Raw genomic sequence first — 135,777 nt, 5'->3', positions numbered from 1 at the left:
TCAGTCCGGCTGTGCTGGCTGGTGGAGCACCGCGCCCGGAGGCCAAGTCCCGCCGGGACGGCTGGTCGACCCCCGCGGCCTGAGCTAGGACGCTCAGTCCCGCCGGGCCGGCTGGTCGACTGCCGTGGCACCCAGCCCGGAGGCTGAGTCCCTCTAGGCCGGCTGGTCGAACCCCGCCGTAAGAGCCAGGAAGCTCAGTCCCGACGGGCAGGCTAGTGGACCAAGTGCTCGGAGGCTCAGTCCCACCGGGCCGGCTGGTCGAGTCCCGCAGCCCAGCGCCTGCAGGATGAGTACCGCCGAGCTGACTGAGCCACGCAGTCCAGCGTCCGGAGGATGTTTCCCTCCTGCCCGGTTGGTCGAACCCCGTGGCCCGTGACTCGACGATGAGTCCCGCCGGGCTGGCTGGTCGAACCCCCAGACCGCGTGCACGGAGGCTGAGTGCCGCCGGGCCACCCAGTCGACCGCTGTGGCCCCCGCGCGCGGAGCCTGAGTCCCGCCGTGGAGGCTGGTGGAGCCCCGCGGCCCGCGCCAACAGGCTCAGACCGGCCGGGCAGGCTGCTGGAGCCCCGGGCCCGGAGGCGAGTCCCGCCGGTCCCACTGGTCGACCCCCGCCGCCTGAGCGAGGAGGCTCAGTCCCGCCGGGCCTGCTGGTCGACCGCCGTGGCCCCGAGCCCGGAGGCTGAGTCCCGCTGGACGGCTGGTCTACACCCGTGGCCCGCGCCCGGACAATGAATGCCGCCGGGCCAGCTGGTCGACGGACCGGGCCCACGCCTCGAGGCTGTGTCCCGCCGGGCTGGCTGGTCGACCACCGTGGCCCGCTACCGCAAGCTGAGTCCCACCGTGCAGCTGGTCGAACCCACAGACCCCGTGCACGGGGGCTGAGTCCCGCCGGGCCTGCTGGTCGAGGTCCGCGTCCAGGAGCGTCCGCGGAGCGTCGTTCGATCGCCCGACACGGCGTGCCTCGGTCGGCAGCTCCGGAACGGCCAGGTGCCAACCACCTCAGGCGTTCCCCCACCACGGACCAGGGGCGTCGTTCGGTCTGTCCGTCCGTCACCGCGGGCGCCCGCGCGTGCTGGTCGACCCGTGCAGGCGGCCATACGGCCCTACTAATCCTGCAGGGGCAACCTCGGGCCCAGAGGCCGGGCACCGACACGCCGGCGCCACCCGCACGATCCCGCAAGCACCGCCGGCCTGCTGGAAGTCCAGCGCGTGCGACGTGGCCAAATCGCGTCCCTCGTGGCTCCGGAAGGAACGAACGATATACAAACGGCCGCCAGGTGGCGCCCGACAACCGTCGCGCGCGTCAGCGGGACCGAGCCGGATCACCGGGCGGCCAGGGCGACCTGCCGCCCTTCCGTAGGGCCGATCCCGTCCCGGCACACCACGTCCGCCTCGGAGCTCCCGGACTCCACGGCGAGACCGCGGCAGCGGTAGGGGGGCTGGGAAAGAAGACCTTAGGCTCTCGGGCCACGGTGGCCGGGTGCCTGGCACGCGACAGAATTTCCCGAGTCGCCGGCGGGCAGGCGCGACAGTACCACACGGAGCTTCCACCCCCACGACCGTCTCCACCCCAATACCCTCCAAGCCGCCGCCGCCGCCGCCTACGGAACGCGACCCCCGAGGCGTCGGGAAGGGGCGGAAAGCGCCGCGGCGATGGCACGGGACCCCCGCCCCGGTCTTGGCACGCGCTGGGGTCCGGGGACGCTTCGGGCCTAAGTCATGACGGGCCAGATGGTCGACCCCGCAGCCAAGCGCCCGCAGGCTTAGTAGCGCCGAGCTGACTGAGCCCCGCAGCCCAGCGTCCGGAGGCTGTTTCCCGCCTGGCCGTCTGGCCGGACCCCGTGGCCCGCGCCTCGAAGATGAGTCCCGCAGGGCAGTCTGGTCGAAACCACACACCCCGAGCCCGGAGGCAGAGTCCCGCCGGGCCAGCTGGTCGACCCCCCGCGGCCCCGCGCCCAGAGGCCAGGTCCCGCCCGGCCAGCTGGTCGACCCCCGCGGCCCCGCGACCAGAGGCCAAGTCCCGCCCGGCCAGCTGGTTGACCCCCGCGGCCCCGCCCCCAGAGGCCAAGTCCCGCTCGGCCAGCTGGTTGACCCCCGCGGCCCTGCGCACAGAGGCCAAGTCCCGCCCGGCCAGCTGGTCGACCCCCGCGGCCCCGCGCCCAGAGGCCAAGTCCCGCCCGGCCAGCTGGTTGACCCCCGCGGCCCCGCGCGCAGAGGCCAAGTCCCGCTCGGCCAGCTCGTCGACCCCCGCGGGCCGAGCCAGGAGGCTCCGTCCGGCCGGGCAGTCTGGTGGAGCACCGCGCTCGGAGGCTCAGTCCGGCTGTGCTGGCTGGTGGAGCATCGCGCCCGGAGGCCAAGTCCCGCCGGGACGGCTAGTCGACCCCCGCGGCCTGAGCTAGGACGCTCAGTCCCGCCTGGCCGGCTGGTCGACTGCCGTGGCACCCAGCCCGGAGGCTGAGTCCCTCTAGGCCGGCTGGTCGAACCCCGCCGTAAGAGCCAGGAAGCTCAGTCCCGACGGGCAGGCTAGTGGACCAAGTGCTCGGAGGCTCAGTCCCACCGGGCCGGCTGGTCGAGTCCCGCAGCCCAGCGCCTGCAGGATGAGTACCGCAGAGCTGACTGAGCCACGCAGTCCAGCGTCCGGAGGATGTTTCCCTCCTGCCCGGTTGGTCGAACCCCGTGGCCCGTGACTCGACGATGAGTCCCGCCGGGCTGGCTGGTCGAACCCCCAGACCCCGTGCACGGAGGCTGAGTGCCGCCGGGCCACCCAGTCGACCGCTGTGGCCCCCGCGCGCGGAGCCTGAGTCCCGCCGTGGAGGCTGGTGGAGCCCCGCGGCCCGCGCCAACAGGCTCAGACCGGCCGGGCAGGCTGCTGGAGCCCCGGGACCGGAGGCGAGTCCCGCCGGTCCCACTGGTCGACCCCCGCCGCCTGAGCGAGGAGGCTCAGTCCCGCCGGGCCTGCTGGTCGACCGCTGTGGCACCCAGCCCGGAGGCTGAGTCCCTCTAGGCCGGCTGGTCGAACCCCGCCGTAAGAGCCAGGAAGCTCAGTCCCGAAGGGCAGGCTAGTGGACCAAGTGCTCGGAGGCTCAGTCCCACCGGGCCGGCTGGTCGAGTCCCGCAGCCCAGCGCCTGCAGGATGAGTACCGCCGAGCTGACTGAGCCCCGCAGCACAGCGTCCGGAGGCTGTTTCCCGCCTGGCCGTCTGGCCGGACCCCGTGGCCCGCGCCTCGAAGATGAGTCCCGCAGGGCAGTCTGGTCGAAACCACACACCCCGAGCCCGGAGGCAGAGTCCCGCCGGGCCAGCTGGTCGACCCCCCGCGGCCCCGCGCAGAGAGGCCAAGTCCAGCCCGGCCAGCTGGTCGACCCCCGCGGCCCCGCGCCCAGAGGCCAAGTCCCGCCCGGCCATCTAGTTGACCCCCGCGGCCCCGCCCCCAGAGGCCAAGTCCCGCTCGGCCAGCTGGTCGACCCCCGCGGCCCGCGCCAGGAGGCTCCGTCCGGCCGGGAAGTCTGGTGGAGCACCGCGCTCGGAGGCTCAGTCCGGCTGTGCTGGCTGGTGGAGCACCGCGCCCGGAGGCCAAGTCCCGCCGGGACGCCTGGTCGACCCCCGCGGCCTGAGCTAGGACGCTCAGTCCCGCCGTGCCGGCTGGTCGACTGCCGTGGCACCCAGCCCGGAGGCTGAGTCCCTCTAGGCCGGCTGGTCGAACCCCGCCGTAAGAGCCAGGAAGCTCAGTCCCGAAGGGCAGGCTAGTGGACCAAGTGCTCGGAGGCTCAGTCCCACCGGGCCGGCTGGTCGAGTCCCGCAGCCCAGCGCCTGCAGGATGAGTACCGCCGAGCTGACTGAGCCCCGCAGCACAGCGTCCGGAGGCTGTTTCCCGCCTGGCCGTCTGGCCGGACCCCGTGGCCCGCGCCTCGAAGATGAGTCCCGCAGGGCAGTCTGGTCCAAACCACACACCCCGAGCCCGGAGGCAGAGACCCGCCGGGCCAGCTGGTCGACCCCCCGCGGCCCCGCGCCCAGAGGCCAGGTCCCACCCGGCCAGCTGGTCGAACCCCGCGGCCCCGCGCCCAGAGGCCAAGTCCCGCCCGGCCAGCTGGTTGACCCCCGCGGCCCCGCCCCCAGAGGCCAAGTCCCGCTCGGCCAGCTGGTTGACCCCCGCGACCCCGCCCAAAGGCCAAGTGCCGCTCGGCCAGCTGGTTGACCCCCGCGGCCCCGCGCACAGAGGCCAAGTCCCGCCCGGCCAGCTGGTCGACCCCCGCGGCCCCGCGCCCAGAGGCCAAGTCCTGCCCGGCCAGCTGGTTGACCCCCGCGGCCCCGCCCCCAGAGGCCAAGTCCCGCTCGGCCAGCTCGTCGACCCCCGCGGGCCGCGCCAGGAGGCTCCGTCCGGCCGGGCTGTCTGGTGGAGCACCGCGCTCGGAGGCTCAGTCCGGCTGTGCTGGCTGGTGGAGCATCGCGCCCGGAGGCCAAGTCCCGCCGGGACGGCTGGTCGACCCCCGCGGCCTGAGCTAGGACGCTCAGTCCCGCCGGGCCGGCTGGTCGACTGCCGTGGCACCCAGCCCGGAGGCTGAGTCCCTCTAGGCCGGCTGGTCGAACCCCGCCGTAAGAGCCAGGAAGCTCAGTCCCGACGGGCAGGCTAGTGGACCAAGTGCTCGGAGGCTCAGTCCCACCGGGCCGGCTGGTCGAGTCCCGCAGCCCAGCGCCTGCAGGATGAGTACCGCCGAGCTGACTGAGCCCCGCAGCACAGCGTCCGGAGGCTGTTTCCCGCCTGGCCGTCTGGCCGGACCCCGTGGCCCGCGCCTCGAAGATGAGTCCCGCAGGGCAGTCTGGTCGAAACCACACACCCCGAGCCCGGAGGCAGAGTCCCGCCGGGCCAGCTGGTCGACACCCCGCGGCCCCGCGCACAGAGGCCAAGTCCCGCCCGGCCATCTAGTTGACCCCCGCGGCCCCGCCCCCAGAGGCCAAGTCCCGCTCGGCCAGCTGGTCGACCCCCGCGGCCCGCGCCAGGAGGCTCCGTCCGGCCGGGAAGTCTGGTGGAGCACCGCTCTCGGAGGCTCAGTCCGGCTGTGCTGGCTGGTGGAGCACCGCGCCCGGAGGCCAAGTCCCGCCGGGACGGCTGGTCGACCCCCGCGGCCTGAGCTAGGACGCTCAGTCCCGCCGGGCCGGCTGGTCGACTACCGTGGCACCCAGCCCGGAGGCTGAGTCCCTCTAGGCCGGCTGGTCGAACCCCGCCGTAAGAGCCAGGAAGCTCAGTCCCGACGGGCAGGCTAGTGGACCAAGTGCTCAGAGGCTCAGTCCCACCGGGCCGGCTGGTCGAGTCCCGCAGCCCAGCGCCTGCAGGATGAGTACCGCCGAGCTGACTGAGCCACGCAGTCCAGCGTCCGGAGGATGTTTCCCTCCTGCCCGGTTGGTCGAACCCCGTGGCCCGTGACTCGACGATGAGTCCCGCCGGGCTGGCTGGTCGAACCCCCAGACCCTGTGCACGGGGGCTGAGTCCCGCCGGGCCTGCTGGTCGAGGTCCGCGTCCAGGAGCGTCCGCGGAGCGTCGTTCGATCGCCCGACACGGCCTGCCTCGGTCGGCAGCTCCGGAACGGCCAGGTGCCAACCACCTCAGGCGTTCCCCCACCACGGACCAGGGGCGTCGTTCGGTCTGTCCGTCCGTCACCGCGGGCGCCCGCGCGTGCTGGTCGACCCGTGCAGGCGGCCATACCGCCCTACTAATCCTGCAGGTGCAACCTCGGGCCCAGAGGCCGGGCACCGACACGCCGGCGCCACCCGCACGATCCCGCAAGCACCGCCGGCCTGCTGGAAGTCCAGCGCGTGCGACGTGGCCAAATCGCGTCCGTCGTGGCTCCGGAAGGAACGAACGATATACAAACGGCCGCCAGGTGGCGCCCGACAACTGTCGCGCGCGTCAGCGGGACCGAGCCGGATCACCGGGCGGCCAGGGCGACCCACTACCCGGCCGTAGGGCCGATCCTGTCCCGGCACACCACGTCCGCCTCGGAGCTCCCGGACTCCACGGCGAGACCGCGGCTGCGGTAGGGGGGCTGGGAAAGAAGACCTTAGGCTCTCGGGCCACGGTGGCCGGGTGCCTGGCACGCGACAGAATTTCCCCTGAGTCGCCGGCGGGCAGGCGCGACAGTACCACACCGAGCTTCCACCCCCACGACCGTCTCCACCCCAATACCCTCCAAGCCGCCGCCGCCGCCGCCTACAGAACGCGACCCTCGAGGCGTCGGGAAGGGGCGGAAAGTGCTGCGGCGATGGCACGGGACCCCTGCCCCGGTCTTGGCACGCGCTGGGGTCCGGGGACGCTTCGGGCCTAAGTCATGCCGGGCCAGATGGTCGACCCCGCAGCCAAGCGCCTGCAGGCTTAGTAGCGCCGAGCTGACTGAGCCCCGCAGCCCAGCGTCCGGAGGCTGTTTCCCGCCTGGCCGTCTGGCCGGACCCCGGGGACCGCGCCTGGACGATGAGTCCCGCAGGGCAGTCTGGTCGAAACCACACACCACGAGCCCGGAGGCAGAGTCCCTCCGGGCCAGCTGGTCGATCCCCCGCGGCCCCGCGCCCAGAGGCCAAGTCCCGCCCGGCCAGCTGGTTGACCCCCACGACCCGCGCCCAGAGGCCAAGTCCCGCCCGGCCAGCTGGTTGACCCCCGCGGCCCTGCGCACAGAGGCCAAGTCCCGCCCGGCCAGCTGGTCGACCCCCGCGGCCCCGCGCCCAGAGGCCAAGTCCCGCCCGGCCAGCTGGTTGACCCCCGCGGCCCCGCCCCCAGAGGCCAAGTCCCGCTCGGCCAGCTCGTCGACCCCCGCGGGCCGAGCCAGGAGGCTCCGTCCGGCCGGGCAGTCTGGTGGAGCACCGCGCTCGGAGGCTCAGTCCGGCTGTGCTGGCTGGTGGAGCATCGCGCCCGGAGGCCAAGTCCCGCCGGGACGGCTAGTCGACCCCCGCGGCCTGAGCTAGGACGCTCAGTCCCGCCTGGCCGGCTGGTCGACTGCCGTGGCACCCAGCCCGGAGGCTGAGTCCCTCCAGGCCGGCTGGTCGAACCCCGCCGTAAGAGCCAGGAAGCTCAGTCCCGACGGGCAGGCTAGTGGACCAAGTGCTCGGAGGCTCAGTCCCACCGGGCCGGCTGGTCGAGTCCCGCAGCCCAGCGCCTGCAGGATGAGTACCGCAGAGCTGACTGAGCCACGCAGTCCAGCGTCCGGAGGATGTTTCCCTCCTGCCCGGTTGGTCGAACCCCGTGGCCCGTGACTCGACGATGAGTCCCGCCGGGCTGGCTGGTCGAACCCCCAGACCCCGTGCACGGAGGCTGAGTGCCGCCGGGCCACCCAGTCGACCGCTGTGGCCCCCGCGCGCGGAGCCTGAGTCCCGCCGTGGAGGCTGGTGGAGCCCCGCGGCCCGCGCCAACAGGCTCAGACCGGCCGGGCAGGCTGCTGGAGCTCCGGGCCCGGAGGCGAGTCCCGCCGGTCCCACTGGTCGACCCCCGCCGCCTGAGCGAGGAGGCTCAGTCCCGCCGGGCCTGCTGGTCGACCGCCGTGGCACCCAGCCCGGAGGCTGAGTCCCTCTAGGCCGGCTGGTCGAACCCCGCCGTAAGAGCCAGGAAGCTCAGTCCCGAAGGGCAGGCTAGTGGACCAAGTGCTCGGAGGCTCAGTCCCACCGGGCCGGCTGGTCGAGTCCCGCAGCCCAGCGCCTGCAGGATGAGTACCGCCGAGCTGACTGAGCCCCGCAGCACAGCGTCCGGAGGCTGTTTCCCGCCTGGCCGTCTGGCCGGACCCCGTGGCCCGCGCCTCGAAGATGAGTCCCGCAGGGCAGTCTGGTCGAAACCACACACCCCGAGCCCGGAGGCAGAGTCCCGCCGGGCCAGCTGGTCGACCCCCCCGCGGCCCCGCGCCCAGAAGCCAAGTCGCGCCCGGCCAGCTGGTCGACCCCCGCGGCCCCGCGCCCAGAGGCCAGGTCCCGCCCGGCCAGCTGGTTGACCCCCGCGACCCCGCGCCCAGAGGCCAAGTCCCGCTCGGCCAGCTGGTTGACCCCCGCGGTCCCGCGCACAGAGGCCAAGTCCCGCCGGGCCAGCTGGTCAACCCCCGCGGCCCCGCGCCCAGAGGCCAAGTCCCGCCCGGCCAGCTGGTTGACCCCCGCGGCCCCGCCCCCAGAGGCCAAGTCCCGCTCGGCCAGCTGGTCGACCCCCGCGGGCCGCGCCTGGAGGCTCCGTCCGGCCGGGCAGTCTGGTGGAGCACCGCGCTCGGAGGCTCAGTCCGGCTGTGCTGGCTGGTGGAGCATCGCGCCCGGAGGCCAAGTCCCGCCGGGACGGCTGGTCGACCCCCGCGGCCTGAGCTAGGACGCTCAGTCCCGCCGGGCCGGCTGGTCGACTGCCGTGGCACCCAGCCCGGAGGCTGAGTCCCTCTAGGCCGGCTGGTCGAACCCCGCCGTAAGAGCCAGGAAGCTCAGTCCCGACGGGCAGGCTAGTGGACCAAGTGCTCGGAGGCTCAGTCCCACCGGGCCGGCTGGTCGAGTCCCGCAGCCCAGCGCCTGCAGGATGAGTACCGCCGAGCTGACTGAGCCACGCAGTCCAGCGTCCGGAGGATGTTTCCCTCCTGCCCGGTTGGTCGAACCCCGTGGCCCGTGACTCGACGATGAGTCCCGCCGGGCTGGCTGGTCGAACCCCCAGACCCCGTGCACGGAGGCTGAGTGCCGCCGGGCCACCCAGTCGACCGCTGTGGCCCCCGCGCGCGGAGCCTGAGTCCCGCCGTGGAGGCTGGTGGAGCCCCGCGGCCCGCGCCAACAGGCTCAGACCGGCCGGGCAGGCTGCTGGAGCCCCGGGCCCGGAGGCGAGTCCCGCCGGTCCCACTGGTCGACCCCCGCCGCCTGAGCGAGGAGGCTCAGTCCCGCCGGGCCTGCTGGTCGACCGCCGTGGCCCCGAGCCCGGAGGCTGAGTCCCGCTGGACGGCTGGTCTACACCCGTGGCCCGCGCCCGGACAATGAATGCCGCCGGGCCAGCTGGTCGACGGACCGGGCCCACGCCTCGAGGCTGTGTCCCGCCGGGCTGGCTGGTCGACCCCCGTGGCCCGCTACCGCAAGCTGAGTCCCACCGTGCAGCTGGTCGAACCCACAGACCCCGTGCACGGGGGCTGAGTCCCGCCGGGCCTGCTGGTCGAGGTCCGCGTCCAGGAGCGTCCGCGGAGCGTCGTTCGATCGCCCGACACGGCGTGCCTCGGTCGGCAGCTCCGGAACGGCCAGGTGCCAACCACCTCAGGCGTTCCCCCACCACGGACCAGGGGCGTCGTTCGGTCTGTCCGTCCGTCACCGCGGGCGCCCGCGCGTGCTGGTCGACCCGTGCAGGCGGCCATACGGCCCTACTAATCCTGCAGGGGCAACCTCGGGCCCAGAGGCCGGGCACCGACACGCCGGCGCCACCCGCACGATCCCGCAAGCACCGCCGGCCTGCTGGAAGTCCAGCGCGTGCGACGTGGCCAAATCGCGTCCCTCGTGGCTCCGGAAGGAACGAACGATATACAAACGGCCGCCAGGTGGCGCCCGACAACCGTCGCGCGCGTCAGCGGGACCGAGCCGGATCACCGGGCGGCCAGGGCGACCTGCGGCCCTTCCGTAGGGCCGATCCCGTCCCGGCACACCACGTCCGCCTCGGAGCTCCCGGACTCCACGGCGAGACCGCGGCAGCGGTAGGGGGGCTGGGAAAGAAGACCTTAGGCTCTCGGGCCACGGTGGCCGGGTGCCTGGCACGCGACAGAATTTCCCGAGTCGCCGGCGGGCAGGCGCGACAGTACCACACGGAGCTTCCACCCCCACGACCGTCTCCACCCCAATACCCTCCAAGCCGCCGCCGCCGCCGCCTACGGAACGCGACCCCCGAGGCGTCGGGAAGGGGCGGAAAGCGCCGCGGCGATGGCACGGGACCCCCGCCCCGGTCTTGGCACGCGCTGGGGTCCGGGGACGCTTCGGGCCTAAGTCATGACGGGCCAGATGGTCGACCCCGCAGCCAAGCGCCCGCAGGCTTAGTAGCGCCGAGCTGACTGAGCCCCGCAGCCCAGCGTCCGGAGGCTGTTTCCCGCCTGGCCGTCTGGCCGGACCCCGTGGCCCGCGCCTCGAAGATGAGTCCCGCAGGGCAGTCTGGTCGAAACCACACACCCCGAGCCCGGAGGCAGAGTCCCGCCGGGCCAGCTGGTCGACCCCCCGCGGCCCCGCGCCCAGAGGCCAGGTCCCGCCCGGCCAGCTGGTCGACCCCCGCGGCCCCGCGACCAGAGGCCAAGTCCCGCCCGGCCAGCTGGTTGACCCCCGCGGCCCCGCCCCCAGAGGCCAAGTCCCGCTCGGCCAGCTGGTTGACCCCCGCGGCCCTGCGCACAGAGGCCAAGTCCCGCCCGGCCAGCTGGTCGACCCCCGCGGCCCCGCGCCCAGAGGCCAAGTCCCGCCCGGCCAGCTGGTTGACCCCCGCGGCCCCGCGCGCAGAGGCCAAGTCCCGCTCGGCCAGCTCGTCGACCCCCGCGGGCCGAGCCAGGAGGCTCCGTCCGGCCGGGCAGTCTGGTGGAGCACCGCGCTCGGAGGCTCAGTCCGGCTGTGCTGGCTGGTGGAGCATCGCGCCCGGAGGCCAAGTCCCGCCGGGACGGCTAGTCGACCCCCGCGGCCTGAGCTAGGACGCTCAGTCCCGCCTGGCCGGCTGGTCGACTGCCGTGGCACCCAGCCCGGAGGCTGAGTCCCTCTAGGCCGGCTGGTCAAACCCCGCCGTAAGAGCCAGGAAGCTCAGTCCCGACGGGCAGGCTAGTGGACCAAGTGCTCGGAGGCTCAGTCCCACCGGGCCGGCTGGTCGAGTCCCGCAGCCCAGCGCCTGCAGGATGAGTACCGCAGAGCTGACTGAGCCACGCAGTCCAGCGTCCGGAGGATGTTTCCCTCCTGCCCGGTTGGTCGAACCCCGTGGCCCGTGACTCGACGATGAGTCCCGCCGGGCTGGCTGGTCGAACCCCCAGACCCCGTGCACGGAGGCTGAGTGCCGCCGGGCCACCCAGTCGACCGCTGTGGCCCCCGCGCGCGGAGCCTGAGTCCCGCCGTGGAGGCTGGTGGAGCCCCGCGGCCCGCGCCAACAGGCTCAGACCGGCCGGGCAGGCTGCTGGAGCCCCGGGCCCGGAGGCGAGTCCCGCCGGTCCCACTGGTCGACCCCCGCCGCCTGAGCGAGGAGGCTCAGTCCCGCCGGGCCTGCTGGTCGACCGCTGTGGCACCCAGCCCGGAGGCTGAGTCCCTCTAGGCCGGCTGGTCGAACCCCGCCGTAAGAGCCAGGAAGCTCAGTCCCGAAGGGCAGGCTAGTGGACCAAGTGCTCGGAGGCTCAGTCCCACCGGGCCAGCTGGTCGAGTCCCGCAGCCCAGCGCCTGCAGGATGAGTACCGCCGAGCTGACTGAGCCCCGCAGCACAGCGTCCGGAGGCTGTTTCCCGCCTGGCCGTCTGGCCGGACCCCGTGGCCCGCGCCTCGAAGATGAGTCCCGCAGGGCAGTCTGGTCGAAACCACACACCCCGAGCCCGGAGGCAGAGTCCCGCCGGGCCAGCTGGTCGACCCCCCGCGGCCCCGCGCAGAGAGGCCAAGTCCAGCCCGGCCAGCTGGTCGACCCCCGCGGCCCCGCGCCCAGAGGCCAAGTCCCGCCCGGCCATCTAGTTGACCCCCGCGGCCCCGCCCCCAGAGGCCAAGTCCCGCTCGGCCAGCTGGTCGACCCCCGCGGCCCGCGCCAGGAGGCTCCGTCCGGCCGGGAAGTCTGGTGGAGCACCGCGCTCGGAGGCTCAGTCCGGCTGTGCTGGCTGGTGGAGCACCGCGCCCGGAGGCCAAGTCCCGCCGGGACGGCTGGTCGACCCCCGCGGCCTGAGCTAGGACGCTCAGTCCCGCCGTGCCGGCTGGTCGACTGCCGTGGCACCCAGCCCGGAGGCTGAGTCCCTCTCGGCCGGCTGGTCGAACCCCGCCGTAAGAGCCAGGAAGCTCAGTCCCGAAGGGCAGGCTAGTGGACCAAGTGCTCGGAGGCTCAGTCCCACCGGGCCGGCTGGTCGAGTCCCGCAGCCCAGCGCCTGCAGGATGAGTACCGCCGAGCTGACTGAGCCCCGCAGCACAGCGTCCGGAGGCTGTTTCCCGCCTGGCCGTCTGGCCGGACCCCGTGGCCCGCGCCTCGAAGATGAGTCCCGCAGGGCAGTCTGGTCCAAACCACACACCCCGAGCCCGGAGGCAGAGACCCGCCGGGCCAGCTGGTCGACCCCCCGCGGCCCCGCGCCCAGAGGCCAGGTCCCACCCGGCCAGCTGGTCGAACCCCGCGGCCCCGCGCCCAGAGGCCAAGTCCCGCCCGGCCAGCTGGTTGACCCCCGCGGCCCCGCCCCCAGAGGCCAAGTCCCGCTCGGCCAGCTGGTTGACCCCCGCGACCCCGCCCAAAGGCCAAGTGCCGCTCGGCCAGCTGGTTGACCCCCGCGGCCCCGCGCACAGAGGCCAAGTCCAGCCCCGCCAGCTGGTCGACCCCCGCGGCCCCGCGCCCAGAGGCCAAGTCCTGCCCGGCCAGCTGGTTGACCCCCGCGGCCCCGCCCCCAGAGGCCAAGTCCCGCTCGGCCAGCTCGTCGACCCCCGCGGGCCGCGCCAGGAGGCTCCGTCCGGCCGGGCTGTCTGGTGGAGCACCGCGCTCGGAGGCTCAGTCCGGCTGTGCTGGCTGGTGGAGCACCGCGCCCGGAGGCCAAGTCCCGCCGGGACGGCTGGTCGACCCCCGCGGCCTGAGCTAGGACGCTCAGTCCCGCCGGGCCGGCTGGTCGACTGCCGTGGCACCCAGCCCGGAGGCTGAGTCCCTCTAGGCCGGCTGGTCGAACCCCGCCGTAAGAGCCAGGAAGCTCAGTCCCGACGGGCAGGCTAGTGGACCAAGTGCTCGGAGGCTCAGTCCCACCGGGCCGGCTGGTCGAGTCCCGCAGCCCAGCGCCTGCAGGATGAGTACCGCCGAGCTGACTGAGCCCCGCAGCACAGCGTCCGGAGGCTGTTTCCCGCCTGGCCGTCTGGCCGGACCCCGTGGCCCGCGCCTCGAAGATGAGTCCCGCAGGGCAGTCTGGTCGAAACCACACACCCCGAGCCCGGAGGCAGAGTCCCGCCGGGCCAGCTGGTCGACACCCCGCGGCCCCGCGCACAGAGGCCAAGTCCCGCCCGGCCATCTAGTTGACCCCCGCGGCCCCGCCCCCAGAGGCCAAGTCCCGCTCGGCCAGCTGGTCGACCCCCGCGGCCCGCGCCAGGAGGCTCCGTCCGGCCGGGAAGTCTGGTGGAGCACCGCTCTCGGAGGCTCAGTCCGGCTGTGCTGGCTGGTGGAGCACCGCGCCCGGAGGCCAAGTCCCGCCGGGACGGCTGGTCGACCCCCGCGGCCTGAGCTAGGACGCTCAGTCCCGCCGGGCCGGCTGGTCGACTACCGTGGCACCCAGCCCGGAGGCTGAGTCCCTCTAGGCCGGCTGGTCGAACCCCGCCGTAAGAGCCAGGAAGCTCAGTCCCGACGGGCAGGCTAGTGGACCAAGTGCTCAGAGGCTCAGTCCCACCGGGCCGGCTGGTCGAGTCCCGCAGCCCAGCGCCTGCAGGATGAGTACCGCCGAGCTGACTGAGCCACGCAGTCCAGCGTCCGGAGGATGTTTCCCTCCTGCCCGGTTGGTCGAACCCCGTGGCCCGTGACTCGACGATGAGTCCCGCCGGGCTGGCTGGTCGAACCCCCAGACCCTGTGCACGGGGGCTGAGTCCCGCCGGGCCTGCTGGTCGAGGTCCGCGTCCAGGAGCGTCCGCGGAGCGTCGTTCGATCGCCCGACACGGCCTGCCTCGGTCGGCAGCTCCGGAACGGCCAGGTGCCAACCACCTCAGGCGTTCCCCCACCACGGACCAGGGGCGTCGTTCGGTCTGTCCGTCCGTCACCGCGGGAGCCCGCGCGCGCTGGTCGACCCGTGCAGGCGGCCATACGGCCCTACTAATCCTGCAGGGGCAACCTCGGGCCCAGAGGCCGGGCACCGACACGCCGGCGCCACCCGCACGATCCCGCAAGCACCGCCGGCCTGCTGGAAGTCCAGCGCGTGCGACGTGGCCAAATCGCGTCCCTCGTGGCTCCGGAAGGAACGAACGATATACAAACGGCCGCCAGGTGGCGCCCGACAACCGTCGCGCGCGTCAGCGGGACCGAGCCGGATCACCGGGCGGCCAGGGCGACCTGCCGCCCTTCCGTAGGGCCGATCCCGTCCCGGCACACCACGTCCGCCTCGGAGCTCCCGGACTCCACGGCGAGACCGCGGCAGCGGTAGGGGGGCTGGGAAAGAAGACCTTAGGCTCTCGGGCCACGGTGGCCGGGTGCCTGGCACGCGACAGAATTTCCCGAGTCGCCGGCGGGCAGGCGCGACAGTACCACACGGAGCTTCCACCCCCACGACCGTCTCCACCCCAATACCCTCCAAGCCGCCGCCGCCGCCGCCTACGGAACGCGACCCCCGAGGCGTCGGGAAGGGGCGGAAAGCGCCGCGGCGATGGCACGGGACCACCGCCCCGGTCTTGGCACGCGCTGGGGTCCGGGGACGCTTCGGGCCTAAGTCATGCCGGGCCAGATGGTCGACCCCGCAGCCAAGCGCCCGCAGGCTTAGTAGCGCCGAGCTGACTGAGCCCCGCAGCCCAGCGTCCGGAGGCTGTTTCCCGCCTGGCCGTCTGGCCGGACCCCGTGGCCCGCGCCTGGACGATGAGTCCCGCAGGGCAGTCTGGTCGAAACCACACACCCCGAGCCTGGAGGCAGAGTCCCGCCCGGCCAGCTGGTCGACCCCTGCGGCCCGCGCCAGGAGGCTCCGTCCGGCCGGGCAGTCTCGTGGAGAACCGCTCTCGGAGGCTCAGTCCGGCTGTGCTGGCTGGTGGAGCACCGCGCCCGGAAGCCGAGTCCCGCCGGGACGGCTGGTCGACCCCCGCGGCCCGCGCCAGGACGCTCCGTCCGGCCGGGCAGTCTGGTGGAGAACCGCTCTCGGAGGCTCAGTCCGGCTGTGCTGGCTGGAGGAGCACCGCGCCCGGAGGCCGAGTCCCGCCGGGACGGCTGGTCGACCCCCGCGGCCTGAGCTAGGACGCTCAGTCCCGCCGGGCCGGCTGGTCGAGTCCCGCAGCCCAGCGCCTGCAGGATGAGTACCGCCGAGCTGACTGAGCCACGCAGTCCAGCGTCCGGAGGATGTTTCCCTCCTGCCCGGTTGGTCGAACCCCGTGGCCCGTGACTCGACGATGAGTCCCGCCGGGCTGGCTGGTCGAACCCCCAGACCGCGTGCACGGAGGCTGAGTGCCGCCGGGCCACCCAGTCGACCGCTGTGGCCCCCGCGCGCGGAGCCTGAGTCCCGCCGTGGAGGCTGGTGGAGCCCCGCGGCCCGCGCCAACAGGCTCAGACCGGCCGGGCAGGCTGCTGGAGCCCCGGGCCCGGAGGCGAGTCCCGCCGGTCCCACTGGTCGACCCCCGCCGCCTGAGCGAGGAGGCTCAGTCCCGCCGGGCCTGCTGGTCGACCGCCGTGGCACCCAGCCCGGAGGCTGAGTCCCTCTAGGCCGGCTGGTCGAACCCCGCCGTAAGAGCCAGGAAGCTCAGTCCCGAAGGGCAGGCTAGTGGACCAAGTGCTCGGAGGCTCAGTCCCACCGGGCCGGCTGGTCGAGTCCCGCAGCCCAGCGCCTGCAGGATGAGTACCGCCGAGCTGACTGAGCCCCGCAGCACAGCGTCCGGAGGCTGTTTCCCGCCTGGCCGTCTGGCCGGACCCCGTGGCCCGCGCCTCGAAGATGAGTCCCGCAGGGCAGTCTGGTCGAAACCACACACCCCGAGCCCGGAGGCAGAGTCCCGCCGGGCCAGCTGGTCGACCCCCCGCGGCCCCGCGCCCAGAAGCCAAGTCGCGCCCGGCCAGCTGGTCGACCCCCGCGGCCCCGCGCCCAGAGGCCAGGTCCCGCCCGGCCAGCTGGTTGACCCCCGCGACCCCGCGCCCAGAGGCCAAGTCCCGCTCGGCCAGCTGGTTGACCCCCGCGGTCCCGCGCACAGAGGCCAAGTCCCGCCCGGACAGCTGGTCGACCCCCGCGGCCCCGCGCCCAGAGGCCAAGTCCCGCCCGGCCAGCTGGTTGACCCCCGCGGCCCCGCCCCCAGAGGCCAAGTCCCGCTCGGCCAGCTCGTCGACCCCCGCGGGCCGCGCCAGGAGGCTCCGTCCGGCCGGGCAGTCTGGTGGAGCACCGCGCTCGGAGGCTCAGTCCGGCTGTGCTGGCTGGTGGAGCACCGCGCCCGGAGGCCAAGTCCCGCCGGGACGGCTGGTCGACCCCCGCGGCCTGAGCTAGGACGCTCAGTCCCGCCGGGCCGGCTGGTCGACTGCCGTGGCACACAGCCCGGAGGCTGAGTGCCTCTAGGCCGGCTGGTCGAACCCCGCCGTAAGAGCCAGGAAGCTCAGTCCCGACGGACAGGCTAGTGGACCAAGTGCTCGGAGGCTCAGTCCCACCGGGCCGGCTGGTCGAGTCCCGCAGCCCAGCGCCTGCAGGATGAGTACCGCCGAGCTGACTGAGCCCCGCAGCACAGCGTCCGGAGGCTGTTTCCCGCCTGGCCGTCTGGCCGGACCCCGTGGCCCGCGCCTCGAAGATGAGTCCCGCAGGGCAGTCTGGTCGAAACCACACACCCCGAGCCCGGAGGCAGAGTCCCGCCGGGCCAGCTGGTCGACACCCCGCGGCCCCGAGCACAGAGGCCAAGTCCCGCCCGGCCATCTAGTTGACCCCCGCGGCCCCGCCCCCAGAAGCCAAGTCCCGCTCGGCCAGCTGGTCGACCCCCGCGGCCCGCGCCAGGAGGCTCCGTCCGGCCGGGAAGTCTGGTGGAGCACCGCTCTCGGAGGCTCAGTCCGGCTGTGCTGGCTGGTGGAGCACCGCGCCCGGAGGCCAAGTCCCGCCGGGACGGCTGGTCGACCCCCGCGGCCTGAGCTAGGACGCTCAGTCCCGCCGGGCCGGCTGGTCGACTGCCGTGGCACCCAGCCCGGAGGCTGAGTCCCTCTAGGCCGGCTGGTCGAACCCCGCCGTAAGAGCCAGGAAGCTCAGTCCCGACGGGCAGGCTAGTGGACCAAGTGCTCGGAGGCTCAGTCCCACCGGGCCGGCTGGTCGAGTCCCGCAGCCCAGCGCCTGCAGGATGAGTACCGCAGAGCTGACTGAGCCACGCAGTCCAGCGTCCGGAGGATGTTTCCCTCCTGCCCGGTTGGTCGAACCCCGTGGCCCGTGACTCGACGATGAGTCCCGCCGGGCTGGCTGGTCGAACCCCCAGACCCCGTGCACGGAGGCTGAGTGCCGCCGGGCCACCCAGTCGACCGCTGTGGCCCCCGCGCGCGGAGCCTGAGTCCCGCCGTGGAGGCTGGTGGAGCCCCGCGGCCCGCGCCAACAGGCTCAGACCGGCCGGGCAGGCTGCTGGAGCCCCGGGCCCGGAGGCGAGTCCCGCCGGTCCCACTGGTCGACCCCCGCCGCCTGAGCGAGGAGGCTCAGTCCCGCCGGGCCTGCTGGTCGACCGCCGTGACCCCGAGCACGGAGGCTGAGTCCCGCTGGACGGCTGGTCTACACCCGTGGCCCGCGCCCGGACAATGAATGCCGCCGGGCCAGCTGGTCGACGGCCCGAGCCCACGCCTCGAGGCTGTGTCCCGCCGGGCTGGCTGGTCGACCCCCGTGGCCCGCTACCGCAAGCTGAGTCCCACCGTGCAGCTGGTCGAACCCACAGACCCCGTGCACGGGGGCTGAGTCCCGCCGGGCCTGCTGGTCGAGGTCCGCGTCCAGGAGCGTCCGCGGAGCGTCGTTCGATCGCCCGACACGGCGTGCCTCGGTCGGCAGCTCCGGAACGGCCAGGTGCCAACCACCTCAGGCGTTCCCCCACCACGGACCAGGGGCGTCGTTCGGTCTGTCCGTCCGTCACCGCGGGCGCCCGCGCGTGCTGGTCGACCCGTGCAGGCGGCCATACCGCCCTACTAATCCTGCAGGGGCAACCTCGGGCCCAGAGGCCGGGCACCGACACGCCGGCGCCACCCGCACGATCCCGCAAGCACCGCCGGCCTGCTGGAAGTCCAGCGCGTGCGACGTGGCCAAATCGCGTCCCTCGTGGCTCCGGAAGGAACGAACGATATACAAACGGCCGCCAGGTGGCGCCCGACAACCGTCGCGCGCGTCAGCGGGACCGAGCCGGATCACCGGGCGGCCAGGGCGACCTGCCGCCCTTCCGTAGGGCCGATCCCGTCCCGGCACACCACGTCCGCCTCGGAGCTCCCGGACTCCACGGCGAGACCGCGGCAGCGGTAGGGGGGCTGGGAAAGAAGACCTTAGGCTCTCGGGCCACGGTGGCCGGGTGCCTGGCACGCGACAGAATTTCCCGAGTCGCCGGCGGGCAGGCGCGACAGTACCACACGGAGCTTCCACCCCCACGACCGTCTCCACCCCAATACCCTCCAAGCCGCCGCCGCCGCCGCCTACGGAACGCGACCCCCGAGGCGTCGGGAAGGGGCGGAAAGCGCCGCGGCGATGGCACGGGACCCCCGCCCCGGTCTTGGCACGCGCTGGGGTCCGGGGACGCTTCGGGCCTAAGTCATGCCGGGCCAGATGGTCGACCCCGCAGCCAAGCGCCCGCAGGCTTAGTAGCGCCGAGCTGACTGAGCCCCGCAGCCCAGCGTCCGGAGGCTGTTTCCCGCCTGGCCGTCTGGCCGGACCCCGTGGCCCGCGCCTCGAAGATGAGTCCCGCAGGGCAGTCTGGTCGAAACCACACACCCCGAGCCCGGAGGCAGAGTCCCGCCGGGCCAGCTGGTCGACACCCCGCGGCCCCGCGCACAGAGGCCAAGTCCCGCCCGGCCATCTAGTTGACCCCCGCGGCCCCGCCCCCAGAGGCCAAGTCCCGCTCGGCCAGCTGGTCGACCCCCGCGGCCCGCGCCAGGAGGCTCCGTCCGGCCGGGAAGTCTGGTGGAGCACCGCTCTCGGAGGCTCAGTCCGGCTGTGCTGGCTGGTGGAGCACCGCGCCCGGAGGCCAAGTCCCGCCGGGACGGCTGGTCGACCCCCGCGGCCTGAGCTAGGACGCTCAGTCCCGCCGGGCCGGCTGGTCGACTACCGTGGCACCCAGCCCGGAGGCTGAGTCCCTCTAGGCCGGCTGGTCGAACCCCGCCGTAAGAGCCAGGAAGCTCAGTCCCGACGGGCAGGCTAGTGGACCAAGTGCTCAGAGGCTCAGTCCCACCGGGCCGGCTGGTCGAGTCCCGCAGCCCAGCGCCTGCAGGATGAGTACCGCCGAGCTGACTGAGCCACGCAGTCCAGCGTCCGGAGGATGTTTCCCTCCTGCCCGGTTGGTCGAACCCCGTGGCCCGTGACTCGACGATGAGTCCCGCCGGGCTGGCTGGTCGAACCCCCAGACCCTGTGCACGGGGGCTGAGTCCCGCCGGGCCTGCTGGTCGAGGTCCGCGTCCAGGAGCGTCCGCGGAGCGTCGTTCGATCGCCCGACACGGCCTGCCTCGGTCGGCAGCTCCGGAACGGCCAGGTGCCAACCACCTCAGGCGTTCCCCCACCACGGACCAGGGGCGTCGTTCGGTCTGTCCGTCCGTCACCGCGGGCGCCCGCGCGTGCTGGTCGACCCGTGCAGGCGGCCATACCGCCCTACTAATCCTGCAGGTGCAACCTCGGGCCCAGAGGCCGGGCACCGACACGCCGGCGCCACCCGCACGATCCCGCAAGCACCGCCGGCCTGCTGGAAGTCCAGCGCGTGCGACGTGGCCAAATCGCGTCCGTCGTGGCTCCGGAAGGAACGAACGATATACAAACGGCCGCCAGGTGGCGCCCGACAACTGTCGCGCGCGTCAGCGGGACCGAGCCGGATCACCGGGCGGCCAGGGCGACCCACTACCCGGCCGTAGGGCCGATCCTGTCCCGGCACACCACGTCCGCCTCGGAGCTCCCGGACTCCACGGCGAGACCGCGGCTGCGGTAGGGGGGCTGGGAAAGAAGACCTTAGGCTCTCGGGCCACGGTGGCCGGGTGCCTGGCACGCGACAGAATTTCCCCTGAGTCGCCGGCGGGCAGGCGCGACAGTACCACACCGAGCTTCCACCCCCACGACCGTCTCCACCCCAATACCCTCCAAGCCGCCGCCGCCGCCGCCTACAGAACGCGACCCTCGAGGCGTCGGGAAGGGGCGGAAAGTGCTGCGGCGATGGCACGGGACCCCTGCCCCGGTCTTGGCACGCGCTGGGGTCCGGGGACGCTTCGGGCCTAAGTCATGCCGGGCCAGATGGTCGACCCCGCAGCCAAGCGCCTGCAGGCTTAGTAGCGCCGAGCTGACTGAGCCCCGCAGCCCAGCGTCCGGAGGCTGTTTCCCGCCTGGCCGTCTGGCCGGACCCCGTGGACCGCGCCTGGACGATGAGTCCCGCAGGGCAGTCTGGTCGAAACCACACACCACGAGCCCGGAGGCAGAGTCCCTCCGGGACAGCTGGTCGATCCCCCGCGGCCCCGCGCCCAGAGGCCAAGTCCCGCCCGGCCAGCTGGTTGACCCCCACGACCCGCGCCCAGAGGCCAAGTCCCGCCCGGCCAGCTGGTTGACCCCCGCGGCCCTGCGCACAGAGGCCAAGTCCCGCCCGGCCAGCTGGTCGACCCCCGCGGCCCCGCGCCCAGAGGCCAAGTCCCGCCCGGCCAGCTGGTTGACCCCCGCGGCCCCGCGCGCAGAGGCCAAGTCCCGCTCGGCCAGCTCGTCGACCCCCGCGGGCCGAGCCAGGAGGCTCCGTCCGGCCGGGCAGTCTGGTGGAGCACCGCGCTCGGAGGCTCAGTCCGGCTGTGCTGGCTGGTGGAGCATCGCGCCCGGAGGCCAAGTCCCGCCGGGACGGCTAGTCGACCCCCGCGGCCTGAGCTAGGACGCTCAGTCCCGCCTGGCCGGCTGGTCGACTGCCGTGGCACCCAGCCCGGAGGCTGAGTCCCTCCAGGCCGGCTGGTCGAACCCCGCCGTAAGAGCCAGGAAGCTCAGTCCCGACGGGCAGGCTAGTGGACCAAGTGCTCGGAGGCTCAGTCCCACCGGGCCGGCTGGTCGAGTCCCGCAGCCCAGCGCCTGCAGGATGAGTACCGCAGAGCTGACTGAGCCACGCAGTCCAGCGTCCGGAGGATGTTTCCCTCCTGCCCGGTTGGTCGAACCCCGTGGCCCGTGACTCGACGATGAGTCCCGCCGGGCTGGCTGGTCGAACCCCCAGACCCCGTGCACGGAGGCTGAGTGCCGCCGGGCCACCCAGTCGACCGCTGTGGCCCCCGCGCGCGGAGCCTGAGTCCCGCCGTGGAGGCTGGTGGAGCCCCGCGGCCCGCGCCAACAGGCTCAGACCGGCCGGGCAGGCTGCTGGAGCTCCGGGCCCGGAGGCGAGTCCCGCCGGTCCCACTGGTCGACCCCCGCCGCCTGAGCGAGGAGGCTCAGTCCCGCCGGGCCTGCTGGTCGACCGCCGTGGCACCCAGCCCGGAGGCTGAGTCCCTCTAGGCCGGCTGGTCGAACCCCGCCGTAAGAGCCAGGAAGCTCAGTCCCGAAGGGCAGGCTAGTGGACCAAGTGCTCGGAGGCTCAGTCCCACCGGGCCGGCTGGTCGAGTCCCGCAGCCCAGCGCCTGCAGGATGAGTACCGCCGAGCTGACTGAGCCCCGCAGCACAGCGTCCGGAGGCTGTTTCCCGCCTGGCCGTCTGGCCGGACCCCGTGGCCCGCGCCTCGAAGATGAGTCCCGCAGGGCAGTCTGGTCGAAACCACACACCCCGAGCCCGGAGGCAGAGTCCCGCCGGGCCAGCTGGTCGACCCCCCGCGGCCCCGCGCCCAGAAGCCAAGTCGCGCCCGGCCAGCTGGTCGACCCCCGCGGCCCCGCGCCCAGAGGCCAGGTCCCGCCCGGCCAGCTGGTTGACCCCCGCGACCCCGCGCCCAGAGGCCAAGTCCCGCTCGGCCAGCTGGTTGACCCCCGCGGTCCCGCGCACAGAGGCCAAGTCCCGCCGGGCCAGCTGGTCGACCCCCGCGGCCCCGCGCCCAGAGGCCAAGTCCCGCCCGGCCAGCTGGTTGACCCCCGCGGCCCCGCCCCCAGAGGCCAAGTCCCGCTCGGCCAGCTGGTCGACCCCCGCGGGCCGCGCCTGGAGGCTCCGTCCGGCCGGGCAGTCTGGTGGAGCACCGCGCTCGGAGGCTCAGTCCGGCTGTGCTGGCTGGTGGAGCATCGCGCCCGGAGGCCAAGTCCCGCCGGGACGGCTGGTCGACCCCCGCGGCCTGAGCTAGGACGCTCAGTCCCGCCGGGCCGGCTGGTCGACTGCCGTGGCACCCAGCCCGGAGGCTGAGTCCCTCTAGGCCGGCTGCTCGAACCCCGCCGTAAGAGCCAGGAAGCTCAGTCCCGACGGGCAGGCTAGTGGACCAAGTGCTCGGAGGCTCAGTCCCACCGGGCCGGCTGGTCGAGTCCCGCAGCCCAGCGCCTGCAGGATGAGTACCGCCGAGCTGACTGAGCCACGCAGTCCAGCGTCCGGAGGATGTTTCCCTCCTGCCCGGTTGGTCGAACCCCGTGGCCCGTGACTCGACGATGAGTCCCGCCGGGCTGGCTGGTCGAACCCCCAGACCCCGTGCACGGAGGCTGAGTGCCGCCGGGCCACCCAGTCGACCGCTGTGGCCCCCGCGCGCGGAGCCTGAGTCCCGCCGTGGAGGCTGGTGGAGCCCCGCGGCCCGCGCCAACAGGCTCAGACCGGCCGGGCAGGCTGCTGGAGCCCCGGGCCCGGAGGCGAGTCCCGCCGGTCCCACTGGTCGACCCCCGCCGCCTGAGCGAGGAGGCTCAGTCCCGCCGGGCCTGCTGGTCGACCGCCGTGGCCCCGAGCCCGGAGGCTGAGTCCCGCTGGACGGCTGGTCTACACCCGTGGCCCGCGCCCGGACAATGAATGCCGCCGGGCCAGCTGGTCGACGGACCGGGCCCACGCCTCGAGGCTGTGTCCCGCCGGGCTGGCTGGTCGACCCCCGTGGCCCGCTACCGCAAGCTGAGTCCCACCGTGCAGCTGGTCGAACCCACAGACCCCGTGCACGGGGGCTGAGTCCCGCCGGGCCTGCTGGTCGAGGTCCGCGTCCAGGAGCGTCCGCGGAGCGTCGTTCGATCGCCCGACACGGCGTGCCTCGGTCGGCAGCTCCGGAACGGCCAGGTGCCAACCACCTCAGGCGTTCCCCCACCACGGACCAGGGGCGTCGTTCGGTCTGTCCGTCCGTCACCGCGGGCGCCCGCGCGTGCTGGTCGACCCGTGCAGGCGGCCATACGGCCCTACTAATCCTGCAGGGGCAACCTCGGGCCCAGAGGCCGGGCACCGACACGCCGGCGCCACCCGCACGATCCCGCAAGCACCGCCGGCCTGCTGGAAGTCCAGCGCGTGCGACGTGGCCAAATCGCGTCCCTCGTGGCTCCGGAAGGAACGAACGATATACAAACGGCCGCCAGGTGGCGCCCGACAACCGTCGCGCGCGTCAGCGGGACCGAGCCGGATCACCGGGCGGCCAGGGCGACCTGCCGCCCTTCCGTAGGGCCGATCCCGTCCCGGCACACCACGTCCGCCTCGGAGCTCCCGGACTCCACGGCGAGACCGCGGCAGCGGTAGGGGGGCTGGGAAAGAAGACCTTAGGCTCTCGGGCCACGGTGGCCGGGTGCCTGGCACGCGACAGAATTTCCCGAGTCGCCGGCGGGCAGGCGCGACAGTACCACACGGAGCTTCCACCCCCACGACCGTCTCCACCCCAATACCCTCCAAGCCGCCGCCGCCGCCGCCTACGGAACGCGACCCCCGAGGCGTCGGGAAGGGGCGGAAAGCGCCGCGGCGATGGCACGGGACCCCCGCCCCGGTCTTGGCACGCGCTGGGGTCCGGGGACGCTTCGGGCCTAAGTCATGACGGACCAGATGGTCGACCCCGCAGCCAAGCGCCCGCAGGCTTAGTAGCGCCGAGCTGACTGAGCCCCGCAGCCCAGCGTCCGGAGGCTGTTTCCCGCCTGGCCGTCTGGCCGGACCCCGTGGCCCGCGCCTCGAAGATGAGTCCCGCAGGGCAGTCTGGTCGAAACCACACACCCCGAGCCCGGAGGCAGAGTCCCGCCGGGCAAGCTGGTCGACCCCCCGCGGCCCCGCGCCCAGAGGCCAGGTCCCGCCCGGCCAGCTGGTCGACCCCCGCGGCCCCGCGACCAGAGGCCAAGTCCCGCCCGGCCAGCTGGTTGACCCCCGCGGCCCCGCCCCCAGAGGCCAAGTCCCGCCCGGCCAGCTGGTTGACCCCCGCGGCCCCGCGCGCAGAGGCCAAGTCCCGCTCGGCCAGCTCGTCGACCCCCGTGGGCCGAGCCAGGAGGCTCCGTCCGGCCGGGCAGTCTGGTGGAGCACCGCGCTCGGAGGCTCAGTCCGGCTGTGCTGGCTGGTGGAGCATCGCGCCCGGAGGCCAAGTCCCGCCGGGACGGCTAGTCGACCCCCGCGGCCTGAGCTAGGACGCTCAGTCCCGCCTGGCCGGCTGGTCGACTGCCGTGGCACCCAGCCCGGAGGCTGAGTCCCTCTAGGCCGGCTGGTCGAACCCCGCCGTAAGAGCCAGGAAGCTCAGTCCCGACGGGCAGGCTAGTGGACCAAGTGCTCGGAGGCTCAGTCCCACCGGGCCGGCTGGTCGAGTCCCGCAGCCCAGCGCCTGCAGGATGAGTACCGCCGAGCTGACTGAGCCACGCAGTCCAGCGTCCGGAGGATGTTTCCCTCCTGCCCGGTTGGTCGAACCCCGTGGCCCGTGACTCGACGATGAGTCCCGCCGGGCTGGCTGGTCGAACCCCCAGACCGCGTGCACGGAGGCTGAGTGCCGCCGGGCCTGCTGGTCGAGGTCCGCGTCCAGGAGCGTCCGCGGAGCGTCGTTCGATCGCCCGACACGGCCTGCCTCGGTCGGCAGCTCCGGAACGGCCAGGTGCCAACCACCTCAGGCGTTCCCCCACCACGGACCAGGGGCGTCGTTCGGTCTGTCCGTCCGTCACCGCGGGCGCCCGCGCGTGCTGGTCGACCCGTGCAGGCGGCCATACCGCCCTACTAATCCTGCAGGTGCAACCTCGGGCCCAGAGGCCGGGCACCGACACGCCGGCGCCACCCGCACGATCCCGCAAGCACCGCCGGCCTGCTGGAAGTCCAGCGCGTGCGACGTGGCCAAATCGCGTCCGTCGTGGCTCCGGAAGGAACGAACGATATACAAACGGCCGCCAGGTGGCGCCCGACAACTGTCGCGCGCGTCAGCGGGACCGAGCCGGATCACCGGGCGGCCAGGGCGACCCACTACCCGGCCGTAGGGCCGATCCTGTCCCGGCACACCACGTCCGCCTCGGAGCTCCCGGACTCCACGGCGAGACCGCGGCTGCGGTAGGGGGGCTGGGAAAGAAGACCTTAGGCTCTCGGGCCACGGTGGCCGGGTGCCTGGCACGCGACAGAATTTCCCCTGAGTCGCCGGCGGGCAGGCGCGACAGTACCACACCGAGCTTCCACCCCCACGACCGTCTCCACCCCAATACCCTCCAAGCCGCCGCCGCCGCCGCCTACAGAACGCGACCCTCGAGGCGTCGGGAAGGGGCGGAAAGTGCTGCGGCGATGGCACGGGACCCCTGCCCCGGTCTTGGCACGCGCTGGGGTCCGGGGACGCTTCGGGCCTAAGTCATGCCGGGCCAGATGGTCGACCCCGCAGCCAAGCGCCTGCAGGCTTAGTAGCGCCGAGCTGACTGAGCCCCGCAGCCCAGCGTCCGGAGGCTGTTTCCCGCCTGGCCGTCTGGCCGGACCCCGTGGACCGCGCCTGGACGATGAGTCCCGGAGGGCAGTCTGGCCGAAACCACACACCACGAGCCCGGAGGCAGAGTCCCTCCGGGCCAGCTGGTCGATCCCCCGCGGCCCCGCGCCCAGAGGCCAAGTCCCGCCCGGCCAGCTGGTTGACCCCCACGACCCGCGCCCAGAGGCCAAGTCCCGCCCGGCCAGCTGGTTGACCCCCGCGGCCCTGCGCACAGAGGCCAAGTCCCGCCCGGCCAGCTGGTCGACCCCCGCGGCCCCGCGCCCAGAGGCCAAGTCCCGCCCGGCCAGCTGGTTGACCCCCGCAGCCCCGCGCGCAGAGGCCAAGTCCCGCTCGGCCAGCTCGTCGACCCCCGCGGGCCGAGCCAGGAGGCTCCGTCCGGCCGGGCAGTCTGGTGGAGCACCGCGCTCGGAGGCTCAGTCCGGCTGTGCTGGCTGGTGGAGCATCGCGCCTGGAGGCCAAGTCCCGCCGGGACGGCTAGTCGACCCCCGCGGCCTGAGCTAGGACGCTCAGTCCCGCCTGGCCGGCTGGTCGACTGCCGTGGCACCCAGCCCGGAGGCTGAGTCCCTCCAGGCCGGCTGGTCGAACCCCGCCGTAAGAGCCAGGAAGCTCAGTCCCGACGGGCAGGCTAGTGGACCAAGTGCTCGGAGGCTCAGTCCCACCGGGCCGGCTGGTCGAGTCCCGCAGCCCAGCGCCTGCAGGATGAGTACCGCAGAGCTGACTGAGCCACGCAGTCCAGCGTCCGGAGGATGTTTCCCTCCTGCCCGGTTGGTCGAACCCCGTGGCCCGTGACTCGACGATGAGTCCCGCCGGGCTGGCTGGTCGAACCCCCAGACCCCGTGCACGGAGGCTGAGTGCCGCCGGGCCACCCAGTCGACCGCTGTGGCCCCCGCGCGCGGAGCCTGAGTCCCGCCGTGGAGGCTGGTGGAGCCCCGCGGCCCGCGCCAACAGGCTCAGACCGGCCGGGCAGGCTGCTGGAGCTCCGGGCCCGGAGGCGAGTCCCGCCGGTCCCACTGGTCGACCCCCGCCGCCTGAGCGAGGAGGCTCAGTCCCGCCGGGCCTGCTGGTCGACCGCCGTGGCACCCAGCCCGGAGGCTGAGTCCCTCTAGGCCGGCTGGTCGAACCCCGCCGTAAGAGCCAGGAAGCTCAGTCCCGAAGGGCAGGCTAGTGGACCAAGTGCTCGGAGGCTCAGTCCCACCGGGCCGGCTGGTCGAGTCCCGCAGCCCAGCGCCTGCAGGATGAGTACCGCCGAGCTGACTGAGCCCCGCAGCACAGCGTCCGGAGGCTGTTTCCCGCCTGGCCGTCTGGCCGGACCCCGTGGCCCGCGCCTCGAAGATGAGTCCCGCAGGGCAGTCTGGTCGAAACCACACACCCCGAGCCCGGAGGCAGAGTCCCGCCGGGCCAGCTGGTCGACCCCCCGCGGCCCCGCGCCCAGAAGCCAAGTCGCGCCCGGCCAGCTGGTCGACCCCCGCGGCCCCGCGCCCAGAGGCCAGGTCCCGCCCGGCCAGCTGGTTGACCCCCGCGACCCCGCGCCCAGAGGCCAAGTCCCGCTCGGCCAGCTGGTTGACCCCCGCGGTCCCGCGCACAGAGGCCAAGTCCCGCCGGGCCAGCTGGTCGACCCCCGCGGCCCCGCGCCCAGAGGCCAAGTCCCGCCCGGCCAGCTGGTTGACCCCCGCGGCCCCGCCCCCAGAGGCCAAGTCCCGCTCGGCCAGCTGGTCGACCCCCGCGGGCCGCGCCTGGAGGCTCCGTCCGGCCGGGCAGTCTGGTGGAGCACCGCGCTCGGAGGCTCAGTCCGGCTGTGCTGGCTGGTGGAGCATCGCGCCCGGAGGCCAAGTCCCGCCGGGACGGCTGGTCGACCCCCGCGGCCTGAGCTAGGACGCTCAGTCCCGCCGGGCCGGCTGGTCGACTGCCGTGGCACCCAGCCCGGAGGCTGAGTCCCTCTAGGCCGGCTGCTCGAACCCCGCCGTAAGAGCCAGGAAGCTCAGTCCCGACGGGCAGGCTAGTGGACCAAGTGCTCGGAGGCTCAGTCCCACCGGGCCGGCTGGTCGAGTCCCGCAGCCCAGCGCCTGCAGGATGAGTACCGCCGAGCTGACTGAGCCACGCAGTCCAGCGTCCGGAGGATGTTTCCCTCCTGCCCGGTTGGTCGAACCCCGTGGCCCGTGACTCGACGATGAGTCCCGCCGGGCTGGCTGGTCGAACCCCCAGACCCCGTGCACGGAGGCTGAGTGCCGCCGGGCCACCCAGTCGACCGCTGTGGCCCCCGCGCGCGGAGCCTGAGTCCCGCCGTGGAGGCTGGTGGAGCCCCGCGGCCCGCGCCAACAGGCTCAGACCGGCCGGGCAGGCTGCTGGAGCCCCGGGCCCGGAGGCGAGTCCCGCCGGTCCCACTGGTCGACCCCCGCCGCCTGAGCGAGGAGGCTCAGTCCCGCCGGGCCTGCTGGTCGACCGCCGTGGCCCCGAGCCCGGAGGCTGAGTCCCGCTGGACGGCTGGTCTACACCCGTGGCCCGCGCCCGGACAATGAATGCCGCCGGGCCAGCTGGTCGACGGACCGGGCCCACGCCTCGAGGCTGTGTCCCGCCGGGCTGGCTGGTCGACCCCCGTGGCCCGCTACCGCAAGCTGAGTCCCACCGTGCAGCTGGTCGAACCCACAGACCCCGTGCACGGGGGCTGAGTCCCGCCGGGCCTGCTGGTCGAGGTCCGCGTCCAGGAGCGTCCGCGGAGCGTCGTTCGATCGCCCGACACGGCGTGCCTCGGTCGGCAGCTCCGGAACGGCCAGGTGCCAACCACCTCAGGCGTTCCCCCACCACGGACCAGGGGCGTCGTTCGGTCTGTCCGTCCGTCACCGCGGGCGCCCGCGCGTGCTGGTCGACCCGTGCAGGCGGCCATACGGCCCTACTAATCCTGCAGGGGCAACCTCGGGCCCAGAGGCCGGGCACCGACACGCCGGCGCCACCCGCACGATCCCGCAAGCACCGCCGGCCTGCTGGAAGTCCAGCGCGTGCGACGTGGCCAAATCGCGTCCCTCGTGGCTCCGGAAGGAACGAACGATATACAAACGGCCGCCAGGTGGCGCCCGACAACCGTCGCGCGCGTCAGCGGGACCGAGCCGGATCACCGGGCGGCCAGGGCGACCTGCCGCCCTTCCGTAGGGCCGATCCCGTCCCGGCACACCACGTCCGCCTCGGAGCTCCCGGACTCCACGGCGAGACCGCGGCAGCGGTAGGGGGGCTGGGAAAGAAGACCTTAGGCTCTCGGGCCACGGTGGCCGGGTGCCTGGCACGCGACAGAATTTCCCGAGTCGCCGGCGGGCAGGCGCGACAGTACCACACGGAGCTTCCACCCCCACGACCGTCTCCACCCCAATACCCTCCAAGCCGCCGCCGCCGCCGCCTACGGAACGCGACCCCCGAGGCGTCGGGAAGGGGCGGAAAGCGCCGCGGCGATGGCACGGGACCCCCGCCCCGGTCTTGGCACGCGCTGGGGTCCGGGGACGCTTCGGGCCTAAGTCATGACGGGCCAGATGGTCGACCCCGCAGCCAAGCGCCCGCAGGCTTAGTAGCGCCGAGCTGACTGAGCCCCGCAGCCCAGCGTCCGGAGGCTGTTTCCCGCCTGGCCGTCTGGCCGGACCCCGTGGCCCGCGCCTCGAAGATGAGTCCCGCAGGGCAGTCTGGTCGAAACCACACACCCCGAGCCCGGAGGCAGAGTCCCGCCGGGCAAGCTGGTCGACCCCCCGCGGCCCCGCGCCCAGAGGCCAGGTCCCGCCCGGCCAGCTGGTCGACCCCCGCGGCCCCGCGACCAGAGGCCAAGTCCCGCCCGGCCAGCTGGTTGACCCCCGCGGCCCCGCCCCCAGAGGCCAAGTCCCGCTCGGCCAGCTGGTTGACCCCCGCGGCCCTGCGCACAGAGGCCAAGTCCCGCCCGGCCAGCTGGTCGACCCCCGCGGCCCCCGCGCCCAGAGGCCAAGTCCCGCCCGGCCAGCTGGTTGACCCCCGCGGCCCCGCGCGCAGAGGCCAAGTCCCGCTCGGCCAGCTCGTCGACCCCCGCGGGCCGAGCCAGGAGGCTCCGTCCGGCCGGGCAGTCTGGTGGAGCACCGCGCTCGGAGGCTCAGTCCGGCTGTGCTGGCTGGTGGAGCATCGCGCCCGGAGGCCAAGTCCCGCCGGGACGGCTAGTCGACCCCCGCGGCCTGAGCTAGGACGCTCAGTCCCGCCTGGCCGGCTGGTCGACTGCCGTGGCACCCAGCCCGGAGGCTGAGTCCCTCTAGGCCGGCTGGTCGAACCCCGCCGTAAGAGCCAGGAAGCTCAGTCCCGACGGGCAGGCTAGTGGACCAAGTGCTCGGAGGCTCAGTCCCACCGGGCCGGCTGGTCGAGTCCCGCAGCCCAGCGCCTGCAGGATGAGTACCGCAGAGCTGACTGAGCCACGCAGTCCAGCGTCCGGAGGATGTTTCCCTCCTGCCCGGTTGGTCGAACCCCGTGGCCCGTGACTCGACGATGAGTCCCGCCGGGCTGGCTGGTCGAACCCCCAGACCCCGTGCACGGAGGCTGAGTGCCGCCGGGCCACCCAGTCGACCGCTGTGGCCCCCGCGCGCGGAGCCTGAGTCCCGCCGTGGAGGCTGGTGGAGCCCCGCGGCCCGCGCCAACAGGCTCAGACCGGCCGGGCAGGCTGCTGGAGCCCCGGGACCGGAGGCGAGTCCCGCCGGTCCCACTGGTCGACCCCCGCCGCCTGAGCGAGGAGGCTCAGTCCCGCCGGGCCTGCTGGTCGACCGCTGTGGCACCCAGCCCGGAGGCTGAGTCCCTCTAGGCCGGCTGGTCGAACCCCGCCGTAAGAGCCAGGAAGCTCAGTCCCGAAGGGCAGGCTAGTGGACCAAGTGCTCGGAGGCTCAGTCCCACCGGGCCGGCTGGTCGAGTCCCGCAGCCCAGCGCCTGCAGGATGAGTACCGCCGAGCTGACTGAGCCCCGCAGCACAGCGTCCGGAGGCTGTTTCCCGCCTGGCCGTCTGGCCGGACCCCGTGGCCCGCGCCTCGAAGATGAGTCCCGCAGGGCAGTCTGGTCGAAACCACACACCCCGAGCCCGGAGGCAGAGTCCCGCCGGGCCAGCTGGTCGACCCCCCGCGGCCCCGCGCAGAGAGGCCAAGTCCAGCCCGGCCAGCTGGTCGACCCCCGCGGCCCCGCGCCCAGAGGCCAAGTCCCGCCCGGCCATCTAGTTGACCCCCGCGGCCCCGCCCCCAGAGGCCAAGTCCCGCTCGGCCAGCTGGTCGACCCCCGCGGCCCGCGCCAGGAGGCTCCGTCCGGCCGGGAAGTCTGGTGGAGCACCGCGCTCGGAGGCTCAGTCCGGCTGTGCTGGCTGGTGGAGCACCGCGCCCGGAGGCCAAGTCCCGCCGGGACGGCTGGTCGACCCCCGCGGCCTGAGCTAGGACGCTCAGTCCCGCCGTGCCGGCTGGTCGACTGCCGTGGCACCCAGCCCGGAGGCTGAGTCCCTCTAGGCCGGCTGGTCGAACCCCGCCGTAAGAGCCAGGAAGCTCAGTCCCGAAGGGCAGGCTAGTGGACCAAGTGCTCGGAGGCTCAGTCCCACCGGGCCGGCTGGTCGAGTCCCGCAGCCCAGCGCCTGCAGGATGAGTACCGCCGAGCTGACTGAGCCCCGCAGCACAGCGTCCGGAGGCTGTTTCCCGCCTGGCCGTCTGGCCGGACCCCGTGGCCCGCGCCTCGAAGATGAGTCCCGCAGGGCAGTCTGGTCCAAACCACACACCCCGAGCCCGGAGGCAGAGACCCGCCGGGCCAGCTGGTCGACCCCCCGCGGCCCCGCGCCCAGAGGCCAGGTCCCACCCGGCCAGCTGGTCGAACCCCGCGGCCCCGCGCCCAGAGGCCAAGTCCCGCCCGGCCAGCTGGTTGACCCCCGCGGCCCCGCCCCCAGAGGCCAAGTCCCGCTCGGCCAGCTGGTTGACCCCCGCGACCCCGCCCAAAGGCCAAGTGCCGCTCGGCCAGCTGGTTGACCCCCGCGGCCCCGCGCACAGAGGCCAAGTCCCGCCCGGCCAGCTGGTCGACCCCCGCGGCCCCGCGCCCAGAGGCCAAGTCCTGCCCGGCCAGCTGGTTGACCCCCGCGGCCCCGCCCCCAGAGGCCAAGTCCCGCTCGGCCAGCTCGTCGACCCCCGCGGGCCGCGCCAGGAGGCTCCGTCCGGCCGGGCTGTCTGGTGGAGCACCGCGCTCGGAGGCTCAGTCCGGCTGTGCTGGCTGGTGGAGCATCGCGCCCGGAGGCCAAGTCCCGCCGGGACGGCTGGTCGACCCCCGCGGCCTGAGCTAGGACGCTCAATCCCGCCGGGCCGGCTGGTCGACTGCCGTGGCACCCAGCCCGGAGGCTGAGTCCCTCTAGGCCGGCTGGTCGAACCCCGCCGTAAGAGCCAGGAAGCTCAGTCCCGACGGGCAGGCTAGTGGACCAAGTGCTCGGAGGCTCAGTCCCACCGGGCCGGCTGGTCGAGTCCCGCAGCCCAGCGCCTGCAGGATGAGTACCGCCGAGCTGACTGAGCCCCGCAGCACAGCGTCCGGAGGCTGTTTCCCGCCTGGCCGTCTGGCCGGACCCCGTGGCCCGCGCCTCGAAGATGAGTCCCGCAGGGCAGTCTGGTCGAAACCACACACCCCGAGCCCGGAGGCAGAGTCCCGCCGGGCCAGCTGGTCGACACCCCGCGGCCCCGCGCACAGAGGCCAAGTCCCGCCCGGCCATCTAGTTGACCCCCGCGGCCCCGCCCCCAGAGGCCAAGTCCCGCTCGGCCAGCTGGTCGACCCCCGCGGCCCGCGCCAGGAGGCTCCGTCCGGCCGGGAAGTCTGGTGGAGCACCGCTCTCGGAGGCTCAGTCCGGCTGTGCTGGCTGGTGGAGCACCGCGCCCGGAGGCCAAGTCCCGCCGGGACGGCTGGTCGACCCCCGCGGCCTGAGCTAGGACGCTCAGTCCCGCCGGGCCGGATGGTCGACTACCGTGGCACCCAGCCCGGAGGCTGAGTCCCTCTAGGCCGGCTGGTCGAACCCCGCCGTAAGAGCCAGGAAGCTCAGTCCCGACGGGCAGGCTAGTGGACCAAGTGCTCGGAGGCTCAGTCCCACCGGGCCGGCTGGTCGAGTCCCGCAGCCCAGCGCCTGCAGGATGAGTACCGCCGAGCTGACTGAGCCACGCAGTCCAGCGTCCGGAGGATGTTTCCCTCCTGCCCGGTTGGTCGAACCCCGTGGCCCGTGACTCGACGATGAGTCCCGCCGGGCTGGCTGGTCGAACCCCCAGACCCTGTGCACGGGGGCTGAGTCCCGCCGGGCCTGCTGGTCGAGGTCCGCGTCCAGGAGCGTCCGCGGAGCGTCGTTCGATCGCCCGACACGGCCTGCCTCGGTCGGCAGCTCCGGAACGGCCAGGTGCCAACCACCTCAGGCGTTCCCCCACCACGGACCAGGGGCGTCGTTCGGTCTGTCCGTCCGTCACCGCGGGCGCCCGCGCGTGCTGGTCGACCCGTGCAGGCGGCCATACCGCCCTACTAATCCTGCAGGTGCAACCTCGGGCCCAGAGGCCGGGCACCGACACGCCGGCGCCACCCGCACGATCCCGCAAGCACCGCCGGCCTGCTGGAAGTCCAGCGCGTGCGACGTGGCCAAATCGCGTCCGTCGTGGCTCCGGAAGGAACGAACGATATACAAACGGCCGCCAGGTGGCGCCCGACAACTGTCGCGCGCGTCAGCGGGACCGAGCCGGATCACCGGGCGGCCAGGGCGACCCACTACCCGGCCGTAGGGCCGATCCTGTCCCGGCACACCACGTCCGCCTCGGAGCTCCCGGACTCCACGGCGAGACCGCGGCTGCGGTAGGGGGGCTGGGAAAGAAGACCTTAGGCTCTCGGGCCACGGTGGCCGGGTGCCTGGCACGCGACAGAATTTCCCCTGAGTCGCCGGCGGGCAGGCGCGACAGTACCACACCGAGCTTCCACCCCCACGACCGTCTCCACCCCAATACCCTCCAAGCCGCCGCCGCCGCCGCCTACAGAACGCGACCCTCGAGGCGTCGGGAAGGGGCGGAAAGTGCTGCGGCGATGGCACGGGACCCCTGCCCCGGTCTTGGCACGCGCTGGGGTCCGGGGACGCTTCGGGCCTAAGTCATGCCGGGCCAGATGGTCGACCCCGCAGCCAAGCGCCTGCAGGCTTAGTAGCGCCGAGCTGACTGAGCCCCGCAGCCCAGCGTCCGGAGGCTGTTTCCCGCCTGGCCGTCTGGCCGGACCCCGTGGACCGCGCCTGGACGATGAGTCCCGCAGGGCAGTCTGGTCGAAACCACACACCACGAGCCCGGAGGCAGAGTCCCTCCGGGCCAGCTGGTCGATCCCCCGCGGCCCCGCGCCCAGAGGCCAAGTCCCGCCCGGCCAGCTGGTTGACCCCCACGACCCGCGCCCAGAGGCCAAGTCCCGCCCGGCCAGCTGGTTGACCCCCGCGGCCCTGCGCACAGAGGCCAAGTCCCGCCCGGCCAGCTGGTCGACCCCCGCGGCCCCGCGCCCAGAGGCCAAGTCCCGCCCGGCCAGCTGGTTGACCCCCGCGGCCCCGCGCGCAGAGGCCAAGTCCCGCTCGGCCAGCTCGTCGACCCCCGCGGGCCGAGCCAGGAGGCTCCGTCCGGCCGGGCAGTCTGGTGGAGCACCGCGCTCGGAGGCTCAGTCCGGCTGTGCTGGCTGGTGGAGCATCGCGCCCGGAGGCCAAGTCCCGCCGGGACGGCTAGTCGACCCCCGCGGCCTGAGCTAGGACGCTCAGTCCCGCCTGGCCGGCTGGTCGACTGCCGTGGCACCCAGCCCGGAGGCTGAGTCCCTCCAGGCCGGCTGGTCGAACCCCGCCGTAAGAGCCAGGAAGCTCAGTCCCGACGGGCAGGCTAGTGGACCAAGTGCTCGGAGGCTCAGTCCCACCGGGCCGGCTGGTCGAGTCCCGCAGCCCAGCGCCTGCAGGATGAGTACCGCAGAGCTGACTGAGCCACGCAGTCCAGCGTCCGGAGGATGTTTCCCTCCTGCCCGGTTGGTCGAACCCCGTGGCCCGTGACTCGACGATGAGTCCCGCCGGGCTGGCTGGTCGAACCCCCAGACCCCGTGCACGGAGGCTGAGTGCCGCCGGGCCACCCAGTCGACCGCTGTGGCCCCCGCGCGCGGAGCCTGAGTCCCGCCGTGGAGGCTGGTGGAGCCCCGCGGCCCGCGCCAACAGGCTCAGACCGGCCGGGCAGGCTGCTGGAGCTCCGGGCCCGGAGGCGAGTCCCGCCGGTCCCACTGGTCGACCCCCGCCGCCTGAGCGAGGAGGCTCAGTCCCGCCGGGCCTGCTGGTCGACCGCCGTGGCACCCAGCCCGGAGGCTGAGTCCCTCTAGGCCGGCTGGTCGAACCCCGCCGTAAGAGCCAGGAAGCTCAGTCCCGAAGGGCAGGCTAGTGGACCAAGTGCTCGGAGGCTCAGTCCCACCGGGCCGGCTGGTCGAGTCCCGCAGCCCAGCGCCTGCAGGATGAGTACCGCCGAGCTGACTGAGCCCCGCAGCACAGCGTCCGGAGGCTGTTTCCCGCCTGGCCGTCTGGCCGGACCCCGTGGCCCGCGCCTCGAAGATGAGTCCCGCAGGGCAGTCTGGTCGAAACCACACACCCCGAGCCCGGAGGCAGAGTCCCGCCGGGCCAGCTGGTCGACCCCCCGCGGCCCCGCGCCCAGAAGCCAAGTCGCGCCCGGCCAGCTGGTCGACCCCCGCGGCCCCGCGCCAAGAGGCCAGGTCCCGCCCGGCCAGCTGGTTGACCCCCGCGACCCCGCGCCCAGAGGCCAAGTCCCGCTCGGCCAGCTGGTTGACCCCCGCGGTCCCGCGCACAGAGGCCAAGTCCCGCCGGGCCAGCTGGTCGACCCCCGCGGCCCCGCGCCCAGAGGCCAAGTCCCGCCCGGCCAGCTGGTTGACCCCCGCGGCCCCGCCCCCAGAGGCCAAGTCCCGCTCGGCCAGCTGGTCGACCCCCGCGGGCCGCGCCTGGAGGCTCCGTCCGGCCGGGCAGTCTGGTGGAGCACCGCGCTCGGAGGCTCAGTCCGGCTGTGCTGGCTGGTGGAGCATCGCGCCCGGAGGCCAAGTCCCGCCGGGACGGCTGGTCGACCCCCGCGGCCTGAGCTAGGACGCTCAGTCCCGCCGGGCCGGCTGGTCGACTGCCGTGGCACCCAGCCCGGAGGCTGAGTCCCTCTAGGCCGGCTGATCGAACCCCGCCGTAAGAGCCAGGAAGCTCAGTCCCGACGGGCAGGCTAGTGGACCAAGTGCTCGGAGGCTCAGTCCCACCGGGCCGGCTGGTCGAGTCCCGCAGCCCAGCGCCTGCAGGATGAGTACCGCCGAGCTGACTGAGCCACGCAGTCCAGCGTCCGGAGGATGTTTCCCTCCTGCCCGGTTGGTCGAACCCCGTGGCCCGTGACTCGACGATGAGTCCCGCCGGGCTGGCTGGTCGAACCCCCAGACCCCGTGCACGGAGGCTGAGTGCCGCCGGGCCACCCAGTCGACCGCTGTGGCCCCCGCGCGCGGAGCCTGAGTCCCGCCGTGGAGGCTGGTGGAGCCCCGCGGCCCGCGCCAACAGGCTCAGACCGGCCGGGCAGGCTGCTGGAGCCCCGGGCCCGGAGGCGAGTCCCGCCGGTCCCACTGGTCGACCCCCGCCGCCTGAGCGAGGAGGCTCAGTCCCGCCGGGCCTGCTGGTCGACCGCCGTGGCCCCGAGCCCGGAGGCTGAGTCCCGCTGGACGGCTGGTCTACACCCGTGGCCCGCGCCCGGACAATGAATGCCGCCGGGCCAGCTGGTCGACGGACCGGGCCCACGCCTCGAGGCTGTGTCCCGCCGGGCTGGCTGGTCGACCCCCGTGGCCCGCTACCGCAAGCTGAGTCCCACCGTGCAGCTGGTCGAACCCACAGACCCCGTGCACGGGGGCTGAGTCCCGCCGGGCCTGCTGGTCGAGGTCCGCGTCCAGGAGCGTCCGCGGAGCGTCGTTCGATCGCCCGACACGGCGTGCCTCGGTCGGCAGCTCCGGAACGGCCAGGTGCCAACCACCTCAGGCGTTCCCCCACCACGGACCAGGGGCGTCGTTCGGTCTGTCCGTCCGTCACCGCGGGCGCCCGCGCGTGCTGGTCGACACGTGCAGGCGGCCATACGGCCCTACTAATCCTGCAGGGGCAACCTCGGGCCCAGAGGCCGGGCACCGACACGCCGGCGCCACCCGCACGATCCCGCAAGCACCGCCGGCCTGCTGGAAGTCCAGCGCGTGCGACGTGGCCAAATCGCGTCCCTCGTGGCTCCGGAAGGAACGAACGATATACAAACGGCCGCCAGGTGGCGCCCGACAACCGTCGCGCGCGTCAGCGGGACCGAGCCGGATCACCGGGCGGCCAGGGCGACCTGCCGCCCTTCCGTAGGGCCGATCCCGTCCCGGCACACCACGTCCGCCTCGGAGCTCCCGGACTCCACGGCGAGACCGCGGCAGCGGTAGGGGGGCTGGGAAAGAAGACCTTAGGCTCTCGGGCCACGGTGGCCGGGTGCCTGGCACGCGACAGAATTTCCCGAGTCGCCGGCGGGCAGGCGCGACAGTACCACACGGAGCTTCCACCCCCACGACCGTCTCCACCCCAATACCCTCCAAGCCGCCGCCGCCGCCGCCTACGGAACGCGACCCCCGAGGCGTCGGGAAGGGGCGGAAAGCGCCGCGGCGATGGCACGGGACCCCCGCCCCGGTCTTGGCACGCGCTGGGGTCCGGGGACGCTTCGGGCCTAAGTCATGACGGGCCAGATGGTCGACCCCGCAGCCAAGCGCCCGCAGGCTTAGTAGCGCCGAGCTGACTGAGCCCCGCAGCCCAGCGTCCGGAGGCTGTTTCCCGCCTGGCCGTCTGGCCGGACCCCGTGGCCCGCGCCTCGAAGATGAGTCCCGCAGGGCAGTCTGGTCGAAACCACACACCCCGAGCCCGGAGGCAGAGTCCCGCCGGGCCAGCTGGTCGACCCCCCGCGGCCCCGCGCCCAGAGGCCAGGTCCCGCCCGGCCAGCTGGTCGACCCCCGCGGCCCCGCGACCAGAGGCCAAGTCCCGCCCGGCCAGCTGGTTGACCCCCGCGGCCCCGCCCCCAGAGGCCAAGTCCCGCTCGGCCAGCTGGTTGACCCCCGCGGCCCTGCGCACAGAGGCCAAGTCCCGCCCGGCCAGCTGGTCGACCCCCGCGGCCCCGCGCCCAGAGGCCAAGTCCCGCCCGGCCAGCTGGTTGACCCCCGCGGCCCCGCGCGCAGAGGCCAAGTCCCGCTCGGCCAGCTCGTCGACCCCCGCGGGCCGAGCCAGGAGGCTCCGTCCGGCCGGGCAGTCTGGTGGAGCACCGCGCTCGGAGGCTCAGTCCGGCTGTGCTGGCTGGTGGAGCATCGCGCCCGGAGGCCAAGTCCCGCCGGGACGGCTAGTCGACCCCCGCGGCCTGAGCTAGGACGCTCAGTCCCGCCTGGCCGGCTGGTCGACTGCCGTGGCACCCAGCCCGGAGGCTGAGTCCCTCTAGGCCGGCTGGTCGAACCCCGCCGTAAGAGCCAGGAAGCTCAGTCCCGACGGGCAGGCTAGTGGACCAAGTGCTCAGAGGCTCAGTCCCACCGGGCCGGCTGGTCGAGTCCCGCAGCCCAGCGCCTGCAGGATGAGTACCGCAGAGCTGACTGAGCCACGCAGTCCAGCGTCCGGAGGATGTTTCCCTCCTGCCCGGTTGGTCGAACCCCGTGGCCCGTGACTCGACGATGAGTCCCGCCGGGCTGGCTGGTCGAACCCCAGACCCCGTGCACGGAGGCTGAGTGCCGCCGGGCCACCCAGTCGACCGCTGTGGCCCCCGCGCGCGGAGCCTGAGTCCCGCCGTGGAGGCTGGTGGAGCCCCGCGGCCCGCGCCAACAGGCTCAGACCGGCCGGGCAGGCTGCTGGAGCCCCGGGCCCGGAGGCGAGTCCCGCCGGTCCCACTGGTCGACCCCCGCCGCCTGAGCGAGGAGGCTCAGTCCCGCCGGGCCTGCTGGTCGACCGCTGTGGCACCCAGCCCGGAGGCTGAGTCCCTCTAGGCCGGCTGGTCGAACCCCGCCGTAAGAGCCAGGAAGCTCAGTCCCGAAGGGCAGGCTAGTGGACCAAGTGCTCGGAGGCTCAGTCCCACCGGGCCGGCTGGTCGAGTCCCGCAGCCCAGCGCCTGCAGGATGAGTACCGCCGAGCTGACTGAGCCCCGCAGCACAGCGTCCGGAGGCTGTTTCCCGCCTGGCCGTCTGGCCGGACCCCGTGGCCCGCGCCTCGAAGATGAGTCCCGCAGGGCAGTCTGGTCGAAACCACACACCCCGAGCCCGGAGGCAGAGTCCCGCCGGGCCAGCTGGTCGACCCCCCGCGGCCCCGCGCAGAGAGGCCAAGTCCAGCCCGGCCAGCTGGTCGACCCCCGCGGCCCCGCGCCCAGAGGCCAAGTCCCGCCCGGCCATCTAGTTGACCCCCGCGGCCCCGCCCCCAGAGGCCAAGTCCCGCTCGGCCAGCTGGTCGACCCCCGCGGCCCGCGCCAGGAGGCTCCGTCCGGCCGGGAAGTCTGGTGGAGCACCGCGCTCGGAGGCTCAGTCCGGCTGTGCTGGCTGGTGGAGCACCGCGCCCGGAGGCCAAGTCCCGCCGGGACGGCTGGTCGACCCCCGCGGCCTGAGCTAGGACGCTCAGTCCCGCCGTGCCGGCTGGTCGACTGCCGTGGCACCCAGCCCGGAGGCTGAGTCCCTCTAGGCCGGCTGGTCGAACCCCGCCGTAAGAGCCAGGAAGCTCAGTCCCGAAGGGCAGGCTAGTGGACCAAGTGCTCGGAGGCTCAGTCCCACCGGGCCGGCTGGTCGAGTCCCGCAGCCCAGCGCCTGCAGGATGAGTACCGCCGAGCTGACTGAGCCCCGCAGCACAGCGTCCGGAGGCTGTTTCCCGCCTGGCCGTCTGGCCGGACCCCGTGGCCCGCGCCTCGAAGATGAGTCCCGCAGGGCAGTCTGGTCCAAACCACACACCCCGAGCCCGGAGGCAGAGACCCGCCGGGCCAGCTGGTCGACCCCCCGCGGCCCCGCGCCCAGAGGCCAGGTCCCACCCGGCCAGCTGGTCGAACCCCGCGGCCCCGCGCCCAGAGGCCAAGTCCCGCCCGGCCAGCTGGTTGACCCCCGCGGCCCCGCCCCCAGAGGCCAAGTCCCGCTCGGCCAGCTGGTTGACCCCCGCGACCCCGCCCAAAGGCCAAGTGCCGCTCGGCCAGCTGGTTGACCCCCGCGGCCCCGCGCACAGAGGCCAAGTCCCGCCCGGCCAGCTGGTCGACCCCCGCGGCCCCCGCGCCCAGAGGCCAAGTCCTGCCCGGCCAGCTGGTTGACCCCCGCGGCCCCGCCCCCAGAGGCCAAGTCCCGCTCGGCCAGCTCGTCGACCCCCGCGGGCCGCGCCAGGAGGCTCCGTCCGGCCGGGCTGTCTGGTGGAGCACCGCGCTCGGAGGCTCAGTCCGGCTGTGCTGGCTGGTGGAGCACCGCGCCCGGAGGCCAAGTCCCGCCGGGACGGCTGGTCGACCCCCGCGGCCTGAGCTAGGAGGCTCAGTCCCGCCGGGCCGGCTGGTCGACTGCCGTGGCACCCAGCCCGGAGGCTGAGTCCCTCTAGGCCGGCTGGTCGAACCCCGCCGTAAGAGCCAGGAAGCTCAGTCCCGACGGGCAGGCTAGTGGACCAAGTGCTCGGAGGCTCAGTCCCACCGGGCCGGCTGGTCGAGTCCCGCAGCCCAGCGCCTGCAGGATGAGTACCGCCGAGCTGACTGAGCCCCGCAGCACAGCGTCCGGAGGCTGTTTCCCGCCTGGCCGTCTGGCCGGACCCCGTGGCCCGCGCCTCGAAGATGAGTCCCGCAGGGCAGTCTGGTCGAAACCACACACCCCGAGCCCGGAGGCAGAGTCCCGCCGGGCCAGCTGGTCGACCCCCCGCGGCCCCGCGCCCAGAGGCCAAGTCCCGCCCGGCCAGCTGGTTGACCCCCGCAACCCCGCGCCCAGAGGCCAAGTCCCACTCGGCCAGCTGGTTGACCCCCGCGGCCCCGCGCACAGAGGCCAAGTCCCGCCCGGCCAGCTTGTCGACCCCCGCGGCCCCGCGCCCAGAGGCCAAGTCCCGCCCGGCCAGCTGGTTGACCCCCGCGGCCCCGCCCCCAGAGGCCAAGTCCCGCTCGGCCAGCTCGTCGACCCCCGCGGGCCGAGCCAGGAGGCTCCGTCCGGCCGGGCAGTCTGGTGGAGCACCGCGCTCGGAGGCTCAGTCCGGCTGTGCTGGCTGGTGGAGCACCGCGCCCGGAGGCCAAGTCCCGCCGGGACGGCTGGTCGACCCCCGCGGCCTGAGCTAGGACGCTCAGTCCCGCCGGGCCGGCTGGTCGACTGCCGTGGCACCCAGCCCGGAGGCTGAGTCCCTCTAGGCCGGCTGGTCGAACCCCGCCGTAAGAGCCAGGAAGCTCAGTCCCGACGGGCAGGCTAGTGGACCAAGTGCTCGGAGGCTCAGTCCCACCGGGCCGGCTGGTCGAGTCCCGCAGCCCAGCGCCTGCAGGATGAGTACCGCCGAGCTGACTGAGCCACGCAGTCCAGCGTCCGGAGGATGTTTCCCTCCTGCCCGGTTGGTCGAACCCCGTGGCCCGTGACTCGACGATGAGTCCCGCCGGGCTGGCTGGTCGAACCCCCAGACCCTGTGCACGGGGGCTGAGTCCCGCCGGGCCTGCTGGTCGAGGTCCGCGTCCAGGAGCGTCCGCGGAGCGTCGTTCGATCGCCCGACACGGCCTGCCTCGGTCGGCAGCTCCGGAACGGCCAGGTGCCAACCACCTCAGGCGTTCCCCCACCACGGACCAGGGGCGTCGTTCGGTCTGTCCGTCCGTCACCGCGGGCGCCCGCGCGTGCTGGTCGACCCGTGCAGGCGGCCATACCGCCCTACTAATCCTGCAGGTGCAACCTCGGGCCCAGAGGCCGGGCACCGACACGCCGGCGCCACCCGCAGGATCCCGCAAGCACCGCCGGCCTGCTGGAAGTCCAGCGCTTGCGACGTGGCCAAATCGCGTCCGTGGTGGCTCCGGAAGGAACGAACGATATACAAACGGCCGCCAGGTGGCGCCCGACAACTGTCGCGCGCGTCAGCGGGACCGAGCCGGATCACCGGGCGGCCAGGGCGACCCACTGCCCGGCCGTAGGGCCGATCCCGTCCCGGCACACCACGTCCGCCTCGGAGCTCCCGGACTCCACGGCGCGACCGCGGCTGCGGTAGGGGGGCTGGGAAAGAAGACCTTAGGCTCTCGGGCCACGGTGGCCGGGTGCCTGGCACGCGACAGAATTTCCCCTGAGTCGCCGGCGGGCAGGCGCGACAGTACCACACCGAGCTTCCACCCCCACGACCGTCTCCACCCCAATACCCTCCAAGCCGCCGCCGCCGCCGCCTACAGAACGCGACCCCCGAGGCGTCGGGAACGGGCGGAAAGTGCTGCGGCGATGGCACGGGACCCCTGCCCCGGTCTTGGCACGCGCTGGGGTCCGGGGACGCTTCGGGCCTAAGTCATGCCGGGCCAGATGGTCGACCCCGCAGCCAAGCGCCTGCAGGCTTAGTAGCGCCGAGCTGACTGAGCCCCGCAGCCCAGCGTCCGGAGGCTGTTTCCCGCCTGGCCGTCTGGCCGGACCCCGTGGCCCGCGCCTGGACGATGAGTCCCGCAGGGCAGTCTGGTCGAAACCACACACCCCGAGCCCGGAGGCAGAGTCCCTCCGGGCCAGCTGGTCGATCCCCCGCGGCCCCGCGCCCAGAGGCCAAGTCCCGCCCGGCCAGCTGGTTGACCCCCGCGACCCCGCGCCCAGAGGCCAAGTCCCATTCGGCCAGCTGGTTGACCCCGCGGCCCCGCGCCCAGAGGCCAAGTCCCGCCCGGCCAGCTGGTCGACCCCCGCGACCCCGCGCCCAGAGGCCCAGTCCCACTCGGCCAGCTGGTTGACCCCCGCGGCCCCGCGCACAGAGGCCAAGTCCCGCCCGGCCAGCTGGTTTACCCCCGCGGCCCCGCCCCCAGAGGCCAAGTCCCGCTCGGCCAGCTCGTCGACCCCCGCGGGCCGAGCCAGGAGGCTCCGTCCGGCCGGGCAGTCTGGTGGAGCACCGCGCTCGGAGGCTCAGTCCGGCTGTGCTGGCTGGTGGAGCATCGCGCCCGGAGGCCAAGTCCCGCCGGGACGGCTGGTCGACCCCCGCGGCCTGAGCTAGGACGCTCAGTCCCGCCGGGCCGGCTGGTCGACTGCCGTGGCACCCAGCCCGGAGGCTGAGTCCCTCTAGGCCGGCTGGTCGAACCCCGCCGTAAGAGCCAGGAAGCTCAGTCCCGACGGGCAGGCTAGTGGACCAAGTGCTCGGAGGCTCAGTCCCACCGGGCCGGCTGGTCGAGTCCCGCAGCCCAGCGCCTGCAGGATGAGTACCGCCGAGCTGACTGAGCCACGCAGTCCAGCGTCCGGAGGATGTTTCCCTCCTGCCCGGTTGGTCGAACCCCGTGGCCCGTGACTCGACGATGAGTCCCGCCGCGCTGGCTGGTCGAACCCCCAGACCGCGTGCACGGAGGCTGAGTGCCGCCGGGCCACCCAGTCGACCGCTGTGGCCCCCGCGCGCGGAGCCTGAGTCCCGCCGTGGAGGCTGGTGGAGCCCCGCGGCCCGCGCCAACAGGCTCAGACCGGCCGGGCAGGCTGCTGGAGCCCCGGGCCCGGAGGCGAGTCCCGCCGGTCCCACTGGTCGACCCCCGCCGCCTGAGCGAGGAGGCTCAGTCCCGCCGGGCCTGCTGGTCGACCGCCGTGGCCCCGAGCCCGGAGGCTGAGTCCCGCTGGACGGCTGGTCTACACCCGTGGCCCGCGCCCGGACAATGAATGCCGCCGGGCCAGCTGGTCGACGGCCCGGGCCCACGCCTCGAGGCTGTGTCCCGCCGGGCTGGCTGGTCGACCCCCGTGGCCCGCTACCGCAAGCTGAGTCCCACCGTGCAGCTGGTCGAACCCACAGACCCCGTGCACGGGGGCTGAGTCCCGCCGGGCCTGCTGGTCGAGGTCCGCGTCCAGGAGCGTCCGCGGAGCGTCGTTCGATCGCCCGACACGGCCTGCCTCGGTCGGCAGCTCCGGAACGGCCAGGTGCCAACCACCTCAGGCGTTCCCCCACCACGGACCAGGGGCGTCGTTCGGTCTGTCCGTCCGTCACCGCGGGCGCCCGCGCGTGCTGGTCGACTCGTGCAGGCGGCCATACGGCCCTACTAATCCTGCAGGGGCAACCTCGGGCCCAGAGGCCGGGCACCGACACGCCGGCGCCACCCGCACGATCCCGCAAGCACCGCCGGCCTGCTGGAAGTCCAGCGCTTGCGACGTGGCCAAATCGCGTCCGTCGTGGCTCCGGAAGGAACGAACGATATACAAACGGCCGCCAGGTGGCGCCCGACAACCGTCGCGCGCGTCAGCGGGACCGAGCCGGATCACCGGGCGGCCAGGGCGACCTGCCGCCCTTCCGTAGGGCCGATCCCGTCCCGGCACACCACGTCCGCCTCGGAGCTCCCGGACTCCACGGCGAGACCGCGGCAGCGGTAGGGGGGCTGGGAAAGAAGACCTTAGGCTCTCGGGCCACGGTGGCCGGGTGCCTGGCACGCGACAGAATTTCCCGAGTCGCCGGCGGGCAGGCGCGACAGTACCACACGGAGCTTCCACCCCCACGACCGTCTCCACCCCAATACCCTCCAAGCCGCCGCCGCCGCCGCCTACGGAACGCGACCCCCGAGGCGTCGGGAAGGGGCGGAAAGCGCCGCGGCGATGGCACGGGACCCCCGCCCCGGTCTTGGCACGCGCTGGGGTCCGGGGACGCTTCGGGCCTAAGTCATGCCGGGCCAGATGGTCGACCCCGCAGCCAAGCGCCCGCAGGCTTAGTAGCGCCGAGCTGACTGAGCCCCGCAGCCCAGCGTCCGGAGGCTGTTTCCCGCCTGGCCGTCTGGCCGGACCCCGTGGCCCGCGCCTGGACGATGAGTCCCGCAGGGCAGTCTGGTCGAAACCACACACCCCGAGCCTGGAGGCAGAGTCCCGCCCGGCCAGCTGGTCGACCCCTGCGGCCCGCGCCAGGAGGCTCCGTCCGGCCGGGCAGTCTCGTGGGGAACCGCTCTCGGAGGCTCAGTCCGGCTGTGCTGGCTGGTGGAGCACCGCGCCCGGAGGCCGAGTCCCGCCGGGACGGCTGGTCGACCCCCGCGGCCCGCGCCAGGACGCTCCGTCCGGCCGGGCAGTCTGGTGGAGAACCGCTCTCGGAGGCTCAGTCCGGCTGTGCTGGCTGGAGGAGCACCGCGCCCGGAGGCCGAGTCCCGCCGGGACGGCTGGTCGACCCCCGCCGTACGAGCCAGGAAGCTCAGTCCCGACGGACAGGCAGGTGGACCAAGTGCTCGGAGGCTCAGTCCGGCTGTGCTGGCTGGTGGAGCACCGCGCCCGGAGGCCAAGTCCCGACGGGATGGCTGGTCGACCCCCGCAGCCTGAGCTAGGACGCTCAGTCCCGCCGGGCCGGCTGGTCGACTGCCGTGGCACCCAGCCCGGAGGCTGAGTCCCTCTAGGCCGGCTGCTCGAACCCCGCCGTAAGAGCCAGGAAGCTCAGTCCCGACGGGCAGGCTAGTGGACCAAGTGCTCGGAGGCTCAGTCCCACCGGGCCGGCTGGTCGAGTCCCGCAGCCCAGCGCCTGCAGGATGAGTACCGCCGAGCTGACTGAGCCACGCAGTCCAGCGTCCGGAGGATGTTTCCCTCCTGCCCGGTTGGTCGAACCCCGTGGCCCGTGACTCGACGATGAGTCCCGCCGGGCTGGCTGGTCGAACCCCCAGACCGCGTGCACGGAGGCTGAGTGCCGCCGGGCCAACCAGTCGACCGCTGTGGCCCCCGCGCGCGGAGCCTGAGTCCCGCCGTGGAGGCTGGTGGAGCCCCGCGGCCCGCGCCAACAGGCTCAGACCGGCCGGGCAGGCTGCTGGAGCCCCGGGCCCGGAGGCGAGTCCCGCCGGTCCCACTGGTCGACCCCCGCCGCCTGAGCGAGTAGGCTCAGTCCCGCCGGGCCTGCTGGTCGACCGCCGTGGCCCCGAGCCCGGAGGCTGAGTCCCTCTAGGCCGGCTGGTCGAACCCCGCCGTAAGAGCCAGGAAGCTCAGTCCCGAAGGGCAGGCTAGTGGACCAAGTGCTCGGAGGCTCAGTCCCACCGGGCCGGCTGGTCGAGTCCCGCAGCCCAGCGCCTGCAGGATGAGTACCGCCGAGCTGACTGAGCCCCGCAGCACAGCGTCCGGAGGCTGTTTCCCGCCTGGCCGTCTGGCCGGACCCCGTGGCCCGCGCCTCGAAGATGAGTCCCGCAGGGCAGTCTGGTCGAAACCACACACCCCGAGCCCGGAGGCAGAGTCCCGCCGGGCCAGCTGGTCGACCCCCCGCGGCCCCGCGCACAGAGGCCAAGTCCCGCCCGGCCAGCTGGTCGACCCCCGCGGCCCCGCGCCCAGAGGCCAGGTCCCGCCCGGCCAGCTGGTTCACCCCCGCGACCCCGCGCCCAGAGGCCAAGTCCCGCTCGGCCAGCTGGTTGACCCCCGCGGTCCCGCGCACAGAGGCCAAGTCCCGCCCGGCCAGCTGGTCGACCCCCGCGGCCCCGCGCCCAGAGGCCAAGTCCCGCCCGGCCAGCTGGTTGACCCCCGCGGCCCCGCCCCCAGAGGCCAAGTCCCGCTCGGCCAGCTCGTCGACCCCCGCGGGCCGCGCCAGGAGGCTCCGTCCGGCCGGGCAGTCTGGTGGAGCACCGCGCTCGGAGGCTCAGTCCGGCTGTGCTGGCTGGTGGAGCATCGCGCCCGGAGGCCAAGTCCCGCCGGGACGGCTGGTCGACCCCCGCGGCCTGAGCTAGGACGCTCAGTCCCGCCGGGCCGGCTGGTCGACTGCCGTGGCACCCAGCCCGGAGGCTGAGTCCCTCTAGGCCGGCTGGTCGAACCCCGCCGTAAGAGCCAGGAAGCTCAGTCCCGACGGGCAGGCTAGTGGACCAAGTGCTCGGAGGCTCAGTCCCACCGGGCCGGCTGGTCGAGTCCCGCAGCCCAGCGCCTGCAGGATGAGTACCGCCGAGCTGACTGAGCCACGAAGTCCAGCGTCCGGAGATGTTTCCCTCCTGCCCGGTTGGTCGAACCCCGTGGCCCGTGACTCGACGATGAGTCCCGCCGGGCTGGCTGGTCGAACCCCCAGACCCTGTGCACGGGGGCTGAGTCCCGCCGGGCGTGCGGGTCGAGGTCCGCGTCCAGGAGCGTCCGCGGAGCGTCGTTCGATCGCCCGACACGGCCTGCCTCGGTCGGCAGCTCCGGAACGGCCAGGTGCCAACCACCTCAGGCGTTCCCCCACCACGGACCAGGGGCGTCGTTCGGTCTGTCCGTCCGTCACCGCGGGCGCCCGCGCGTGCTGGTCGACCCGTGCAGGCGGCCATACCGCCCTACTAATCCTGCAGGTGCAACCTCGGGCCCAGAGGCCGGGCACCGACACGCCGGCGCCACCCGCAGGATCCCGCAAGCACCGCCGGCCTGCTGGAAGTCCAGCGCTTGCGACGTGGCCAAATCGCGTCCGTCGTGGCTCCGGAAGGAACGAACGATATACAAACGGCCGCCAGGTGGCGCCCGACAACTGTCGCGCGCGTCAGCGGGACCGAGCCGGATCACCGGGCGGCCAGGGCGACCCACTGCCCGGCCGTAGGGCCGATCCCGTCCCGGCACACCACGTCCGCCTCGGAGCTCCCGGACTCCACGGCGCGACCGCGGCTGCGGTAGGGGGGCTGGGAAAGAAGACCTTAGGCTCTCGGGCCACGGTGGCCGGGTGCCTGGCACGCGACAGAATTTCCCCTGAGTCGCCGGCGGGCAGGCGCGACAGTACCACACCGAGCTTCCACCCCCACGACCGTCTCCACCCCAATACCCTCCAAGCCGCCGCCGCCGCCGCCTACAGAACGCGACCCCCGAGGCGTCGGGAACGGGCGGAAAGTGCTGCGGCGATGGCACGGGACCCCTGCCCCGGTCTTGGCACGCGCTGGGGTCCGGGGACGCTTCGGGCCTAAGTCATGCCGGGCCAGATGGTCGACCCGCAGCCAAGCGCCTGCAGGCTTAGTAGCGCCGAGCTGACTGAGCCCCGCAGCCCAGCGTCCGGAGGCTGTTTCCCGCCTGGCCGTCTGGCCGGACCCCGTGGACCGCGCCTGGACGATGAGTCCCGCAGGGCAGTCTGGTCGAAACCACACACCCCGAGCCCGGAGGCAGAGTCCCGCCGGGCCAGCTGGTCGACACCCCGCGGCCCCGCGCACAGAGGCCAAGTCCCGCCCGGCCAGCTGGTCGACCCCCGCGGCCCCGCGCCCAGAGGCCAAGTCCCGCCCGGCCAGCTGGTTGACCCCCGCGGCCCCGCGCGCAGAGGCCAAGTCCCGCTCGGCCAGCTCGTCGACCCCTGCGGGCCGAGCCAGGAGGCTCCGTCCGGCCGGGCAGTCTGGTGGAGCACCGCGCTCGGAGGCTCAGTCCGGCTGTGCTGGCTGGTGGAGCATCGCGCCCGGAGGCCAAGTCCCGCCGGGACGGCTGGTCGACCCCCGCGGCCTGAGCTAGGACGCTCAGTCCCGCCGGGCCGGCTGGTCGACTGCCGTGGCACCCAGCCCGGAGGCTGAGTCCCTCTAGGCCGGCTGGTCGAACCCCGCCGTAAGAGCCAGGAAGCTCAGTCCCGACGGGCAGGCTAGTGGACCAAGTGCTCGGAGGCTCAGTCCCACCGGGCCGGCTGGTCGAGTCCCGCAGCCCAGCGCCTGCAGGATGAGTACCGCCGAGCTGACTGAGCCACGCAGTCCAGCGTCCGGAGGATGTTTCCCTCCTGCCCGGTTGGTCGAACCCCGTGGCCCGTGACTCGACGATGAGTCCCGCCGCGCTGGCTGGTCGAACCCCCAGACCGCGTGCACGGAGGCTGAGTGCCGCCGGGCCACCCAGTCGACCGCTGTGGCCCCCGCGCGCGGAGCCTGAGTCCCGCCGTGGAGGCTGGTGGAGCCCCGCGGCCCGCGCCAACAGGCTCAGACCGGCCGGGCAGGCTGCTGGAGCCCCGGGCCCGGAGGCGAGTCCCGCCGGTCCCACTGGTCGACCCCCGCCGCCTGAGCGAGGAGGCTCAGTCCCGCCGGGCCTGCTGGTCGACCGCCGTGGCCCCGAGCCCGGAGGCTGAGTCCCGCTGGACGGCTGGTCTACACCCGTGGCCCGCGCCCGGACAATGAATGCCGCCGGGCCAGCTGGTCGACGGCCCGGGCCCACGCCTCGAGGCTGTGTCCCGCCGGGCTGGCTGGTCGACCCCCGTGGCCCGCTACCGCAAGCTGAGTCCCACCGTGCAGCTGGTCGAACCCACAGACCCCGTGCACGGGGGCTGAGTCCCGCCGGGCCTGCTGGTCGAGGTCCGCGTCCAGGAGCGTCCGCGGAGCGTCGTTCGATCGCCCGACACGGCCTGCCTCGGTCGGCAGCTCCGGAACGGCCAGGTGCCAACCACCTCAGGCGTTCCCCCACCACGGACCAGGGGCGTCGTTCGGTCTGTCCGTCCGTCACCGCGGGCGCCCGCGCGTGCTGGTCGACTCGTGCAGGCGGCCATACGGCCCTACTAATCCTGCAGGGGCAACCTCGGGCCCAGAGGCCGGGCACCGACACGCCGGCGCCACCCGCACGATCCCGCAAGCACCGCCGGCCTGCTGGAAGTCCAGCGCGTGCGACGTGGCCAAATCGCGTCCGTCGTGGCTCCGGAAGGAACGAACGATATACAAACGGCCGCCAGGTGGCGCCCGACAACCGTCGCGCGCGTCAGCGGGACCGAGCCGGATCACCGGGCGGCCAGGGCGACCTGCCGCCCTTCCGTAGGGCCGATCCCGTCCCGGCACACCACGTCCGCCTCGGAGCTCCCGGACTCCACGGCGAGACCGCGGCAGCGGTAGGGGGGCTGGGAAAGAAGACCTTAGGCTCTCGGGCCACGGTGGCCGGGTGCCTGGCACGCGACAGAATTTCCCGAGTCGCCGGCGGGCAGGCGCGACAGTACCACACGGAGCTTCCACCCCCACGACCGTCTCCACCCCAATACCCTCCAAGCCGCCGCCGCCGCCGCCTACGGAACGCGACCCCCGAGGCGTCGGGAAGGGGCGGAAAGCGCCGCGGCGATGGCACGGGACCCCCGCCCCGGTCTTGGCACGCGCTGGGGTCCGGGGACGCTTCGGGCCTAAGTCATGCCGGGCCAGATGGTCGACCCCGCAGCCAAGCGCCCGCAGGCTTAGTAGCGCCGAGCTGACTGAGCCCCGCAGCCCAGCGTCCGGAGGCTGTTTCCCGCCTGGCCGTCTGGCCGGACCCCGTGGCCCGCGCCTGGACGATGAGTCCCGCAGGGCAGTCTGGTCGAAACCACACACCCCGAGCCTGGAGGCAGAGTACCGCCCGGCCAGCTGGTCGACCCCTGCGGCCCGCGCCAGGAGGCTCCGTCCGGCCGGGCAGTCTCGTGGGGAACCGCTCTCGGAGGCTCAGTCCGGCTGTGCTGGCTGGTGGAGCACCGCGCCCGGAGGCCGAGTCCCGCCGGGACGGCTGGTCGACCCCCGCGGCCCGCGCCAGGACGCTCCGTCCGGCCGGGCAGTCTGGTGGAGAACCGCTCTCGGAGGCTCAGTCCGGCTGTGCTGGCTGGAGGAGCACCGCGCCCGGAGGCCGAGTCCCGCCGGGACGGCTGGTCGACCCCCGCGGCCTGAGCTAGGACGCTCAGTCCCGCCGGGCCGGCTGGTCGAGTCCCGCAGCCCAGCGCCTGCAGGATGAGTACCGCCGAGCTGACTGAGCCACGCAGTCCAGCGTCCGGAGGATGTTTCCCTCCTGCCCGGTTGGTCGAACCCCGTGGCCCGTGACTCGACGATGAGTCCCGCCGGGCTGGCTGGTCGAACCCCCAGACCGCGTGCACGGAGGCTGAGTGCCGCCGGGCCACCCAGTCGACCGCTGTGGCCCCCGCGCGCGGAGCCTGAGTCCCGCCGTGGAGGCTGGTGGAGCCCCGCGGCCCGCGCCAACAGGCTCAGACCGGCCGGGCAGGCTGCTGGAGCCCCGGGCCCGGAGGCGAGTCCCGCCGGTCCCACTGGTCGACCCCCGCCGCCTGAGCGAGGAGGCTCAGTCCCGCCGGGCCTGCTGGTCGACCGCCGTGGCACCCAGCCCGGAGGCTGAGTCCCTCTAGGCCGGCTGGTCGAACCCCGCCGTAAGAGCCAGGAAGCTCAGTCCCGAAGGGCAGGCTAGTGGACCAAGTGCTCGGAGGCTCAGTCCCACCGGGCCGGCTGGTCGAGTCCCGCAGCCCAGCGCCTGCAGGATGAGTACCGCCGAGCTGACTGAGCCCCGCAGCACCGCGTCCGGAGGCTGTTTCCCGCCTGGCCGTCTGGCCGGACCCCGTGGCCCGCGCCTCGAAGATGAGTCCCGCAGGGCAGTCTGGTCGAAACCACACACCCCGAGCCCGGAGGCAGAGTCCCGCCGGGCCAGCTGGTCGAACCCCCGCGGCCCCGCGCCCAGAAGCCAAGTCGCGCCCGGCCAGCTGGTCGACCCCCGCGGCCCCGCGCCCAGAGGCCAGGTCCCGCCCGGCCAGCTGGTTGACCCCCGCGACCCCGCGCCCAGAGGCCAAGTCCCGCTCGGCCAGCTGGTTGACCCCCGCGGTCCCGCGCACAGAGGCCAAGTCCCGCCCGGACAGCTGGTCGACCCCCGCGGCCCCGCGCCCAGAGGCCAAGTCCCGCCCGGCCAGCTGGTTGACCCCCGCGGCCCCGCCCCCAGAGGCCAAGTCCCGCTCGGCCAGCTCGTCGACCCCCGCGGGCCGCGCCAGGAGGCTCCGTCCGGCCGGGCAGTCTGGTGGAGCACCGCGCTCGGAGGCTCAGTCCGGCTGTGCTGGCTGGTGGAGCACCGCGCCCGGAGGCCAAGTCCCGCCGGGACGGCTGGTCGACCCCCGCGGCCTGAGCTAGGACGCTCAGTCCCGCCGGGCCGGCTGGTCGACTGCCGTGGCACCCAGCCCGGAGGCTGAGTGCCTCTAGGCCGGCTGGTCGAACCCCGCCGTAAGAGCCAGGAAGCTCAGTCCCGACGGACAGGCTAGTGGACCAAGTGCTCGGAGGCTCAGTCCCACCGGGCCGGCTGGTCGAGTCCCGCAGCCCAGCGCCTGCAGGATGAGTACCGCCGAGCTGACTGAGCCACGCAGTCCAGCGTCCGGAGGATGTTTCCCTCCTGCCCGGTTGGTCGAACCCCGTGGCCCGTGACTCGACGATGAGTCCCGCCGGGCTGGCTGGTCGAACCCCCAGACCCCGTGCACGGAGGCTGAGTGCCGCCGGGCCACCCAGTCGACCGCTGTGGCCCCCGCGCGCGGAGCCTGAGTCCCGCCGTGGAGGCTGGTGGAGCCCCGCGGCCCGCGCCAACAGGCTCAGACCGGCCGGGCAGGCTGCTGGAGCCCCGGGCCCGGAGGCGAGTCCCGCCGGTCCCACTGGTCGACCCCCGCCGCCTGAGCGAGGAGGCTCAGTCCCGCCGGGCCTGCTGGTCGACCGCCGTGGCCCCGAGCCCGGAGGCTGAGTCCCGCTGGACGGCTGGTCTACACCCGTGGCCCGCGCCCGGACAATGAATGCCGCCGGGCCAGCTGGTCGACGGCCCGAGCCCACGCCTCGAGGCTGTGTCCCGCCGGGCTGGCTGGTCGACCCCCGTGGCCCGCTACCGCAAGCTGAGTCCCACCGTGCAGCTGGTCGAACCCACAGACCCCGTGCACGGGGGCTGAGTCCCGCCGGGCCTGCTGGTCGAGGTCCGCGTCCAGGAGCGTCCGCGGAGCGTCGTTCGATCGCCCGACACGGCGTGCCTCGGTCGGCAGCTCCGGAACGGCCAGGTGCCAACCACCTCAGGCGTTCCCCCACCACGGACCAGGGGCGTCGTTCGGTCTGTCCGTCCGTCACCGCGGGAGCCCGCGCGTGCTGGTCGACCCGTGCAGGCGGCCATACGGCCCTACTAATCCTGCAGGGGCAACCTCGGGCCCAGAGGCCGGGCACCGACACGCCGGCGCCACCCGCACGATCCCGCAAGCACCGCCGGCCTGCTGGAAGTCCAGCGCGTGCGACGTGGCCAAATCGCGTCCCTCGTGGCTCCGGAAGGAACGAACGATATACAAACGGCCGCCAGGTGGCGCCCGACAACCGTCGCGCGCGTCAGCGGGACCGAGCCGGATCACCGGGCGGCCAGGGCGACCTGCCGCCCTTCCGTAGGGCCGATCCCGTCCCGGCACACCACGTCCGCCTCGGAGCTCCCGGACTCCACGGCGAGACCGCGGCAGCGGTAGGGGGGCTGGGAAAGAAGACCTTAGGCTCTCGGGCCACGGTGGCCGGGTGCCTGGCACGCGACAGAATTTCCCGAGTCGCCGGCGGGCAGGCGCGACAGTACCACACGGAGCTTCCACCCCCACGACCGTCTCCACCCCAATACCCTCCAAGCCGCCGCCGCCGCCGCCTACGGAACGCGACCCCCGAGGCGTCGGGAAGGGGCGGAAAGCGCCGCGGCGATGGCACGGGACCCCCGCCCCGGTCTTGGCACGCGCTGGGGTCCGGGGACGCTTCGGGCCTAAGTCATGCCGGGCCAGATGGTCGACCCCGCAGCCAAGCGCCCGCAGGCTTAGTAGCGCCGAGCTGACTGAGCCCCGCAGCCCAGCGTCCGGAGGCTGTTTCCCGCCTGGCCGTCTGGCCGGACCCCGTGGCCCGCGCCTGGACGATGAGTCCCGCAGGGCAGTCTGGTCGAAACCACACACCCCGAGCCTGGAGGCAGAGTCCCGCCCGGCCAGCTGGTCGACCCCTGCGGCCCGCGCCAGGAGGCTCCGTCCGGCCGGGCAGTCTCGTGGAGAACCGCTCTCGGAGGCTCAGTCCGGCTGTGCTGGCTGGTGGAGCACCGCGCCCGGAGGCCGAGTCCCGCCGGGACGGCTGGTCGACCCCCGCGGCCCGCGCCAGGACGCTCCGTCCGGCCGGGCAGTCTGGTGGAGAACCGCTCTCGGAGGCTCAGTCCGGCTGTGCTGGCTGGAGGAGCACCGCGCCCGGAGGCCGAGTCCCGCCGGGACGGCTGGTCGACCCCCGCCGTACGAGCCAGGAAGCTCAGTCCCGACGGACAGGCAGGTGGACCAAGTGCTCGGAGGCTCAGTCCGGCTGTGCTGGCTGGTGGAGCACCGCGCCCGGAGGCCAAGTCCCGACGGGACGGCTGGTCGACCCCCGCGGCCTGAGCTAGGACGCTCAGTCCCGCCGGGCCGGCTGGTCGACTGCCGTGGCACCCAACCCGGAGGCTGAGTCCCTCTAGGCCGGCTGGTCGAACCCCGCCGTAAGAGCCAGGAAGCTCAGTCCCGACGGGCAGGCTAGTGGACCAAGTGCTCGGAGGCTCAGTCCCACCGGGCCGGCTGGTCGAGTCCCGCAGCCCAGCGCCTGCAGGATGAGTACCGCCGAGCTGACTGAGCCACGCAGTCCAGCGTCCGGAGGATGTTTCCCTCCTGCCCGGTTGGTCGAACCCCGTGGCCCGTGACTCGACGATGAGTCCCGCCGGGCTGGCTGGTCGAACCCCCAGACCGCGTGCACGGAGGCTGAGTGCCGCCGGGCCACCCAGTCGACCGCTGTGGCCCCCGCGCGCGGAGCCTGAGTCCCGCCGTGGAGGCTGGTGGAGCCCCGCGGCCCGCGCCAACAGGCTCAGACCGGCCGGGCAGGATGCTGGAGCCCCGGGCCCGGAGGCGAGTCCCGCCGGTCCCACTGGTCGACCCACGCCGCCTGAGCGAGGAGGCTCAGTCCCGCCGGGCCTGCTGGTCGACCGCCGTGGCACCCAGCCCGGAGGCTGAGTCCCTCTAGGCCGGCTGGTCGAACCCCGCCGTAAGAGCCAGGAAGCTCAGTCCTGAAGGGCAGGCTAGTGGACCAAGTGCTCGGAGGCTCAGTCCCACCGGGCCGGCTGGTCGAGTCCCGCAGCCCAGCGCCTGCAGGATGAGTACCGCCGAGCTGACTGAGCCCCGCAGCACAGCGTCCGGAGGCTGTTTCCCGCCTGGCCGTCTGGCCGGACCCCGTGGCCCGCGCCTCGAAGATGAGTCCCGCAGGGCAGTCTGGTCGAAACCACACACCCCGAGCCCGGAGGCAGAGTCCCGCCGGGCCAGCTGGTCGACCCCCCGCGGCCCCGCGCCCAGAAGCCAAGTCGCGCCCGGCCAGCTGGTCGACCCCCGCGGCCCCGCGCCCAGAGGCCAGGTCCCGCCCGGCCAGCTGGTTGACCCCCGCGGTCCCGCGCACAGAGGCCAAGTCCCGCCCGGCCAGCTGGTCGACCCCCGCGGCCCCGCGCCCAGAGGCCAAGTCCCGCCCGGCCAGCTGGTTGACCCCCGCGGCCCCGCCCCCAGAGGCCAAGTCCCGCTCGGCCAGCTGGTCGACCCCCGCGGGCCGCGCCTGGAGGCTCCGTCCGGCCGGGCAGTCTGGTGGAGCACCGCGCTCAGAGGCTCAGTCCGGCTGTGCTGGCTGGTGGAGCATCGCGCCCGGAGGCCAAGTCCCGCCGGGACGGCTGGTCGACCCCCGCGGCCTGAGCTAGGACGCTCAGTCCCGCCGGGCCGGCTGGTCGACTGCCGTGGCACCCAGCCCGGAGGCTGAGTCCGTCTAGGCCGGCTGGTCGAACCCCGCCGTAAGAGCCAGGAAGCTCAGTCCCGACGGGCAGGCTAGTGGACCAAGTGCTCGGAGGCTCAGTCCCACCGGGCCGGCTGGTCGAGTCCCGCAGCCCAGCGCCTGCAGGATGAGTACCGCCGAGCTGACTGAGCCACGCAGTCCAGCGTCCGGAGGATGTTTCCCTCCTGCCCGGTTGGTCGAACCCCGTGGCCCGTGACTCGACGATGAGTCCCGCCGGGCTGGCTGGTCGAACCCCCAGACCCCGTGCACGGAGGCTGAGTGCCGCCGGGCCACCCAGTCGACCGCTGTGGCCCCCGCGCGCGGAGCCTGAGTCCCGCCGTGGAGGCTGGTGGAGCCCCGCGGCCCGCGCCAACAGGCTCAGACCGGCCGGGCAGGCTGCTGGAGCCCCGGGCCCGGAGGCGAGTCCCGCCGGTCCCACTGGTCGACCCCCGCCGCCTGAGCGAGGAGGCTCAGTCCCGCCGGGCCTGCTGGTCGACCGCCGTGGCCCCGAGCCCGGAGGCTGAGTCCCGCTGGACGGCTGGTCTACACCCGTGGCCCGCGCCCGGACAATGAATGCCGCCGGGCCAGCTGGTCGACGGCCCGAGCCCACGCCTCGAGGCTGTGTCCCGCCGGGCTGGCTGGTCGACCCCCGTGGCCCGCTACCGCTAGCTGAGTCCCACCGTGCAGCTGGTCGAACCCACAGACCCCGTGCACGGGGGCTGAGTCCCGCCGGGCCTGCTGGTCGAGGTCCGCGTCCAGGAGCGTCCGCGGAGCGTCGTTCGATCGCCCGACACGGCGTGCCTCGGTCGGCAGCTCCGGAACGGCCAGGTGCCAACCACCTCAGGCGTTCCCCCACCACGGACCAGGGGCGTCGTTCGGTCTGTCCGTCCGTCACCGCGGGAGCCCGCGCGTGCTGGTCGACCCGTGCAGGCGGCCATACGGCCCTACTAATCCTGCAGGGGCAACCTCGGGCCCAGAGGCCGGGCACCGACACGCCGGCGCCACCCGCACGATCCCGCAAGCACCGCCGGCCTGCTGGAAGTCCAGCGCGTGCGACGTGGCCAAATCGCGTCCCTCGTGGCTCCGGAAGGAACGAACGATATACAAACGGCCGCCAGGTGGCGCCCGACAACCGTCGCGCGCGTCAGCGGGACCGAGCCGGATCACCGGGCGGCCAGGGCGACCTGCCGCCCTTCCGTAGGGCCGATCCCGTCCCGGCACACCACGTCCGCCTCGGAGCTCCCGGACTCCACGGCGAGACCGCGGCAGCGGTAGGGGGGCTGGGAAAGAAGACCTTAGGCTCTCGGGCCACGGTGGCCGGGTGCCTGGCACGCGACAGAATTTCCCGAGTCGCCGGCGGGCAGGCGCGACAGTACCACACGGAGCTTCCACCCCCACGACCGTCTCCACCCCAATACCCTCCAAGCCGCCGCCGCCGCCGCCTACGGAACGCGACCCCCGAGGCGTCGGGAAGGGGCGGAAAGCGCCGCGGCGATGGCACGGGACCCCCGCCCCGGTCTTGGCACGCGCTGGGGTCCGGGGACGCTTCGGGCCTAAGTCATGCCGGGCCAGATGGTCGACCCCGCAGCCAAGCGCCCGCAGGCTTAGTAGCGCCGAGCTGACTGAGCCCCGCAGCCCAGCGTCCGGAGGCTGTTTCCCGCCTGGCCGTCTGGCCGGACCCCGTGGCCCGCGCCTGGACGATGAGTCCCGCAGGGCAGTCTGGTCGAAACCACACACCCCGAGCCTGGAGGCAGAGTCCCGCCCGGCCAGCTGGTCGACCCCTGCGGCCCGCGCCAGGAGGCTCCGTCCGGCCGGGCAGTCTCGTGGAGAACCGCTCTCGGAGGCTCAGTCCGGCTGTGCTGGCTGGTGGAGCACCGCGCCCGGAAGCCGAGTCCCGCCGGGACGGCTGGTCGACCCCCGCGGCCCGCGCCAGGACGCTCCGTCCGGCCGGGCAGTCTGGTGGAGAACCGCTCTCGGAGGCTCAGTCCGGCTGTGCTGGCTGGAGGAGCACCGCGCCCGGAGGCCGAGTCCCGCCGGGACGGCTGGTCGACCCCCGCGGCCTGAGCTAGGACGCTCAGTCCCGCCGGGCCGGCTGGTCGAGTCCCGCAGCCCAGCGCCTGCAGGATGAGTACCGCCGAGCTGACTGAGCCACGCAGTCCAGCGTCCGGAGGATGTTTCCCTCCTGCCCGGTTGGTCGAACCCCGTGGCCCGTGACTCGACGATGAGTCCCGCCGGGCTGGCTGGTCGAACCCCCAGACCGCGTGCACGGAGGCTGAGTGCCGCCGGGCCACCCAGTCGACCGCTGTGGCCCCCGCGCGCGGAGCCTGAGTCCCGCCGTGGAGGCTGGTGGAGCCCCGCGGCCCGCGCCAACAGGCTCAGACCGGCCGGGCAGGCTGCTGGAGCCCCGGGCCCGGAGGCGAGTCCCGCCGGTCCCACTGGTCGACCCCCGCCGCCTGAGCGAGGAGGCTCAGTCCCGCCGGGCCTGCTGGTCGACCGCCGTGGCACCCAGCCCGGAGGCTGAGTCCCTCTAGGCCGGCTGGTCGAACCCCGCCGTAAGAGCCAGGAAGCTCAGTCCCGAAGGGCAGGCTAGTGGACCAAGTGCTCGGAGGCTCAGTCCCACCGGGCCGGCTGGTCGAGTCCCGCAGCCCAGCGCCTGCAGGATGAGTACCGCCGAGCTGACTGAGCCCCGCAGCACAGCGTCCGGAGGCTGTTTCCCGCCTGGCCGTCTGGCCGGACCCCGTGGCCCGCGCCTCGAAGATGAGTCCCGCAGGGCAGTCTGGTCGAAACCACACACCCCGAGCCCGGAGGCAGAGTCCCGCCGGGCCAGCTGGTCGACCCCCCCGCGGCCCCGCGCCCAGAAGCCAAGTCGCGCCCGGCCAGCTGGTCGACCCCCGCGGCCCCGCGCCCAGAGGCCAGGTCCCGCCCGGCCAGCTGGTTGACCCCCGCGACCCCGCGCCCAGAGGCCAAGTCCCGCTCGGCCAGCTGGTTGACCCCCGCGGTCCCGCGCACAGAGGCCAAGTCCCGCCCGGACAGCTGGTCGACCCCCGCGGCCCCGCGCCCAGAGGCCAAGTCCCGCCCGGCCAGCTGGTTGACCCCCGAGGCCCCGCCCCCAGAGGCCAAGTCCCGCTCGGCCAGCTCGTCGACCCCCGCGGGCCGCGCCAGGAGGCTCCGTCCGGCCGGGCAGTCTGGTGGAGCACCGCGCTCGGAGGCTCAGTCCGGCTGTGCTGGCTGGTGGAGCACCGCGCCCGGAGGCCAAGTCCCGCCGGGACGGCTGGTCGAGCCCCGCGGCCTGAGCTAGGACGCTCAGTCCCGCCGGGCCGGCTGGTCGACTGCCGTGGCACCCAGCCCGGAGGCTGAGTGCCTCTAGGCCGGCTGGTCGAACCCCGCCGTAAGAGCCAGGAAGCTCAGTCCCGACGGACAGGCTAGTGGACCAAGTGCTCGGAGGCTCAGTCCCACCGGGCCGGCTGGTCGAGTCCCGCAGCCCAGCGCCTGCAGGATGAGTACCGCCGAGCTGACTGAGCCCCGCAGCACAGCGTCCGGAGGCTGTTTCCCGCCTGGCCGTCTGGCCGGACCCCGTGGCCCGCGCCTCGAAGATGAGTCCCGCAGGGCAGTCTGGTCGAAACCACACACCCCGAGCCCGGAGGCAGAGTCCCGCCGGGCCAGCTGGTCGACACCCCGCGGCCCCGCGCACAGAGGCCAAGTCCCGCCCGGCCATCTAGTTGACCCCCGCGGCCCCGCCCCCAGAGGCCAAGTCCCGCTCGGCCAGCTGGTCGACCCCCGCGGCCCGCGCCAGGAGGCTCCGTCCGGCCGGGAAGTCTGGTGGAGCACCGCTCTCGGAGGCTCAGTCCGGCTGTGCTGGCTGGTGGAGCACCGCGCCCGGAGGCCAAGTCCCGCCGGGACGGCTGGTCGACCCCCGCGGCCTGAGCTAGGACGCTCAGTCCCGCCGGGCCGGCTGGTCGACTGCCGTGGCACCCAGCCCGGAGGCTGAGTCCCTCTAGGCCGGCTGGTCGAACCCCGCCGTAAGAGCCAGGAAGCTCAGTCCCGACGGGCAGGCTAGTGGACCAAGTGCTCGGAGGCTCAGTCCCACCGGGCCGGCTGGTCGAGTCCCGCAGCCCAGCGCCTGCAGGATGAGTACCGCCGAGCTGACTGAGCCACGCAGTCCAGCGTCCGGAGGATGTTTCCCTCCTGCCCGGTTGGTCGAACCCCGTGGCCCGTGACTCGACGATGAGTCCCGCCGGGCTGGCTGGTCGAACCCCCAGACCCCGTGCACGGAGGCTGAGTGCCGCCGGGCCACCCAGTCGACCGCTGTGGCCCCCGCGCGCGGAGCCTGAGTCCCGCCGTGGAGGCTGGTGGAGCCCCGCGGCCCGCGCCAACAGGCTCAGACCGGCCGGGCAGGCTGCTGGAGCCCCGGGCCCGGAGGCGAGTCCCGCCGGTCCCACTGGTCGACCCCCGCCGCCTGAGCGAGGAGGCTCAGTCCCGCCGGGCCTGCTGGTCGACCGCCGTGGCCCCGAGCCCGGAGGCTGAGTCCCGCTGGACGGCTGGTCTACACCCGTGGCCCGCGCCCGGACAATGAATGCCGCCGGGCCAGCTGGTCGACGGACCGGGCCCACGCCTCGAGGCTGTGTCCCGCCGGGCTGGCTGGTCGACCCCCGTGGCCCGCTACCGCAAGCTGAGTCCCACCGTGCAGCTGGTCGAACCCACAGACCCCGTGCACGGGGGCTGAGTCCCGCCGGGCCTGCTGGTCGAGGTCCGCGTCCAGGAGCGTCCGCGGAGCGTCGTTCGATCGCCCGACACGGCGTGCCTCGGTCGGCAGCTCCGGAACGGCCAGGTGCCAACCACCTCAGGCGTTCCCCCACCACGGACCAGGGGCGTCGTTCGGTCTGTCCGTCCGTCACCGCGGGCGCCCGCGCGTGCTGGTCGACCCGTGCAGGCGGCCATACGGCCCTACTAATCCTGCAGGGGCAACCTCGGGCCCAGAGGCCGGGCACCGACACGCCGGCGCCACCCGCACGATCCCGCAAGCACCGCCGGCCTGCTGGAAGTCCAGCGCGTGCGACGTGGCCAAATCGCGTCCCTCGTGGCTCCGGAAGGAACGAACGATATACAAACGGCCGCCAGGTGGCGCCCGACAACCGTCGCGCGCGTCAGCGGGACCGAGCCGGATCACCGGGCGGCCAGGGCGACCTGCCGCCCTTCCGTAGGGCCGATCCCGTCCCGGCACACCACGTCCGCCTCGGAGCTCCCGGACTCCACGGCGAGACCGCGGCAGCGGTAGGGGGGCTGGGAAAGAAGACCTTAGGCTCTCGGGCCACGGTGGCCGGGTGCCTGGCACGCGACAGAATTTCCCGAGTCGCCGGCGGGCAGGCGCGACAGTACCACACGGAGCTTCCACCCCCACGACCGTCTCCACCCCAATACCCTCCAAGCCGCCGCCGCCGCCGCCTACGGAACGCGACCCCCGAGGCGTCGGGAAGGGGCGGAAAGCGCCGCGGCGATGGCACGGGACCCCCGCCCCGGTCTTGGCACGCGCTGGGGTCCGGGGACGCTTCGGGCCTAAGTCATGACGGGCCAGATGGTCGACCCCGCAGCCAAGCGCCCGCAGGCTTAGTAGCGCCGAGCTGACTGAGCCCCGCAGCCCAGCGTCCGGAGGCTGTTTCCCGCCTGGCCGTCTGGCCGGACCCCGTGGCCCGCGCCTCGAAGATGAGTCCCGCAGGGCAGTCTGGTCGAAACCACACACCCCGAGCCCGGAGGCAGAGTCCCGCCGGGCCAGCTGGTCGACCCCCCGCGGCCCCGCGCCCAGAGGCCAGGTCCCGCCCGGCCAGCTGGTCGACCCCCGCGGCCCCGCGACCAGAGGCCAAGTCCCGCCCGGCCAGCTGGTTGACCCCCGCGGCCCCGCCCCCAGAGGCCAAGTCCCGCTCGGCCAGCTGGTTGACCCCCGCGGCCCTGCGCACAGAGGCCAAGTCCCGCCCGGCCAGCTGGTCGACCCCCGCGGCCCCGCGCCCAGAGGCCAAGTCCCGCCCGGCCAGCTGGTTGACCCCCGCGGCCCCGCGCGCAGAGGCCAAGTCCCGCTCGGCCAGCTCGTCGACCCCCGCGGGCCGAGCCAGGAGGCTCCGTCCGGCCGGGCAGTCTGGTGGAGCACCGCGCTCGGAGGCTCAGTCCGGCTGTGCTGGCTGGTGGAGCATCGCGCCCGGAGGCCAAGTCCCGCCGGGACGGCTAGTCGACCCCCGCGGCCTGAGCTAGGACGCTCAGTCCCGCCTGGCCGGCTGGTCGACTGCCGTGGCACCCAGCCCGGAGGCTGAGTCCCTCTAGGCCGGCTGGTCGAACCCCGCCGTAAGAGCCAGGAAGCTCAGTCCCGACGGGCAGGCTAGTGGACCAAGTGCTCGGAGGCTCAGTCCCACCGGGCCGGCTGGTCGAGTCCCGCAGCCCAGCGCCTGCAGGATGAGTACCGCAGAGCTGACTGAGCCACGCAGTCCAGCGTCCGGAGGATGTTTCCCTCCTGCCCGGTTGGTCGAACCCCGTGGCCCGTGACTCGACGATGAGTCCCGCCGGGCTGGCTGGTCGAACCCCCAGACCCCGTGCACGGAGGCTGAGTGCCGCCGGGCCACCCAGTCGACCGCTGTGGCCCCCGCGCGCGGAGCCTGAGTCCCGCCGTGGAGGCTGGTGGAGCCCCGCGGCCCGCGCCAACAGGCTCAGACCGGCCGGGCAGGCTGCTGGAGCCCCGGGACCGGAGGCGAGTCCCGCCGGTCCCACTGGTCGACCCCCGCCGCCTGAGCGAGGAGGCTCAGTCCCGCCGGGCCTGCTGGTCGACCGCTGTGGCACCCAGCCCGGAGGCTGAGTCCCTCTAGGCCGGCTGGTCGAACCCCGCCGTAAGAGCCAGGAAGCTCAGTCCCGAAGGGCAGGCTAGTGGACCAAGTGCTCGGAGGCTCAGTCCCACCGGGCCGGCTGGTCGAGTCCCGCAGCCCAGCGCCTGCAGGATGAGTACCGCCGAGCTGACTGAGCCCCGCAGCACAGCGTCCGGAGGCTGTTTCCCGCCTGGCCGTCTGGCCGGACCCCGTGGCCCGCGCCTCGAAGATGAGTCCCGCAGGGCAGTCTGGTCGAAACCACACACCCCGAGCCCGGAGGCAGAGTCCCGCCGGGCCAGCTGGTCGACCCCCCGCGGCCCCGCGCAGAGAGGCCAAGTCCAGCCCGGCCAGCTGGTCGACCCCCGCGGCCCCGCGCCCAGAGGCCAAGTCCCGCCCGGCCATCTAGTTGACCCCCGCGGCCCCGCCCCCAGAGGCCAAGTCCCGCTCGGCCAGCTGGTCGACCCCCGCGGCCCGCGCCAGGAGGCTCCGTCCGGCCGGGAAGTCTGGTGGAGCACCGCGCTCGGAGGCTCAGTCCGGCTGTGCTGGCTGGTGGAGCACCGCGCCCGGAGGCCAAGTCCCGCCGGGACGGCTGGTCGACCCCCGCGGCCTGAGCTAGGACGCTCAGTCCCGCCGTGCCGGCTGGTCGACTGCCGTGGCACCCAGCCCGGAGGCTGAGTCCCTCTAGGCCGGCTGGTCGAACCCCGCCGTAAGAGCCAGGAAGCTCAGTCCCGAAGGGCAGGCTAGTGGACCAAGTGCTCGGAGGCTCAGTCCCACCGGGCCGGCTGGTCGAGTCCCGCAGCCCAGCGCCTGCAGGATGAGTACCGCCGAGCTGACTGAGCCCCGCAGCACAGCGTCCGGAGGCTGTTTCCCGCCTGGCCGTCTGGCCGGACCCCGTGGCCCGCGCCTCGAAGATGAGTCCCGCAGGGCAGTCTGGTCCAAACCACACACCCCGAGCCCGGAGGCAGAGACCCGCCGGGCCAGCTGGTCGACCCCCCGCGGCCCCGCGCCCAGAGGCCAGGTCCCACCCGGCCAGCTGGTCGAACCCCGCGGCCCCGCGCCCAGAGGCCAAGTCCCGCCCGGCCAGCTGGTTGACCCCCGCGGCCCCGCCCCCAGAGGCCAAGTCCCGCTCGGCCAGCTGGTTGACCCCCGCGACCCCGCCCAAAGGCCAAGTGCCGCTCGGCCAGCTGGTTGACCCCCGCGGCCCCGCGCACAGAGGCCAAGTCCCGCCCGGCCAGCTGGTCGACCCCCGCGGCCCCGCGCCCAGAGGCCAAGTCCTGCCCGGCCAGCTGGTTGACCCCCGCGGCCCCGCCCCCAGAGGCCAAGTCCCGCTCGGCCAGCTCGTCGACCCCCGCGGGCCGCGCCAGGAGGCTCCGTCCGGCCGGGCTGTCTGGTGGAGCACCGCGCTCGGAGGCTCAGTCCGGCTGTGCTGGCTGGTGGAGCATCGCGCCCGGAGGCCAAGTCCCGCCGGGACGGCTGGTCGACCCCCGCGGCCTGAGCTAGGACGCTCAATCCCGCCGGGCCGGCTGGTCGACTGCCGTGGCACCCAGCCCGGAGGCTGAGTCCCTCTAGGCCGGCTGGTCGAACCCCGCCGTAAGAGCCAGGAAGCTCAGTCCCGACGGGCAGGCTAGTGGACCAAGTGCTCGGAGGCTCAGTCCCACCGGGCCGGCTGGTCGAGTCCCGCAGCCCAGCGCCTGCAGGATGAGTACCGCCGAGCTGACTGAGCCCCGCAGCACAGCGTCCGGAGGCTGTTTCCCGCCTGGCCGTCTGGCCGGACCCCGTGGCCCGCGCCTCGAAGATGAGTCCCGCAGGGCAGTCTGGTCGAAACCACACACCCCGAGCCCGGAGGCAGAGTCCCGCCGGGCCAGCTGGTCGACACCCCGCGGCCCCGCGCACAGAGGCCAAGTCCCGCCCGGCCATCTAGTTGACCCCCGCGGCCCCGCCCCCAGAGGCCAAGTCCCGCTCGGCCAGCTGGTCGACCCCCGCGGCCCGCGCCAGGAGGCTCCGTCCGGCCGGGAAGTCTGGTGGAGCACCGCTCTCGGAGGCTCAGTCCGGCTGTGCTGGCTGGTGGAGCACCGCGCCCGGAGGCCAAGTCCCGCCGGGACGGCTGGTCGACCCCCGCGGCCTGAGCTAGGACGCTCAGTCCCGCCGGGCCGGATGGTCGACTACCGTGGCACCCAGCCCGGAGGCTGAGTCCCTCTAGGCCGGCTGGTCGAACCCCGCCGTAAGAGCCAGGAAGCTCAGTCCCGACGGGCAGGCTAGTGGACCAAGTGCTCGGAGGCTCAGTCCCACCGGGCCGGCTGGTCGAGTCCCGCAGCCCAGCGCCTGCAGGATGAGTACCGCCGAGCTGACTGAGCCACGCAGTCCAGCGTCCGGAGGATGTTTCCCTCCTGCCCGGTTGGTCGAACCCCGTGGCCCGTGACTCGACGATGAGTCCCGCCGGGCTGGCTGGTCGAACCCCCAGACCCTGTGCACGGGGGCTGAGTCCCGCCGGGCCTGCTGGTCGAGGTCCGCGTCCAGGAGCGTCCGCGGAGCGTCGTTCGATCGCCCGACACGGCCTGCCTCGGTCGGCAGCTCCGGAACGGCCAGGTGCCAACCACCTCAGGCGTTCCCCCACCACGGACCAGGGGCGTCGTTCGGTCTGTCCGTCCGTCACCGCGGGCGCCCGCGCGTGCTGGTCGACCCGTGCAGGCGGCCATACCGCCCTACTAATCCTGCAGGTGCAACCTCGGGCCCAGAGGCCGGGCACCGACACGCCGGCGCCACCCGCACGATCCCGCAAGCACCGCCGGCCTGCTGGAAGTCCAGCGCGTGCGACGTGGCCAAATCGCGTCCGTCGTGGCTCCGGAAGGAACGAACGATATACAAACGGCCGCCAGGTGGCGCCCGACAACTGTCGCGCGCGTCAGCGGGACCGAGCCGGATCACCGGGCGGCCAGGGCGACCCACTACCCGGCCGTAGGGCCGATCCTGTCCCGGCACACCACGTCCGCCTCGGAGCTCCCGGACTCCACGGCGAGACCGCGGCTGCGGTAGGGGGGCTGGGAAAGAAGACCTTAGGCTCTCGGGCCACGGTGGCCGGGTGCCTGGCACGCGACAGAATTTCCCCTGAGTCGCCGGCGGGCAGGCGCGACAGTACCACACCGAGCTTCCACCCCCACGACCGTCTCCACCCCAATACCCTCCAAGCCGCCGCCGCCGCCGCCTACAGAACGCGACCCTCGAGGCGTCGGGAAGGGGCGGAAAGTGCTGCGGCGATGGCACGGGACCCCTGCCCCGGTCTTGGCACGCGCTGGGGTCCGGGGACGCTTCGGGCCTAAGTCATGCCGGGCCAGATGGTCGACCCCGCAGCCAAGCGCCTGCAGGCTTAGTAGCGCCGAGCTGACTGAGCCCCGCAGCCCAGCGTCCGGAGGCTGTTTCCCGCCTGGCCGTCTGGCCGGACCCCGTGGACCGCGCCTGGACGATGAGTCCCGCAGGGCAGTCTGGTCGAAACCACACACCACGAGCCCGGAGGCAGAGTCCCTCCGGGCCAGCTGGTCGATCCCCCGCGGCCCCGCGCCCAGAGGCCAAGTCCCGCCCGGCCAGCTGGTTGACCCCCACGACCCGCGCCCAGAGGCCAAGTCCCGCCCGGCCAGCTGGTTGACCCCCGCGGCCCTGCGCACAGAGGCCAAGTCCCGCCCGGCCAGCTGGTCGACCCCCGCGGCCCCGCGCCCAGAGGCCAAGTCCCGCCCGGCCAGCTGGTTGACCCCCGCGGCCCCGCGCGCAGAGGCCAAGTCCCGCTCGGCCAGCTCGTCGACCCCCGCGGGCCGAGCCAGGAGGCTCCGTCCGGCCGGGCAGTCTGGTGGAGCACCGCGCTCGGAGGCTCAGTCCGGCTGTGCTGGCTGGTGGAGCATCGCGCCCGGAGGCCAAGTCCCGCCGGGACGGCTAGTCGACCCCCGCGGCCTGAGCTAGGACGCTCAGTCCCGCCTGGCCGGCTGGTCGACTGCCGTGGCACCCAGCCCGGAGGCTGAGTCCCTCCAGGCCGGCTGGTCGAACCCCGCCGTAAGAGCCAGGAAGCTCAGTCCCGACGGGCAGGCTAGTGGACCAAGTGCTCGGAGGCTCAGTCCCACCGGGCCGGCTGGTCGAGTCCCGCAGCCCAGCGCCTGCAGGATGAGTACCGCCGAGCTGACTGAGCCACGCAGTCCAGCGTCCGGAGGATGTTTCCCTCCTGCCCGGTTGGTCGAACCCCGTGGCCCGTGACTCGACGATGAGTCCCGCCGGGCTGGCTGGTCGAACCCCCAGACCCCGTGCACGGAGGCTGAGTGCCGCCGGGCCACCCAGTCGACCGCTGTGGCCCCCGCGCGCGGAGCCTGAGTCCCGCCGTGGAGGCTGGTGGAGCCCCGCGGCCCGCGCCAACAGGCTCAGACCGGCCGGGCAGGCTGCTGGAGCTCCGGGCCCGGAGGCGAGTCCCGCCGGTCCCACTGGTCGACCCCCGCCGCCTGAGCGAGGAGGCTCAGTCCCGCCGGGCCTGCTGGTCGACCGCCGTGGCACCCAGCCCGGAGGCTGAGTCCCTCTAGGCCGGCTGGTCGAACCCCGCCGTAAGAGCCAGGAAGCTCAGTCCCGAAGGGCAGGCTAGTGGACCAAGTGCTCGGAGGCTCAGTCCCACCGGGCCGGCTGGTCGAGTCCCGCAGCCCAGCGCCTGCAGGATGAGTACCGCCGAGCTGACTGAGCCCCGCAGCACAGCGTCCGGAGGCTGTTTCCCGCCTGGCCGTCTGGCCGGACCCCGTGGCCCGCGCCTCGAAGATGAGTCCCGCAGGGCAGTCTGGTCGAAACCACACACCCCGAGCCCGGAGGCAGAGTCCCGCCGGGCCAGCTGGTCGACCCCCCGCGGCCCCGCGCCCAGAAGCCAAGTCGCGCCCGGCCAGCTGGTCGACCCCCGCGGCCCCGCGCCAAGAGGCCAGGTCCCGCCCGGCCAGCTGGTTGACCCCCGCGACCCCGCGCCCAGAGGCCAAGTCCCGCTCGGCCAGCTGGTTGACCCCCGCGGTCCCGCGCACAGAGGCCAAGTCCCGCCGGGCCAGCTGGTCGACCCCCGCGGCCCCGCGCCCAGAGGCCAAGTCCCGCCCGGCCAGCTGGTTGACCCCCGCGGCCCCGCCCCCAGAGGCCAAGTCCCGCTCGGCCAGCTGGTCGACCCCCGCGGGCCGCGCCTGGAGGCTCCGTCCGGCCGGGCAGTCTGGTGGAGCACCGCGCTCGGAGGCTCAGTCCGGCTGTGCTGGCTGGTGGAGCATCGCGCCCGGAGGCCAAGTCCCGCCGGGACGGCTGGTCGACCCCCGCGGCCTGAGCTAGGACGCTCAGTCCCGCCGGGCCGGCTGGTCGACTGCCGTGGCACCCAGCCCGGAGGCTGAGTCCCTCTAGGCCGGCTGATCGAACCCCGCCGTAAGAGCCAGGAAGCTCAGTCCCGACGGGCAGGCTAGTGGACCAAGTGCTCGGAGGCTCAGTCCCACCGGGCCGGCTGGTCGAGTCCCGCAGCCCAGCGCCTGCAGGATGAGTACCGCCGAGCTGACTGAGCCACGCAGTCCAGCGTCCGGAGGATGTTTCCCTCCTGCCCGGTTGGTCGAACCCCGTGGCCCGTGACTCGACGATGAGTCCCGCCGGGCTGGCTGGTCGAACCCCCAGACCCCGTGCACGGAGGCTGAGTGCCGCCGGGCCACCCAGTCGACCGCTGTGGCCCCCGCGCGCGGAGCCTGAGTCCCGCCGTGGAGGCTGGTGGAGCCCCGCGGCCCGCGCCAACAGGCTCAGACCGGCCGGGCAGGCTGCTGGAGCCCCGGGCCCGGAGGCGAGTCCCGCCGGTCCCACTGGTCGACCCCCGCCGCCTGAGCGAGGAGGCTCAGTCCCGCCGGGCCTGCTGGTCGACCGCCGTGGCCCCGAGCCCGGAGGCTGAGTCCCGCTGGACGGCTGGTCTACACCCGTGGCCCGCGCCCGGACAATGAATGCCGCCGGGCCAGCTGGTCGACGGACCGGGCCCACGCCTCGAGGCTGTGTCCCGCCGGGCTGGCTGGTCGACCCCCGTGGCCCGCTACCGCAAGCTGAGTCCCACCGTGCAGCTGGTCGAACCCACAGACCCCGTGCACGGGGGCTGAGTCCCGCCGGGCCTGCTGGTCGAGGTCCGCGTCCAGGAGCGTCCGCGGAGCGTCGTTCGATCGCCCGACACGGCGTGCCTCGGTCGGCAGCTCCGGAACGGCCAGGTGCCAACCACCTCAGGCGTTCCCCCACCACGGACCAGGGGCGTCGTTCGGTCTGTCCGTCCGTCACCGCGGGCGCCCGCGCGTGCTGGTCGACCCGTGCAGGCGGCCATACGGCCCTACTAATCCTGCAGGGGCAACCTCGGGCCCAGAGGCCGGGCACCGACACGCCGGCGCCACCCGCACGATCCCGCAAGCACCGCCGGCCTGCTGGAAGTCCAGCGCGTGCGACGTGGCCAAATCGCGTCCCTCGTGGCTCCGGAAGGAACGAACGATATACAAACGGCCGCCAGGTGGCGCCCGACAACCGTCGCGCGCGTCAGCGGGACCGAGCCGGATCACCGGGCGGCCAGGGCGACCTGCCGCCCTTCCGTAGGGCCGATCCCGTCCCGGCACACCACGTCCGCCTCGGAGCTCCCGGACTCCACGGCGAGACCGCGGCAGCGGTAGGGGGGCTGGGAAAGAAGACCTTAGGCTCTCGGGCCACGGTGGCCGGGTGCCTGGCACGCGACAGAATTTCCCGAGTCGCCGGCGGGCAGGCGCGACAGTACCACACGGAGCTTCCACCCCCACGACCGTCTCCACCCCAATACCCTCCAAGCCGCCGCCGCCGCCGCCTACGGAACGCGACCCCCGAGGCGTCGGGAAGGGGCGGAAAGCGCCGCGGCGATGGCACGGGACCCCCGCCCCGGTCTTGGCACGCGCTGGGGTCCGGGGACGCTTCGGGCCTAAGTCATGACGGGCCAGATGGTCGACCCCGCAGCCAAGCGCCCGCAGGCTTAGTAGCGCCGAGCTGACTGAGCCCCGCAGCCCAGCGTCCGGAGGCTGTTTCCCGCCTGGCCGTCTGGCCGGACCCCGTGGCCCGCGCCTCGAAGATGAGTCCCGCAGGGCAGTCTGGTCGAAACCACACACCCCGAGCCCGGAGGCAGAGTCCCGCCGGGCCAGCTGGTCGACTCCCCGCGGCCCCGCGCCCAGAGGCCAGGTCCCGCCCGGCCAGCTGGTCGACCCCCGCGGCCCCGCGACCAGAGGCCAAGTCCCGCCCGGCCAGCTGGTTGACCCCCGCGGCCCCGCCCCCAGAGGCCAAGTCCCGCTCGGCCAGCTGGTTGACCCCCGCGGCCCTGCGCACAGAGGCCAAGTCCCGCCCGGCCAGCTGGTCGACCCCCGCGGCCCCGCGCCCAGAGGCCAAGTCCCGCCCGGCCAGCTGGTTGACCCCCGCGGCCCCGCGCGCAGAGGCCAAGTCCCGCTCGGCCAGCTCGTCGACCCCCGCGGGCCGAGCCAGGAGGCTCCGTCCGGCCGGGCAGTCTGGTGGAGCACCGCGCTCGGAGGCTCAGTCCGGCTGTGCTGGCTGGTGGAGCATCGCGCCCGGAGGCCAAGTCCCGCCGGGACGGCTAGTCGACCCCCGCGGCCTGAGCTAGGACGCTCAGTCCCGCCTGGCCGGCTGGTCGACTGCCGTGGCACCCAGCCCGGAGGCTGAGTCCCTCTAGGCCGGCTGGTCGAACCCCGCCGTAAGAGCCAGGAAGCTCAGTCCCGACGGGCAGGCTAGTGGACCAAGTGCTCAGAGGCTCAGTCCCACCGGGCCGGCTGGTCGAGTCCCGCAGCCCAGCGCCTGCAGGATGAGTACCGCAGAGCTGACTGAGCCACGCAGTCCAGCGTCCGGAGGATGTTTCCCTCCTGCCCGGTTGGTCGAACCCCGTGGCCCGTGACTCGACGATGAGTCCCGCCGGGCTGGCTGGTCGAACCCCCAGACCCCGTGCACGGAGGCTGAGTGCCGCCGGGCCACCCAGTCGACCGCTGTGGCCCCCGCGCGCGGAGCCTGAGTCCCGCCGTGGAGGCTGGTGGAGCCCCGCGGCCCGCGCCAACAGGCTCAGACCGGCCGGGCAGGCTGCTGGAGCCCCGGGCCCGGAGGCGAGTCCCGCCGGTCCCACTGGTCGACCCCCGCCGCCTGAGCGAGGAGGCTCAGTCCCGCCGGGCCTGCTGGTCGACCGCTGTGGCACCCAGCCCGGAGGCTGAGTCCCTCTAGGCCGGCTGGTCGAACCCCGCCGTAAGAGCCAGGAAGCTCAGTCCCGAAGGGCAGGCTAGTGGACCAAGTGCTCGGAGGCTCAGTCCCACCGGGCCGGCTGGTCGAGTCCCGCAGCCCAGCGCCTGCAGGATGAGTACCGCCGAGCTGACTGAGCCCCGCAGCACAGCGTCCGGAGGCTGTTTCCCGCCTGGCCGTCTGGCCGGACCCCGTGGCCCGCGCCTCGAAGATGAGTCCCGCAGGGCAGTCTGGTCGAAACCACACACCCCGAGCCCGGAGGCAGAGTCCCGCCGGGCCAGCTGGTCGACCCCCCGCGGCCCCGCGCAGAGAGGCCAAGTCCAGCCCGGCCAGCTGGTCGACCCCCGCGGCCCCGCGCCCAGAGGCCAAGTCCCGCCCGGCCATCTAGTTGACCCCCGCGGCCCCGCCCCCAGAGGCCAAGTCCCGCTCGGCCAGCTGGTCGACCCCCGCGGCCCGCGCCAGGAGGCTCCGTCCGGCTGGGAAGTCTGGTGGAGCACCGCGCTCGGAGGCTCAGTCCGGCTGTGCTGGCTGGTGGAGCACCGCGCCCGGAGGCCAAGTCCCGCCGGGACGGCTGGTCGACCCCCGCGGCCTGAGCTAGGACGCTCAGTCCCGCCGTGCCGGCTGGTCGACTGCCGTGGCACCCAGCCCGGAGGCTGAGTCCCTCTAGGCCGGCTGGTCGAACCCCGCCGTAAGAGCCAGGAAGCTCAGTCCCGAAGGGCAGGCTAGTGGACCAAGTGCTCGGAGGCTCAGTCCCACCGGGCCGGCTGGTCGAGTCCCGCAGCCCAGCGCCTGCAGGATGAGTACCGCCGAGCTGACTGAGCCCCGCAGCACAGCGTCCGGAGGCTGTTTCCCGCCTGGCCGTCTGGCCGGACCCCGTGGCCCGCGCCTCGAAGATGAGTCCCGCAGGGCAGTCTGGTCCAAACCACACACCCCGAGCCCAGAGGCAGAGACCCGCCGGGCCAGCTGGTCGACCCCCCGCGGCCCCGCGCCCAGAGGCCAGGTCCCACCCGGCCAGCTGGTCGAACCCCGCGGCCCCGCGCCCAGAGGCCAAGTCCCGCCCGGCCAGCTGGTTGACCCCCGCGGCCCCGCCCCCAGAGGCCAAGTCCCGCTCGGCCAGCTGGTTGACCCCCGCGACCCCGCCCAAAGGCCAAGTGCCGCTCGGCCAGCTGGTTGACCCCCGCGGCCCCGCGCACAGAGGCCAAGTCCCGCCCGGCCAGCTGGTCGACCCCCGCGGCCCCGCGCCCAGAGGCCAAGTCCTGCCCGGCCAGCTGGTTGACCCCCGCGGCCCCGCCCCCAGAGGCCAAGTCCCGCTCGGCCAGCTCGTCGACCCCCGCGGGCCGCGCCAGGAGGCTCCGTCCGGCCGGGCTGTCTGGTGGAGCACCGCGCTCGGAGGCTCAGTCCGGCTGTGCTGGCTGGTGGAGCACCGCGCCCGGAGGCCAAGTCCCGCCGGGACGGCTGGTCGACCCCCGCGGCCTGAGCTAGGAGGCTCAGTCCCGCCGGGCCGGCTGGTCGACTGCCGTGGCACCCAGCCCGGAGGCTGAGTCCCTCTAGGCCGGCTGGTCGAACCCCGCCGTAAGAGCCAGGAAGCTCAGTCCCGACGGGCAGGCTAGTGGACCAAGTGCTCGGAGGCTCAGTCCCACCGGGCCGGCTGGTCGAGTCCCGCAGCCCAGCGCCTGCAGGATGAGTACCGCCGAGCTGACTGAGCCCCGCAGCACAGCGTCCGGAGGCTGTTTCCCGCCTGGCCGTCTGGCCGGACCCCGTGGCCCGCGCCTCGAAGATGAGTCCCGCAGGGCAGTCTGGTCGAAACCACACACCCCGAGCCCGGAGGCAGAGTCCCGCCGGGCCAGCTGGTCGACCCCCCCGCGGCCCCGCGCCCAGAGGCCAAGTCCCGCCCGGCCAGCTGGTTGACCCCCGCAACCCCGCGCCCAGAGGCCAAGTCCCACTCGGCCAGCTGGTTGACCCCCGCGGCCCCGCGCACAGAGGCCAAGTCCCGCCCGGCCAGCTTGTCGACCCCCGCGGCCCCGCGCCCAGAGGCCAAGTCCCGCCCGGCCAGCTGGTTGACCCCCGCGGCCCCGCCCCCAGAGGCCAAGTCCCGCTCGGCCAGCTCGTCGACCCCCGCGGGCCGAGCCAGGAGGCTCCGTCCGGCCGGGCAGTCTGGTGGAGCACCGCGCTCGGAGGCTCAGTCCGGCTGTGCTGGCTGGTGGAGCACCGCGCCCGGAGGCCAAGTCCCGCCGGGACGGCTGGTCGACCCCCGCGGCCTGAGCTAGGACGCTCAGTCCCGCCGGGCCGGCTGGTCGACTGCCGTGGCACCCAGCCCGGAGGCTGAGTCCCTCTAGGCCGGCTGGTCGAACCCCGCCGTAAGAGCCAGGAAGCTCAGTCCCGACGGGCAGGCTAGTGGACCAAGTGCTCGGAGGCTCAGTCCCACCGGGCCGGCTGGTCGAGTCCCGCAGCCCAGCGCCTGCAGGATGAGTACCGCCGAGCTGACTGAGCCACGCAGTCCAGCGTCCGGAGGATGTTTCCCTCCTGCCCGGTTGGTCGAACCCCGTGGCCCGTGACTCGACGATGAGTCCCGCCGGGCTGGCTGGTCGAACCCCCAGACCCTGTGCACGGGGGCTGAGTCCCGCCGGGCCTGCTGGTCGAGGTCCGCGTCCAGGAGCGTCCGCGGAGCGTCGTTCGATCGCCCGACACGGCCTGCCTCGGTCGGCAGCTCCGGAACGGCCAGGTGCCAACCACCTCAGGCGTTCCCCCACCACGGACCAGGGGCGTCGTTCGGTCTGTCCGTCCGTCACCGCGGGCGCCCGCGCGTGCTGGTCGACCCGTGCAGGCGGCCATACCGCCCTACTAATCCTGCAGGTGCAACCTCGGGCCCAGAGGCCGGGCACCGACACGCCGGCGCCACCCGCAGGATCCCGCAAGCACCGCCGGCCTGCTGGAAGTCCAGCGCTTGCGACGTGGCCAAATCGCGTCCGTCGTGGCTCCGGAAGGAACGAACGATATACAAACGGCCGCCAGGTGGCGCCCGACAACTGTCGCGCGCGTCAGCGGGACCGAGCCGGATCACCGGGCGGCCAGGGCGACCCACTGCCCGGCCGTAGGGCCGATCCCGTCCCGGCACACCACGTCCGCCTCGGAGCTCCCGGACTCCACGGCGCGACCGCGGCTGCGGTAGGGGGGCTGGGAAAGAAGACCTTAGGCTCTCGGGCCACGGTGGCCGGGTGCCTGGCACGCGACAGAATTTCCCCTGAGTCGCCGGCGGGCAGGCGCGACAGTACCACACCGAGCTTCCACCCCCACGACCGTCTCCACCCCAATACCCTCCAAGCCGCCGCCGCCGCCGCCTACAGAACGCGACCCCCGAGGCGTCGGGAACGGGCGGAAAGTGCTGCGGCGATGGCACGGGACCCCTGCCCCGGTCTTGGCACGCGCTGGGGTCCGGGGACGCTTCGGGCCTAAGTCATGCCGGGCCAGATGGTCGACCCCGCAGCCAAGCGCCTGCAGGCTTAGTAGCGCCGAGCTGACTGAGCCCCGCAGCCCAGCGTCCGGAGGCTGTTTCCCGCCTGGCCGTCTGGCCGGACCCCGTGGCCCGCGCCTGGACGATGAGTCCCGCAGGGCAGTCTGGTCGAAACCACACACCCCGAGCCCGGAGGCAGAGTCCCTCCGGGCCAGCTGGTCGATCCCCCGCGGCCCCGCGCCCAGAGGCCAAGTCCCGCCCGGCCAGCTGGTTGACCCCCGCGACCCCGCGCCCAGAGGCCAAGTCCCACTCGGCCAGCTGGTTGACCCCGCGGCCCCGCGCCCAGAGGCCAAGTCCCGCCCGGCCAGCTGGTCGACCCCCGCGACCCCGCGCCCAGAGGCCCAGTCCCACTCGGCCAGCTGGTTGACCCCCGCGGCCCCGCGCACAGAGGCCAAGTCCCGCCCGGCCAGCTGGTTTACCCCCGCGGCCCCGCCCCCAGAGGCCAAGTCCCGCTCGGCCAGCTCGTCGACCCCCGCGGGCCGAGCCAGGAGGCTCCGTCCGGCCGGGCAGTCTGGTGGAGCACCGCGCTCGGAGGCTCAGTCCGGCTGTGCTGGCTGGTGGAGCATCGCGCCCGGAGGCCAAGTCCCGCCGGGACGGCTGGTCGACCCCCGCGGCCTGAGCTAGGACGCTCAGTCCCGCCGGGCCGGCTGGTCGACTGCCGTGGCACCCAGCCCGGAGGCTGAGTCCCTCTAGGCCGGCTGGTCGAACCCCGCCGTAAGAGCCAGGAAGCTCAGTCCCGACGGGCAGGCTAGTGGACCAAGTGCTCGGAGGCTCAGTCCCACCGGGCCGGCTGGTCGAGTCCCGCAGCCCAGCGCCTGCAGGATGAGTACCGCCGAGCTGACTGAGCCACGCAGTCCAGCGTCCGGAGGATGTTTCCCTCCTGCCCGGTTGGTCGAACCCCGTGGCCCGTGACTCGACGATGAGTCCCGCCGCGCTGGCTGGTCGAACCCCCAGACCGCGTGCACGGAGGCTGAGTGCCGCCGGGCCACCCAGTCGACCGCTGTGGCCCCCGCGCGCGGAGCCTGAGTCCCGCCGTGGAGGCTGGTGGAGCCCCGCGGCCCGCGCCAACAGGCTCAGACCGGCCGGGCAGGCTGCTGGAGCCCCGGGCCCGGAGGCGAGTCCCGCCGGTCCCACTGGTCGACCCCCGCCGCCTGAGCGAGGAGGCTCAGTCCCGCCGGGCCTGCTGGTCGACCGCCGTGGCCCCGAGCCCGGAGGCTGAGTCCCGCTGGACGGCTGGTCTACACCCGTGGCCCGCGCCCGGACAATGAATGCCGCCGGGCCAGCTGGTCGACGGCCCGGGCCCACGCCTCGAGGCTGTGTCCCGCCGGGCTGGCTGGTCGACCCCCGTGGCCCGCTACCGCAAGCTGAGTCCCACCGTGCAGCTGGTCGAACCCACAGACCCCGTGCACGGGGGCTGAGTCCCGCCGGGCCTGCTGGTCGAGGTCCGCGTCCAGGAGCGTCCGCGGAGCGTCGTTCGATCGCCCGACACGGCCTGCCTCGGTCGGCAGCTCCGGAACGGCCAGGTGCCAACCACCTCAGGCGTTCCCCCACCACGGACCAGGGGCGTCGTTCGGTCTGTCCGTCCGTCACCGCGGGCGCCCGCGCGTGCTGGTCGACTCGTGCAGGCGGCCATACGGCCCTACTAATCCTGCAGGGGCAACCTCGGGCCCAGAGGCCGGGCACCGACACGCCGGCGCCACCCGCACGATCCCGCAAGCACCGCCGGCCTGCTGGAAGTCCAGCGCTTGCGACGTGGCCAAATCGCGTCCGTCGTGGCTCCGGAAGGAACGAACGATATACAAACGGCCGCCAGGTGGCGCCCGACAACCGTCGCGCGCGTCAGCGGGACCGAGCCGGATCACCGGGCGGCCAGGGCGACCTGCCGCCCTTCCGTAGGGCCGATCCCGTCCCGGCACACCACGTCCGCCTCGGAGCTCCCGGACTCCACGGCGAGACCGCGGCAGCGGTAGGGGGGCTGGGAAAGAAGACCTTAGGCTCTCGGGCCACGGTGGCCGGGTGCCTGGCACGCGACAGAATTTCCCGAGTCGCCGGCGGGCAGGCGCGACAGTACCACACGGAGCTTCCACCCCCACGACCGTCTCCACCCCAATACCCTCCAAGCCGCCGCCGCCGCCGCCTACGGAACGCGACCCCCGAGGCGTCGGGAAGGGGCGGAAAGCGCCGCGGCGATGGCACGGGACCCCCGCCCCGGTCTTGGCACGCGCTGGGGTCCGGGGACGCTTCGGGCCTAAGTCATGCCGGGCCAGATGGTCGACCCCGCAGCCAAGCGCCCGCAGGCTTAGTAGCGCCGAGCTGACTGAGCCCCGCAGCCCAGCGTCCGGAGGCTGTTTCCCGCCTGGCCGTCTGGCCGGACCCCGTGGCCCGCGCCTGGACGATGAGTCCCGCAGGGCAGTCTGGTCGAAACCACACACCCCGAGCCTGGAGGCAGAGTCCCGCCCGGCCAGCTGGTCGACCCCTGCGGCCCGCGCCAGGAGGCTCCGTCCGGCCGGGCAGTCTCGTGGGGAACCGCTCTCGGAGGCTCAGTCCGGCTATGCTGGCTGGTGGAGCACCGCGCCCGGAGGCCGAGTCCCGCCGGGACGGCTGGTCGACCCCCGCGGCCCGCGCCAGGACGCTCCGTCCGGCCGGGCAGTCTGGTGGAGAACCGCTCTCGGAGGCTCAGTCCGGCTGTGCTGGCTGGAGGAGCACCGCGCCCGGAGGCCGAGTCCCGCCGGGACGGCTGGTCGACCCCCGCCGTACGAGCCAGGAAGCTCAGTCCCGACGGACAGGCAGGTGGACCAAGTGCTCGGAGGCTCAGTCCGGCTGTGCTGGCTGGTGGAGCACCGCGCCCGGAGGCCAAGTCCCGACGGGACGGCTGGTCGACCCCCGCAGCCTGAGCTAGGACGCTCAGTCCCGCCGGGCCGGCTGGTCGACTGCCGTGGCACCCAGCCCGGAGGCTGAGTCCCTCTAGGCCGGCTGGTCGAACCCCGCCGTAAGAGCCAGGAAGCTCAGTCCCGACGGGCAGGCTAGTGGACCAAGTGCTCGGAGGCTCAGTCCCACCGGGCCGGCTGGTCGAGTCCCGCAGCCCAGCGCCTGCAGGATGAGTACCGCCGAGCTGACTGAGCCACGCAGTCCAGCGTCCGGAGGATGTTTCCCTCCTGCCCGGTTGGTCGAACCCCGTGGCCCGTGACTCGACGATGAGTCCCGCCGGGCTGGCTGGTCGAACCCCCAGACCGCGTGCACGGAGGCTGAGTGCCGCCGGGCCAACCAGTCGACCGCTGTGGCCCCCGCGCGCGGAGCCTGAGTCCCGCCGTGGAGGCTGGTGGAGCCCCGCGGCCCGCGCCAACAGGCTCAGACCGGCCGGGCAGGCTGCTGGAGCCCCGGGCCCGGAGGCGAGTCCCGCCGGTCCCACTGGTCGACCCCCGCCGCCTGAGCGAGTAGGCTCAGTCCCGCCGGGCCTGCTGGTCGACCGCCGTGGCCCCGAGCCCGGAGGCTGAGTCCCTCTAGGCCGGCTGGTCGAACCCCGCCGTAAGAGCCAGGAAGCTCAGTCCCGAAGGGCAGGCTAGTGGACCAAGTGCTCGGAGGCTCAGTCCCACCGGGCCGGCTGGTCGAGTCCCGCAGCCCAGCGCCTGCAGGATGAGTACCGCCGAGCTGACTGAGCCCCGCAGCACAGCGTCCGGAGGCTGTTTCCCGCCTGGCCGTCTGGCCGGACCCCGTGGCCCGCGCCTCGAAGATGAGTCCCGCAGGGCAGTCTGGTCGAAACCACACACCCCGAGCCCGGAGGCAGAGTCCCGCCGGGCCAGCTGGTCGACCCCCCGCGGCCCCGCGCACAGAGGCCAAGTCCCGCCCGGCCAGCTGGTCGACCCCCGCGGCCCCGCGCCCAGAGGCCAGGTCCCGCCCGGCCAGCTGGTTCACCCCCGCGACCCCGCGCCCAGAGGCCAAGTCCCGCTCGGCCAGCTGGTTGACCCCCGCGGTCCCGCGCACAGAGGCCAAGTCCCGCCCGGCCAGCTGGTCGACCCCCGCGGCCCCGCGCCCAGAGGCCAAGTCCCGCCCGGCCAGCTGGTTGACCCCCGCGGCCCCGCCCCCAGAGGCCAAGTCCCGCTCGGCCAGCTCGTCGACCCCCGCGGGCCGCGCCAGGAGGCTCCGTCCGGCCGGGCAGTCTGGTGGAGCACCGCGCTCGGAGGCTCAGTCCGGCTGTGCTGGCTGGTGGAGCATCGCGCCCGGAGGCCAAGTCCCGCCGGGACGGCTGGTCGACCCCCGCGGCCTGAGCTAGGACGCTCAGTCCCGCCGGGCCGGCTGGTCGACTGCCGTGGCACCCAGCCCGGAGGCTGAGTCCCTCTAGGCCGGCTGGTCGAACCCCGCCGTAAGAGCCAGGAAGCTCAGTCCCGACGGGCAGGCTAGTGGACCAAGTGCTCGGAGGCTCAGTCCCACCGGGCCGGCTGGTCGAGTCCCGCAGCCCAGCGCCTGCAGGATGAGTACCGCCGAGCTGACTGAGCCACGCAGCACAGCGTCCGGAGGCTGTTTCCCGCCTGGCCGTCTGGCCGGACCCCGTGGCCCGCGCCTCGAAGATGAGTCCCGCAGGGCAGTCTGGTCGAAACCACACACCCCGAGCCCGGAGGCAGAGTCCCGCCGGGCCAGCTGGTCGACCCCCCGCGGCCCCGCGCACAGAGGCCAAGTCCCGCCCGGCCAGCTGGTCGACCCCCGCGGCCCCGCGCCCAGAGGCCAGGTCCCGCCCGGCCAGCTGGTTCACCCCCGCGACCCCGCGCCCAGAGGCCAAGTCCCGCTCGGCCAGCTGGTTGACCCCCGCGGTCCCGCGCACAGAGGCCAAGTCCCGCCCGGCCAGCTGGTCGACCCCCGCGGCCCCGCGCCCAGAGGCCAAGTCCCGCCCGGCCAGCTGGTTGACCCCCGCGGCCCCGCCCCCAGAGGCCAAGTCCCGCTCGGCCAGCTCGTCGACCCCCGCGGGCCGCGCCAGGAGGCTCCGTCCGGCCGGGCAGTCTGGTGGAGCACCGCGCCCGGAGGCTCAGTCCGGCTGTGCTGGCTGGTGGAGCATCGCGCCCGGAGGCCAAGTCCCGCCGGGACGGCTGGTCGACCCCCGCGGCCTGAGCTAGGACGCTCAGTCCCGCCGGGCCGGCTGGTCGACTGCCGTGGCACCCAGCCCGGAGGCTGAGTCCCTCTAGGCCGGCTGGTCGAACCCCGCCGTAAGAGCCAGGAAGCTCAGTCCCGACGGGCAGGCTAGTGGACCAAGTGCTCGGAGGCTCAGTCCCACCGGGCCGGCTGGTCGAGTCCCGCAGCCCAGCGCCTGCAGGATGAGTACCGCCGAGCTGACTGAGCCACGCAGTCCAGCGTCCGGAGATGTTTCCCTCCTGCCCGGTTGGTCGAACCCCGTGGCCCGTGACTCGACGATGAGTCCCGCCGGGCTGGCTGGTCGAACCCCCAGACCCTGTGCACGGGGGCTGAGTCCCGCCGGGCGTGCGGGTCGAGCTCCGCGTCCAGGAGCGTCCGCGGAGCGTCGTTCGATCGCCCGACACGGCCTGCCTCGGTCGGCAGCTCCGGAACGGCCAGGTGCCAACCACCTCAGGCGTTCCCCCACCACGGACCAGGGGCGTCGTTCGGTCTGTCCGTCCGTCACCGCGGGCGCCCGCGCGTGCTGGTCGACCCGTGCAGGCGGCCATACCGCCCTACTAATCCTGCAGGTGCAACCTCGGGCCCAGAGGCCGGGCACCGACACGCCGGCGCCACCCGCAGGATCCCGCAAGCACCGCCGGCCTGCTGGAAGTCCAGCGCTTGCGACGTGGCCAAATCGCGTCCGTCGTGGCTCCGGAAGGAACGAACGATATACAAACGGCCGCCAGGTGGCGCCCGACAACCGTCCCGCGCGTCAGCGGGACCGAGCCGGATCACCGGGCGGCCAGGGCGACCCACTGCCCGGCCGTAGGGCCGATCCCGTCCCGGCACACCACGTCCGCCTCGGAGCTCCCGGACTCCACGGCGCGACCGCGGGTGCGGTAGGGGGGCTGGGAAAGAAGACCTTAGGCTCTCGGGCCACGGTGGCCGGGTGCCTGGCACGCGACAGAATTTCCCCTGAGTCGCCGGCGGGCAGGCGCGACAGTACCACACGGAGCTTCCACCCCCACGACCGTCTCCACCCCAATACCCTCCAAGCCGCCGCCGCCGCCGCCTACAGAACGCGACCCCCGAGGCGTCGGGAACGGGCGGAAAGTGCTGCGGCGATGGCACGGGACCCCTGCCCCGGTCTTGGCACGCGCTGGGGTCCGGGGACGCTTCGGGCCTAAGTCATGCCGGGCCAGATGGTCGACCCCGCAGCCAAGCGCCTGCAGGCTTAGTAGCGCCGAGCTGACTGAGCCCCGCAGCCCAGCGTCCGGAGGCTGTTTCCCGCCTGGCCGTCTGGCCGGACCCCGTGGCCCGCGCCTGGACGATGAGTCCCGCAGGGCAGTCTGGTCGAAACCACACACCCCGAGCCCGGAGGCAGAGTCCCTCCGGGCCAGCTGGTCGATCCCCCGCGGCCCCGCGCCCAGAGGCCAAGTCCCGCCCGGCCAGCTGGTTGACCCCCGCGACCCCGCGCCCAGAGGCCAAGTCCCACTCGGCCAGCTGGTTGACCCCCGCGGCCCCGCGCACAAAGGCCAAGTCCCGCCCGGCCAGCTGGTCGACCCCCGCGGCCCCGCGCCCAGAGGCCAAGTCCCGCCCGGCCAGCTGGTTGACCCCCGCGGCCCCGCCCCCAGAGGCCAAGTCCCGCTCGGCCAGCTCGTCGACCCCCGCGGGCCGAGCCAGGAGGCTCCGTCCGGCCGGGCAGTCTGGTGGAGCACCGCGCTCGGAGGCTCAGTCCGGCTGTGCTGGCTGGTGGAGCATCGCGCCCGGAGGCCAAGTCCCGCCGGGACGGCTGGTCGACCCCCGCAGCCTGAGCTAGGACGCTCAGTCCCGCCGGGCCGGCTGGTCAACTGCCGTGGCACCCAGCCCGGAGGCTGAGTCCCTCTAGGCCGGCTGGTCGAACCCCGCCGTAAGAGCCAGGAAGCTCAGTCCCGACGGGCAGGCTAGTGGACCAAGTGCTCGGAGGCTCAGTCCCACCGGGCCGGCTGGTCGAGTCCCGCAGCCCAGCGCCTGCAGGATGAGTACCGCCGAGCTGACTGAGCCACGCAGTCCAGCGTCCGGAGGATGTTTCCCTCCTGCCCGGTTGGTCGAACCCCGTGGCCCGTGACTCGACGATGAGTCCCGCCGCGCTGGCTGGTCGAACCCCCAGACCGCGTGCACGGAGGCTGAGTGCCGCCGGGCCACCCAGTCGACCGCTGTGGCCCCCGCGCGCGGAGCCTGAGTCCCGCCGTGGAGGCTGGTGGAGCCCCGCGGCCCGCGCCAACAGGCTCAGACCGGCCGGGCAGGCTGCTGGAGCCCCGGGCCCGGAGGCGAGTCCCGCCGGTCCCACTGGTCGACCCCCGCCGCCTGAGCGAGGAGGCTCAGTCCCGCCGGGCCTGCTGGTCGACCGCCGTGGCACCCAGCCCGGAGGCTGAGTCCCTCTAGGCCGGCTGGTCGAACCCCGCCGTAAGAGCCAGGAAGCTCAGTCCCGAAGGGCAGGCTAGTGGACCAAGTGCTCGGAGGCTCAGTCCCACCGGGCCGGCTGGTCGAGTCCCGCAGCCCAGCGCCTGCAGGATGAGTACCGCCGAGCTGACTGAGCCCCGCAGCACAGCGTCCGGAGGCTGTTTCCCGCCTGGCCGTCTGGCCCGCGCCTCGAAGATGAGTCCCGCAGGGCAGTCTGGTCGAAACCACACACCCCGAGCCCGGAGGCAGAGTCCCGCCGGGCCAGCTGGTCGACCCCCCGCGGCCCCGCGCCCAGAGGCCAGGTCCCGCCCGGCCAGCTGGTCGACCCCCGCGGCCCCGCGCCCAGAGGCCAAGTCCCGCCCGGCCAGCTGGTTGACCCCCGCGGCCCCGCCCCCAGAGGCCAAGTCCCGCTCGGCCAGCTGGTTGACCCCCGCGACCCCGCCCAAAGGCCAAGTGCCGCTCGGCCAGCTGGTTGACCCCCGCGGCCCCGCGCACAGAGGCCAAGTCCCGCCCGGCCAGCTGGTCGACCCCCGCGGCCCCGCGCCCAGAGGCCAAGTCCCGCCAGGCCAGCTGGTTGACCCCCGCGGCCCCGCCCCCAGAGGCCAAGTCCCGCTCGGCCAGCTCGTCGACCCCTGCGGGCCGCGCCAGGAGGCTCCGTCCGGCCGGGCAGTCTGGTGGAGCACCGCGCTCGGAGGCTCAGTCCGGCTGTGCTGGCTGGTGGAGCACCGCGCCCGGAGGCCAAGTCCCGCCGGGACGGCTGGTCGACCCCCGCAGCCTGAGCTAGGACGCTCAGTCCCGCCGGGCCGGCTGGTCGACTGCCGTGGCACCCAGCCCGGAGGCTGAGTCCATCTAGGCCGGCTGGTCGAACCCCGCCGTAAGAGCCAGGAAGCTCAGTCCCGACGGGCAGGCTAGTGGACCAAGTGCTCGGAGGCTCAGTCCCACCGGGCCGGCTGGTCGAGTCCCACAGCCCAGCGCCTGCAGGATGAGTACCGCCGAGCTGACTGAGCCCCGCAGCACAGCGTCCGGAGGCTGTTTCCCGCCTGGCCGTCTGGCCGGACCCCGTGGCCCGCGCCTCGAAGATGAGTCCCGCAGGGCAGTCTGGTCGAAACCACACACCCCGAGCCCGAAGGCAGAGTCCCGCCGGGCCAGCTGGTCGACCCCCGCGGCCCCGCGCCCAGAGGCCAAGTCCCGCCCGGCCAGCTGGTTGACCCCCGCGGCCCCGCGCGCAGAGGCCAAGTCCCGCTCGGCCAGCTCGTCGACCCCTGCGGGCCGAGCCAGGAGGCTCCGTCCGGCCGGGCAGTCTGGTGGAGCACCGCGCTCGGAGGCTCAGTCCGGCTGTGCTGGCTGGTGGAGCATCGCGCCCGGAGGCCAAGTCCCGCCGGGACGGCTGGTCGACCCCCGCGGCCTGAGCTAGGACGCTCAGTCCCGCCGGGCCGGCTGGTCGACTGCCGTGGCACCCAGCCCGGAGGCTGAGTCCCTCTAGGCCGGCTGGTCGAACCCCGCCGTAAGAGCCAGGAAGCTCAGTCCCGACGGGCAGGCTAGTGGACCAAGTGCTCGGAGGCTCAGTCCCACCGGGCCGGCTGGTCGAGTCCCGCAGCCCAGCGCCTGCAGGATGAGTACCGCCGAGCTGACTGAGCCACGCAGTCCAGCGTCCGGAGGATGTTTCCCTCCTGCCCGGTTGGTCGAACCCCGTGGCCCGTGACTCGACGATGAGTCCCGCCGGGCTGGCTGGTCGAACCCCCAGACCCTGTGCACGGGGGCTGAGTCCCGCCGGGCCTGCTGGTCGAGGTCCGCGTCCAGGAGCGTCCGCGGAGCGTCGTTCGATCGCCCGACACGGCCTGCCTCGGTCGGCAGCTCCGGAACGGCCAGGTGCCAACCACCTCAGGCGTTCCCCCACCACGGACCAGGGGCGTCGTTCGGTCTGTCCGTCCGTCACCGCGGGCGCCCGCGCGTGCTGGTCGACCCGTGCAGGCGGCCATACCGCCCTACTAATCCTGCAGGTGCAACCTCGGGCCCAGAGGCCGGGCACCGACACGCCGGCGCCACCCGCAGGATCCCGCAAGCACCGCCGGCCTGCTGGAAGTCCAGCGCTTGCGACGTGGCCAAATCGCGTCCATCGTGGCTCCGGAAGGAACGAACGATATACAAACGGCCGCCAGGTGGCGCCCGACAACCGTCGCGCGCGTCAGCGGGACCGAGCCGGATCACCGGGCGGCCACGGCGACCCACTGCCCGGCCGTAGGGCCGATCCCGTCCCGGCACACCACGTCCGCCTCGGAGCTCCCGGACTCCACGGCGCGACCGCGGCTGCGGTAGGGGGGCTGGGAAAGAAGACCTTAGGCTCTCGGGCCACGGTGGCCGGGTGCCTGGCACGCGACAGAATTTCCCCTGAGTCGCCGGCGGGCAGGCGCGACAGTACCACACCGAGCTTCCACCCCCACGACCGTCTCCACCCCAATACCCTCCAAGCCGCCGCCGCCGCCGCCTACGGAACGCGACCCCCGAGGCGTCGGGAAGGGGCGGAAAGCGCCGCGGCGATGGCACGGGACCCCCGCCCCGGTCTTGGCTCGCGCTGGGGTCCGGGGACGCTTCGGGCCTAAGTCATGCCGGGCCAGATGGTCGACCCCGCAGCCAAGCGCCCGCAGGCTTAGTAGCGCCGAGCTGACTGAGCCCCGCAGCCCAGCGTCCGGAGGCTGTTTCCCGCCTGGCCGTCTGGCCGGACCCCGTGGCCCGCGCCTGGACGATGAGTCCCGCAGGGCAGTCTGTTCGAAACCACACACCCCGAGCCTGGAGGCAGAGTCCCGCCCGGCCAGCTGGTCGACCCCTGCGGCCCGCGCCAGGAGGCTCCGTCCGGCCGGGCAGTCTCGTGGAGAACCGCTCTCGGAGGCTCAGTCCGGCTGTGCTGGCTGGTGGAGCACCGCGCCCGGAGGCCGAGTCCCGCCGGGACGGCTGGTCGACCCCCGCGGCCCGCGCCAGGACGCTCCGTCCGGCCGGGCAGTCTGGTGGAGAACCGCTCTCGGAGGCTCAGTCCGGCTGTGCTGGCTGGAGGAGCACCGCGCCCGGAGGCCGAGTCCCGCCGGGACGGCTGGTCGACCCCCGCCGTACGAGCCAGGAAGCTCAGTCCCGACGGACAGGCAGGTGGACCAAGTGCTCGGAGGCTCAGTCCGGCTGTGCTGGCTGGTGGAGCACCGCGCCCGGAGGCCAAGTCCCGACGGGACGGCTGGTCGACCCCCGCGGCCTGAGCTAGGACGCTCAGTCCCGCCGGGCCGGCTGGTCGACTGCCGTGGCACCCAGCCCGGAGGCTGAGTCCCTCTAGGCCGGCTGGTCGAACCCCGCCGTAAGAGCCAGGAAGCTCAGTCCCGACGGGCAGGCTAGTGGACCAAGTGCTCGGAGGCTCAGTCCCACCGGGCCGGCTGGTCGAGTCCCGCAGCCCAGCGCCTGCAGGATGAGTACCGCCGAGCTGACTGAGCCACGCAGTCCAGCGTCCGGAGGATGTTTCCCTCCTGCCCGGTTGGTCGAACCCCGTGGCCCGTGACTCGACGATGAGTCCCGCCGGGCTGGCTGGTCGAACCCCCAGACCCTGTGCACGGGGGCTGAGTCCCGCCGGGCCTGCTGGTCGAGGTCCGCGTCCAGGAGCGTCCGCGGAGCGTCGTTCGATCGCCCGACACGGCCTGCCTCGGTCGGCAGCTCCGGAACGGCCAGGTGCCAACCACCTCAGGCGTTCCCCCACCACGGACCAGGGGCGTCGTTCGGTCTGTCCGTCCGTCACCGCGGGCGCCCGCGCGTGCTGGTCGACCCGTGCAGGCGGCCATACCGCCCTACTAATCCTGCAGGTGCAACCTCGGGCCCAGAGGCCGGGCACCGACACGCCGGCGCCACCCGCAGGATCCCGCAAGCACCGCCGGCCTGCTGGAAGTCCAGCGCTTGCGACGTGGCCAAATCGCGTCCGTCGTGGCTCCGGAAGGAACGAACGATATACAAACGGCCGCCAGGTGGCGCCCGACAACTGTCGCGCGCGTCAGCGGGACCGAGCCGGATCACCGGGCGGCCAGGGCGACCCACTGCCCGGCCGTAGGGCCGATCCCGTCCCGGCACACCACGTCCGCCTCGGAGCTCCCGGACTCCACGGCGCGACCGCGGCTGCGGTAGGGGGGCTGGGAAAGAAGACCTTAGGCTCTCGGGCCACGGTGGCCGGGTGCCTGGCACGCGACAGAATTTCCCCTGAGTCGCCGGCGGGCAGGCGCGACAGTACCACACCGAGCTTCCACCCCCACGACCGTCTCCACCCCAATACCCTCCAAGCCGCCGCCGCCGCCGCCTACAGAACGCGACCCCCGAGGCGTCGGGAACGGGCGGAAAGTGCTGCGGCGATGGCACGGGACCCCTGCCCCGGTCTTGGCACGCGCTGGGGTCCGGGGACGCTTCGGGCCTAAGTCATGCCGGGCCAGATGGTCGACCCGCAGCCAAGCGCCTGCAGGCTTAGTAGCGCCGAGCTGACTGAGCCCCGCAGCCCAGCGTCCGGAGGCTGTTTCCCGCCTGGCCGTCTGGCCGGACCCCGTGGCCCGCGCCTGGACGATGAGTCCCGCAGGGCAGTCTGGTCGAAACCACACACCCCGAGCCCGGAGGCAGAGTCCCTCCGGGCCAGCTGGTCGATCCCCCGCGGCCCCGCGCCCAGAGGCCAAGTCCCGCCCGGCCAGCTGGTTGACCCCCGCGACCCCGCGCCCAGAGGCCAAGTCCCACTCGGCCAGCTGGTTGACCCCCGCGGCCCCGCGCACAGAGGCCAAGTCCCGCCCGGCCAGCTGGTCGACCCCCGCGGCCCCGCGCCCAGAGGCCAAGTCCCGCACGGCCAGCTGGTTGACCCCCGCGGCCCCGCCCCCAGAGGCCAAGTCCCGCTCGGCCAGCTCGTCGACCCCCGCGGGCCGAGCCAGGAGGCTCCGTCCGGCCGGGCAGTCTGGTGGAGCACCGCGCTCGGAGGCTCAGTCCGGCTGTGCTGGCTGGTGGAGCATCGCGCCCGGAGGCCAAGTCCCGCCGGGACGGCTGGTCGACCCCCGCGGCCTGAGCTAGGACGCTCAGTCCCGCCGGGCCGGCTGGTCGACTGCCGTGGCACCCAGCCCGGAGGCTGAGTCCCTCTAGGCCGGCTGGTCGAACCCCGCCGTAAGAGCCAGGAAGCTCAGTCCCGACGGGCAGGCTAGTGGACCAAGTGCTCGGAGGCTCAGTCCCACCGGGCCGGCTGGTCGAGTCCCGCAGCCCAGCGCCTGCAGGATGAGTACCGCCGAGCTGACTGAGCCACGCAGTCCAGCGTCCGGAGGATGTTTCCCTCCTGCCCGGTTGGTCGAACCCCGTGGCCCGTGACTCGACGATGAGTCCCGCCGCGCTGGCTGGTCGAACCCCCAGACCGCGTGCACGGAGGCTGAGTGCCGCCGGGCCACCCAGTCGACCGCTGTGGCCCCCGCGCGCGGAGCCTGAGTCCCGCCGTGGAGGCTGGTGGAGCCCCGCGGCCCGCGCCAACAGGCTCAGACCGGCCGGGCAGGCTGCTGGAGCCCCGGGCCCGGAGGCGAGTCCCGCCGGTCCCACTGGTCGACCCCCGCCGCCTGAGCGAGGAGGCTCAGTCCCGCCGGGCCTGCTGGTCGACCGCCGTGGCACCCAGCCCGGAGGCTGAGTCCCTCTAGGCCGGCTGGTCGAACCCCGCCGTAAGAGCCAGGAAGCTCAGTCCCGAAGGGCAGGCTAGTGGACCAAGTGCTCGGAGGCTCAGTCCCACCGGGCCGGCTGGTCGAGTCCCGCAGCCCAGCGCCTGCAGGATGAGTACCGCCGAGCTGACTGAGCCCCGCAGCACAGCGTCCGGAGGCTGTTTCCCGCCTGGCCGTCTGGCCGGACCCCGTGGCCCGCGCCTCGAAGATGAGTCCCGCAGGGCAGTCTGGTCGAAACCACACACCCCGAGCCCGGAGGCAGAGTCCCGCCGGGCCAGCTGGTCGACCCCCCGCGGCCCTGCGCACAGAGGCCAAGTCCCGTCCGGCCAGCTGGTCGACCCCCGCGGCCCCGCGCCCAGAGGCCAAGTCCCGCTCGGCCAGCTGGTTGACCCCCGCAGTCCCGCGCACAGAGGCCAAGTCCCGCCCGGCCAGCTGGTCGACCCCCGCGGCCCCGCGCCCAGAGGCCAGGTCCCGCCCGGCCAGCTGGTTGACCCCCGCGACCCCGCGCCCAGAGGCCAAGTCCCGCTCGGCCCGCTGGTTGACCCCCGCGGTCCCGCGCACAGAGGCCAGGTCCCGCCCGGCCAGCTGGTCGACCCCCGCGGCCCCGCGCCCAGAGGCCAAGTCCCGCCCGGCCAGCTGGTTGACCCCCGCGGCCCCGCCCCCAGAGGCCAAGTCCCGCTCGGCCAGCTCGTCGACCCCCGCGGGCCGCGCCAGGAGGCTCCGTCCGGCCGGGCAGTCTGGTGGAGCACCGCGCTCGGAGGCTCAGTCCGGCTGTGCTGGCTGGTGGAGCATCGCGCCCGGAGGCCAAGTCCCGCCGGGACGGCTGGTCGACCCCCGCGGCCTGAGCTAGGACGCTCAGTCCCGCCTGGCCGGCTGGTCGACTGCCGTGGCACCCAGCCCGGAGGCTGAGTCCCTCTAGGCCGGCTGGTCGAACCCCGCCGTAAGAGCCAGGAAGCTCAGTCCCGACGGGCAGGCTAGTGGACCAAGTGCTCGGAGGCTCAGTCCCACCGGGCCGGCTGGTCGAGTCCCGCAGCCCAGCGCCTGCAGGATGAGTACCGCCGAGCTGACTGAGCCACGCAGTCCAGCGTCCGGAGGATGTTTCCCTCCTGCCCGGTTGGTCGAACCCCGTGGCCCGTGACTCGACGATGAGTCCCGCCGGGCTGGCTGGTCGAACCCCCAGACCCCGTGCACGGAGGCTGAGTGCCGCCGGGCCACCCAGTCGTCCGCTGGGGCCCCCGCGCGCGGAGCCTGAGTCCCGCCGTGGAGGCTGGTGGAGCCCCGCGGCCCGCGCCAACAGGCTCAGACCGGCCGGGCAGGCTGCTGGAGCCCCGGGCCCGGAGGCGAGTCCCGCCGGTCCCACTGGTCGACCCCCGCCGCCTGAGCGAGGAGGCTCAGTCCCGCCGGGCCTGCTGGTCGACCGCCGTGGCCCCGAGCCCGGAGGCTGAGTCCCGCTGGACGGCTGGTCTACACCCGTGGCCCGCGCCCGGACAATGAATGCCGCCGGGCCAGCTGGTCGACGGACCGGGCCCACGCCTCGAGGCTGTGTCCCGCCGGGCTGGCTGGTCGACCCCCGTGGCCCGCTACCGCAAGCTGAGTCCCACCGTGCAGCTGGTCGAACCCACAGACCCCGTGCACGGGGGCTGAGTCCCGCCGGGCCTGCTGGTCGAGGTCCGCGTCCAGGAGCGTCCGCGGAGCGTCGTTCGATCGCCCGACACGGCCTGCCTCGGTCGGCAGCTCCGGAACGGCCAGGTGCCAACCACCTCAGGCGTTCCCCCACCACGGACCAGGGGCGTCGTTCGGTCTGTCCGTCCGTCACCGCGGGCGCCCGCGCGTGCTGGTCGACCCGTGCAGGCGGCCATACGGCCCTACTAATCCTGCAGGGGCAACCTCGGGCCCAGAGGCCGGGCACCGACACGCCGGCGCCACCCGCACGATCCCGCAAGCACCGCCGGCCTGCTGGAAGTCCAGCGCGTGCGACGTGGCCAAATCGCGTCTGTCGTGGCTCCGGAAGGAACGAACGATATACAAACGGCCGCCAGGTGGCGCCCGACAACCGTCGCGCGCGTCAGCGGGACCGAGCCGGATCACCGGGCGGCCAGGGCGACCTGCCGCCCTTCCGTAGGGCCGATCCCGTCCCGGCACACCACGTCCGCCTCGGAGCTCCCGGACTCCACGGCGAGACCGCGGCAGCGGTAGGGGGGCTGGGAAAGAAGACCTTAGGCTCTCGGGCCACGGTGGCCGGGTGCCTGGCACGCGACAGAATTTCCCGAGTCGCCGGCGGGCAGGCGCGACAGTACCACACGGAGCTTCCACCCCCACGACCGTCTCCACCCCAATACCCTCCAAGCCGCCGCCGCCGCCGCCTACGGAACGCGACCCCCGAGGCGTCGGGAAGGGGCGGAAAGCGCCGCGGCGATGGCACGGGACCCCCGCCCCGGTCTTGGCACGCGCTGGGGTCCGGGGACGCTTCGGGCCTAAGTCATGCCGGGCCAGATGGTCGACCCCGCAGCCAAGCGCCCGCAGGCTTAGTAGCGCCGAGCTGACTGAGCCCCGCAGCCCAGCGTCCGGAGGCTGTTTCCCGCCTGGCCGTCTGGCCGGACCCCGTGGCCCGCGCCTGGACGATGAGTCCCGCAGGGCAGTCTGGTCGAAACCACACACCCCGAGCCTGGAGGCAGAGTCCCGCCCGGCCAGCTGGTCGACCCCTGCGGCCCGCGCCAGGAGGCTCCGTCCGGCCGGGCAGTCTCGTGGAGAACCGCTCTCAGAGGCTCAGTCCGGCTGTGCTGGCTGGTGGAGCACCGCGCCCGGAGGCCGAGTCCCGCCGGGACGGCTGGTCGACCCCCGCGGCCCGCGCCAGGACGCTCCGTCCGGCCGGGCAGTCTGGTGGAGAACCGCTCTCGGAGGCTCAGTCCGGCTGTGCTGGCTGGAGGAGCACCGCGCCCGGAGGCCGAGTCCCGCCGGGACGGCTGGTCGACCCCCGCCGTACGAGCCAGGAAGCTCAGTCCCGACGGACAGGCAGGTGGACCAAGTGCTCGGAGGCTCAGTCCGGCTGTGCTGGCTGGTGGAGCACCGCGCCCGGAGGCCAAGTCCCGACGGGACGGCTGGTCGACCCCCGCGGCCTGAGCTAAGACGCTCAGTCCCGCCGGGCCGGCTGGTCGACTGCCGTGGCACCCAGCCCGGAGGCTGAGTCCCTCTAGGCCGGGTGGTCGAACCCCGCCGTAAGAGCCAGGAAGCTCAGTCCCGACGGGCAGGCTAGTGGACCAAGTGCTCGGAGGCTCAGTCCCACCGGGCCGGCTGGTCGAGTCCCTCAGCCCAGCGCCTGCAGGATGAGTACCGCCGAGCTGACTGAGCCACGCAGTCCAGCGTCCGGAGGATGTTTCCCTCCTGCCCGGTTGGTCGAACCCCGTGGCCCGTGACTCGACGATGAGTCCCGCCGGGCTGGCTGGTCGAACCCCCAGACCGCGTGCACGGAGGCTGAGTGCTGCCGGGCCAACCAGTCGACCGCTGTGGCCCCCGCGCGCGGAGCCTGAGTCCCGCCGTGGAGGCTGGTGGAGCCCCGCGGCCCGCGCCAACAGGCTCAGACCGGCCGGGCAGGCTGCTGGAGCCCCGGGCCGGGAGGCGAGTCCCGCCGGTCCCCCTGGTCGACCCCCGCCGCCTGAGCGAGGAGGCTCAGTCCCGCCGGGCCTGCTGGTCGACCGCCGTGGCCCCGAGCCCGGAGGCTGAGTCCCTCTAGGCCGGCTGGTCGAACCCCGCCGTAAGAGCCAGGAAGCTCAGTCCCGAAGGGCAGGCTAGTGGACCAAGTGCTCGGAGGCTCAGTCCCACCGGGCCGGCTGGTCGAGTCCCGCAGCCCAGCGCCTGCAGGATGAGTACCGCCGAGCTGACTGAGCCCCGCAGCACAGCGTCCGGAGGCTGTTTCCCGCCTGGCCGTCTGGCCGGACCCCGTGGCCCGCGCCTCGAAGATGAGTCCCGCAGGGCAGTCTGGTCGAAACCACACACCCCGAGCCCGGAGGCAGAGTCCCGCCGGGCCAGCTGGTCGACCCCCCGCGGCCCCGCGCACAGAGGCCAAGTCCCGCCCGGCCAGCTGGTCGACCCCCGCGGCCCCGCGCCCAGAGGCCAGGTCCCGCCCGGCCAGCTGGTTGACCCCCGCGACCCCGCGCCCAGAGGCCAAGTCCCGCTCGGCCAGCTGGTTGACCCCCGCGGTCCCGCGCACAGAGGCCAAGTCCCGCCCGGCCAGCTGGTCGACCCCTGCGGGCCGAGCCAGGAGGCTCCGTCCGGCCGGGCAGTCTGGTGGAGCACCGCGCTCGGAGGCTCAGTCCGGCTGTGCTGGCTGGTGGAGCATCGCGCCCGGAGGCCAAGTCCCGCCGGGACGGCTGGTCGACCCCCGCGGCCTGAGCTAGGACGCTCAGTCCCGCCGGGCCGGCTGGTCGACTGCCGTGGCACCCAGCCCGGAGGCTGAGTCCCTCTAGGCCGGCTGGTCGAACCCCGCCGTAAGAGCCAGGAAGCTCAGTCCCGACGGGCAGGCTAGTGGACCAAGTGCTCGGAGGCTCAGTCCCACCGGGCCGGCTGGTCGAGTCCCGCAGCCCAGCGCCTGCAGGATGAGTACCGCCGAGCTGACTGAGCCACGCAGTCCAGCGTCCGGAGGATGTTTCCCTCCTGCCCGGTTGGTCGAACCCCGTGGCCCGTGACTCGACGATGAGTCCCGCCGGGCTGGCTGGTCGAACCCCCAGACCCTGTGCACGGGGGCTGAGTCCCGCCGGGCCTGCTGGTCGAGGTCCGCGTCCAGGAGCGTCCGCGGAGCGTCGTTCGATCGCCCGACACGGCCTGCCTCGGTCGGCAGCTCCGGAACGGCCAGGTGCCAACCACCTCAGGCGTTCCCCCACCACGGACCAGGGGCGTCGTTCGGTCTGTCCGTCCGTCACCGCGGGCGCCCGCGCGTGCTGGTCGACCCGTGCAGGCGGCCATACCGCCCTACTAATCCTGCAGGTGCAACCTCGGGCCCAGAGGCCGGGCACCGACACGCCGGCGCCACCCGCAGGATCCCGCAAGCACCGCCGGCCTGCTGGAAGTCCAGCGCTTGCGACGTGGCCAAATCGCGTCCGTCGTGGCTCCGGAAGGAACGAACGATATACAAACGGCCGCCAGGTGGCGCCCGACAACTGTCGCGCGCGTCAGCGGGACCGAGCCGGATCACCGGGCGGCCAGGGCGACCCACTGCCCGGCCGTAGGGCCGATCCCGTCCCGGCACACCACGTCCGCCTCGGAGCTCCCGGACTCCACGGCGCGACCGCGGCTGCGGTAGGGGGGCTGGGAAAGAAGACCTTAGGCTCTCGGGCCACGGTGGCCGGGTGCCTGGCACGCGACAGAATTTCCCCTGAGTCGCCGGCGGGCAGGCGCGACAGTACCACACCGAGCTTCCACCCCCACGACCGTCTCCACCCCAATACCCTCCAAGCCGCCGCCGCCGCCGCCTACAGAACGCGACCCCCGAGGCGTCGGGAACGGGCGGAAAGTGCTGCGGCGATGGCACGGGACCCCTGCCCCGGTCTTGGCACGCGCTGGGGTCCGGGGACGCTTCGGGCCTAAGTCATGCCGGGCCAGATGGTCGACCCCGCAGCCAAGCGCCTGCAGGCTTAGTAGCGCCGAGCTGACTGAGCCCCGCAGCCCAGCGTCCGGAGGCTGTTTCCCGCCTGGCCGTCTGGCCGGACCCCGTGGCCCGCGCCTGGACGATGAGTCCCGCAGGGCAGTCTGGTCGAAACCACACACGCCGAGCCCGGAGGCAGAGTCCCTCCGGGCCAGCTGGTCGATCCCCCGCGGCCCCGCGCACAGAGGCCAAGTCCCTCCCGGCCAGCTGGTTGACCCCCGCGGCCCCGCGCACAGAGGCCAAGTCCCGCCCGGCCAGCTGGTCGACCCCCGCGGCCCCGCGCCCAGAGGCCAAGTCCCGCCCGGCCAGCTGGTTGACCCCCGCGGCCCCGCCCCCAGAGGCCAAGTCCCGCTCGGCCAGCTCGTCGACCCCCGCGGGCCGAGCCAGGAGGCTCCGTCCGGCCGGGCAGTCTGGTGGAGCACCGCGCTCGGAGGCTCAGTCCGGCTGTGCTGGCTGGTGGAGCATCGCGCCCGGAGGCCAAGTCCCGCCGGGACGGCTGGTCGACCCCCGCGGCCTGAGCTAGGACGCTCAGTCCCGCCGGGCCGGCTGGTCGACTGCCGTGGCACCCAGCCCGGAGGCTGAGTCCCTCTAGGCCGGCTGGTCGAACCCCGCCGTAAGAGCCAGGAAGCTCAGTCCCGACGGGCAGGCTAGTGGACCAAGTGCTCGGAGGCTCAGTCCCACCGGGCCGGCTGGTCGAGTCCCGCAGCCCAGCGCCTGCAGGATGAGTACCGCCGAGCTGACTGAGCCACGCAGTCCAGCGTCCGGAGGATGTTTCCCTCCTGCCCGGTTGGTCGAACCCCGTGGCCCGTGACTCGACGATGAGTCCCGCCGGGCTGGCTGGTCGAACCCCCAGACCCCGTGCACGGAGGCTGAGTGCCGCCGGGCCACCCAGTCGACCGCTGTGGCCCCCGCGCGCGGAGCCTGAGTCCCGCCGTGGAGGCTGGTGGAGCCCCGCGGCCCGCGCCAACAGGCTCAGACCGGCCGGGCAGGCTGCTGGAGCCCCGGGCCCGGAGGCGAGTCCCGCCGGTCCCACTGGTCGACCCCCGCCGCCTGAGCGAGGAGGCTCAGTCCCGCCGGGCCTGCTGGTCGACCGCCGTGGCACCCAGCCCGGAGGCTGAGTCCCTCTAGGCCGGCTGGTCGAACCCCGCCGTAAGAGCCAGGAAGCTCAGTCCCGAAGGGCAGGCTAGTGGACCAAGTGCTCGGAGGCTCAGTCCCACCGGGCCGGCTGGTCGAGTCCCGCAGCCCAGCGCCTGCAGGATGAGTACCGCCGAGCTGACTGAGCCCCGCAGCACAGCGTCCGGAGGCTGTTTCCCGCCTGGCCGTCTGGCCGGACCCCGTGGCCCGCGCCTCGAAGATGAGTCCCGCAGGGCAGTCTGGTCGAAACCACACACCCCGAGCCCGGAGGCAGAGTCCCGCCGGGCCAGCTGGTCGACCCCCCGCGGCCCCGCGCACAGAGGCCAAGTCCCGTCCGGCCAGCTGGTCGACCCCCGCGGCCCCGCGCCCAGAGGCCAAGTCCCGCTCGGCCAGCTGGTTGACCCCCGCGGTCCCGCGCACAGAGGCCAAGTCCCGCCCGGCCAGCTGGTCGACCCCCGCGGCCCCGCGCCCAGAGGCCAGGTCCCGCCCGGCCAGCTGGTTGACCCCCGCGACCCCGCGCCCAGAGGCCAAGTCCCGCTCGGCCAGCTGGTTGACCCCCGCGGTCCCGCGCACAGAGGCCAGGTCCCGCCCGGCCAGCTGGTCGACCCCCGCGGCCCCGCGCCCAGAGGCCAAGTCCCGCCCGGCCAGCTGGTTGACCCCCGCGGCCCCGCCCCCAGAGGCCAAGTCCCGCTCGGCCAGCTCGTCGACCCCCGCGGGCCGCGCCAGGAGGCTCCGTCCGGCCGGGCAGTCTGGTGGAGCACCGCGCTCGGAGGCTCAGTCCGGCTGTGCTGGCTGGTGGAGCATCGCGCCCGGAGGCCAAGTCCCGCCGGGACGGCTGGTCGACCCCCGCGGCCTGAGCTAGGACGCTCAGTCCCGCCTGGCCGGCTGGTCGACTGCCGTGGCACCCAGCCCGGAGGCTGAGTCCCTCTAGGCCGGCTGGTCGAACCCCGCCGTAAGAGCCAGGAAGCTCAGTCCCGACGGGCAGGCTAGTGGACCAAGTGCTCGGAGGCTCAGTCCCACCGGGCCGGCTGGTCGAGTCCCGCAGCCCAGCGCCTGCAGGATGAGTACCGCCGAGCTGACTGAGCCACGCATTCCAGCGTCCGGAGGATGTTTCCCTCCTGCCCGGTTGGTCGAACCCCGTGGCCCGTGACTCGACGATGAGTCCCGCCGGGCTGGCTGGTCGAACCCCCAGACCCCGTGCACGGAGGCTGAGTGCCGCCGGGCCACCCAGTCGTCTGCTGGGGCCCCCGCGCGCGGAGCCTGAGTCCCGCCGTGGAGGCTGGTGGAGCCCCGCGGCCCGCGCCAACAGGCTCAGACCGGCCGGGCAGGCTGCTGGAGCCCCGGGCCCGGAGGCGAGTCCCGCCGGTCCCACTGGTCGACCCCCGCCGCCTGAGCGAGGAGGCTCAGTCCCGCCGGGCCTGCTGGTCGACCGCCGTGGCCCCGAGCCCGGAGGCTGAGTCCCGCTGGACGGCTGGTCTACACCCGTGGCCCGCGCCCGGACAATGAATGCCGCCGGGCCAGCTGGTCGACGGCCCGGGCCCACGCCTCGAGGCTGTGTCCCGCCGGGCTGGCTGGTCGACCCCCGTGGCCCGCTACCGCAAGCTGAGTCCCACCGTGCAGCTGGTCGAACCCACAGACCCCGTGCACGGGGGCTGAGTCCCGCCGGGCCTGCTGGTCGAGGTCCGCGTCCAGGAGCGTCCGCGGAGCGTCGTTCGATCGCCCGACACGGCCTGCCTCGGTCGGCAGCTCCGGAACGGCCAGGTGCCAACCACCTCAGGCGTTCCCCCACCACGGACCAGGGGCGTCGTTCGGTCTGTCCGTCCGTCACCGCGGGCGCCCGCGCGTGCTGGTCGACCCGTGCAGGCGGCCATACGGCCCTACTAATCCTGCAGGGGCAACCTCGGGCCCAGAGGCCGGGCACCGACACGCCGGCGCCACCCGCACGATCCCGCAAGCACCGCCGGCCTGCTGGAAGTCCAGCGCGTGCGACGTGGCCAAATCGCGTCCGTCGTGGCTCCGGAAGGAACGAACGATATACAAACGGCCGCCAGGTGGCGCCCGACAACCGTCGCGCGCGTCAGCGGGACCGAGCCGGATCACCGGGCGGCCAGGGCGACCTGCCGCCCTTCCGTAGGGCCGATCCCGTCCCGGCACACCACGTCCGCCTCGGAGCTCCCGGACTCCACGGCGAGACCGCGGCAGCGGTAGGGGGGCTGGGAAAGAAGACCTTAGGCTCTCGGGCCACGGTGGCCGGGTGCCTGGCACGCGACAGAATTTCCCGAGTCGCCGGCGGGCAGGCGCGACAGTACCACACGGAGCTTCCACCCCCACGACCGTCTCCACCCCAATACCCTCCAAGCCGCCGCCGCCGCCGCCTACGGAACGCGACCCCCGAGGCGTCGGGAAGGGGCGGAAAGCGCCGCGGCGATGGCACGGGACCCCCGCCCCGGTCTTGGCACGCGCTGGGGTCCGGGGACGCTTCGGGCCTAAGTCATGCCGGGCCAGATGGTCGACCCCGCAAACAAGCGCCCGCAGGCTTAGTAGCGCCGAGCTGACTGAGCCCCGCAGCCCAGCGTCCGGAGGCTGTATCCCGCCTGGCCGTCTGGCCGGACCCCGTGGCCCGCGCCTGGACGATGAGTCCCGCAGGGCAGTCTGGTCGAAACCACACACCCCGAGCCTGGAGGCAGAGTCCCGCCCGGCCAGCTGGTCGACCCCTGCGGCCCGCGCCAGGAGGCTCCGTCCGGCCGGGCAGTCTGGTGGAGAACCGCTCTCGGAGGCTCAGTCCGGCTGTGCTGGCTGGTGGAGCACCGCGCCCGTAGGCCGAGTCCCGCCGGGACGGCTGGTCGACCCCCGCGGCCCGCGCCAGGACGCTCCGTCCGGCCGGGCAGTCTGGTGGAGAACCGCTCTCGGAGGCTCAGTCCGGCTGTGCTGGCTGGAGGAGCACCGCGCCCGGAGGCCGAGTCCCGCCGGGACGGCTGGTCGACCCCCGCCGTACGAGCCAGGAAGCTCAGTCCCGACGGACAGGCAGGTGGACCAAGTGCTCGGAGGCTCAGTCCGGCTGTGCTGGCTGGTGGAGCACCGCGCACGGAGGCCAAGTCCCGACGGGACGGCTGGTCGACCCCCGCGGCCTGAGCTAGGACGCTCAGTCCCGCCGGGCCGGCTGGTCGACTGCCGTGGCACCCAGCCCGGAGGCTGAGTCCCTCTAGGCCGGCTGGTCGAACCCCGCCGTAAGAGCCAGGAAGCTCAGTCCCGACGGGCAGGCTAGTGGACCAAGTGCTCGGAGGCTCAGTCCCACCGGGCCGGCTGGTCGAGTCCCGCAGCCCAGCGCCTGCAGGATGAGTACCGCCGAGCTGACTGAGCCACGCAGTCCAGCGTCCGGAGGATGTTTCCCTCCTGCCCGGTTGGTCGAACCCCGTGGCCCGTGACTCGACGATGAGTCCCGCCGGGCTGGCTGGTCGAACCCCCAGACCGCGTGCACGGAGGCTGAGTGCCGCCGGGCCAACCAGTCGACCGCTGTGGCCCCCGCGCGCGGAGCCTGAGTCCCGCCGTGGAGGCTGGTGGAGCCCCGCGGCCCGCGCCAACAGGCTCAGACCGGCCGGGCAGGCTGCTGGAGCCCCGGGCCCGGAGGCGAGTCCCGCCGGTCCCACTGGTCGACCCCCGCCGCCTGAGCGAGGAGGCTCAGTCCCGCCGGGCCTGCTGGTCGACCGCCGTGGCCCCGAGCCCGGAGGCTGAGTCCCTCTAGGCCGGCTGGTCGAACCCCGCCGTAAGAGCCAGGAAGCTCAGTCCCGAAGGGCAGGCTAGTGGACCAAGTGCTCGGAGGCTCAGTCCCACCGGGCCGGCTGGTCGAGTCCCGCAGCCCAGCGCCTGCAGGATGAGTACCGCCGAGCTGACTGAGCCCCGCAGCACAGCGTCCGGAGGCTGTTTCCCGCCTGGCCGTCTGGCCGGACCCCGTGGCCCGCGCCTCGAAGATGAGTCCCGCAGGGCAGTCTGGTCGAAACCACACACCCCGAGCCCGGAGGCAGAGTCCCGCCGGGCCAGCTGGTCGACCCCCCGCGGCCCCGCGCCCAGAGGCCAGGTCCCGCCCGGCCAGCTGGTCGACCCCCGCGGCCCCGCGCCCAGAGGCCCAGTCCCGCCCGGCCATCTAGTTGACCCCCGCGGCCCCGCCCCCAGAGGCCAAGTCCCGCTCGGCCAGCTGGTCGACCCCCGCGGCCCGCGCCAGGAGGCTCCGTCCGGCCGGGAAGTCTGGTGGAGCACCGCTCTCGGAGGCTCAGTCCGGCTGTGCTGGCTGGTGGAGCACCGCGCCCGGAGGCCAAGTCCCGCCGGGACGGCTGGTCGACCCCCGCGGCCTGAGCTAGGACGCTCAGTCCCGCCGGGCCGCCTGGTCGACTGCCGTGGCACCCAGCCCGGAGGCTGAGTCCCTCTAGGCCGGCTGGTCGAACCCCGCCGTAAGAGCCAGGAAGCTCAGTCCCGACGGGCAGGCTAGTGGACCAAGTGCTCGGAGGCTCAGTCCCACCGGGCCGGCTGGTCGAGTCCCGCAGCCCAGCGCCTGCAGGATGAGTACCGCCGAGCTGACTGAGCCACGCAGTCCAGCGTCCGGAGGATGTTTCCCTCCTGCCCGGTTGGTCGAACCCCGTGGCCCGTGACTCGACGATGAGTCCCGCCGGGCTGGCTGGTCGAACCCCCAGACCGCGTGCACGGAGGCTGAGTGCCGCCGGGCCACCCAGTCGACCGCTGTGGCCCCCGCGCGCGGAGCCTGAGTCCCGCCGTGGAGGCTGGTGGAGCCCCGCGGCCCGCGCCAACAGGCTCAGACCGGCCGGGCAGGCTGCTGGAGCCCCGGGCCCGGAGGCGAGTCCCGCCGGTCCCACTGGTCGACCCCCGCCGCCTGAGCGAGGAGGCTCAGTCCCGCCGGGCCTGCTGGTCGACCGCCGTGGCACCCAGCCCGGAGGCTGAGTCCCTCTAGGCCGGCTGGTCGAACCCCGCCGTAAGAGCCAGGAAGCTCAGTCCCGAAGGGCAGGCTAGTGGACCAAGTGCTCGGAGGCTCAGTCCCACCGGGCCGGCTGGTCGAGTCCCGCAGCCCAGCGCCTGCAGGATGAGTACCGCCGAGCTGACTGAGCCCCGCAGCACAGCGTCCGGAGGCTGTTTCCCGCCTGGCCGTCTGGCCGGACCCCGTGGCCCGCGCCTCGAAGATGAGTCCCGCAGGGCAGTCTGGTCGAAACCACACACCCCGAGCCCGGAGGCAGAGTCCCGACGGGCCAGCTGGTCGACCCCCCGCGGCCCCGCGCCCAGAAGCCAAGTCGCGCCCGGCCAGCTGGTCGACCCCCGCGGCCCCGCGCCCAGAGGCCAGGTCCCGCCCGGCCAGCTGGTTGACCCCCGCGACCCCGCGCCCAGAGGCCAAGTCCCGCTCGGCCAGCTGGTTGACCCCCGCGGTCCCGCGCACAGAGGCCAAGTCCCGCCCGGACAGCTGGTCGACCCCCGCGGCCCCGCGCCCAGAGGCCAAGTCCCGCCCGGCCAGCTGGTTGACCCCCGCGGCCCCGCCCCCAGAGGCCAAGTCCCGCTCGGCCAGCTCGTCGACCCCCGCGGGCCGCGCCAGGAGGCTCCGTCCGGCCGGGCAGTCTGGTGGAGCACCGCGCTCGGAGGCTCAGTCCGGCTGTGCTGGCTGGTGGAGCACCGCGCCCGGAGGCCAAGTCCCGCCGGGACGGCTGGTCGACCCCCGCGGCCTGAGCTAGGACGCTCAGTCCCGCCGGGCCGGCTGGTCGACTGCCGTGGCACCCAGCCCGGAGGCTGAGTGCCTCTAGGCCGGCTGGTCGAACCCCGCCGTATGAGCCAGGAAGCTCAGTCCCGACGGGCAGGCTAGTGGACCAAGTGCTCGGAGGCTCAGTCCCACCGGGCCGGCTGGTCGAGTCCCGCAGCCCAGCGCCTGCAGGATGAGTACCGCCGAGCTGACTGAGCCCAGCAGCACAGCGTCCGGAGGCTGTTTCCCGCCTGGCCGTCTGGCCGGACCCCGTGGCCCGCGCCTCGAAGATGAGTCCCGCAGGGCAGTCTGGTCGAAACCACACACCCCGAGCCCGGAGGCAGAGTCCCGCCGGGCCAGCTGGTCGACACCCCGCGGCCCCGCGCACAGAGGCCAAGTCCCGCCCGGCCATCTAGTTGACCCCCGCGGCCCCGCCCCCAGAGGCCAAGTCCCGCTCGGCCAGCTGGTCGACCCCCGCGGCCCGCGCCAGGAGGCTCCGTCCGGCCGGGAAGTCTGGTGGAGCACCGCTCTCGGAGGCTCAGTCCGGCTGTGCTGGCTGGTGGAGCACCGCGCCCGGAGGCCAAGTCCCGCCGGGACGGCTGGTCGACCCCCGCGGCCTGAGCTAGGACGCTCAGTCCCGCCGGGCCGCCTGGTCGACTGCCGTGGCACCCAGCCCGGAGGCTGAGTCCCTCTAGGCCGGCTGGTCGAACCCCGCCGTAAGAGCCAGGAAGCTCAGTCCCGACGGGCAGGCTAGTGGACCAAGTGCTCGGAGGCTCAGTCCCACCGGGCCGGCTGGTCGAGTCCCGCAGCCCAGCGCCTGCAGGATGAGTACCGCCGAGCTGACTGAGCCACGCAGTCCAGCGTCCGGAGGATGTTTCCCTCCTGCCCGGTTGGTCGAACCCCGTGGCCCGTGACTCGACGATGAGTCCCGCCGGGCTGGCTGGTCGAACCCCCAGACCCCGTGCACGGAGGCTGAGTGCCGCCGGGCCACCCAGTCGACCGCTGTGGCCCCCGCGCGCGGAGCCTGAGTCCCGCCGTGGAGGCTGGTGGAGCCCCGCGGCCCGCGCCAACAGGCTCAGACCGGCCGGGCAGGCTGCTGGAGCCCCGGGCCCGGAGGCGAGTCCCGCCGGTCCCACTGGTCGACCCCCGCCGCCTGAGCGAGGAGGCTCAGTCCCGCCGGGCCTGCTGGTCGACCGAAGTGGCCCCGAGCCCGGAGGCTGAGTCCCGCTGGACGGCTGGTCTACACCCGTGGCCCGCGCCCGGACAATGAATGCCGCCGGGCCAGCTGGTCGACGGCCCGAGCCCACGCCTCGAGGCTGTGTCCCGCCGGGCTGGCTGGTCGACCCCCGTGGCCCGCTACCGCAAGCTGAGTCCCACCGTGCAGCTGGTCGAACCCACAGACCCCGTGCACGGGGGCTGAGTCCCGCCGGGCCTGCTGGTCGAGGTCCGCGTCCAGGAGCGTCCGCGGAGCGTCGTTCGATCGCCCGACACGGCGTGCCTCGGTCGGCAGCTCCGGAACGGCCAGGTGCCAACCACCTCAGGCGTTCCCCCACCACGGACCAGGGGCGTCGTTCGGTCTGTCCGTCCGTCACCGCGGGCGCCCGCGCGTGCTGGTCGACTCGTGCAGGCGGCCATACGGCCCTACTAATCCTGCAGGGGCAACCTCGGGCCCAGAGGCCGGGCACCGACACGCCGGCGCCACCCGCACGATCCCGCAAGCACCGCCGGCCTGCTGGAAGTCCAGCGCGTGCGACGTGGCCAAATCGCGTCCCTCGTGGCTCCGGAAGGAACGAACGATATACAAACGGCCGCCAGGTGGCGCCCGACAACCGTCGCGCGCGTCAGCGGGACCGAGCCGGATCACCGGGCGGCCAGGGCGACCTGCCGCCCTTCCGTAGGGCCGATCCCGTCCCGGCACACCACGTCCGCCTCGGAGCTCCCGGACTCCACGGCGAGACCGCGGCAGCGGTAGGGGGGCTGGGAAAGAAGACCTTAGGCTCTCGGGCCACGGTGGCCGGGTGCCTGGCACGCGACAGAATTTCCCGAGTCGCCGGCGGGCAGGCGCGACAGTACCACACGGAGCTTCCACCCCCACGACCGTCTCCACCCGAATACCCTCCAAGCCGCCGCCGCCGCCGCCTACGGAACGCGACCCCCGAGGCGTCGGGAAGGGGCGGAAAGCGCCGCGGCGATGGCACGGGACCCCCGCCCCGGTCTTGGCACGCGCTGGGGTCCGGGGACGCTTCGGGCCTAAGTCATGCCGGGCCAGATGGTCGACCCCGCAGCCAAGCGCCCGCAGGCTTAGTAGCGCCGAGCTGACTGAGCCCCGCAGCCCAGCGTCCGGAGGCTGTTTCCCGCCTGGCCGTCTGGCCGGACCCCGTGGCCCGCGCCTGGACGATGAGTCCCGCAGGGCAGTCTGGTCGAAACCACACACCCCGAGCCTGGAGGCAGAGTCCCGCCCGGCCAGCTGGTCGACCCCTGCGGCCCGCGCCAGGAGGCTCCGTCCGGCCGGGCAGTCTCGTGGAGAACCGCTCTCGGAGGCTCAGTCCGGCTGTGCTGGCTGGTGGAGCACCGCGCCCGGAGGCCGAGTCCCGCCGGGACGGCTGGTCGAACCCCGCGGCCCGCGCCAGGACGCTCCGTCCGGCCGGGCAGTCTGGTGGAGAACCGCTCTCGGAGGCTCAGTCCGGCTGTGCTGGCTGGAGGAGCACCGCGCCCGGAGGCCGAGTCCCGCCGGGACGGCTGGTCGACCCCCGCCGTACGAGCCAGGAAGCTCAGTCCCGACGGACAGGCAGGTGGACCAAGTGCTCGGAGGCTCAGTCCGGCTGTGCTGGCTGGTGGAGCACCGCGCACGGAGGCCAAGTCCCGACGGGACGGCTGGTCGACCCCCGCGGCCTGAGCTAGGACGCTCAGTCCCGCCGGGCCGGCTGGTCGACTGCCGTGGCACCCAACCCGGAGGCTGAGTCCCTCTAGGCCGGCTGGTCGAACCCCGCCGTAAGAGCCAGGAAGCTCAGTCCCGACGGGCAGGCTAGTGGACCAAGTGCTCGGAGGCTCAGTCCCACCGGGCCGGCTGGTCGAGTCCCGCAGCCCAGCGCCTGCAGGATGAGTACCGCCGAGCTGACTGAGCCACGCAGTCCAGCGTCCGGAGGATGTTTCCCTCCTGCCCGGTTGGTCCAACCCCGTGGCCCGTGACTCGACGATGAGTCCCGCCGGGCTGGCTGGTCGAACCCCCAGACCCCGTGCACGGAGGCTGAGTGCCGCCGGGCCACCCAGTCGACCGCTGTGGCCCCCGCGCGCGGAGCCTGAGTCCCGCCGTGGAGGCTGGTGGAGCCCCGCGGCCCGCGCCAACAGGCTCAGACCGGCCGGGCAGGCTGCTGGAGCCCCGGGCCCGGAGGCGAGTCCCGCCGGTCCCACTGGTCGACCCCCGCCGCCTGAGCGAGGAGGCTCAGTCCCGCCGGGCCTGCTGGTCGACCGCCGTGGCACCCAGCCCGGAGGCTGAGTCCCTCTAGGCCGGCTGGTCGAACCCCGCCGTAAGAGCCAGGAAGCTCAGTCCCGAAGGGCAGGCTAGTGGACCAAGTGCTCGGAGGCTCAGTCCCACCGGGCCGGCTGGTCGAGTCCCGCAGCCCAGCGCCTGCAGGATGAGTACCGCCGAGCTGACTGAGCCCGGCAGCACAGCGTCCGGAGGCTGTTTCCCGCCTGGCCGTCTGGCCGGACCCCGTGGCCCGCGCCTCGAAGATGAGTCCCGCAGGGCAGTCTGGTCGAAACCACACACCCCGAGCCCGGAGGCAGAGTCCCGCCGGGCCAGCTGGTCGACCCCCCGCGGCCCCGCGCCCAGAGGCCAGGTCCCGCCCGGCCAGCTGGTCGACCCCCGCGGCCCCGCGCCCAGAGGCCAAGTCCCGCCCGGCCAGCTGGTTGACCCCCGCGGCCCCGCGCGCAGAGGCCAAGTCCCGCTCGGCCAGCTGGTTGACCCCCGCGACCCCGCCCAAAGGCCAAGTGCCGCTCGGCCAGCTGGTTGACCCCCGCGGCCCCGCGCACAGAGGCCAAGTCCCGCCCGGCCAGCTGGTCGACCCCCGCGGCCCCGCGCCCAGAGGCCAAGTCCCGCCCGGCCAGCTGGTTGACCCCCGCGGCCCCTCCCCCAGAGGCCAAGTCCCGCTCGGCCAGCTCGTCGACCCCCGCGGGCCGCGCCAGGAGGCTCCGTCCGGCCGGGCAGTCTGGTGGAGCACCGCGCTCGGAGGCTCAGTCCGGCTGTGCTGGCTGGTGGAGCACCGCGCCCGGAGGCCAAGTCCCGCCGGGACGGCTGGTCGACCCCCGCAGCCTGCGCTAGGACGCTCAGTCCCGCCGGGCCGGCTGGTCGACTGCCGTGGCACCCAGCCCGGAGGCTGAGTCCCTCTAGGCCGGCTGGTCGAACCCCGCCGTAAGAGCCAGGAAGCTCAGTCCCGACGGGCAGGCTAGTGGACCAAGTGCTCGGAGGCTCAGTCCCACCGGGCCGGCTGGTCGAGTCCCGCAGCCCAGCGCCTGCAGGATGAGTACCGCCGAGCTGACTGAGCCCCGCAGCACAGCGTCCGGAGGCTGTTTCCCGCCTGGCCGTCTGGCCGGACCCCGTGGCCCGCGCCTCGAAGATGAGTCCCGCAGGGCAGTCTGGTCGAAACCACACACCCCGAGCCCGGAGGCAGAGTCCCGCCGGGCCAGCTGGTCGACACCCCGCGGCCCCGCGCACAGAGGCCAAGTCCCGCCCGGCCAGCTGGTCGACCCCCGCGGCCCCGCGCCCAGAGGCCAAGTCCCGCCCGGCCAGCTGGTTGACCCCCGCGGCCCCGCGCGCAGAGGCCAAGTCCCGCTCGGCCAGCTCGTCGACCCCTGCGGGCCGAGCCAGGAGGCTCCGTCCGGCCGGGCAGTCTGGTGGAGCACCGCGCTCGGAGGCTCAGTCCGGCTGTGCTGGCTGGTGGAGCATCGCGCCCGGAGGCCAAGTCCCGCCGGGACGGCTGGTCGACCCCCGCGGCCTGAGCTAGGACGCTCAGTCCCGCCGGGCCGGCTGGTCGACTGCCGTGGCACCCAGCCCGGAGGCTGAGTCCCTCTAGGCCGGCTGGTCGAACCCCGCCGTAAGAGCCAGGAAGCTCAGTCCCGACGGGCAGGCTAGTGGACCAAGTGCTCGGAGGCTCAGTCCCACCGGGCCGGCTGGTCGAGTCCCGCAGCCCAGCGCCTGCAGGATGAGTACCGCCGAGCTGACTGAGCCACGCAGTCCAGCGTCCGGAGGATGTTTCCCTCCTGCCCGGTTGGTCGAACCCCGTGGCCCGTGACTCGACGATGAGTCCCGCCGGGCTGGCTGGTCGAACCCCCAGACCCTGTGCACGGGGGCTGAGTCCCGCCGGGCCTGCTGGTCGAGGTCCGCGTCCAGGAGCGTCCGCGGAGCGTCGTTCGATCGCCCGACACGGCCTGCCTCGGTCGGCAGCTCCGGAACGGCCAGGTGCCAACCACCTCAGGCGTTCCCCCACCACGGACCAGGGGCGTCGTTCGGTCTGTCCGTCCGTCACCGCGGGCGCCCGCGCGTGCTGGTCGACCCGTGCAGGCGGCCATACCGCCCTACTAATCCTGCAGGTGCAACCTCGGGCCCAGAGGCCGGGCACCGACACGCCGGCGCCACCCGCAGGATCCCGCAAGCACCGCCGGCCTGCTGGAAGTCCAGCGCTTGCGACGTGGCCAAATCGCGTCCGTCGTGGCTCCGGAAGGAACGAACGATATACAAACGGCCGCCAGGTGGCGCCCGACAACTGTCGCGCGCGTCAGCGGGACCGAGCCGGATCACCGGGCGGCCAGGGCGACCCACTGCCCGGCCGTAGGGCCGATCCCGTCCCGGCACACCACGTCCGCCTCGGAGCTCCCGGACTCCACGGCGCGACCGCGGCTGCGGTAGGGGGGCTGGGAAAGAAGACCTTAGGCTCTCGGGCCACGGTGGCCGGGTGCCTGGCACGCGACAGAATTTCCCCTGAGTCGCCGGCGGGCAGGCGCGACAGTACCACACCGAGCTTCCACCCCCACGACCGTCTCCACCCCAATACCCTCCAAGCCGCCGCCGCCGCCGCCTACGGAACGCGACCCCCGAGGCGTCGGGAACGGGCGGAAAGTGCTGCGGCGATGGCACGGGACCCCTGCCCCGGTCTTGGCACGCGCTGGGGTCCGGGGACGCTTCGGGCCTAAGTCATGCCGGGCCAGATGGTCGACCCCGCAGCCAAGCGCCTGCAGGCTTAGTAGCGCCGAGCTGACTGAGCCCCGCAGCCCAGCGTCCGGAGGCTGTTTCCCGCCTGGCCGTCTGGCCGGACCCCGTGGCCCGCGCCTCGAAGATGAGTCCCGCAGGGCAGTCTGGTCGAAACCACACACGCCGAGCCCGGAGGCAGAGTCCCTCCGGGCCAGCTGGTCGATCCCCCGCGGCCCCGCGCACAGAGGCCAAGTCCCGCCCGGCCAGCTGGTTGACCCCCGCGGCCCCGCGCACAGAGGCCAAGTCCCGCCCGGCCAGCTGGTCGACCCCCGCGGCCCCGCGCCCAGAGGCCAAGTCCCGCCCGGCCAGCTGGTTGACCCCCGCGGCCCCGCCCCCAGAGGCCAAGTCCCGCTCGGCCAGCTCGTCGACCCCCGCGGGCCGCGCCAGGAGGCTCCGTCCGGCCGGGCAGTCTGGTGGAGCACCGCGCTCGGAGGCTCAGTCCGGCTGTGCTGGCTGGTGGAGCACCGCGCCCGGAGGCCAAGTCCCGCCGGGACGGCTGGTCGACCCCCGCGGCCTGAGCTAGGACGCTCAGTCCCGCCGGGCCGGCTGGTCGACTGCCGTGGCACCCAGCCCGGAGGCTGAGTGCCTCTAGGCCGGCTGGTCGAACCCCGCCGTATGAGCCAGGAAGCTCAGTCCCGACGGGCAGGCTAGTGGACCAAGTGCTCGGAGGCTCAGTCCCACCGGGCCGGCTGGTCGAGTCCCGCAGCCCAGCGCCTGCAGGATGAGTACCGCCGAGCTGACTGAGCCCAGCAGCACAGCGTCCGGAGGCTGTTTCCCGCCTGGCCGTCTGGCCGGACCCCGTGGCCCGCGCCTCGAAGATGAGTCCCGCAGGGCAGTCTGGTCGAAACCACACACCCCGAGCCCGGAGGCAGAGTCCCGCCGGGCCAGCTGGTCGACACCCCGCGGCCCCGCGCACAGAGGCCAAGTCCCGCCCGGCCATCTAGTTGACCCCCGCGGCCCCGCCCCCAGAGGCCAAGTCCCGCTCGGCCAGCTGGTCGACCCCCGCGGCCCGCGCCAGGAGGCTCCGTCCGGCCGGGAAGTCTGGTGGAGCACCGCTCTCGGAGGCTCAGTCCGGCTGTGCTGGCTGGTGGAGCACCGCGCCCGGAGGCCAAGTCCCGCCGGGACGGCTGGTCGACCCCCGCGGCCTGAGCTAGGACGCTCAGTCCCGCCGGGCCGCCTGGTCGACTGCCGTGGCACCCAGCCCGGAGGCTGAGTCCCTCTAGGCCGGCTGGTCGAACCCCGCCGTAAGAGCCAGGAAGCTCAGTCCCGACGGGCAGGCTAGTGGACCAAGTGCTCGGAGGCTCAGTCCCACCGGGCCGGCTGGTCGAGTCCCGCAGCCCAGCGCCTGCAGGATGAGTACCGCCGAGCTGACTGAGCCACGCAGTCCAGCGTCCGGAGGATGTTTCCCTCCTGCCCGGTTGGTCGAACCCCGTGGCCCGTGACTCGACGATGAGTCCCGCCGGGCTGGCTGGTCGAACCCCCAGACCCCGTGCACGGAGGCGGAGTGCCGCCGGGCCACCCAGTCGACCGCTGTGGCCCCCGCGCGCGGAGCCTGAGTCCCGCCGTGGAGGCTGGTGGAGCCCCGCGGCCCGCGCCAACAGGCTCAGACCGGCCGGGCAGGCTGCTGGAGCCCCGGGCCCGGAGGCGAGTCCCGCCGGTCCCACTGGTCGACCCCCGCCGCCTGAGCGAGGAGGCTCAGTCCCGCCGGGCCTGCTGGTCGACCGCCGTGGCACCCAGCCCGGAGGCTGAGTCCCTCTAGGCCGGCTGGTCGAACCCCGCCGTAAGAGCCAGGAAGCTCAGTCCCGAAGGGCAGGCTAGTGGACCAAGTGCTCGGAGGCTCAGTCCCACCGGGCCGGCTGGTCGAGTCCCGCAGCCCAGCGCCTGCAGGATGAGTACCGCCGAGCTGACTGAGCCCCGCAGCACAGCGTCCGGAGGCTGTTTCCCGCCTGGCCGTCTGGCCGGACCCCGTGGCCCGCGCCTCGAAGATGAGTCCCGCAGGGCAGTCTGGTCGAAACCACACACCCCGAGCCCGGAGGCAGAGTCCCGACGGGCCAGCTGGTCGACCCCCCGCGGCCCCGCGCCCAGAAGCCAAGTCGCGCCCGGCCAGCTGGTCGACCCCCGCGGCCCCGCGCCCAGAGGCCAGGTCCCGCCCGGCCAGCTGGTTGACCCCCGCGACCCCGCGCCCAGAGGCCAAGTCCGGCTCGGCCAGCTGGTTGACCCCCGCGGTCCCGCGCACAGAGGCCAAGTCCCGCCCGGACAGCTGGTCGACCCCCGCGGCCCCGCGCCCAGAGGCCAAGTCCCGCCCGGCCAGCTGGTTGACCCCCGCGGCCCCGCCCCCAGAGGCCAAGTCCCGCTCGGCCAGCTCGTCGACCCCCGCGGGCCGCGCCAGGAGGCTCCGTCCGGCCGGGCAGTCTGGTGGAGCACCGCGCTCGGAGGCTCAGTCCGGCTGTGCTGGCTGGTGGAGCACCGCGCCCGGAGGCCAAGTCCCGCCGGGACGGCTGGTCGACCCCCGCGGCCTGAGCTAGGACGCTCAGTCCCGCCGGGCCGGCTGGTCGACTGCCGTGGCACCCAGCCCGGAGGCTGAGTGCCTCTAGGCCGGCTGGTCGAACCCCGCCGTATGAGCCAGGAAGCTCAGTCCCGACGGGCAGGCTAGTGGACCAAGTGCTCGGAGGCTCAGTCCCACCGGGCCGGCTGGTCGAGTCCCGCAGCCCAGCGCCTGCAGGATGAGTACCGCCGAGCTGACTGAGCCCAGCAGCACAGCGTCCGGAGGCTGTTTCCCGCCTGGCCGTCTGGCCGGACCCCGTGGCCCGCGCCTCGAAGATGAGTCCCGCAGGGCAGTCTGGTCGAAACCACACACCCCGAGCCCGGAGGCAGAGTCCCGCCGGGCCAGCTGGTCGACACCCCCGCGGCCCCGCGCACAGAGGCCAAGTCCCGCCCGGCCATCTAGTTGACCCCCGCGGCCCCGCCCCCAGAGGACAAGTCCCGCTCGGCCAGCTGGTCGACCCCCGCGGCCCGCGCCAGGAGGCTCCGTCCGGCCGGGAAGTCTGGTGGAGCACCGCTCTCGGAGGCTCAGTCCGGCTGTGCTGGCTGGTGGAGCACCGCGCCCGGAGGCCAAGTCCCGCCGGGACGGCTGGTCGACCCCCGCGGCCTGAGCTAGGACGCTCAGTCCCGCCGGGCCGCCTGGTCGACTGCCGTGGCACCCAGCCCGGAGGCTGAGTCCCTCTAGGCCGGCTGGTCGAACCCCGCCGTAAGAGCCAGGAAGCTCAGTCCCGACGGGCAGGCTAGTGGACCAAGTGCTCGGAGGCTCAGTCCCACCGGGCCGGCTGGTCGAGTCCCGCAGCCCAGCGCCTGCAGGATGAGTACCGCCGAGCTGACTGAGCCACGCAGTCCAGCGTCCGGAGGATGTTTCCCTCCTGCCCGGTTGGTCGAACCCCGTGGCCCGTGACTCGACGATGAGTCCCGCCGGGCTGGCTGGTCGAACCCCCAGACCCCGTGCACGGAGGCGGAGTGCCGCCGGGCCACCCAGTCGACCGCTGTGGCCCCCGCGCGCGGAGCCTGAGTCCCGCCGTGGAGGCTGGTGGAGCCCCGCGGCCCGCGCCAACAGGCTCAGACCGGCCGGGCAGGCTGCTGGAGCCCCGGGCCCGGAGGCGAGTCCCGCCGGTCCCACTGGTCGACCCCCGCCGCCTGAGCGAGGAGGCTCAGTCCCGCCGGGCCTGCTGGTCGACCGAAGTGGCCCCGAGCCCGGAGGCTGAGTCCCGCTGGACGGCTGGTCTACACCCGTGGCCCGCGCCCGGACAATGAATGCCGCCGGGCCAGCTGGTCGACGGCCCGAGCCCACGCCTCGAGGCTGTGTCCCGCTGGGCTGGCTGGTCGACCCCCGTGGCCCGCTACCGCAAGCTGAGTCCCACCGTGCAGCTGGTCGAACCCACAGACCCCGTGCACGGGGGCTGAGTCCCGCCGGGCCTGCTGGTCGAGGTCCGCGTCCAGGAGCGTCCGCGGAGCGTCGTTCGATCGCCCGACACGGCGTGCCTCGGTCGGCAGCTCCGGAACGGCCAGGTGCCAACCACCTCAGGCGTTCCCCCACCACGGACCAGGGGCGTCGTTCGGTCTGTCCGTCCGTCACCGCGGGCGCCCGCGCGTGCTGGTCGACTCGTGCAGGCGGCCATACGGCCCTACTAATCCTGCAGGGGCAACCTCGGGCCCAGAGGCCGGGCACCGACACGCCGGCGCCACCCGCACGATCCCGCAAGCACCGCCGGCCTGCTGGAAGTCCAGCGCGTGCGACGTGGCCAAATCGCGTCCCTCGTGGCTCCGGAAGGAACGAACGATATACAAACGGCCGCCAGGTGGCGCCCGACAACCGTCGCGCGCGTCAGCGGGACCGAGCCGGATCACCGGGCGGCCAGGGCGACCTGCCGCCCTTCCGTAGGGCCGATCCCGTCCCGGCACACCACGTCCGCCTCGGAGCTCCCGGACTCCACGGCGAGACCGCGGCAGCGGTAGGGGGGCTGGGAAAGAAGACCTTAGGCTCTCGGGCCACGGTGGCCGGGTGCCTGGCACGCGACAGAATTTCCCGAGTCGCCGGCGGGCAGGCGCGACAGTACCACACGGAGCTTCCACCCCCACGACCGTCTCCACCCCAATACCCTCCAAGCCGCCGCCGCCGCCGCCTACGGAACGCGACCCCCGAGGCGTCGGGAAGGGGCGGAAAGCGCCGCGGCGATGGCACGGGACCCCCGCCCCGGTCTTGGCACGCGCTGGGGTCCGGGGACGCTTCGGGCCTAAGTCATGCCGGGCCAGATGGTCGACCCCGCAGCCAAGCGCCCGCAGGCTTAGTAGCGCCGAGCTGACTGAGCCCCGCAGCCCAGCGTCCGGAGGCTGTTTCCCGCCTGGCCGTCTGGCCGGACCCCGTGGCCCGCGCCTGGACGATGAGTCCCGCAGGGCAGTCTGGTCGAAACCACACACCCCGAGCCTGGAGGCAGAGTCCCGCCCGGCCAGCTGGTCGACCCCTGCGGCCCGCGCCAGGAGGCTCCGTCCGGCCGGGCAGTCTCGTGGAGAACCGCTCTCGGAGGCTCAGTCCGGCTGTGCTGGCTGGTGGAGCACCGCGCCCGGAGGCCGAGTCCCGCCGGGACGGCTGGTCGACCCCCGCGGCCCGCGCCAGGACGCTCCGTCCGGCCGGGCAGTCTGGTGGAGAACCGCTCTCGGAGGCTCAGTCCGGCTGTGCTGGCTGGAGGAGCACCGCACCCGGAGGCCGAGTCCCGCCGGGACGGCTGGTCGACCCCCGCGGCCTGAGCTAGGACGCTCAGTCCCGCCGGGCCGGCTGGTCGAGTCCCGCAGCCCAGCGCCTGCAGGATGAGTACCGCCGAGCTGACTGAGCCACGCAGTCCAGCGTCCGGAGGATGTTTCCCTCCTGCCCGGTTGGTCGAACCCCGTGGCCCGTGACTCGACGATGAGTCCCGCCAGGCTGGCTGGTCGAACCCCCAGACCGCGTGCACGGAGGCTGAGTGCCGCCGGGCCACCCAGTCGACCGCTGTGGCCCCCGCGCGCGGAGCCTGAGTCCCGCCGTGGAGGCTGGTGGAGCCCCGCGGCCCGCGCCAACAGGCTCAGACCGGCCGGGCAGGCTGCTGGAGCCCCGGGCCCGGAGGCGAGTCCCGCCGGTCCCACTGGTCGACCCACGCCGCCTGAGCGAGGAGGCTCAGTCCCGCCGGGCCTGCTGGTCGACCGCCGTGGCACCCAGCCCGGAGGCTGAGTCCCTCTAGGCCGGCTGGTCGAACCCCGCCGTAAGAGCCAGGAAGCTCAGTCCCGAAGGGCAGGCTAGTGGACCAAGTGCTCGGAGGCTCAGTCCCACCCGGCCGGCTGGTCGAGTCCCGCAGCCCAGCGCCTGCAGGATGAGTACCGCCGAGCTGACTGAGCCCCGCAGCACAGCGTCCGGAGGCTGTTTCCCGCCTGGCCGTCTGGCCGGACCCCGTGGCCCGCGCCTCGAAGATGAGTCCCGCAGGGCAGTCTGGTCGAAACCACACACCCCGAGCCCGGAGGCAGAGTCCCGCCGGGCCAGCTGGTCGACCCCCCGCGGCCCCGCGCCCAGAAGCCAAGTCGCGCCCGGCCAGCTGGTCGACCCCCGCGGCCCCGCGCCCAGAGGCCAGGTCCCGCCCGGCCAGCTGGTTGACCCCCGCGACCCCGCGCCCAGAGGCCAAGTCCCGCTCGGCCAGCTGGTTGACCCCCGCGGTCCCGCGCACAGAGGCCAAGTCCCGCCCGGACAGCTGGTCGACCCCCGCGGCCCCGCGCCCAGAGGCCAAGTCCCGCCCGGCCAGCTGGTTGACCCCCGCGGCCCCGCCCCCAGAGGCCAAGTCCCGCTCGGCCAGCTCGTCGACCCCCGCGGGCCGCGCCAGGAGGCTCCGTCCGGCCGGGCAGTCTGGTGGAGCACCGCGCTCGGAGGCTCAGTCCGGCTGTGCTGGCTGGTGGAGCACCGCGCCCGGAGGCCAAGTCCCGCCGGGACGGCTGGTCGACCCCCGCGGCCTGAGCTAGGACGCTCAGTCCCGCCGGGCCGGCTGGTCGACTGCCGTGGCACCCAGCCCGGAGGCTGAGTGCCTCTAGGCCGGCTGGTCGAACCCCGCCGTAAGAGCCAGGAAGCTCAGTCCCGACGGACAGGCTAGTGGACCAAGTGCTCGGAGGCTCAGTCCCACCGGGCCGGCTGGTCGAGTCCCGCAGCCCAGCGCCTGCAGGATGAGTACCGCCGAGCTGACTGAGCCACGCAGTCCAGCGTCCGGAGGATGTTTCCCTCCTGCCCGGTTGGTCGAACCCCGTGGCCCGTGACTCGACGATGAGTCCCGCCGGGCTGGCTGGTCGAACCCCCAGACCGCGTGCACGGAGGCTGAGTGCCGCCGGGCCACCCAGTCGACCGCTGTGGCCCCCGCGCGCGGAGCCTGAGTCCCGCCGTGGAGGCTGGTGGAGCCCCGCGGCCCGCGCCAACAGGCTCAGACCGGCCGGGCAGGCTGCTGGAGCCCCGGGCCCGGAGGCGAGTCCCGCCGGTCCCACTGGTCGACCCCCGCCGCCTGAGCGAGGAGGCTCAGTCCCGCCGGGCCTGCTGGTCGACCGCCGTGGCCCCGAGCCCGGAGGCTGAGTCCCGCTGGACGGCTGGTCTACACCCGTGGCCCGCGCCCGGACAATGAATGCCGCCGGGCCAGCTGGTCGACGGCCCGAGCCCACGCCTCGAGGCTGTGTCCCGCCGGGCTGGCTGGTCGACCCCCGTGGCCCGCTACCGCAAGCTGAGTCCCACCGTGCAGCTGGTCGAACCCACAGACCCCGTGCACGGGGGCTGAGTCCCGCCGGGCCTGCTGGTCGAGGTCCGCGTCCAGGAGCGTCCGCGGAGCGTCGTTCGATCGCCCGACACGGCGTGCCTCGGTCGGCAGCTCCGGAACGGCCAGGTGCCAACCACCTCAGGCGTTCCCCCACCACGGACCAGGGGCGTCGTTCGGTCTGTCCGTCCGTCACCGCGGGAGCCCGCGCGTGCTGGTCGACCCGTGCAGGCGGCCATACGGCCCTACTAATCCTGCAGGGGCAACCTCGGGCCCAGAGGCCGGGCACCGACACGCCGGCGCCACCCGCACGATCCCGCAAGCACCGCCGGCCTGCTGGAAGTCCAGCGCGTGCGACGTGGCCAAATCGCGTCCCTCGTGGCTCCGGAAGGAACGAACGATATACAAACGGCCGCCAGGTGGCGCCCGACAACCGTCGCGCGCGTCAGCGGGACCGAGCCGGATCACCGGGCGGCCAGGGCGACCTGCCGCCCTTCCGTAGGGCCGATCCCGTCCCGGCACACCACGTCCGCCTCGGAGCTCCCGGACTCCACGGCGAGACCGCGGCAGCGGTAGGGGGGCTGGGAAAGAAGACCTTAGGCTCTCGGGCCACGGTGGCCGGGTGCCTGGCACGCGACAGAATTTCCCGAGTCGCCGGCGGGCAGGCGCGACAGTACCACACGGAGCTTCCACCCCCACGACCGTCTCCACCCCAATACCCTCCAAGCCGCCGCCGCCGCCGCCTACGGAACGCGACCCCCGAGGCGTCGGGAAGGGGCGGAAAGCGCCGCGGCGATGGCACGGGACCCCCGCCCCGGTCTTGGCACGCGCTGGGGTCCGGGGACGCTTCGGGCCTAAGTCATGCCGGGCCAGATGGTCGACCCCGCAGCCAAGCGCCCGCAGGCTTAGTAGCGCCGAGCTGACTGAGCCCCGCAGCCCAGCGTCCGGAGGCTGTTTCCCGCCTGGCCGTCTGGCCGGACCCCGTGGCCCGCGCCTGGACGATGAGTCCCGCAGGGCAGTCTGGTCGAAACCACACACCCCGAGCCTGGAGGCAGAGTCCCGCCCGGCCAGCTGGTCGACCCCTGCGGCCCGCGCCAGGAGGCTCCGTCCGGCCGGGCAGTCTCGTGGAGAACCGCTCTCGGAGGCTCAGTCCGGCTGTGCTGGCTGGTGGAGCACCGCGCCCGGAGGCCGAGTCCCGCCGGGACGGCTGGTCGACCCCCGCGGCCCGCGCCAGGACGCTCCGTCCGGCCGGGCAGTCTGGTGGAGAACCGCTCTCGGAGGCTCAGTCCGGCTGTGCTGGCTGGAGGAGCACCGCGCCCGGAGGCCGAGTCCCGCCGGGACGGCTGGTCGACCCCCGCGGCCTGAGCTAGGACGCTCAGTCCCGCCGGGCCGGCTGGTCGAGTCCCGCAGCCCAGCGCCTGCAGGATGAGTACCGCCGAGCTGACTGAGCCACGCAGTCCAGCGTCCGGAGGATGTTTCCCTCCTGCCCGGTTGGTCGAACCCCGTGGCCCGTGACTCGACGATGAGTCCCGCCGGGCTGGCTGGTCGAACCCCCAGACCCCGTGCACGGAGGCTGAGTGCCGCCGGGCCACCCAGTCGACCGCTGTGGCCCCCGCGCGCGGAGCCTGAGTCCCGCCGTGGAGGCTGGTGGAGCCCCGCGGCCCGCGCCAACAGGCTCAGACCGGCCGGGCAGGCTGCTGGAGCCCCGGGCCCGGAGGCGAGTCCCGCCGGTCCCACTGGTCGACCCCCGCCGCCTGAGCGAGGAGGCTCAGTCCCGCCGGGCCTGCTGGTCGACCGCCGTGGCACCCAGCCCGGAGGCTGAGTCCCTCTAGGCCGGCTGGTCGAACCCCGCCGTAAGAGCCAGGAAGCTCAGTCCCGAAGGGCAGGCTAGTGGACCAAGTGCTCGGAGGCTCAGTCCCACCGGGCCGGCTGGTCGAGTCCCGCAGCCCAGCGCCTGCAGGATGAGTACCGCCGAGCTGACTGAGCCCCGCAGCACAGCGTCCGGAGGCTGTTTCCCGCCTGGCCGTCTGGCCGGACCCCGTGGCCCGCGCCTCGAAGATGAGTCCCGCAGGGCAGTCTGGTCGAAACCACACACCCCGAGCCCGGAGGCAGAGTCCCGCCGGGCCAGCTGGTCGACCCCCCGCGGCCCCGCGCCCAGAAGCCAAGTCGCGCCCGGCCAGCTGGTCGACCCCCGCGGCCCCGCGCCCAGAGGCCAGGTCCCGCCCGGCCAGCTGGTTGACCCCCGCGACCCCGCGTCCAGAGGCCAAGTCCCGCTCGGCCAGCTGGTTGACCCCCGCGGTCCCGCGCACAGAGGCCAAGTCCCGCCCGGCCAGCTGGTCGACCCCCTCGGCCCCGCGCCCAGAGGCCAAGTCCCGCCCGGCCAGCTGGTTGACCCCCGCGGCCCCGCCCCCAGAGGCCAAGTCCCGCTCGGCCAGCTCGTCGACCCCCGCGGGCCGCGCCAGGAGGCTCCGTCCGGCCGGGCAGTCTGGTGGAGCACCGCGCTCGGAGGCTCAGTCCGGCTGTGCTGGCTGGTGGAGCACCGCGCCCGGAGGCCAAGTCCCGCCGGGACGGCTGGTCGACCCCCGCGGCCTGAGCTAGGACGCTCAGTCCCGCCGGGCCGGCTGGTCGACTGCCGTGGCACCCAGCCCGGAGGCTGAGTGCCTCTAGGCCGGCTGGTCGAACCCCGCCGTAAGAGCCAGGAAGCTCAGTCCCGACGGACAGGCTAGTGGACCAAGTGCTCGGAGGCTCAGTCCCACCGGGCCGGCTGGTCGAGTCCCGCAGCCCAGCGCCTGCAGGATGAGTACCGCCGAGCTGACTGAGCCACGCAGTCCAGCGTCCGGAGGATGTTTCCCTCCTGCCCGGTTGGTCGAACCCCTTGGCCCGTGACTCGACGATGAGTCCCGCCGGGCTGGCTGGTCGAACCCCCAGACCCCGTGCACGGAGGCTGAGTGCCGCCGGGCCACCCAGTCGACCGCTGTGGCCCCCGCGCGCGGAGCCTGAGTCCCGCCGTGGAGGCTGGTGGAGCCCCGCGGCCCGCGCCAACAGGCTCAGACCGGCCGGGCAGGCTGCTGGAGCCCCGGGCCCGGAGGCGAGTCCCGCCGGTCCCACTGGTCGACCCCCGCCGCCTGAGCGAGGAGGCTCAGTCCCGCCGGGCCTGCTGGTCGACCGCCGTGGCCCCGAGCCCGGAGGCTGAGTCCCGCTGGACGGCTGGTCTACACCCGTGGCCCGCGCCCGGACAATGAATGCCGCCGGGCCAGCTGGTCGACGGCCCGAGCCCACGCCTCGAGGCTGTGTCCCGCCGGGCTGGCTGGTCGACCCCCGTGGCCCGCTACCGCAAGCTGAGTCCCACCGTGCAGCTGGTCGAACCCACAGACCCCGTGCACGGGGGCTGAGTCCCGCCGGGCCTGCTGGTCGAGGTCCGCGTCCAGGAGCGTCCGCGGAGCGTCGTTCGATCGCCCGACACGGCGTGCCTCGGTCGGCAGCTCCGGAACGGCCAGGTGCCAACCACCTCAGGCGTTCCCCCACCACGGACCAGGGGCGTCGTTCGGTCTGTCCGTCCGTCACCGCGGGAGCCCGCGCGTGCTGGTCGACCCGTGCAGGCGGCCATACGGCCCTACTAATCCTGCAGGGGCAACCTCGGGCCCAGAGGCCGGGCACCGACACGCCGGCGCCACCCGCACGATCCCGCAAGCACCGCCGGCCTGCTGGAAGTCCAGCGCGTGCGACGTGGCCAAATCGCGTCCCTCGTGGCTCCGGAAGGAACGAACGATATACAAACGGCCGCCAGGTGGCGCCCGACAACCGTCGCGCGCGTCAGCGGGACCGAGCCGGATCACCGGGCGGCCAGGGCGACCTGCCGCCCTTCCGTAGGGCCGATCCCGTCCCGGCACACCACGTCCGCCTCGGAGCTCCCGGACTCCACGGCGAGACCGCGGCAGCGGTAGGGGGGCTGGGAAAGAAGACCTTAGGCTCTCGGGCCACGGTGGCCGGGTGCCTGGCACGCGACAGAATTTCCCGAGTCGCCGGCGGGCAGGCGCGACAGTACCACACGGAGCTTCCACCCCCACGACCGTCTCCACCCCAATACCCTCCAAGCCGCCGCCGCCGCCGCCTACCGAACGCGACCCCCGAGGCGTCGGGAAGGGGCGGAAAGCGCCGCGGCGATGGCACGGGACCCCCGCCCCGGTCTTGGCACGCGCTGGGGTCCGGGGACGCTTCGGGCCTAAGTCATGCCGGGCCAGATGGTCGACCCCGCAGCCAAGCGCCCGCAGGCTTAGTAGCGCCGAGCTGACTGAGCCCCGCAGCCCAGCGTCCGGAGGCTGTTTCCCGCCTGGCCGTCTGGCCGGACCCCGTGGCCCGCGCCTGGACGATGAGTCCCGCAGGGCAGTCTGGTCGAAACCACACACCCCGAGCCTGGAGGCAGAGTCCCGCCCGGCCAGCTGGTCGACCCCTGCGGCCCGCGCCAGGAGGCTCCGTCCGGCCGGGCAGTCTCGTGGAGAACCGCTCTCGGAGGCTCAGTCCGGCTGTGCTGGCTGGTGGAGCACCGCGCCCGGAGGCCGAGTCCCGCCGGGACGGCTGGTCGACCCCCGCGGCCCGCGCCAGGACGCTCCGTCCGGCCGGGCAGTCTGGTGGAGAACCGCTCTCGGAGGCTCAGTCCGGCTGTGCTGGCTGGAGGAGCACCGCGCCCGGAGGCCGAGTCCCGCCGGGACGGCTGGTCGACCCCCGCGGCCTGAGCTAGGACGCTCAGTCCCGCCGGGCCGGCTGGTCGAGTCCCGCAGCCCAGCGCCTGCAGGATGAGTACCGCCGAGCTGACTGAGCCACGCAGTCCAGCGTCCGGAGGATGTTTCCCTCCTGCCCGGTTGGTCGAACCCCGTGGCCCGTGACTCGACGATGAGTCCCGCCGGGCTGGCTGGTCGAACCCCCAGACCGCGTTCACGGAGGCTGAGTGCCGCCGGGCCACCCAGTCGACCGCTGTGGCCCCCGCGCGCGGAGCCTGAGTCCCGCCGTGGAGGCTGGTGGAGCCCCGCGGCCCGCGCCAACAGGCTCAGACCGGCCGGGCAGGCTGCTGGAGCCCCGGGCCCGGAGGCGAGTCCCGCCGGTCCCACTGGTCGACCCCCGCCGCCTGAGCGAGGAGGCTCAGTCCCGCCGGGCCTGCTGGTCGACCGCCGTGGCACCCAGCCCGGAGGCTGAGTCCCTCTAGGCCGGCTGGTCGAACCCCGCCGTAAGAGCCAGGAAGCTCAGTCCCGAAGGGCAGGCTAGTGGACCAAGTGCTCGGAGGCTCAGTCCCACCGGGCCGGCTGGTCGAGTCCCGCAGCCCAGCGCCTGCAGGATGAGTACCGCCGAGCTGACTGAGCCCCGCAGCACAGCGTCCGGAGGCTGTTTCCCGCCTGGCCGTCTGGCCGGACCCCGTGGCCCGCGCCTCGAAGATGAGTCCCGCAGGGCAGTCTGGTCGAAACCACACACCCCGAGCCCGGAGGCAGAGTCCCGCCGGGCCAGCTGGTCGACCCCCCGCGGCCCCGCGCCCAGAAGCCAAGTCGCGCCCGGCCAGCTGGTCGACCCCCGCGGCCCCGCGCCCAGAGGCCAGGTCCCGCCCGGCCAGCTGGTTGACCCCCGCGGCCCCGCGCCCAGAGGCCAAGTCCCGCTCGGCCAGCTGGTTGACTGCCGCGGTCCCGCGCACAGAGGCCAAGTCCCGCCCGGACAGCTGGTCGACCACCGCGGCCCCGCGCCCAGAGGCCAAGTCCCGCCCGGCCAGCTGGTTGACCCCCGCGGCCCCGCCCCCAGAGGCCAAGTCCCGCTCGGCCAGCTCGTCGACCCCCGCGGGCCGCGCCAGGAGGCTCCGTCCGGCCGGGCAGTCTGGTGGAGCACCGCGCTCGGAGGCTCAGTCCGGCTGTGCTGGCTGGTGGAGCACCGCGCCCGGAGGCCAAGTCCCGCCGGGACGGCTGGTCGAGCCCCGCGGCCTGAGCTAGGACGCTCAGTCCCGCCGGGCCGGCTGGTCGACTGCCGTGGCACCCAGCCCGGAGGCTGAGTGCCTCTAGGCCGGCTGGTCGAACCCCGCCGTAAGAGCCAGGAAGCTCAGTCCCGACGGACAGGCTAGTGGACCAAGTGCTCGGAGGCTCAGTCCCACCGGGCCGGCTGGTCGAGTCCCGCAGCCCAGCGCCTGCAGGATGAGTACCGCCGAGCTGACTGAGCCCCGCAGCACAGCGTCCGGAGGCTGTTTCCCGCCTGGCCGTCTGGCCGGACCCCGTGGCCCGCGCCTCGAAGATGAGTCCCGCAGGGCAGTCTGGTCGAAACCACACACCCCGAGCCCGGAGGCAGAGTCCCGCCGGGCCAGCTGGTCGACACCCCGCGGCCCCGCGCACAGAGGCCAAGTCCCGCCCGGCCATCTAGTTGACCCCCGCGGCCCCGCCCCCAGAGGCCAAGTCCCGCTCGGCCAGCTGGTCGACCCCCGCGGCCCGCGCCAGGAGGCTCCGTCCGGCCGGGAAGTCTGGTGGAGCACCGCTCTCGGAGGCTCAGTCCGGCTGTGCTGGCTGGTGGAGCACCGCGCCCGGAGGCCAAGTCCCGCCGGGACGGCTGGTCGACCCCCGCGGCCTGAGCTAGGACGCTCAGTCCCGCCGGGCCGGCTGGTCGACTGCCGTGGCACCCAGCCCGGAGGCTGAGTCCCTCTAGGCCGGCTGGTCGAACCCCGCCGTAAGAGCCAGGAAGCTCAGTCCCGACGGGCAGGCTAGTGGACCAAGTGCTCGGAGGCTCAGTCCCACCGGGCCGGCTGGTCGAGTCCCGCAGCCCAGCGCCTGCAGGATGAGTACCGCCGAGCTGACTGAGCCACGCAGTCCAGCGTCCGGAGGATGTTTCCCTCCTGCCCGGTTGGTCGAACCCCGTGGCCCGTGACTCGACGATGAGTCCCGCCGGGCTGGCTGGTCGAACCCCCAGACCCCGTGCACGGAGGCTGAGTGCCGCCGGGCCACCCAGTCGACCGCTGTGGCCCCCGCGCGCGGAGCCTGAGTCCCGCCGTGGAGGCTGGTGGAGCCCCGCGGCCCGCGCCAACAGGCTCAGACCGGCCGGGCAGGCTGCTGGAGCCCCGGGCCCGGAGGCGAGTCCCGCCGGTCCCACTGGTCGACCCCCGCCGCCTGAGCGAGGAGGCTCAGTCCCGCCGGGCCTGCTGGTCGACCGCCGTGACCCCGAGCACGGAGGCTGAGTCCCGCTGGACGGCTGGTCTACACCCGTGGCCCGCGCCCGGACAATGAATGCCGCCGGGCCAGCTGGTCGACGGCCCGAGCCCACGCCTCGAGGCTGTGTCCCGCCGGGCTGGCTGGTCGACCCCCGTGGCCCGCTACCGCAAGCTGAGTCCCACCGTGCAGCTGGTCGAACCCACAGACCCCGTGCACGGGGGCTGAGTCCCGCCGGGCCTGCTGGTCGAGGTCCGCGTCCAGGAGCGTCCGCGGAGCGTCGTTCGATCGCCCGACACGGCGTGCCTCGGTCGGCAGCTCCGGAACGGCCAGGTGCCAACCACCTCAGGCGTTCCCCCACCACGGACCAGGGGCGTCGCTCGGTCTGTCCGTCCGTCACCGCGGGCGCCCGCGCGTGCTGGTCGACCCGTGCAGGCGGCCATACGGCCCTACTAATCCTGCAGGGGCAACCTCGGGCCCAGAGGCCGGGCACCGACACGCCGGCGCCACCCGCACGATCCCGCAAGCACCGCCGGCCTGCTGGAAGTCCAGCGCGTGCGACGTGGCCAAATCGCGTCCCTCGTGGCTCCGGAAGGAACGAACGATATACAAACGGCCGCCAGGTGGCGCCCGACAACCGTCGCGAGCGTCAGCGGGACCGAGCCGGATCACCGGGCGGCCAGGGCGACCTGCCGCCCTTCCGTAGGGCCGATCCCGTCCCGGCACACCACGTCCGCCTCGGAGCTCCCGGACTCCACGGCGAGACCGCGGCAGCGGTAGGGGGGCTGGGAAAGAAGACCTTAGGCTCTCGGGCCACGGTGGCCGGGTGCCTGGCACGCGACAGAATTTCCCGAGTCGCCGGCGGGCAGGCGCGACAGTACCACACGGAGCTTCCACCCCCACGACCGTCTCCACCCCAATACCCTCCAAGCCGCCGCCGCCGCCGCCTACGGAACGCGACCCCCGAGGCGTCGGGAAGGGGCGGAAAGCGCCGCGGCGATGGCACGGGACCCCCGCCCCGGTCTTGGCACGCGCTGGGGTCCGGGGACGCTTCGGGCCTAAGTCATGACGGGCCAGATGGTCGACCCCGCAGCCAAGCGCCCGCAGGCTTAGTAGCGCCGAGCTGACTGAGCCCCGCAGCCCAGCGTCCGGAGGCTGTTTCCCGCCTGGCCGTCTGGCCGGACCCCGTGGCCCGCGCCTCGAAGATGAGTCCCGCAGGGCAGTCTGGTCGAAACCACACACCCCGAGCCCGGAGGCAGAGTCCCGCCGGGCCAGCTGGTCGACCCCCCGCGGCCCCGCGCCCAGAGGCCAGGTCCCGCCCGGCCAGCTGGTCGACCCCCGCGGCCCCGCGACCAGAGGCCAAGTCCCGCCCGGCCAGCTGGTTGACCCCCGCGGCCCCGCCCCCAGAGGCCAAGTCCCGCTCGGCCAGCTGGTTGACCCCCGCGGCCCTGCGCACAGAGGCCAAGTCCCGCCCGGCCAGCTGGTCGACCCCCGCGGCCCCGCGCCCAGAGGCCAAGTCCCGCCCGGCCAGCTGGTTGACCCCCGCGGCCCCGCGCGCAGAGGCCAAGTCCCGCTCGGCCAGCTCGTCGACCCCCGCGGGCCGAGCCAGGAGGCTCCGTCCGGCCGGGCAGTCTGGTGGAGCACCGCGCTCGGAGGCTCAGTCCGGCTGTGCTGGCTGGTGGAGCATCGCGCCCGGAGGCCAAGTCCCGCCGGGACGGCTAGTCGACCCCCGCGGCCTGAGCTAGGACGCTCAGTCCCGCCGGGCCGGCTGGTCGACTGCCGTGGCACCCAGCCCGGAGGCTGAGTCCCTCTAGGCCGGCTGGTCGAACCCCGCCGTAAGAGCCAGGAAGCTCAGTCCCGACGGGCAGGCTAGTGGACCAAGTGCTCGGAGGCTCAGTCCCACCGGGCCGGCTGGTCGAGTCCCGCAGCCCAGCGCCTGCAGGATGAGTACCGCAGAGCTGACTGAGCCACGCAGTCCAGCGTCCGGAGGATGTTTCCCTCCTGCCCGGTTGGTCGAACCCCGTGGCCCGTGACTCGACGATGAGTCCCGCCGGGCTGGCTGGTCGAACCCCCAGACCCCGTGCACGGAGGCTGAGTGCCGCCGGGCCACCCAGTCGACCGCTGTGGCCCCCGCGCGCGGAGCCTGAGTCCCGCCGTGGAGGCTGGTGGAGCCCCGCGGCCCGCGCCAACAGGCTCAGACCGGCCGGGCAGGCTGCTGGAGCCCCGGGCCCGGAGGCGAGTCCCGCCGGTCCCACTGGTCGACCCCCGCCGCCTGAGCGAGGAGGCTCAGTCCCGCCGGGCCTGCTGGTCGACCGCTGTGGCACCCAGCCCGGAGGCTGAGTCCCTCTAGGCCGGCTGGTCGAACCCCGCCGTAAGAGCCAGGAAGCTCAGTCCCGAAGGGCAGGCTAGTGGACCAAGTGCTCGGAGGCTCAGTCCCACCGGGCCGGCTGGTCGAGTCCCGCAGCCCAGCGCCTGCAGGATGAGTACCGCCGAGCTGACTGAGCCCCGCAGCACAGCGTCCGGAGGCTGTTTCCCGCCTGGCCGTCTGGCCGGACCCCGTGGCCCGCGCCTCGAAGATGAGTCCCGCAGGGCAGTCTGGTCGAAACCACACACCCCGAGACCGGAGGCAGAGTCCCGCCGGGCCAGCTGGTCGACCCCCCGCGGCCCCGCGCAGAGAGGCCAAGTCCAGCCCGGCCAGCTGGTCGACCCCCGCGGCCCCGCGCCCAGAGGCCAAGTCCCGCCCGGCCATCTAGTTGACCCCCGCGGCCCCGCCCCCAGAGGCCAAGTCCCGCTCGGCCAGCTGGTCGACCCCCGCGGCCCGCGCCAGGAGGCTCCGTCCGGCCGGGAAGTCTGGTGGAGCACCGCGCTCGGAGGCTCAGTCCGGCTGTGCTGGCTGGTGGAGCACCGCGCCCGGAGGCCAAGTCCCGCCGGGACGGCTGGTCGACCCCCGCGGCCTGAGCTAGGACGCTCAGTCCCGCCGTGCCGGCTGGTCGACTGCCGTGGCACCCAGCCCGGAGGCTGAGTCCCTCTAGGCCGGCTGGTCGAACCCCGCCGTAAGAGCCAGGAAGCTCAGTCCCGAAGGGCAGGCTAGTGGACCAAGTGCTCGGAGGCTCAGTCCCACCGGGCCGGCTGGTCGAGTCCCGCAGCCCAGCGCCTGCAGGATGAGTACCGCCGAGCTGACTGAGCCACGCAGTCCAGCGTCCGGAGGTTGTTTCCCTCCTGCCCGGTTGGTCGAACCCCGTGGCCCGTGACTCGACGATGAGTCCCGCCGGGCTGGCTGGTCGAACCCCCAGACCGCGTGCACGGAGGCTGAGTGCCGCCGGGCCAACCAGTCGACCGCTGTGGCCCCCGCGCGCGGAGCCTGAGTCCCGCCGTGGAGGCTGGTGGAGCCCCGCGGCCCGCGCCAACAGGCTCAGACCGGCCGGGCAGGCTGCTGGAGCCCCGGGCCCGGAGGCGAGTCCCGCCGGTCCCACTGGTCGACCCCCGCCGCCTGAGCGAGGAGGCTCAGTCCCGCCGGGCCTGCTGGTCGACCGCCGTGGCCCCGAGCCCGGAGGCTGAGTCCCTCTAGGCCGGCTGGTCGAACCCCGCCGTAAGAGCCAGGAAGCTCAGTCCCGAAGGGCAGGCTAGTGGACCAAGTGCTCGGAGGCTCAGTCCCACCGGGCCGGCTGGTCGAGTCCCGCAGCCCAGCGCCTGCAGGATGAGTACCGCCGAGCTGACTGAGCCCCGCAGCACAGCGTCCGGAGGCTGTTTCCCGCCTGGCCGTCTGGCCGGACCCCGTGGCCCGCGCCTCGAAGATGAGTCCCGCAGGGCAGTCTGGTCGAAACCACACACCCCGAGCCCGGAGGCAGAGTCCCGCCGGGCCAGCTGGTCGACCCCCCGCGGCCCCGCGCCCAGAGGCCAGGTCCCGCCCGGCCAGCTGGTCGACCCCCGCGGCCCCGCGCCCAGAGGCCCAGTCCCGCCCGGCCATCTAGTTGACCCCCGCGGCCCCGCCCCCAGAGGCCAAGTCCCGCTCGGCCAGCTGGTCGACCCCCGCGGCCCGCGCCAGGAGGCTCCGTCCGGCCGGGAAGTCTGGTGGAGCACCGCGCTCGGAGGCTCAGTCCGGCTGTGCTGGCTGGTGGAGCACCGCGCCCGGAGGCCAAGTCCCGCCGGGACGGCTGGTCGACCCCCGCGGCCTGAGCTAGGACGCTCAGTCCCGCCGGGCCGGCTGGTCGACTGCCGTGGCACCCAGCCCGGAGGCTGAGTCCCTCTAGGCCGGCTGGTCGAACCCCGCCGTAAGAGCCAGGAAGCTCAGTCCCGAAGGGCAGGCTAGTGGACCAAGTGCTCGGAGGCTCAGTCCCACCGGGCCGGCTGGTCGAGTCCCGCAGCCCAGCGCCTGCAGGATGAGTACCGCCGAGCTGACTGAGCCCGGCAGCACAGCGTCCGGAGGCTGTTTCCCGCCTGGCCGTCTGGCCGGACCCCGTGGCCCGCGCCTCGAAGATGAGTCCCGCAGGGCAGTCTGGTCGAAACCACACACCCCGAGCCCGGAGGCAGAGTCCCGCCGGGCCAGCTGGTCGACCCCCCGCGGCCCCGCGCCCAGAGGCCAGGTCCCGCCCGGCCAGCTGGTCGACCCCCGCGGCCCCGCGCCCAGAGGCCAAGTCCCGCCCGGCCAGCTGGTTGACCCCCGCGGCCCCGCGCGCAGAGGCCAAGTCCCGCTCGGCCAGCTGGTTGACCCCCGCGACCCCGCCCAAAGGCCAAGTGCCGCTCGGCCAGCTGGTTGACCCCCGCGGCCCCGCGCACAGAGGCCAAGTCCCGCCCGGCCAGCTGGTCGACCCCCGCGGCCCCGCGCCCAGAGGCCAATTCCCGCCCGGCCAGCTGGTTGACCCCCGCGGCCCCGCCCCCAGAGGCCAAGTCCCGCTCGGCCAGCTCGTCGACCCCCGCGGGCCGCGCCAGGAGGCTCCGTCCGGCCGGGCAGTCTGGTGGAGCACCGCGCTCGGAGGCTCAGTCCGGCTGTGCTGGCTGGTGGAGCACCGCGCCCGGAGGCCAAGTCCCGCCGGGACGGCTGGTCGACCCCCGCAGCCTGCGCTAGGACGCTCAGTCCCGCCGGGCCGGCTGGTCGACTGCCGTGGCACCCAGCCCGGAGGCTGAGTCCCTCTAGGCCGGCTGGTCGAACCCCGCCGTAAGAGCCAGGAAGCTCAGTCCCGACGGGCAGGCTAGTGGACCAAGTGCTCGGAGGCTCAGTCCCACCGGGCCGGCTGGTCGAGTCCCGCAGCCCAGCGCCTGCAGGATGAGTACCGCCGAGCTGACTGAGCCCCGCAGCACAGCGTCCGGAGGCTGTTTCCCGCCTGGCCGTCTGGCCGGACCCCGTGGCCCGCGCCTCGAAGATGAGTCCCGCAGGGCAGTCTGGTCGAAACCACACACCCCGAGCCCGGAGGCAGAGTCCCGCCGGGCCAGCTGGTCGACACCCCGCGGCCCCGCGCACAGAGGCCAAGTCCCGCCCGGCCAGCTGGTCGACCCCCGCGGCCCCGCGCCCAGAGGCCAAGTCCCGCCCGGCCAGCTGGTTGACCCCCGCGGCCCCGCGCGCAGAGGCCAAGTCCCGCTCGGCCAGCTCGTCGACCCCTGCGGGCCGAGCCAGGAGGCTCCGTCCGCCCGGGCAGTCTGGTGGAGCACCGCGCTCGGAGGCTCAGTCCGGCTGTGCTGGCTGGTGGAGCATCGCGCCCGGAGGCCAAGTCCCGCCGGGACGGCTGGTCGACCCCCGCGGCCTGAGCTAGGACGCTCAGTCCCGCCGGGCCGGCTGGTCGACTGCCGTGGCACCCAGCCCGGAGGCTGAGTCCCTCTAGGCCGGCTGGTCGAACCCCGCCGTAAGAGCCAGGAAGCTCAGTCCCGACGGGCAGGCTAGTGGACCAAGTGCTCGGAGGCTCAGTCCCACCGGGCCGGCTGGTCGAGTCCCGCAGCCCAGCGCCTGCAGGATGAGTACCGCCGAGCTGACTGAGCCACGCAGTCCAGCGTCCGGAGGATGTTTCCCTCCTGCCCGGTTGGTCGAACCCCGTGGCCCGTGACTCGACGATGAGTCCCGCCGCGCTGGCTGGTCGAACCCCCAGACCCCGTGCACGGAGGCTGAGTGCCGCCGGGCCACCCAGTCGACCGCTGTGGCCCCCGCGCGCGGAGCCTGAGTCCCGCCGTGGAGGCTGGTGGAGCCCCGCGGCCCGCGCCAACAGGCTCAGACCGGCCGGGCAGGCTGCTGGAGCCCCGGGCCCGGAGGCGAGTCCCGCCGGTCCCACTGGTCGACCCCCGCCGCCTGAGCGAGGAGGCTCAGTCCCGCCGGGCCTGCTGGTCGACCGCCGTGGCACCCAGCCCGGAGGCTGAGTCCCTCTAGGCCGGCTGGTCGAACCCCGCCGTAAGAGCCAGGAAGCTCAGTCCCGAAGGGCAGGCTAGTGGACCAAGTGCTCGGAGGCTCAGTCCCACCGGGCCGGCTGGTCGAGTCCCGCAGCCCAGCGCCTGCAGGATGAGTACCGCCGAGCTGACTGAGCTCCGCAGCACAGCGTCCGGAGGCTGTTTCCCGCCTGGCCGTCTGGCCGGACCCCGTGGCCCGCGCCTCGAAGATGAGTCCCGCAGGGCAGTCTGGTCGAAACCACACACCCCGAGCCCGGAGGCAGAGTCCCGCCGGGCCAGCTGGTCGACTCCCCGCGGCCCCGCGCACAGAGGCCAAGTCCCGTCCGGCCAGCTGGTCGACCCCCGCGGCCCCGCGCCCAGAGGCCAAGTCCCGCTCGGCCAGCTGGTTGACCCCCGCGGTCCCGCGCACAGAGGCCAAGTCCCGCCCGGCCAGCTGGTCGACCCCCGCGGCCCCGCGCCCAGAGGCCAGGTCCCGCCCGGCCAGCTGGTCGACCCCCGCGGCCCCGCGCCCAGTGGCCCAGTCCCGCCCGGCCATCTAGTTGACCCCCGCGGCCCCGCCCCCAGAGGCCAAGTCCCGCTCGGCCAGCTGGTCGACCCCCGCGGCCCGCGCCAGGAGGCTCCGTCCGGCCGGGAAGTCTGGTGGAGCACCGCGCTCGGAGGCTCAGTCCGGCTGTGCTGGCTGGTGGAGCACCGCGCCCGGAGGCCAAGTCCCGCCGGGACGGCTGGTCGACCCCCGCGGCCTGAGCTAGGACGCTCAGTCCCGCCGGGCCGGCTGGTCGACTGCCGTGGCACCCAGCCCGGAGGCTGAGTCCCTCTAGGCCGGCTGGTCGAACCCCGCCGTAAGAGCCAGGAAGCTCAGTCCCGAAGGGCAGGCTAGTGGACCAAGTGCTCGGAGGCTCAGTCCCACCGGGCCGGCTGGTCGAGTCCCGCAGCCCAGCGCCTGCAGGATGAGTACCGCCGAGCTGACTGAGCCCCGCAGCACAGCGTCCGGAGGCTGTTTCCCGCCTGGCCGTCTGGCCGGACCCCGTGGCCCGCGCCTCGAAGATGAGTCCCGCAGGGCAGTCTGGTCGAAACCACACACCCCGAGCCCGGAGGCAGAGTCCCGACGGGCCAGCTGGTCGACCCCCCGCGGCCCCCGCGCCCAGAGGCCAGGTCCCTCCCGGCCAGCTGGTCGACCCCCGCGGCCCCGCGCCCAGAGGCCAAGTCCCGCCCGGCCAGCTGGTTAACCCCCGCGGCCCCGCACCCAGAGGCCAAGTCCCGCTCGGCCAGCTGGTTGACCCCCGCGACCCCGCCCAAAGGCCAAGTGCCGCTCGGCCAGCTGGTTGACCCCCGCGGCCCCGCGCACAGAGGCCAAGTCCCGCCCGGCCAGCTGGTCGACCCCCGCGGCCCCGCGCCCAGAGGCCAAGTCCCGCCCGGCCAGCTGGTTGACCCCCGCGGCCCCGCGCGCAGAGGCCAAGTCCCGCTCGGCCAGCTCGTCGACCCCTGCGGGCCGAGCCAGGAGGCTCCGTCCGGCCGGGCAGTCTGGTGGAGCACCGCGCTCGGAGGCTCAGTCCGGCTGTGCTGGCTGGTGGAGCATCGCGCCCGGAGGCCAAGTCCCGCCGGGACGGCTGGTCGACCCCCGCGGCCTGAGCTAGGACGCTCAGTCCCGCCGGGCCGGCTGGTCGACTGCCGTGGCACCCAGCCCGGAGGCTGAGTCCCTCTAGGCCGGCTGGTCGAACCCCGCCGTAAGAGCCAGGAAGCTCAGTCCCGACGGGCAGGCTAGTGGACCAAGTGCTCGGAGGCTCAGTCCCACCGGGCCGGCTGGTCGAGTCCCGCAGCCCAGCGCCTGCAGGATGAGTACCGCCGAGCTGACTGAGCCACGCAGTCCAGCGTCCGGAGGATGTTTCCCTCCTGCCCGGTTGGTCGAACCCCGTGGCCCGTGACTCGACGATGAGTCCCGCCGGGCTGGCTGGTCGAACCCCCAGACCCTGTGCACGGGGGCTGAGTCCCGCCGGGCCTGCTGGTCGAGGTCCGCGTCCAGGAGCGTCCGCGGAGCGTCGTTCGATCGCCCGACACGGCCTGCCTCGGTCGGCAGCTCCGGAACGGCCAGGTGCCAACCACCTCAGGCGTTCCCCCACCACGGACCAGGGGCGTCGTTCGGTCTGTCCGTCCGTCACCGCGGGCGCCCGCGCGTGCTGGTCGACCCGTGCAGGCGGCCATACCGCCCTACTAATCCTGCAGGTGCAACCTCGGGCCCAGAGGCCGGGCACCGACACGCCGGCGCCACCCGCAGGATCCCGCAAGCACCGCCGGCCTGCTGGAAGTCCAGCGCTTGCGACGTGGCCAAATCGCGTCCGTCGTGGCTCCGGAAGGAACGAACGATATACAAACGGCCGCCAGGTGGCGCCCGACAACTGTCGCGCGCGTCAGCGGGACCGAGCCGGATCACCGGGCGGCCAGGGCGACCCACTGCCCGGCCGTAGGGCCGATCCCGTCCCGGCACACCACGTCCGCCTCGGAGCTCCCGGACTCCACGGCGCGACCGCGGCTGCGGTAGGGGGGCTGGGAAAGAAGACCTTAGGCTCTCGGGCCACGGTGGCCGGGTGCCTGGCACGCGACAGAATTTCCCCTGAGTCGCCGGCGGGCAGGCGCGACAGTACCACACCGAGCTTCCACCCCCACGACCGTCTCCACCCCAATACCCTCCAAGCCGCCGCCGCCGCCGCCTACAGAACGCGACCCCCGAGGCGTCGGGAACGGGCGGAAAGTGCTGCGGCGATGGCACGGGACCCCTGCCCCGGTCTTGGCACGCGCTGGGGTCCGGGGACGCTTCGGGCCTAAGTCATGCCGGGCCAGATGGTCGACCCCGCAGCCAAGCGCCTGCAGGCTTAGTAGCGCCGAGCTGACTGAGCCCCGCAGCCCAGCGTCCGGAGGCTGTTTCCCGCCTGGCCGTCTGGCCGGACCCCGTGGCCCGCGCCTCGAAGATGAGTCCCGCAGGGCAGTCTGGTCGAAACCACACACGCCGAGCCCGGAGGCAGAGTCCCTCCGGGCCAGCTGGTCGATCCCCCGCGGCCCCGCGCACAGAGGCCAAGTCCCGCCCGGCCAGCTGGTTGACCCCCGCGGCCCCGCGCACAGAGGCCAAGTCCCGCCCGGCCAGCTGGTCGACCCCCGCGGCCCCGCGCCCAGAGGCCAAGTCCCGCCCGGCCAGCTGGTTGACCCCCGCGGCCCCGCCCCCAGAGGCCAAGTCCCGCTCGGCCAGCTCGTCGACCCCCGCGGGCCGCGCCAGGAGGCTCCGTCCGGCCGGGAAGTCTGGTGGAGCACCGCGCTCGGAGGCTCAGTCCGGCTGTGCTGGCTGGTGGAGCACCGCGCCCGGAGGCCAAGTCCCGCCGGGACGGCTGGTCGACCCCCGCGGCCTGAGCTAGGACGCTCAGTCCCGCCGGGCCGGCTGGTCGACTGCCGTGGCACCCAGCCCGGAGGCTGAGTCCCTCTAGGCCGGCTGGTCGAACCCCGCCGTAAGAGCCAGGAAGCTCAGTCCCGAAGGGCAGGCTAGTGGACCAAGTGCTCGGAGGCTCAGTCCCACCGGGCCGGCTGGTCGAGTCCCGCAGCCCAGCGCCTGCAGGATGAGTACCGCCGAGCTGACTGAGCCACGCAGTCCAGCGTCCGGAGGTTGTTTCCCTCCTGCCCGGTTGGTCGAACCCCGTGGCCCGTGACTCGACGATGAGTCCCGCCGGGCTGGCTGGTCGAACCCCCAGACCGCGTGCACGGAGGCTGAGTGCCGCCGGGCCAACCAGTCGACCGCTGTGGCCCCCGCGCGCGGAGCCTGAGTCCCGCCGTGGAGGCTGGTGGAGCCCCGCGGCCCGCGCCAACAGGCTCAGACCGGCCGGGCAGGCTGCTGGAGCCCCGGGCCCGGAGGCGAGTCCCGCCGGTCCCACTGGTCGACCCCCGCCGCCTGAGCGAGGAGGCTCAGTCCCGCCGGGCCTGCTGGTCGACCGCCGTGGCCCCGAGCCCGGAGGCTGAGTCCCTCTAGGCCGGCTGGTCGAACCCCGCCGTAAGAGCCAGGAAGCTCAGTCCCGAAGGGCAGGCTAGTGGACCAAGTGCTCGGAGGCTCAGTCCCACCGGGCCGGCTGGTCGAGTCCCGCAGCCCAGCGCCTGCAGGATGAGTACCGCCGAGCTGACTGAGCCCCGCAGCACAGCGTCCGGAGGCTGTTTCCCGCCTGGCCGTCTGGCCGGACCCCGTGGCCCGCGCCTCGAAGATGAGTCCCGCAGGGCAGTCTGGTCGAAACCACACACCCCGAGCCCGGAGGCAGAGTCCCGCCGGGCCAGCTGGTCGACCCCCCGCGGCCCCGCGCCCAGAGGCCAGGTCCCGCCCGGCCAGCTGGTCGACCCCCGCGGCCCCGCGCCCAGAGGCCCAGTCCCGCCCGGCCATCTAGTTGACCCCCGCGGCCCCGCCCCCAGAGGCCAAGTCCCGCTCGGCCAGCTGGTCGACCCCCGCGGCCCGCGCCAGGAGGCTCCGTCCGGCCGGGAAGTCTGGTGGAGCACCGCGCTCGGAGGCTCAGTCCGGCTGTGCTGGCTGGTGGAGCACCGCGCCCGGAGGCCAAGTCCCGCCGGGACGGCTGGTCGACCCCCGCGGCCTGAGCTAGGACGCTCAGTCCCGCCGGGCCGGCTGGTCGACTGCCGTGGCACCCAGCCCGGAGGCTGAGTCCCTCTAGGCCGGCTGGTCGAACCCCGCCGTAAGAGCCAGGAAGCTCAGTCCCGAAGGGCAGGCTAGTGGACCAAGTGCTCGGAGGCTCAGTCCCACCGGGCCGGCTGGTCGAGTCCCGCAGCCCAGCGCCTGCAGGATGAGTACCGCCGAGCTGACTGAGCCCGGCAGCACAGCGTCCGGAGGCTGTTTCCCGCCTGGCCGTCTGGCCGGACCCCGTGGCCCGCGCCTCGAAGATGAGTCCCGCAGGGCAGTCTGGTCGAAACCACACACCCCGAGCCCGGAGGCAGAGTCCCGCCGGGCCAGCTGGTCGACCCCCCGCGGCCCCGCGCCCAGAGGCCAGGTCCCGCCCGGCCAGCTGGTCGACCCCCGCGGCCCCGCGCCCAGAGGCCAAGTCCCGCCCGGCCAGCTGGTTGACCCCCGCGGCCCCGCGCGCAGAGGCCAAGTCCCGCTCGGCCAGCTGGTTGACCCCCGCGACCCCGCCCAAAGGCCAAGTGCCGCTCGGCCAGCTGGTTGACCCCCGCGGCCCCGCGCACAGAGGCCAAGTCCCGCCCGGCCAGCTGGTCGACCCCCGCGGCCCCGCGCCCAGAGGCCAATTCCCGCCCGGCCAGCTGGTTGACCCCCGCGGCCCCGCCCCCAGAGGCCAAGTCCCGCTCGGCCAGCTCGTCGACCCCCGCGGGCCGCGCCAGGAGGCTCCGTCCGGCCGGGCAGTCTGGTGGAGCACCGCGCTCGGAGGCTCAGTCCGGCTGTGCTGGCTGGTGGAGCACCGCGCCCGGAGGCCAAGTCCCGCCGGGACGGCTGGTCGACCCCCGCAGCCTGCGCTAGGACGCTCAGTCCCGCCGGGCCGGCTGGTCGACTGCCGTGGCACCCAGCCCGGAGGCTGAGTCCCTCTAGGCCGGCTGGTCGAACCCCGCCGTAAGAGCCAGGAAGCTCAGTCCCGACGGGCAGGCTAGTGGACCAAGTGCTCGGAGGCTCAGTCCCACCGGGCCGGCTGGTCGAGTCCCGCAGCCCAGCGCCTGCAGGATGAGTACCGCCGAGCTGACTGAGCCCCGCAGCACAGCGTCCGGAGGCTGTTTCCCGCCTGGCCGTCTGGCCGGACCCCGTGGCCCGCGCCTCGAAGATGAGTCCCGCAGGGCAGTCTGGTCGAAACCACACACCCCGAGCCCGGAGGCAGAGTCCCGCCGGGCCAGCTGGTCGACACCCCGCGGCCCCGCGCACAGAGGCCAAGTCCCGCCCGGCCAGCTGGTCGACCCCCGCGGCCCCGCGCCCAGAGGCCAAGTCCCGCCCGGCCAGCTGGTTGACCCCCGCGGCCCCGCGCGCAGAGGCCAAGTCCCGCTCGGCCAGCTCGTCGACCCCTGCGGGCCGAGCCAGGAGGCTCCGTCCGCCCGGGCAGTCTGGTGGAGCACCGCGCTCGGAGGCTCAGTCCGGCTGTGCTGGCTGGTGGAGCATCGCGCCCGGAGGCCAAGTCCCGCCGGGACGGCTGGTCGACCCCCGCGGCCTGAGCTAGGACGCTCAGTCCCGCCGGGCCGGCTGGTCGACTGCCGTGGCACCCAGCCCGGAGGCTGAGTCCCTCTAGGCCGGCTGGTCGAACCCCGCCGTAAGAGCCAGGAAGCTCAGTCCCGACGGGCAGGCTAGTGGACCAAGTGCTCGGAGGCTCAGTCCCACCGGGCCGGCTGGTCGAGTCCCGCAGCCCAGCGCCTGCAGGATGAGTACCGCCGAGCTGACTGAGCCACGCAGTCCAGCGTCCGGAGGATGTTTCCCTCCTGCCCGGTTGGTCGAACCCCGTGGCCCGTGACTCGACGATGAGTCCCGCCGCGCTGGCTGGTCGAACCCCCAGACCCCGTGCACGGAGGCTGAGTGCCGCCGGGCCACCCAGTCGACCGCTGTGGCCCCCGCGCGCGGAGCCTGAGTCCCGCCGTGGAGGCTGGTGGAGCCCCGCGGCCCGCGCCAACAGGCTCAGACCGGCCGGGCAGGCTGCTGGAGCCCCGGGCCCGGAGGCGAGTCCCGCCGGTCCCACTGGTCGACCCCCGCCGCCTGAGCGAGGAGGCTCAGTCCCGCCGGGCCTGCTGGTCGACCGCCGTGGCACCCAGCCCGGAGGCTGAGTCCCTCTAGGCCGGCTGGTCGAACCCCGCCGTAAGAGCCAGGAAGCTCAGTCCCGAAGGGCAGGCTAGTGGACCAAGTGCTCGGAGGCTCAGTCCCACCGGGCCGGCTGGTCGAGTCCCGCAGCCCAGCGCCTGCAGGATGAGTACCGCCGAGCTGACTGAGCTCCGCAGCACAGCGTCCGGAGGCTGTTTCCCGCCTGGCCGTCTGGCCGGACCCCGTGGCCCGCGCCTCGAAGATGAGTCCCGCAGGGCAGTCTGGTCGAAACCACACACCCCGAGCCCGGAGGCAGAGTCCCGCCGGGCCAGCTGGTCGACTCCCCGCGGCCCCGCGCACAGAGGCCAAGTCCCGTCCGGCCAGCTGGTCGACCCCCGCGGCCCCGCGCCCAGAGGCCAAGTCCCGCTCGGCCAGCTGGTTGACCCCCGCGGTCCCGCGCACAGAGGCCAAGTCCCGCCCGGCCAGCTGGTCGACCCCCGCGGCCCCGCGCCCAGAGGCCAGGTCCCGCCCGGCCAGCTGGTCGACCCCCGCGGCCCCGCGCCCAGTGGCCCAGTCCCGCCCGGCCATCTAGTTGACCCCCGCGGCCCCGCCCCCAGAGGCCAAGTCCCGCTCGGCCAGCTGGTCGACCCCCGCGGCCCGCGCCAGGAGGCTCCGTCCGGCCGGGAAGTCTGGTGGAGCACCGCGCTCGGAGGCTCAGTCCGGCTGTGCTGGCTGGTGGAGCACCGCGCCCGGAGGCCAAGTCCCGCCGGGACGGCTGGTCGACCCCCGCGGCCTGAGCTAGGACGCTCAGTCCCGCCGGGCCGGCTGGTCGACTGCCGTGGCACCCAGCCCGGAGGCTGAGTCCCTCTAGGCCGGCTGGTCGAACCCCGCCGTAAGAGCCAGGAAGCTCAGTCCCGAAGGGCAGGCTAGTGGACCAAGTGCTCGGAGGCTCAGTCCCACCGGGCCGGCTGGTCGAGTCCCGCAGCCCAGCGCCTGCAGGATGAGTACCGCCGAGCTGACTGAGCCCCGCAGCACAGCGTCCGGAGGCTGTTTCCCGCCTGGCCGTCTGGCCGGACCCCGTGGCCCGCGCCTCGAAGATGAGTCCCGCAGGGCAGTCTGGTCGAAACCACACACCCCGAGCCCGGAGGCAGAGTCCCGACGGGCCAGCTGGTCGACCCCCCGCGGCCCCCGCGCCCAGAGGCCAGGTCCCTCCCGGCCAGCTGGTCGACCCCCGCGGCCCCGCGCCCAGAGGCCAAGTCCCGCCCGGCCAGCTGGTTAACCCCCGCGGCCCCGCACCCAGAGGCCAAGTCCCGCTCGGCCAGCTGGTTGACCCCCGCGACCCCGCCCAAAGGCCAAGTGCCGCTCGGCCAGCTGGTTGACCCCCGCGGCCCCGCGCACAGAGGCCAAGTCCCGCCCGGCCAGCTGGTCGACCCCCGCGGCCCCGCGCCCAGAGGCCAAGTCCCGCCCGGCCAGCTGGTTGACCCCCGCGGCCCCGCGCGCAGAGGCCAAGTCCCGCTCGGCCAGCTCGTCGACCCCTGCGGGCCGAGCCAGGAGGCTCCGTCCGGCCGGGCAGTCTGGTGGAGCACCGCGCTCGGAGGCTCAGTCCGGCTGTGCTGGCTGGTGGAGCATCGCGCCCGGAGGCCAAGTCCCGCCGGGACGGCTGGTCGACCCCCGCGGCCTGAGCTAGGACGCTCAGTCCCGCCGGGCCGGCTGGTCGACTGCCGTGGCACCCAGCCCGGAGGCTGAGTCCCTCTAGGCCGGCTGGTCGAACCCCGCCGTAAGAGCCAGGAAGCTCAGTCCCGACGGGCAGGCTAGTGGACCAAGTGCTCGGAGGCTCAGTCCCACCGGGCCGGCTGGTCGAGTCCCGCAGCCCAGCGCCTGCAGGATGAGTACCGCCGAGCTGACTGAGCCACGCAGTCCAGCGTCCGGAGGATGTTTCCCTCCTGCCCGGTTGGTCGAACCCCGTGGCCCGTGACTCGACGATGAGTCCCGCCGGGCTGGCTGGTCGAACCCCCAGACCCTGTGCACGGGGGCTGAGTCCCGCCGGGCCTGCTGGTCGAGGTCCGCGTCCAGGAGCGTCCGCGGAGCGTCGTTCGATCGCCCGACACGGCCTGCCTCGGTCGGCAGCTCCGGAACGGCCAGGTGCCAACCACCTCAGGCGTTCCCCCACCACGGACCAGGGGCGTCGTTCGGTCTGTCCGTCCGTCACCGCGGGCGCCCGCGCGTGCTGGTCGACCCGTGCAGGCGGCCATACCGCCCTACTAATCCTGCAGGTGCAACCTCGGGCCCAGAGGCCGGGCACCGACA

The sequence above is a fragment of the Desmodus rotundus genome, unplaced genomic scaffold (genome assembly GCF_022682495.2).
Source record: "Desmodus rotundus isolate HL8 unplaced genomic scaffold, HLdesRot8A.1 manual_scaffold_54, whole genome shotgun sequence".
NCBI classification, from domain to species: domain Eukaryota; kingdom Metazoa; phylum Chordata; class Mammalia; order Chiroptera; family Phyllostomidae; genus Desmodus; species Desmodus rotundus.
This window is presented reverse-complemented; position numbering follows the sequence as displayed.